We start from the raw sequence: 144179 nt of genomic DNA, 5'->3' as shown, positions 1-144179 counted from the left end.
CAGTGGACATGGGGCTGGATCAGAGAATGAGTAGAAGAAGACAGTGGAAATGGGGCTGGATCAGAGAATCAGTAGAGAGAAGACAGTGGACATGGGGCTGGATCAGAGAATGAGTAGAGGGAAGACAGTGGACATGGGGCTGGATCAGAGAATGAGTACACAGAAGACAGTGGACATGGGGCTGGATCAGAGAATGAGTAGAAGAAGACAGTGGACATGGGGCTGAATCCGAGAATGAGTAGAGAGAAGACAGTGGACATGGGGCTGGATCAGAGAATGAGCAGAGAGAAGACAGTGGAAATGGGGCTGGATCAGAGAATGAGCAGAGAGAAGACGGTGGACATGGGGCTGGATCAGAGAATGACTACAGAGAAGACAGTGGACATGGGGCTGGATCAGAGAATTAGTAGAGAGAAGACAGTGGACATGGGGCTGGATCTGAGAATGAGTAGAAGAAGACAGTGGACATGGGGCTGGATCAGAGAATCAGTAGAGAGAAGACAGTGGACATGGGGCTGGATCAGAAATGAGTGGAGAGAAGTCAGTGGACATGGGGCTGGATCAGAGAATGAGTAGAGAGAAGACAGTGGACAAGGGGCTGGATCAGATAATGAGTAGAAGAAGACAGTGGACATGGGGCTGGATCAGAGAATGAGTAGAAGAAGACAGTGGACATGGGGCTGGATCAGAGAATGAGTAGAGAGAAGACAGTGGACATGGGCCTGGATCAGAGAATGAGGAACCAGTGTTGGCAATTTGAGAAATGAAAAAAGTCAGAATACTGGGTTGCCAAAAGGTGAGAGGAAAGCGAGGGGTCAGGGTGTTCGGGAAAGAGAATTTGAGTGAGGAGCTGAAAGAGATGACGAGGATGATGAGTGGAGGAAGCAATAAGGAAGGAAAAGTGTTGAGTCCAGCATACCTCTAGCCGAGGTACCCTGGAGCTGCTGAGGCTATCATACTACAATATCACATGTAATTCAAGCTACACTGTGCCATGTTAAGTCACTTGGAGAATCCTGTTATGCTGTGAAGTAGAAGCCACTTGTAGTGAAACCCATACATTCAAGACAAACTTGCAGAATTGAGCTGTCATGACTGAACCATCTGCATTTTCACCTTTGCAGCTTCAAACCACCCCTCAGGTGATCAAGCCGCTATAGCTGGATTCACCATCGACTGCATATGGACACTGTCAAGATCGTAGAGCTGTCCATGGACGGCAATGCACACAATGGTGCTCAAATCCAGTTCAGTCGCTCGCCTTTTTTGGAACTTCAACTCGTGCTATGGAAAAAGCACCAAGGAGACCAGCTTGACACTGTTGAGCCACTGAAAAAGAGTAGGATAGTGATTTGAATGCAGTAGAGGCCCACAAAAGGCTTTTCTATGTTTTGAGCTCAAGTCCTTTCTACCTCAGGAGCTCTGTAGACAGTTAGGACATTTTTTGTACTTTCAAAAAGTACATTTTCTGTACTTTCAAAAAGTAATCATTGCAAGTAGATTAACGAGCCTCCATTAATCAATATATGTGCTAAACAATGGTAGGGTTGTTTGTTGTTTCAATAAATTGTCAGTGCCTTAGTATACATAGGAAACACTTTCTACCCATAAAACTTGTTGATGCCCCTCAACTATTGATCCATTTTGTTTAAGATGAGAGAAGCTATGCTATGGGTCTAAGATCAGTCTGGTGAAACCAAATTAATTTTTGGTTGCAATGTGGCTATACTTTTGAAAGTGATCCCACAGATGTGTTCACTTACAAATTGGAAAATAATTTTTGGTCATCATACTAGTGTTGCAGATGACAAATGTCTGTCTCAATCTCGGAAAATGTTAGTTTGTGAAATCTTGAATAGCATCGATTCTGGTGAATACAGACAAGAAGAGCATACAGGTCCCCAAGCAACCCCAGACTGTGTTCCCTCACCCCCTAAATTAATCTTCTTTTATACTCTTGACCTTCCAATGGTTTCATTGTCGTGAATGGAATTTTATCATGATCTCAACAAGGAAGGTTTTGGTCTTTCCCTATTTACAAACTACCAGGGTCTGTAAGCCTGGCATTACAGACACACAAGGTCAACAGAGATACCGTTCACATCTGGTCGGCATGTATACAATTAATTTCTCCTAACAGTGGTCATCTGAAGCAACATTATCAGTGCACTTTATTGCAATTTTGAGGTGACAGGTTTCCTCTAAGTAATTGTGCTTGTACTACAGTTTCAAATCTGTTAAGAAAATACACTGTTAATTGCATTTCCATTTCTGCCGGCTTACTCACACTTCAAAACTGATTCTTTCCAGCATTTTTTCTTTTGGGGTACGACAGCATTTGATGCTCACCCGGCACCCAGGGTGCACAATTGGTTATCATGCACTTGACCTGTACATACTCAATATTTATTGTCTGTTTTTATGCTGTTTTATTACGGATTCAGCATTATGTGTTATGTAATTCAATATGTGTAAAATAAAGATTATCTGATTTTATATTATCCTTGACCTGGCCTATCCCCTCATTGGACTCTCAATTCGATGGTTACTTATTTCGCTCGATTTCTTCAACGATTTGTCCCGTGTGACCCCCTTCTCCCTGTTTATTTGCTTTGTTACTCCCCTGGGTCCACGTGGTAGGGGATGCATATCCTTGATCACATCATTGTCAAGTGCAAACTTGTCCCAGCCCTGCAAGGGTCCTGCTCACTCCTTGGTGGATTAGTACATACTGACCGAAAGGCCAGGCCACTCCCAAGTGCCATTCCAGCAAGTATGTGATGCAGGGTCACTGTCCCATGGGGCAGTGCCCTGGATAACACTGTGTGGGAGATTGTGTAATTGCACCTAGTGTGCAGGCATATCTTCAGCTTGGGGGAATTGGTGCATGAGGCCATAATGGACAGTGAATAACATTATTTTGAGAAATACCACCCCAAATACATGTCTTCTTGCCTTTGTTAAAAACACACATACATGACATGATATTAAAATTTGAAAAAAAATTCTAAGAACCAAAAAATAAATAACCCTAAAAATGACGAATATAATTGTGTTCAATTTAGTTTGTTATAATGTTTTGGATCTTGAAGAATAAGCAGTCAATTGAGAGAAGTCATTTAGAAAGCAGGCACACTGCTTCAGTAGTCAGGATGAAGTTATTTTGCATAGGATTGGAATAACACAAGACTTTAGGTTCTATATCATCATTCCGATAGGAGCTGCAGCTTTCGCTTGTATAGGGAGCGAGGCTGTATATAGGGGCAGTTATCTTTCATAGCACAGCAAACACTCATAACTCAGGATGCTTGAGAGTCTACCCTGCATAAACAGTATAGAATGAAAGGCTGAGATCAGGTAATGATATTTTGAAACGAGTGCCACCATTAGTATTAGGGGTATTTTCTGAATGTGACTCTCGCTTCAAGCAGCAATGGAGCATTTTAAAAGCCCTAGGGGGAAGGACACAGAAAGGGAAGGAGAGATGAAAAGGAGTGGGGAGCTTACAACAGAGGAGGGTGAGGGTAATTTGGCAGGAAGGAATCTATAAGTAACTCACAGAGAAAACAGGGTCTGGCGGATCACACAACTCCTAGGTTAGGTGGTGTGTGGAGGGTGGGTGTACCTAGTTGTTAGGGAGGAGCCATTATTTGTAGAAGTGGCTCTTGATCTTCTTCCTGAAATGTAGAAGCATGTGAATGTACGTAGCACAGACATGTAAATGATTAATGAAGCAGCTCCTCTCCACGCAGGCTCAGTCCTCCTGATGGAGAGTTAGAAATGTAGGCTGTTGCACCACCAATGCAAGACAGGAAAGATGCCAAAAGTAATTGTGTGCCCCCACTCCTGCAAGACATGAGAGATCTAAAAAAGTATGCTTTGCCCTCACCCGTACGAGACAGGAGAGGTGAACACATTAATATTTTGCCCTCACTCCTCCGAAACAGGATAGTCATACAAATTACCCTCAACAGTGTGAGACAGGAGATCAATCAAAATTGAGTGTGTGCCCCTACCCTTGTGTGATAGGAGAGGCACAAAAGTTCAGGCACTGCCAGCAGACCCTGGAGGCCGGAGTGATGTAAAAATGTATTGTGTGTGCTCTCTGCTGTGAGACAGGAGAGATGTACGAATTCAGGCTGTGCCCTCACCCCAACGAGACAGGAGAGGAGTACACACAGAGATAGGACAGACATACACATTTAGGAAGTGCCCCCATCACAGCGAGAGAGGGAAGACCTAAAAATGTAATGTTCGCCACCACCCCTCTGTGTCAGGAGGAACATACACATTCAGACCGTGCCCTCACCCCTGTGACATGGTAGAGGTACACATTGAGTCTTTCCCCTCACCCCTGCGGATGCAGTAGAGGTGTAAACATGTAATGTGCTCATGAATGATTGGATATTCTATGGGACATTGATCATGCACACCTGTGCTATGCTCTGATAAGAGCAACACAGAATGAAGCATTCCCGGTACTTCTGACTCCGGGACAGTTGCATCAAAATCCCTCCAACTCTTAGAGCCTGTGCGAGAGGTGGTCGTGATGGGCACTGTACATACTGGTTTCCTGTTGACACCGGTGTTAGACAGGGTTGTGTAATGTCCCCCATCTGGTTTTCAATATACATCAACAGGCTTATGGATAAACTTGTGGCATGCAAAGTGGATGTATCTCATTTTGGGAACCTTTCAATACCTGTACTGGTGTATCCTGATGCCAGAACAGAGTAACCCCCAAATGAGGCAGGTTGGTCGCCCTGCTCCATTCCATAACAAGAGCACTAAACTCATGAAGGTTCCTCCTGTGACTATCTAGGCATGACTTTTACTCCATCGGAAACTGGTCCAAGACATTGAACCAAATAAGCAAATAGTATGGCTCAAGCACTAAGTGGTGTATTTGGCTTTGCTAACATGTTCAGTTCTTCACCTAATGCGATGATATTAGCAATCTATTCCTCTGAAGTTATTCCCACAGCAAACTATGGTATGGGGTTTTGGGGTAACAGAAATTAGTCGCAACTGCAAGCTTCTGAAAAAAAGTTATGCACCCAGTTACTTGCTTTACCAATGGCTGCACCAAATATTGCTGTCCTTCAGGAGATGGGCCTCTCATTCCTGGAAGACGAGCAGCTCCCACTAGACCCTCTGTTTTTATGGTTGCGTATTTGCCGTAATGTGAATGTGGTTTTAAGTCAACTAAATATTGTGTAACTGCTAAGGTCAGATGTCAACATCATGACAATCCCTTGGATTAGCTGTATAAGAAAGATGTCTTAACATCTTCATTTCTGGAGTGTTCTGGAATTCTGCTTTAGTCATAATTACATCCGGGGGTAACTAGCCTACAGCTTTAGGATTGGAAGTTCACAATGCTGCTTTATTGGTGTTAGGTTTTACATGTCTCTAGAGTAAAAAAACAAACAACCTGAATGAGGGTTAGTAGGCCAGAAAAGGAGTTTGCCTCTGCCCCATGTTTAAAGTTGCATTCATGTTTGTGTCGATTGACTGAATAAAATATGAACAATATTTTGTACTGTACATCCGAAGAAATACAACTTCAGACAACTGATTTGAAATGTTTTGCTTTTCAAACATAAAATCGTGACAATTTCGTTTAGATTCAGATTTTTTCTGCAACCCCCAATGAGTTGGCTTCCATCTTTCATGGAGGAACGCATAATCCACTGCTTGGATCAGTGGCCAAAGTAAATGGCAGTGAGCACCCTTAATTATCTTTCTTGGTGGTCTTAGGCTTCCAAGATTTGCAAATTCATTCCAAGCATTGTCCAAACCCTTTAAAAAATCAGAGACTTCTGCAAATCCCTACAGTACAGACCATCACACAATCAGCGTAATATATTCATACTTCCAGTAACTGGATCATGAAGTTAATATTATTAGCAAACTTAAGTCATTATTGAGCTCCTCAAAGCTACTAACTACTGGTGTGGACTTCATACTGGTATTTGTCTTTAAAAGCAGCAGGGAAACAACAATAAGCATTTCTCTGTTTTCAAAAAACAGCAATGCAATTTCCCAGCAAGATTTCTTTCTACAAGACACCTAAACAAAGTAAAGGCTAAAACATGGATCAGTGCTAATTTACTAACCTGTCTTGTGAACTTTATACTAATATTAAACTAGCATGTTTTATTACATCTCCAACATTCCAAAATGTTTTCTGCTACTCTTGCTATTTGCTAGGAACCATATACACCTTGCCAGAGTAAAGAAATAGCCTCCTGATTAAAAGCAAAGTAATCAGGTTTAATTCAGAAATAATACAGTCAACTCACACTCACTTCAAATACTGGAATTAGCTCGGCATGCAGACGAAACATAATGGGATGAAAAGAAGATATTTATAAAGCATGTTTAATCACCTGTGAGACCATAGCTCCTGCTTGTACCTCCCCACAGGCAGGTCTCCATTCAGCCAGAGGAGATAAGCATGAGCACCATGAGACCTCAGCAATATTCTCTGAAGTATGGATCATCAGACTGTCCCCTGTCTGATGTTGAGAATTCATATTTGTGTTTTATGTTATTATTATAATGATACCTTGGTGTGCTGTCATTTTTCTTTTCTCTAATTAGTACCCACTGATTTAGCACCCCTTGATATACCATCTCACCCCAAAGTTCTGGAACAAGAAACAGGTTGCATTAGGAATCAATATTTTGTTTTTTAAAATAAATTTCAAGTCAATGCTAGTGCCCTCACTTTATGCTGGGGAAGTGACCACAGTATATCATATGAAAATAGGTAGTCGTGAAGTTCACCGCTAATTCTAGGACACACACATTCCTTCACATGAATCAAAGATATACATATATGGCTAACCATCTAAAGAGAACAATTTACTTCAATCTTTACATACCCGTTGGTTGTGTTTAAATACTTCACAAATATGATATACAAAAACAAACTTTTACTTTATTTTCTCAAATATCAATGTACATTTTTCAACCTTCACCACTTCACCAACACCTCCCCATCCTGTTGCCAGTTACGAGTTTATATTTGAGACAGAGGGCAAACTATAAAGTTGTTCTCATCACCTTCAAAACTATACTCAGACTTGCCTGCTTCCTATCTATTGGCTCATCTCACTTCCCACTCTTCCCCTGATCCCTATGATCATCCTTGGCTCACTTCTTTGTAAACTCTCACGCCACTCGCGCTCCCACTCGTTTCCTTCTTCACCTCTCCTGGCCCTCATACAATGGCATAATCTACCTCTCCCTCTCTGTACTATTTAGACTCTATTACTATTTAAATCCAACCTCAAAGCTCTACTCTTTTCTGAAGAACAACCTTTGTAGCATACTAAACAAACAACTTATCCCTGTTCTTGTCCCCCCACCACTCTACGACACCAAGAAGAGAGTCCACATTCAAGCTTGTGTCTCTGCGGCATCTAACAACTCAGCCGAACTCTTCAAAATCTGCAAGGAGCTGGACAATCCTGCTGCAGTCTCTACCCCTCCTGTTGCCTCCCAGGCTCTTTGCAGTGCCCTTGTCTCTCACTTCATTTAAAAAACCCAGGACATCCTGTACACCCTCTCCACCCCACCCCTTCTCTCCACTCTCCATCTGTGCTTGCTGACCCTCCTTTAGCCACAGCCCCACCATCCTTCTCGTCCTTTCCTCTTTTCTCCCCTGATGAGGTCGCTAGACAAGTCCGATCTATGAGAGCCTCGTCAAAACAGTTTTATCCCTGTTCCTCTAAAACCCTCAAGGACCGCATTGACACCCTCGCTCCAGCCCTTGCTGATTGTTGCAACCACTCCTTTGCCTGAGGATCCTTCCCCTCCCCTCTGAAGCACTCCCTTGTGCATCCTCTTCTCAAGAAACCCACAGATGATCCTTCTTGTCCAGCTAACTATCGCCCAAATCAGAAAGAAAATTCATAATAATAATACTAGATTCATAATACTAGATTGTGATTGGGTATCACAATCTTCCAACGACATTAGAATTTGAGTACCTAACATCATTTGTAAGGAAATCTGTGAAGGAGGTGGTATAGTTGGTTCTCGAGTATAATTACAAACTTGTGTTGCAAACATTTTTTGGAGTTTTAATTTACGAGTAAATTTGAATATGTCAATTTGAATGTCAACATAATTGTTAAAGGCTGATGGTACAAAGGAGAGACCTTGCTTAAGTACCAATTGTTCCACTAATGAGAGAGTCTATTTGCTAATTAAATTCACTGGTTCTGATTGAAGAGTTGTTGTTGAAGGTGCACAGCTCATGGTTTCGGCGGTGCGTTTCCGACACTTGTGCTTGCCACCCCTAGTGCCCTTGGTTGAGGACCTGGATTGAAGTATTGGTAAACAGTGGGCTTTGAAACCTGACTTCTTTTGTTGTAGCTGCTATACGATTGCCTTTTTGTAGCGTCTGATCTGCTCAAAAAGCACTGAATCGCCCTTGTATCTGGCTAAGTGTCCAAGTGGTGGACTTTGTAGCAGATTATCTCCAGATTGTATTATATGTGAAACCAACCACTCCTGTGTTTATGGGAAGCCAGCCACATTTGACTGCAAAGTGAAACCACAAGTCCATTGTGTTACCTGCCCTGATGAAGGAAATATTATTCTGAAATGCATTGGCAATTTTTATGGTCTGATTGAAAAAACATATATGGCGGTTTCCTCCTCACTAAGGATTTATTAGTGAATTTTCTTATTCAAATTCTCGGTGGATAAACCAACTTTGGAAAACAATTGAATCTCAACACTATCATTATTTTCTATTAAAAATAATTTTTACTTTTTACTTTTGAAAGCAACTTCAAATAGATTCAACTACCTACACACCCTGCTGGGGTGCTTTTGTGAGCGGATGTGTGACCTTGCTTTCCACTTGGTCTTCTGCTGTACATGTATTTTAGATTTGGATGTCTCCAAATTTGTCACAGCCAGCTCCTTTTGAACATTTGAACTCTGATTGTACAAACAAGCAGATCTATTGCTTACAACTTTTTGAAAATTGGACGAATGCGGATTCAACAATTAAAGTGGTGCCCACTCATCTTCCCTCTTCCAAATTAATTGCGAACCATTTGAGAATGTCACTACCTAAGTAGAATGCAGATGGGACATTTCTCACGACCCAACAATTATGCTCTATGCTTTTATCACCAGTGGACAGTTTTAGCATACATCTGCTAGGCATTGGGAGTTTTCCAGGCCCATTTCCTGCTTATCAATCAATTTAAATGTGGGAATGGTCTGATCTTTTGGGATTTTCCTGAATAACGCTTCACTGATGAAGCTTTTTCCATTATGCAGGCATAATCTGGCGAGAGCAGACTCCCGCCCCTCATTTACCTGAATGGGGAGGAACAGCTGTTTACCCTTTTTCTGGATATCAGCCAAGATTTGAGCTGGTTTTTCATCACTTTTTATCATGGGGCTTGGCTTTGTGGATCGGTATAAAATTTCAGAATATTTCCTTCCTGTGTGAATGCCACTTGGAACTGGACGAAAGGTTGATTTTCAGGAATAGAGAAGAGTGCCCATCACTCGTCCATTGTCCTACAGCAATTACAGTAATGTCAGGGACTTGATTGTTCTAAAAAGGGTTCTCAATTTTGTCAGATCGCTGTTCAACCATGTGGCAGGTGCCATTTAGGCTTACATAGTTGGTGCTGTGTATTATTTTTATTGGCCGGTTAGCCTGCATCCAGAGGACCTTGTTCACACAGTCTATTAGTGGAGACAACCTCTGAAGGAGGTCATTCCCTAAGAGACAGGCAGTCCCCTCTGAAGTTACGACTATAACCGGGTGTTTCACCTTGTGTCACCCTATTTTGATCTCCAGTCCTCTTGACAGGAATGTAATTCCCATCGAAGTCCTGGAGTTGTCCAGGAAGAGGTCTGAGAGGAATTTGGTAACACTCACTCCTTCCTGAATTAAGATGCTCGAGGCCCTTTTGAACAGTAGAGTGGCTTGGGATCCGCTGTCCACCAGTGCTAAAATTGCACACTGTGCCTGCACCCAGATGGGGGCATAAAACCTATCTTCTTTCTCTTCCAGGGGGCAAAGGAAATTGGCATTTTGGGCTAGCTGGACAGTTAATTTCTTTAATTTCAGTTCAGGAATCTGTAAATAAAACTTTTCATCCTGAAATTGCTGTTGTTTTGGAATCCCCTTTTTCCTTTAATTCTATGCTATTCCTCAGTTATTTCTAAGTTCTCAGGATTACATTTCTGGGGTTAAGTGATAGGCAGTTCTAGGTTATAACCCATACCTACCTAGTCTGAGTTATGGTCTTTTGGGAGGCATCCCCCCATCCTTGAAAGCGAAGACTTTCCTCCCAGTATCCTCCAAGGATTCTTCCCCTTCACACTGGAGGGCGCGAACCTCCTCCACAAAATGGGTCTTCTTTGTCTTTTTGTTTCTCCTACTTACCCTCTGTTCCCTAGGTTGCAGCTTTTTGGGGGTAGGAGATTTGGGTTCAGGTTCAGAAGTTTCTAGTGGCTTTTCATGGGTGAGGAAGGAAGCTTCCTCTAGGGATTTGCATCCTCCTTCATCCGGAACCTCCTCCTCTGGAACATGTTGCTTGATGGGGTTCTCTCCCTGCCATAGTTCCTGGGTGCCAGACCCTGGATTTGAGCTGTTCTCAGCAGCCATGTTCATCTAAGGGTTCTGCTGAGCCCTCAACATGCGACTCAGGTCTTGGGTCAAGTTCTGGATCTGGCGCTCTAGTTGTGACACACTCTCGAGCTGGTATGGGGATCTTGAGTCAACTTTTTGCTACTCTCGGGAAGGGTAAGTGTCCCTTCTCCCTGAGTAGCCTTGATAAGGAAGCTTTCCCTGGTAACCCTCCTATCTTGTCCTTCCTTCTCCCTGATTTGGTGGTCTAGACTCCTGAAAGCGGGGAGAGAAAGGAGGGTTGTTCTGACCATTGGGGTTTTGAGGGTACATTGGGAAGAAACTTAAACTAGAGGGTGGAACATAACTGCCCTCCTGAGGGAAGTTTGGAGGGATGTTTCCTCGGGCCATACTCACCTAATTGGATCCCCCCTTGGGCAGGGGGAGTCCATACGTACCCTAAAATAGGTCTGTTCCACTTGTACCTGGGGCTTATGTAGGTGGCAGGGTCAGGTGACACATTTCTGGGGAACCCTGCCTGGCTACCACCTGCTTGAGACTTATCAGAGGGCCTTCTCTGCCTCTGGTTTGGTTGGTTGGTAAGAGGAGTATTTTTTAGGCCTCCCATTTCTAGGTCCAAAATGGGGTTAACCTTCACCTCTGCCACCTTGGCAGCAACAGGGGTGTTGGTTTGTTTTGTTTTTTTGGGAGAATTCTTATTTTCTGCTGACTTTTGGATCTCGTAGATCTGGGTAGCTTGCGCTATTACTTAGTCCAGGTTCCATTCTTCGTGAAGTCCCAAACCAATTGCGTTATTATGTAATTAGGAAGTGCATGAAAATAGGAATTGATGAACTCCCTACTGTTTGTGCGCACCCGCCTAGTAGTTTGTGCAAAGACCCACTTCAATTCCTGAACAAATTCTCTTGGGGCCTGATCGTCTCTGCACTGCAGGTTGTAGGCCACCTTGCAAGCCTCCTGGGGGTTTCTGTGCGTGACAAAGTGCTTCACGATGGATGCCTTGTAGGTAGACCACTGAACTAGATTGCCCAGCCCTTTAAGATGAGTAGCAATACCCTGGAGATGGATGGGGATGCAGATTTCATTCATACATCAATAATCAAGACGTCTTAAGTATTTTGGCAAAAGGGAGTCTGTTTTATTATCAAAGTCCTAAAACTGGGAGTACAATGAACATCAGAATTCGATCAATCCTCTTACTCAACTCATTTTAGTAGGCACTGAGGTTATATAACATAAAATCGTCACCAGTGGCGTGTTGTCCTGCGTCACTACCTATGTGGCAAACTACAAAACCTATTGAGGAAAGTGATAAACTGTAAGTGAATATTTAAATATAAGTTCCATATCAGTATAGAACCGTGAAGGAGGGTAATAGGGTACTTAACATCAGGTGGGGCAACTAAGCCCTCCACTCAAAATGGCCACTATGAACGTCACTAAATACACAACATTCCATTGGCTACACAAACTATAGGACCCTTAAATATGCTGTCCTATACAATTGGTTGGCTTCTCACCCCCGTCAGTACTTTTCCACCTACGTCTAGCAGCAAGCAGACTGAACGTCCAGGTGCTGGGGGGCTCGTTTTAACACTAGTTTCCCACCAATTAATATATCAATCCATCATCACCTCAATGGTCCAGTGTCAATTAGTACTTTGAAGTTTGGCCTTGAGTTTTTACTGTGCTCTGAGCATTTTTAAGGAGTGTAGGCACAGCCTGCCCTCATGCGTAGGTCAGATGCCCTCGATCGGCCAACTTCCTTCTTCTACGTGACTGGACACCATGAAATTGAGCCTTTTTGTGTATTTAATATTATTTTTCTAATAGTCCTCTGACGTCTTTCGTTTTGCTCAAGCTTTCTGAACAGGAGTCTTTCACACAATTTGTATCCAATATCAGCCAATTCCAGGTCTGATAAGACCTTGGATTCTTGGCTCATCCAACTCCTTCTGCTGAGATTCACTTGTTATTCAATTCACTTCTTTTAACTGTGAAACCCTGAAATGAGGCCTTCTTGTTAACGTTCAGCACTGCTTATAGTGGGTAGTGGAAACATCCATCTTTTACTCGTCCATATGCATTTATATATATCTTGGCGCTTGCCGCAATTCATTTACTATAAAGCTTGAAGCTAGCTTTTAAGATTACTTGGCTGCTTGCATTTCTGTTGATTCTGTAGACATTTAAACTAGCTTAATATCTTCATCTGTTTCTGTGACATAGGTTCATCAACTTGATCCCACGATGTCACTTATCCATGATACTTTCCTGATGCCTTATAGAATATCTGCATTCTCTGGTCCCTGCATCTCTTCTGTGTGCATCAGTTCAGCTCAGTTGTGATGTCACCATTCACCTTTGCCCTTCAGCTGCTCTGTTTCTTCAGGAATCTCATTTAAATGGCCCTCATATTGTCTTGTATGCAGGTACAGTTTTCTCAATGGGTACCTTGCATCCCAGATCTTCTTAGGTACTGCACATAGTCCATGCTCTGCTCTTTGCTGTTTCAATTGTTCCGTAGTCCTCACATACTTTGGTTCCCACTCCATAGGTAATAGAGGCGGGGCAGATGGAGGGTGGTACTTGGCTCCTCTGGGTGAGTCATCAACCACTTTCTCATCATGCTTCACATCTAGACATCCGTGTCTAAAGAAATGTTTCCTTGGGATCCATATCTTTATGACTCCTTTCGGACAACCTGCTGATTTCACATGCTCATCTTTGTTCCATGTCATGAGCATGCACTGTCCACTTGGACAGCAATAGATCCTTCTTCCCACATATTTCTTGTGGTTCTTTGGGTACAAGAACTTTGTTCCTTCAGGTGCATCGATACTGGCCTTCACAAAGTCTCTCATCTCTTCATCTGTCAGATCTCTGGGCTTCCATCTTGGTTCAACATCAATCATAATCTTCATCTCTATGGCTTTCTTTGCTGTCTTTTTGCACTGCCGAGATCAATATCTTAGTTACACAAAATCCAAGCAATGTCAACACGATCAGGGCTTCAAGAAACTTTACCATGTCTGCAATCCATTGTAGAACCCAAGAGAAGAGTGATCCAAACCAGCTGTCATCAGCAATGTGTTCTACTTCGTCTATCATCTGGCCATGGAATTTCGTCAGCATGTCTATGGCCTCTGTCAAGGTTCCATTCTCATTATCATGAGAAGGAATGAATGTGCAACATAATTCTCCATTTTTTACACAAACACCAGCATCCATGGCTGTGATCATGTCCAAGACGTATCTGTTCTGGAGAGTCATCAGTTGTATGGCTCTCATCTCTTCACTGATTGCATTGAATCCTTTAATGGTAGTGTTAATTGTCTGCAGCAATCCCCATCTGGTTATCTGCATCCACTTCGTATTCACTCCAACCTGGATTCTTGCCATGAAGATCAATGTGAACACTGAAGAAGTCTGGCTGAATAGTCTGTGTTAATATGGGATAGAATCAAAAGCTTCTATTGACTTGGCTGAAAAGTAGTTTTCTCTCTTCATCCTCTTCATCAGCTCCACAGATCTCTTCTTCCTTAGGTGAGCATCTGCTTTTGGGAAACTGTCGTGATTCAGATCACTCTTTGGAATCACTGATGCTGGAACATGGACATTCACCAATGTGCAGATTCCTCCCCAGTCTTTAGGTAGACTTATGTATGCCATGGGTCCACAAGCCCAATAATGATCCATAATCGCTGCTGTTCCATGCACCATTCCTAATGATTCAAAGATACAATCACATTTCTGATTTTTTCCAACTTTTCTCGTGCCATTATTTCTGAAGGACAACTTTGAGCTCTCCAAAGGTACTATTTGCAGGGGTCCTCCTCTGTTTTTGACCCATGTCAATAGTTTAGAAAGTCTTGGCAACAACGTTTTGCACACCTCTTGTGCATTCAAAATAGCTGATTCAGGACGATTAGTGACAATCAGTCTCTGCAGATCACCACTCCTTTTTCCCATCCATCCGGTGATAACACTGATCCCCAGATCTGCATCTGACTTCTGTTCTTCCAAATATCCTTTGCAGATTTTCCCGTGTCATCTTCATCTGGATCTGTCTATTCAGTTGCCCATTTAAGAGAAGCATCACTACCCATGAACTGGCCTCTGGTCTTGCAAAGTGCTACGTGTGAAAGACAATATACTATTTGGATATCTATTTCAACAGCTATGAAGACATTCTACTTCTCCATGCTGTAGGGCAGGAGTGCACACACGAAGCATTCCTCTTTGAAATTCTTCTCCCAACTTCCTTCATGTGTTGGTACCATATGTCATTTCCCAGATGTGCCGTGCTGTCCAAGTAATAATTCAATTCATAATTGTCTTCCTGTGCGCTTCTTTTAGGTCTCATTCCTTTAATGTGAGCTTCCATAATCATATCATGAAGTGTACCAACATAGCTTCTTCTGACTGAATTAGTCACAGGAACATCCGTACGGGTTCCCTATGTAGGAGAAAGTTCAGAACGTCTCATCTGCTCAGCAGCCCATTTAGGCCTGAAAATGTCTTGCATAATCTCCATTTGGGATCTTCCTTTTGAAACTGCTTTTGGGTCAATTGTCACTGGACCAGGTGTATCTGCATGTATTGCTTGTGTAGACTCACCTTTTTATCAACCCTTTGCCTTGTCTGTTTTGCCGAGACTGTCTCTGGCATCCAGAAGCAGTCTCCAAAACACGTTTTGCTTGTGCATTATTGCTAATGACATCCATCTGAACCTCAGGCAATTTGCCCTGTTTCTTTCGAACAGGAATGACTACATAGGGTCTACGCTTCCTAGTAGTTGCCTCTCCTACATTTTCCCTCTGCTCAGAAACCTGCACCAGAGTTTAGATCCATTTGCACCAATATAGAATGACATTCGCACAGTCAAGGAAAGCAGTACTATTATGAATACAATGCAAGTGTAGATAACACAGTGGTATGTCAGCCTGGAACATCTACTTCTAAGACAACGTGAGAGTCTCTCTTCATGCAGTAATGTGATGTTGCTGCTGGGATTCCCCTTGATTACCTAAGGAAGGAAAAACTCAATTATTAATACATCAGCATTGTGAACTCCTTTCGGAAACTGCTGACTTGACTCAGCAACTCGTTCCCGATCAGTTGTCTGCTTTCTGGACGATAAAAACAACTTTCTCTGTGTCTCTGGAATAAGTCTTTCACCAGCCGAACTGTAGATGCCTTTTTAGTATGAAGAAAAATGACCTCAGTAAGTCTAAACAAGCTCAATGACATGGATTATCTCCCAATATATGCCTCGAAACTGCCTCAGCCCAGATACGTTGTCGAATTTCTTTCAGCATGAATCAAAAGTTCTTTTTCATCAGCAACCTTTTGCTCTGTCCCCCGAAGGAAATTTTCCACACCGACCTGTGATTTCGCTCAGAATAAATGCTCACTTGGATAATGATACCTTCCAAGATCACATTCAGATTTGCAATGTTTCTTGGATCCCTTAGAAAGGTGTGCACATCAGTGTGCCTTCCAACAAGGTGTGGATACTCTTCAATCAGATAAAAAACACCACACTGACTAGTTTATGAGCTGCTTAGTTTCATAGGGGCATTTGTATTCTCCTTTCTGTACTCAGGCAGCTGCAAGAACTGTCCGTGATGACTATAAGCAATCTTCTTATGATTTCTTCATTCTTAGGATTTTAATAGAAAGTTGGAATGGGAGTGGTTCTCCCCACCAGCGAAGGGAAAGAGCGCAACACCGACTCTAAATAAGTAAGAATGTGCCTAGAAAGGTCATCACTGGGTGACAACATGGGTAAATCCAAACAAGAACTCAGTGTCAAACGAGTCTGGCTATTGTACCCTTTTTCAATTGCTGTGTCCATGATCACAATCTGGCATAATCTGCTTCTTATCAAGGCTTAAGCATGCCTCAGTCCAAAGCCAGTAAGCTACTGTGGCCTTATGAACAAGAAGATCTTCTTTGACCCTGAAATGACAGCACAGAGTGTTTGAACCAGTTTTTCTTTACCCTTTTATAAATGGCTTAAAAGGAGTGTCCCGAACCAAGCCACAGTCCAATGAATTCTTTGGCTTTCTACTTATCAGCTTCTGCATCCTTATTCCTTGTCATAGTTTTCCCGTCTGCACATGCTGTGGTTCTTTCCCGATGCTTGTACTTATCTTGTCATGTAGGAGTGCATGCAGAGGAGTTTCTCCAGCAAAGATTTTAACGTCCCCGAAGAAGATCCAAGCACGCCTGCCCAGCACTTTAACAGCAGATGGCGTGATGTCTTCCACAATGAACGGACCGTTAAATCAGGGTTTGTCCCATGTTTTTTCTTACGTGGTTGCGGATCAAGACTGCATGCCCAGGGAAAAGTTGGGGAACACAAAATTCTTGAGATTGGTTTGTCACAGAATCTCCATCTGTGTTCTGTACTGCTCTACACCCTTGTCTCTGCAGTTGTCCTGAAATGACAGAAATACTGGAAGTCATACACAAACTCTGCATGGAGGCATTAGGGGGTTCTCATTAATCTCCCTGTCACTATTTCGTGGGGTGTGAGATGGTGGTCAGAACGCAATTGGTCCCTTAAAGCATATAATGCAAGTGGTAGGCAAGGCAGCCACCCTTTCGTTCAAAGGCAGCTTCAACTTGGCTATTCTTTCTTTAAGCAAGCCGTTGAACCTCTCACAAATCCCATTTAATTGCGAATAATAAGCCGAAGAAAACTTGTGCTTTATACCAAGCACCAAGCTGGTCTGCTCAAATATCTGATTTACAAAATGTGGGCCTTTATCTGACCTCATAACTTCACATATTCTCAATCTAGGAAATACTTCCCGTACTGAGAGTTTTGCTGCACAGGTAAAGTCTGGGTGTGTACATGGACCTGCTTCTATCCATCTCGAGAAAGGACACACCATGACGATCAGTTATCTATATCCTTTACATGCTTGTATCATGTGGAAATAGCCGATATGCAAGTGCTGAAAAGCGCAATTAGGTCTCAAATGACTCCCCTAACTGGGTGCAGTGTATGCCCAGCCGTGAATTGTTGACACACAATACAGTTCACTATAAAAAATGCAACATGCTGCATTAAATTTGGCACAAACCATTCCTTAGCAATAGTTGCAGTGGGATTCCCCCTAGTTGTATACGCGCGGTAGTGTAGCTGTTACAGTGCCACCCTTAATAAGGTTATAGGCATCACCAGTTTACCAGTGCTGCCCTGTCACCACAATGGTTCAGAGGGTTTTGAAGAACACATTCTTCACGTCCACAAATTCTTTTCCTCTTGAGGTGCTTCCCCCTGGACCTCCACTAACTGCATTTTGGACAAGTGGTTGTACCCTTCAGATACAGTCATTATAACAATCATTTTTTATTCACATTAGGAGTTTCAACATTCATCATCTCTTTATCTGTGATCGCTACGTGCTTGGCCTCAGCATCTGCTGCTTGATTTCCATGTGAGATAAAATCTTCCCCTTTAGTATGGGCTGTGCATTTAACGACTGCGATGCCTACTGGGAGAAGTAGTACCTTAACGAGCCTATCCAATAAGGTGGCATGCCGCACTGGCATGCCGTTCGCTGGGAGGTAGCCCCTCCTTTTCCAACATGCTTGCCCAGCCTGCACTATTGATGTCACATAGGCAGAGTCGCTGTACACTGTTACTTCCTGGTCTGCGTGATCCTCGATCGCGGGTATCAAAGCCAATAATTCTGCAGCCTATGCTGAATAATGAAACAGCAATCGAGTACTAATAAATACCCGAAATTCCCTGTTAGCTGTGTGCTTTACCACAGCGGCACCTGTATATCTCTGTCTGTCACTTTGATCGAGCCTTGAAAAACCGTCAATAAAAACAATCTCTCCTCCTGCTAATGCATTATCCTTTATTCTGGGGAGCTCATCACAGAACTCTTCATCCCCTTGTCATTGGCTCTGCTATAAACATAGCACGATTCGCTATTTTACATCAAACTATTTTGATCGCTGTATTTAATATGACTACCTCACAGGAAGAGGCCCTTTGAGAAGTCAACGTGCCTTTCGGTTTTTTTAGAATGGCAAATAGAGCGTGCTCTACAAATAATGTCATGGAACAACCCATTACTAGGCTTGCAGCCTTTTCTATGGCAAATGTGGCGGCTGCTAAACTTTGTTTGCAAGGAAAAAGACCTTGCATCACTGGATATAAGATTCCACTCTAATATGCACGGGGCTTCTACCCCAAAAGTGGTTCCCTGTGTCATCATAGTGCCATCTGTATGTGAAAACAAAAAGAATTCCTCAGCATAATTGGGAATCCCTAAAACTGGAGCCGTGCAAATTGTTTTTTCCAATTCATCAAACCCTTCTTCCATCGCCTCAGTCCACACAATTCTTTCCTTCATTGCCTGTGATTTCTTTAGAGCCTGCAATAGAGGCCTCATATATGAACTGTAGTCAAAGACCCATGCTCTGACAAAGTTACATAATCCCAAAAATCTCTGCATGTGTTTTATCGTGTGTGACTTGGCTGTTTTTAAAATAGCCTCCGCACTTTCAGGAGTAACCTTTTTCCTTTCATGCAAAATTCATTGTCCTATGTACAACACTTCTTGTTGACAATATTGTAAGTTTTCTTTGTGAACCTTATATCCGTTGTCAGTGAGTATAATCATCAGATGGACAGAATCGCATCTGCACTCTTCCTCTGAGGTGCTGAAAACTAAAATGTAATTCACGTATTCCAAATAAATATTGCTTAAGTCCATCTGAAGGACTCTATTGAAAATTGATGGAGACTCACAATACCCCTGAGGCAAACAAGTCCTTTTCACTCGTGTTTGTCTGAACGTAAATGACGTCAGATCCTGTGAGTCTTTATGTAATTGGATTGAGAAAAACACAGTCAATCACAGTTAGCAGGTATATTACATAGGATCATAGACGGGTCAGAAACTAGAGGAAACTCAGCCTTTACAATTTGGTTTATTGGGTGAAGGTCCTGCACTAAATGCCACAACCCCCCTTACTTTTTTCACAGGGTACACTTCACCCGCCTCTCTGGACATAGGATATTGTTGTGCTCGAGGTAAAATTGCTCCTCGTTTTAATTTAATCTTCACTTCCCCAACCCCATTTAGTAGGCCTCCGTGATAGGGGCCGGTGGTCCATAATGAAACTGGCACTTTTGCCTTGTCTTCATCAAAATACTCAGAACGTTTTTGTGCTATCATCATTTTCTGAGGAACATTTCTTCCAATTACTCTTTCCCAATAAGTAATGCACATCTCGAATATTACATCATCACCAGATGGATGATCCCCAAACAGATCTTCATCAGTGACGTCAGTTAGTCTGTAACCCTCCCCGATGGCGATTACTGCGCGCCATTCTTTTCCTTCATCATCATTTCCATCAAGCAAAGCCATTTCCCCTCTCACTAGGGCTGCTATTATCACTAAGGGAAAAACGTGTCCCTTTTCTTCGAGCATAGGTCTGAACAAAAATTCATCTGGAGTTCTCATTGGTCTGGCTGGTAGGCCTGGTAACCATGACAACAGAATGCGTACTCATACTGAAAAACCTCTGGTTCTAATGGAATTGCTCTCATAGCTAGTTGTTCTGCATATGCCATAATCATTTTGCATATGTTTACATAATGCATACCTTCATCAGTGAACGAGATTGTCATATTCAACTCAGTCATGAAATGGTGTCCCAATATATTGACAGGTGTTTGCCTTGAATATAGCAGTGGCACTTTCATGTCACATTCTCCTATGGAAACTGGTAATTCTTGAGTGAAAGGAACCCTGCTTGTAGCTCCAGTGAACCCCTCGAGTATTCATGGCATTGCCAGACATTGAAAACGTTCCCTCTTGTATACATGAGCGTGTCACTTCCGTGCCTACTAAACATGAAAAACTTTTGCCCCTGTACAGGAAGACAGAGCGACCTCTGAACGGGCCCATGATATTCAGAGCTCGCCCTCCAGTACCTTAAGACGTGATAGCTGCACCTTGGGGCGGATGGGGTGCAGGATTCTCTTACTCACACACCAATCAATAAGGACAAGTCAATGGTTTGGCAAAGGGAAGTCCGTTTAATGACAAGTCACAAAAAACGGGGAAACAAATGGAAATCAACAGTGATGCGATCACCTATCTCGTTTCAACTTCCCAATTCTTCATACAAACAGCAATTCCTATAGGCAAAATTCATCATCATTTGATGTGTAAAACTCAAAGATTTTCATGCAATTCTATTGGTCGGAAAAGGTAACTTAAGTATAGGTGCTATATCTGTATATGGTAACAGAGTGTGAGGATTGGATAACTCTTATCGGGTAGGCGTCTACACCGATCCCTCTACATCACTCGTGATAGACGTCACTACAAGTATGATATCTTATTGGCTCTACTAGCTATAGGACCCTAGATTATTTGGTCTATTGTGATTGGGTGGGTTACACCCGTAGGCATAAATCTCTACTTTAATTGGCAGCATGCAGAATGGACACCCACATGTGGTGTGCCCCAAGATTCACCCTGCCTCCCTTCCATCAATCAGTACTTTAGGGCGATGTGTCAATTAGTTGGCTGAGGATGGCCTTGAAACTGTAGCTTCTTATCAGGAAATGTTATGGCATCCTTGGGTTCTGGGTGACATCAGACGTTGATACCTCTTCGCGCTTGGCTCGTCACATGTTTGGTCACTGTGAATCTGCTTCATTTTCCTTCTTTTCATGTATTTGATTCTTCCTTAGCCTTGCCACCTGCCTGGGCTCTCCTTATCTCGACCTTCACTGGCTGGCTGCTATGCTCTTAAAATTTGTTTCTTCGAAGTTGCCGCTCTCCTCCCTTCCTGGAGTTGACCTTGAATTCCCAGGCATGAGCTGCTTTGTGCTCAGTTTCGATTCCGCTCTTTCCTTCTGGCTTTAGCTGGAATATGAATCTCAGCCTGGTTGACCCCTTGCAGCCTGGGCTTAATTCTGCTTTTGTAAAATGGAGTCGCACTTGTATAATGTGCTTTTGAGGTAGATATATAGTTGGCACTTGCCGCTCTATTCTTCTACTAAGCATAGCAAGCCGTATCGTTTCCTTAGCCTCTTGCGTTCCAAGCCTATTTACAGGCATTTGGCCAGTTGCATAATTCAATCCTGGTTACGTCTCCTTTGAATTTCAATGTCGTCTCTTCTTCAATGTTCATGATGTCATTATTCGTAACATATCATCTTTGTGGGACTTCTTTTGATCCGCGTTTTGTTCGTCTATGCGTCTGTCCGGGCCCTTGTGTTGTTCACCATTTGCCTTCGATTAAGGCTCTTTGGGTCTCTTCTGGGGCAGTTTGCAAGTAGTCTTCATTTCGTGTTAACTGCTGGTATGGTTGTCTTAGTGGGTACCGTGCTTCCCATGGTTGTCTGGTTATGGGTACTTCAACAGGTATTGCTCTTCTGATGGGCACGGGGCAGAGTCCATGTGCCACTCTCTGTTGGTTTATTTGTTCCTTATACGTCACATATCTTGGCGAGTATGTTCCTGGCACCTCAAAATGGGGGGATGGAGTGCAGGCCGTATCTGGGACCTCCTCTACACTTCCCCCTCTGGTCAGTTTTCAACCACTTCTGCTTTCTCCTTCGGATTCGTCTTACTTGGTTCTTCTGTGTCTTGTTCATCGTCCTCTGGGTTTGTACATGATGGTGTGAGTGTGTGTTTCTTTGGAGTTTTTACATGTTCGTCTTTGTTCCAGGTCATCAGCTGACATTGTCCATTTGGGCTGCAATAGATCAATTTTCCTTCATACTTTCTTCGTTTTCTGGGATACACAAACTTTGTTCCTTCTGGCGCAAATTCGCTGGTCTTCACAAAGTCTCTTATTTCTTCATCAGTTAGGTCTCTGAGCTTCCATCCTGGTTTGATGTTGATCATGATCTTCATCTCAATGGCTTTCTTTGCAGTTTTCTGGCACTGTGTGATGATTATCTTGATAACACAAACCCTAGTAGTATCATCAATAGTAGGGCTCCCAGAAACTTAAATATATCTGCCATCCATTGTGGGACCCATGAGAATATAGTTCCAAACCAGCTGTCATCATCTACTTCATCAGTTTCATCAATCATCTGGTTTTGTAGGTTTGTCAGCATACTTATCGCTTCTGTTAGGGTTCCATTTTCTTCATCATGCAAGGGTATAATGTGCAACATGATTCTCCGATTTTTGCGCAAACACCTCCATCCATCGCTGTGATCATGCCCAGTACATATCTGTTCTGGAGGGTCATCAATCAGATTGCTCTTAGTTCTTCTTTAATAGTGTTGAATCCCTTTATGGTAGTATTGATGGTCTGCAATAACTCCCATCTGGGTATCTGTAACCATTTGGTATTTACTCCAACTTGGATTCTTGGCATGAAGATCATTGTCAACACTGATGATGTGAGGCTGAACAGCCTGTGTTCATATGGGATTGCATGGAATGCTTCTTCTGATTTTGCAGAAAAGTAATTTTCTCTCTTCATTTGGGATACAAGCTCCACTGATCTCCTTTTCCTCAGGTGAGCATCTGCTTTTGGGAAACTGTCAATTTTCAGGCACTTTTTGAGATCACCAGCGCAGGAACGTGTACGTTCACTATTGTTCATATGCCCCCCCAGTCTCTTGGCAGTCTGATGTATGTTCTGGATCCACACGCCCAATAATGATCCATAATCACTGCAATTCCGTGCGTCATTCCTGGGGCTTCGAAGATTTGTCCGCAGTCCTGATTCTCTCCCATCTTCCTTGTGCCGTTGTTCCTGAAGCACAATTTTGGGCTTTCCAGTGGCACTATCTGCAAGGGTCCTCCTCTGTCTTTGACCCAGGTTAGTAACTTTACAAACTTCGGCCGTAGAGGTTTGCACAGTCTTTGTGAGTTTAATATCACTTCTTTGCAGGCTCCAAGGACCATCCAAGCTTGGCAGATCACCATTCCTTCTTCCCATCCATTTGGGGAAACCACTGTCCCCCAAATCTGCATTTGGCCTCTGTTCTTCCCAATTTGAGCCTCCTCTGAAGTCTTTCCTTGGAGGTTCAGCCTCAGGTTTATTTCCCATCTTGTTCCTGATCCTTTAACTTCAGGCTTCTCATACCTGATCACATGATCACGTGATTCTTAGTATGCGCTCTGTTTCTTGTTTTGATGTCCAGAATGATGTCCTGAATGTAATCGTCTTCATCGTGATACCATATCAATGAGGCATCTCTCCCCATAAATTGTCCTCTGCACATTGCCACGTGTGACATACAGTGTGCTGTAGGGACATCAATTTCTACAGCCACAAAGATCTTGGATTTTCCCATGCTGTATGGTAGAAGTGCAGAGATGAAGCAGTCTCCTTCTGATTTCCTTCTTTTGACCTCTTTCATGTGTTGGTACAAAATGTTGTTTCCTAGATGTGCTGTGCTGTCCAGGTAATCGTTTAATTCATTGTTATCTTTGTTAGGGAGAATTCTCTCTTTAGGCTGACTTTCCTAACTTAGTGAGTCCCCCAGCAACTTTGCTGGATTTCTGGAGTTTGTTTTTTCCTCCTGCCAAGAGTGAGACTCTTTTTCTCCCACTCTTGGGCATGATTTATGGAATTCCTTTGACTGGTAATGTGTTTTATGGGCTATGGGGTCCTTTACTCCATAGGGTCTCATGTGTTTTTCCTATGTGTGTTACACAGCACCATCCGTGCAGTAACACAAGGGTGTCATAGTGACACCCCACCATAGACTCCATACCCCGGGACTGACTACTGTCTCCCAGGGCATGTAAAGTCACCATTGGCTTTACTAGTCCCAAATTATTAACAGAAACCAGTACAAACCATCATATTGTGGACGTACTGGTCGGGGCAATTCGATTGCCCCGGGGTCTGTTAGTCGAGGGGGCACGTCTCCATCCCCCCCTGATCGAGTTTTGGCTGGTGGCAGTGGAAACTACTTTTTATATTCGACCGCGAATGTTTTCCTATGGGATTTTACCATTGTTCGAGGCTACCAACTTTAATTATTTAATTCTTATAGCCTCGAACATACCGCCGGTTTATTTAATTAATATTAATTCTCCGGTTGGTATTTTTTGCCAAGACTCGATTCTAAAATGGCGTTTGTGTTCTCTTCTGTGACTCCAACCCAAGTCGAGCCCTTTGTTCCACTTTTTGGCGGGCTTCTCCACAGAAGCCTCCAAAAGTGGTGCCACTCTGTCTGGGTACCACAGGGGGTGTGGGAGGGGGTTTAGGCACCATGGACCGAGTTACCTTGGTAACTCAGGACGCACTCTTGTGTGATTGGCCCAAGTGGTGAGCCGGCCGACTCACCACTTAGCATGTTTGAGTGACAGCTAGGCTGAGTGAATGGGGGTTTTCTGCATAAAAGCAGGGCTTTGGGGACTGGAACTTCAGAAGTCGCCACAGACCTGAGAATCGGACGAGGGAGAAGCTGAGCCGACCTACCACGACGACACCACCGGTGGAGCCCTGCAGAACCGACTCAAAAATTCCCGACGGCAGAGAAGATCTCCCGGCTGGAGAGGCTTCTTCCCCTGACTGGTGGGCACAACCAGTTTACCTTTCTTTCTTCGCACCCCAGCCCGGTTTGTGGTCGAATTGCCCGTGCCAAGCACCCCAGCAGCCGGATAGCCACTCACCACTGAACCGCGAATCACCGGACCGCTCCTTGTACCTGTGAAACTCTGTGGCTGGTTTCTTCCCTGGCAGTGCAACAGACTCCTGTCTTCCTCCACGACAAGATCCTCTCTTCCCCCAGATGAAGCACCGACTTGCATCCACTGCCAGGAACAACTGCCCCCGCTGCAGCGTCCTCACCACTCTAAGGTACCGTGTCCGCCAAGGCCTCCCTTTCTAAAGATTGCTACAAGGTAATAATAACCCCTTAACCTTCTGGACTGGGCTGGCCGCCTTAACCATCTAACTGGTCCCTTTCTTTATTCCAACTCCTTTTTGAACCTTTACAAGACTTTTGTGCACTGCAACCGTGTGACCTTGGACACATTTAGTTTGGATCCTATGAAAGTGGATCCGGCCTCTTGAACTCTAACTTCACGGTTTTACTTTGCCTTCCTCTCTTGTTATGTTCTGATAAAAGTGTTGGGATCTGTTTCAACTTGTTCTCTGCTTTTCTCTTCCTTTTTAAAACGAACTATTAGAGTGCCATCTACGTTAAGCGCTCACCGCTGTCTGAAAATAAGTGAGGCTTTACTTAAGACTTGTCTAATATTCTTTTAAGGGAGTGTATATCTTTTAGTGACCGTGTTTTTGAATTGCTTATTATTAGTGCCTGTGTGTTTTTCTAGATGTGGTTTTTAAATAAATAATTATATCTCTTTTGCACCAAGCCCTGGTCAGTGTTTACTTGTTCTATTGTGGTCTCTTGACCTATTGTGAATACTCTGTATACTGCCTAACTCTTCTTGAGGGACGTCTGACTGCTCAGCCACAGCTACCAAGTGAATCTGCGTGGTACAGACTGCTACCAAGTGGGTTTACTGCCAAACACCTGTAGTCCTAAATCTTTTGCAGTGGTCCCAGAAGGAACTGCACATGTTTTTGCCTAACAATCTTCATGTGGTCTTCTCTTGATTCTTAGTGTCTTTCTGTTGTTAGCTATAACTACATCTCTAAACGCGTCTGTGTGACTTTTCCTTGCAGGGGGTCTCTCGGGCATTCTGGTTGGTGAAGCGGTTTTCATTATCTGCATCGATGTGATAGGAGGAGGTGTTGTGATTCTCTTCCTCTCCTCTTGTATTCTTTTGATGAGTGTCTTTAGCCACCAATTGTCTGTCACCAGCCCAACGTAAGGCTGCATCGTGGCCTGGTGCTTGTTCCTTGTGTTGGAACTGGTGTGCTTGTAACTACTGTCTCTGCGGTTCTATTTTTCAGTTCCTCATGTAGTTTCTTCGCTCTAGCTATGAATGGGAATAAATGATCTATCAACATTTGTGTCCTTGCAGTGAATTCTCCCATAGCCGCTTCTGTCTTCATGAGGGCTTTTGCTATGTCTGCTTTAGTTGGTCTTTCACTGGATTCTTTTCAGCCACCTTTACTATTTTCTGGGACTGGTTGTTCGGTAGGCAGTCTCGTACATTTGTTGTCTTCGTTCGAGGTTCTGTAGCCATTGACACTTGCCCTGGTTCGTTAATGACAGAAAGACAGTGCTAATCACTATACATATACACATAATCGTGCGGTACGACAATTGGCAGCATTTCCTTCCAGGGAAGAGGGGGCTTCCCTCTGTTTGTGTGAGTACCAGGCTACTGCTCTGGGCCCCCATTTCAATCATGGCAAATGTTAAAGTTCTATTCCTTTCACTTATTAAACAATATTGTTTCTCAGAAAGTTTGTATCATAAAGTGTCTGGTGCTTCGCAAGTGTCCCCCTTCTTTCGGGTGACGATTGTCTCTGGTTATGGGATACAGTTCCCTTGCTAGACTATGGAAAAAGATTAGACTAACACTTTTGGTGAGGCACATTCATTGTGCATATTCAAAATAGGTCAGTTCCCAGTCTTCCCCCCAAATTTGATTCAGTCCTGAGGACATGCTGGAACCTGTTCAATTTGAAAAAATAGAAAAATAGCAATCAATCAAAATCAAAGTAAAAAAATAAAATAAATAAAATGGTAACGTTCTCGTCGCTGGTCCCACGATCTGTCCCACGGCGGACAGATGAAGTGCCTTGACTCTGTCTCCTGGATCTGTCCTTCAGCGGAAGGTTTCACTGGAATCTCCTCAGATACTCTCTTTAGAAGTTGGACAGTTCCACTTGGAGCATGATGCCATGGAGGAGCGCTCCCATATGCGCGACATTAGCTGGATCTTTGATGAAGGTGATGACGTCAACCTCGGCAGGTGTTCCCACCATTTCTGGAAAGTCAGTGACTAGATGAAACAGGACGTTGTGCGCCAGTCGGCTGTCCTCGGGAGACAGGGAGATTTGTCCTGCTTTGCTGGGTTCTGGATCACAGGCCTTTCTTTTGACATGAACAGTCTCTGCACTTTCCTGCTGTATGGATTGCGACTAGGTAGCTGAGCTTAGTCCAACGCTGATGCAAATGTTCAGTGTTTCTTGGATCTCTAATGAAAGTAAGAGTGTCCGTGGTTCTCCCGATGATTGCTGAGCACTCCTCTATAATGCGAAAGAAAAGCGTATTTGTGAGTTCATCTACTATCGCCTGAGGTGGAAGCATTTGCATCCTTAACAGTGTATCCTGGTAACACAGCGATTACTTTCTTGTTGGCAGGATCTTCAATAAGGTCTGTGACACTGGTGACTCTCCCTACAAGTGACGGATATGTCTCTAGTACTAATTGAAAACAGGACAACTCATCCCTTGTGATATTTCTGCTGGGGGATACCATAAATTCTGCGAAACAAGGTCTTAGTGTTGGTTACTTCAGGATACTGTGTTAGCTCCTTAGGGCAAAAGTCCTCGATCTCAGTCTATTAGAGTCTTGTGTCTCAAAATGCTTAAGTGTGGCTTGGTTCAAAAGTTCCTATCACCAACGTTGTTGTGGCTTTGGATGTACAATTCTCTTCTTCACCCTGCAAATAGGCAGCACAGAGTGTCCGTTTTATGCACTTAACCCCTCTATGTTCTTCTTCACCCTGCAACTTGAATGCACAGAGTGTCTGTTATTGTCCTTATCCCCTTTTTTTGCTTAGAGGAAAGGTCTAGTTTAAGCCATACTTTCAAAAAGGTTCTTTTGTCTTGGCTTTGCTGCTCATGCCTCCTTCTTCCTCGTCATGTATCTTGTCTGCATGTGCTGAGGTTCTACCCCGTTGTCTGTAATTTCCTCGCGGTGGGGTGCAGCTTGAGGGCTTTCTCCGATATAGGGCTTAATATCATTTAGAAAAATCCATGCTCTCCTGCCCTACAACTATACCGCTGATGGAGTGCAGTCCTCTACGATGAAAGGGCCATTGAATCTTGGCTCGCCTCACCTTTTCCTCATGTGGTTTTTCACCAACATGGAGACTCCAGGGAAAATGAGTGGCATACGTAAACTTTGAAATGTGTCTGTTTCAGCATCTTCCGCTGCATTTTGGGCTGTGCTGCACCCTTTTCGTTGTCGCTGTAGTTGGTCTGAAATTACAGTAAGGCTGGATGTCATGCAGTTCAGATATTCGTGCAACTCGGTTCCCAGGACCTCTCGGGTTGACTTGGCATCACATCTAGCTCTATTTCGGGGGGTAAGAAGGGTACTCATTCTTCTTCCTGTGACTATCTCGTGTGGCGTAAAATGATGGTCGGAGCCTGGTTGCTTCTGAAGAGCATACAATGCCAGTGGAAGGCAGTGCAACCATCCCCTCTTTAGAGTAAGCTTCAACTTGGCTATCCTTTCCTTTAACAAGCCATTGCGCCTCTCGCATATTCCATTACCTTCTGGATGATACGCCGACGAAAACTTGTGCTTCATACCAAGCGACAAGCTGATCTGCTCAAAGACTGCGTTAACAAAATGAGACCCATTATCTGATCTCATCACTTCACACACCCCCCACCTAGGGCACACTACCCTCACTAGGAATTTGGCCGCACTTGTAGAGTCTGGGTGTGTACATGGACCTGCTTCTATCCATCTAGAGAATGGACACACCACTACAATTAAGTATCTGTACCCGTTACACACTTGAATCATGTCGACATAGTCGATGTGTAAGTGCTGAAAAGGCCCATTTGGCCGGGGGATGACTCCTCTCACTACTTTTAATGTGTGCCTAGCGGTGAATTGCTGGCAGATTATGCAGTCCACCATGAAGAATGCAGCATGCTCAGCTAAATTCAGTATAAACCAGTCTTCTGCGAGAGTTGCTGCTAGATTCTCTTTTGACATGTGAAATGGGTAATGCAACTGTTCCAATGATATTTTTAGTAGGGCTACAGGCATTACTGGTTTACCAGTGCTGTCTTTCCGCCACAATCTGTCAGAGGGGTTTAAAGAACACCCTCGACGTTTCCACAGGTTCTTTTCGTCCTGAGGTGCCTCCCCTTGAAGCTCCATCAGTTGTGTCTGCCCCATATTGCTATAGGTTTCTGGTTTGCTCATGCTATCATCATCCGTTCATGGGTGCGCGCCACTTCTACTTCCATAATTGTCTCAATTTTGGATGCCATGTGCTTGGCTTCCATGTCTGCTGCATGGTTTCTGCGTGACACGAAATCTGTCCCATGAGTATGGGCAGTGCATTTCACGACGCTATCCCCACTGGGAGCTGTAGTGCCTTAATCAGTCTGTCCAATAGGGCTGCTTGCTGTACTGGCATGCCGCCTGCTCGGAGGTAGCCCCTCCTTTTCCAGCATGCTAGGCCTGCATGCACTGTGGATGTCACATAGGCGGAGTCACTGTACACCGTCACTTCCTGGTCTGCATGATTCTCAATGGCGAGTATCAACGGCAATAATTCTGCAGCCTGCGCTGAATAATGAGATGGTATTCGTGCCCTGACGAGTACTTGAACTTCTCTGTTTGTTATGTGTTTCATTACGGCAACGCCTGTATATCTTTGTCCGTCTTCTTGGTCGATTCTGGAAGAACCATCAATGAAAACGATCTCACCTCCCGCTAGGGCATTTTCTTTCACCCTGGGGATTTCATCATAGAATTCTTCATAGTTTGCACAGTCATGTATCGGCTCTCCTTCAGTGACTGGCTCAGCTATGAACGTAGCTGAGTTTACTGTTTTACATCGAACTATTTTGATCGATGGATTAGATATGATCACCTCATAGGCAGAGGTTCTTTGAGATGTCAACATGCCCTTTGGTTTCTCTAAGATGGGAAATAATGAGTGCTCGACGTATAATGTCATGGAACATCCCATTACAATGGTTGTCGCTTTCTCTATGGCGAACGCTGCAGCAGCTAAGCTTTGTTCGCATGGGAACTGGCATCTCATTACTGGGTCCAGATTCCCACTGTAATATGCCAGGGGCTTGTACCCCAACGAGGTTCTTTGAGCGAGCACTGCCGTCATAACGCTGCCATTCGTGTGCGAGAACAGGTAGAATTCCTTGCATTAATTAGGAATCCCTAGAACTGGAGCCCTACAAATCGCTCTCTTGAGTTCTGTAAACCCTTTTTCCATTGTCTCAGTCCATTCAATCTTTTCCTTTGTCACCTGGGCCTTCTTTAGTTTCTAGAGCAAGGGCTTGGTATACGAGCTTTAATCAAAGACCCATGCTCTAACATAATTGCATAGTCCTAGAAAGCTCTGCATTTGGTTTATTGTGAGTGGCTTAGCTGTGTTCATGATAGCTTCAGCCCTTTCTGGGGCTACCTTTTTCCCCTCATGTGAGATTAGCTGGCCCATGTACAGCACCTCCTATTGACAATATTGAAGCTTTTCCTTTTCAACCTTATATCCTTTCTCAGCCAGTATGGTCAGTAGCTTAACAGAATCGCACCTGCATTGTTCTTCAGTGGTGCTGCAGATTAGAATGTCATCCACATACTGCAAGACGACACTTCCTACTGCAATATTGCTCAGTTCCATCTGAAGGACTCTGTTAAAGATGGACGGGGACTCACAGTACCCCTGTGGAAACCTTGTGCTTTTCAGACGCATTTGTTGAATGTAAATGATGTCAGATCTTGTGAGTCAAGGTGCAACAGGATTGAGAAAAAACATTTTTCAAGTCAATCACCGTGAAATATTTCACCTCGATCGGTATGTTACACAGGATCGTGGATGGGTTTGGGACTAGAGGGAACTCGGCTTCAACAATATCGTTTAAAGCTCTTAAATCTTGTATTAAATGCCAAGACCTGCCTTTTGATTTCTTGATGGGGTAAATCACCGTATTACATGGAGACTCTGACGTCACTAGGATGCCCTGGTCGATCATGGCAGAAATTGTCTTCTCAATCCCTTCATCCGCTTCTCTGGAACATGGGACATTGTCATGCTTTTGGTAAAATTGCTCCTAGTTTCAGTTTAATTTTCACTTCTCCTAGCCCCTTCAGGAGGCCTACATCATAAGGTCCTGTGGTCCATACTGAGACAGGCACCTGGGCCATGTCGCCATCAAAATATGCTGGAGGAATCAGTGCCAAAATCATTCTCTGTGGCACTTCTCGTTTGATCATTTTTACCCAAAATATGAGACTTACTTCCACCCTTGTCTCTTCTAAGTCAGGGTGTTCTTCCAACAGATCATCGTCGATGACGTCAGTCACTCGATGCCCTTCTTCAATGGTGATCATTGCGCACCATTGTCTGCCTTTATCATCATGCCCTTCGACCAATGCTACTTTCCCTCGCACTGCTGCAGTACGTATCATCCAGGGAAATACTTGTCCCTCTTCTTCATGCATAGGTATACTTGGTCTGAATATGAACTCATCAGGGGTTCTCATGGTCCTATTTGCAAGGCCTGGCAATCCCGCCATAAGCACACGCATGCCATATGCGAAGACTTCTGGTTCTAATGGTATAACTCTCATGGCTATGCGTCCTGAGTATGCTCTATCATTTTGCATACCGTTGAATAATGCATTCCTGGAGTGGAGCATACTATGCCCTCCTCCGTGAACGAGATTATCATGTTCAATTTTGTCATCAACTCTCGACCCAAAATGTTTACTGGGGTCTGACGCGAATACAAAAAGGGCACATTCATTTCGCACTCTCCTACGGAGACTGGGGGAGTGCGTCTGTAAAGGGAACTCGACTGTGAGCGACTGTAAAACTCTGACTGTCTATGGCCTCGCTGGACAAGGAAAACTTGCCCTCCAGTATGCATGAGCACGTTGCACCCGTGTCAACTAGGAAGGAATATTCTTTACCCCCTATGACGACATTCACCCTTGGTTCCCTGTTAGGGTCTGATGTCACTGATAGGATACAGCACATCAGTGTTCCCAGTGAACTGTCCTGGTTCATATATAAGTTTGGACCACTGTATACTTGTGGATTTTCTCCATTGCCAGGGTTGCCTCCCCTTCCGGAGTTTGTGCCCTGAGACATTTGCGGTGGTGCCTGTTGGAATTGCCCTTGTGTCAAGTTCCCCATGCTCGGGGGTTGAACCCCCTGCTGCGCACCCTGCTGCATGCCTGGTGCTTGCTGCTGCACTGTGTGATTCTGTGCACCGCCCTGTTGGGAGATTGCAGGCGGATTCACCATGTTTGCTCCCATTCCTTGGCCATTTTGCCACGCGCCTTGGCTTCTGCACGAGCGCGCAAAATGCCCTTTCATTCCACACAGCCAATACACTGGCGGTGGTCGGGCTATTTGTCCATTTGACATATCTGGATTGCCCATCTGCACGTTTTGAAAGCCTCCTTGATCATTCTGAAAACCTCCCTGATTACTCTGTCATCCTCTCCCTCTAAATCCCCTCCCCCTTGGGTACAATCCTATGTTACCCTGGTTGTTCTGCTGCGGGTTAGCCACCTGTTGTATGTTCTGTTCAGCTGGGCTAGTCAGCATGGCTCCTTCGAGAGCATACTTTGATCATTTGTTTTGCACCAGCTTTGCTTCCTCACCCTTACGAGTTGCCTCCTTTTTTAGATTCTTTTCTTGCAACAATCTACAGTAATGTGCAATAGTCAACTGTATTTCAACCCAAGGTTTGGCCTCTACCCCTACCAATTTCTTGAGCTGTTTCTGCACTGGTTCTGGCAATCCTTGGCACAATATGTCATAGAATATAGGTATAGATGTGTCCAATATTCATGCATTTCAAGCACTCACGGGTCTTGGAAATTCTGGATATAAATCAACGGATCTTCTGACTCCTTCATTTTTTAAGTCATTATAGCTCCCATATCGGAAGCGTCTGGGTAAAGCACTCGTAGCGCTTTCCATACTGGTGCTCTGCAATTATTAAATGTCGCTCCATCGTGGGCAGTGTTAATTATGGTAACACCAGGGTACCCAGCCCGTGCCCATACATCGTCTGCCCTCTCACCGAGTATGGCAATCAGGAGACATTTAATGTCCCCCAGAGCTAATGTGACACCCCCTGTCATTTTTCCGAACTCGTATATCCACTTCCAGGCTCCCAATGTCAACATTGGAAGCTTGTTCTTCAAGTTCTCTCAATCCATGTGTGGCCATGGAATATATTGTGGTCTTACTCCCCGCTTTTCTAGCAGCGGAAATTGGAACGTGCTGTCTTCCTTCTCTTTCCCCATAGCTCTCCTGTCTATCGCTGGAGTGATATTCCCACATCGCCGTCTGCCTGGCAATGTCCTCAACCTGTCTACATAGGCGGGTGCCGACAACCCCCACTGACCATGGAGTGTTCCTTCATGCCGGTCAGACTGTGCATTAGACTCTGATGTCCTTAGTGTGGACTCGCTAGCATCTGACCATCTTACCCCTTTGTCCCTTGGGAGCCGCTTTTCACGTCGTCTCCCTTCTTCATTTGCCTCGCACTCCGTCTCCTCTCCGGAGTCGGAACTTGATTGTTCCCAATTTGTAATACTCCTCACATCATCATTGTTCTTACTCATTTCTAGCCTGTCCAGGGACAGTCTCCCGCTCCACTACTTCGGGTGACATCCTCAGTGTCATATAGCTGAGTGCTTTCCAAGCGCTCGTCTTCCCTTTCCCCTTGGGATATTTGTTCCAACCCCATTTCATCATATATTTTATCAATCGTTTCCCCGATGCTTCTGGTGTCAATGTCATCTTCATTATTTGCCCCACTCGTGCCTGGTACTGAATCGTATGCAGGGTAGAATTCTTCAATGTCTTCCCATTCCTTGTGTTGGAACTGGTGTGCTTGTAACTACTGTCTCTGCGGTTCTATTTTTCAGTTCCTCATGTAGTTTCTTCACTCTAGCTATGAATGGGAATAAATGATCTATCAACATTTGTGTCCTTGCAGTGAATTCTCCCATAGCCGCTTCTGTCTTCATGAGGGCTTTTGCTATGTCTGCTTTAGTTGGTCTTTCACTGGATTCTTTTCAGCCACCTTTACTATTTTCTGGGACTGGTTGTTCGGTAGGCAGTCTCGTACATTTGTTGTCTTCGTTCGAGGTTCTGTAGCCATTGACACTTGCCCTGGTTCGTTAATGACAGAAAGACAGTGCTAATCACTATACATATACACATAATCGTGCGGTACGACAATTGGCAGCATTTCCTTCCAGGGAAGAGGGGGCTTCCCTCTGTTTGTGTGAGTACCAGGCTACTGCTCTGGGCCCCCATTTCAATCATGGCAAATGTCAAAGTTCTATTCCTTTCACTTATTAAACAATATTGTTTCTCAGAAAGTTTGTATCATAAAGTGTCTGGTGCTTCGCAAGTGTCCCCCTTCTTTCGGGTGACGATTATCTCTGGTTATGGGATACAGTTCCCTTGCTAGACTATGGAAAAAGATTAGACTAACACTTTTGGTGAAGCACATTCATTGTGCATATTCAAAATAGGGCAGTTCCCAGTCTTCCCCCCAAATTTGATTCAGTCCTGAGGACATGCTGGAACCTGTTCAATTTGAAAAAATAGAAAAATAGCAATCAATCAAAATCAAAGTAAAAAAATAAAATAAATAAAATGGTAACGTTCTCGTCGCTGGTCCCACGATCTGTCCCACGGCGGAAAGATGAAGTGCCTTGACTCTGTCTCCTGGATCTGTCCTTCAGCGGAAGGTTTCACTGGAATCTCCTCAGATACTCTCTTTAGAAGTTGGACAGTTCCACTTGGAGCATGATGCCATGGAGGAGCGTTCCCATATGTGCGACATTAACTGGATCTTTGATGAAGGTGATGACGTCAACCTCGGCAGGTGTTCCCACCATTTCTGGAAAGTCAGTGACTAGATGAAACAGGACGTTGTGCGCCAGTCGGCTGTCCTCGGGAGACAGGGAGATTTGTCCTGCTTTGCTGGGTTCTGGATCACAGGCCTTTCTTTTGACATGAACAGTCTCTGCACTTTCCTGCTGCATGGATTGCGACTAGGTAGCTGAGCTTAGCCCAACGCTGGTGCAAATGTTCAGTGTTTCTTGGATCTCTAATGAAAGTAAGAGTGTCAGTGGTTCTCCCGATTATTGCTGAGCACTCCTCTATAATGCGAAAGAAAAGCGTATTTGTGAGTTCATCTACTATCGCCTGAGGTGGAAGCATTTGCATCCTTAACAGTTTATCCTGGTTACACAGCGATTACTTTCTTGTTGGCAGGATCTTCAATAAAGTCTGTGACACTGGTGACTCTCCCTACAAGTGACGGATATGTCTCTAGTACTAATTGAAAACAGGACAACTCATCCCTTGTGATATTTCTGCTGGGGATACCATAAATTCTGCGAAACAAGGTCTTAGTGTTGGTTACTTCAGGATACTGTGTTAGCTCCTTAGGGCAAAAGTCCTCGATCTCAGTCTATTAGAGTCTTGTGTCTCAAAATGCTTAAGTGTGGCTTGGTTCAAAAGTTCCTATCACCAAAGTTGTTGTGGCTTTGGAAGTACAATTCTCTTCTTCACCCTGCAAATAGGCTGCACAGAGTGTCCGTTTTATGCACTTAACCCCTTTTTGTTCTTCTTCACCCTGCAACTTGAATGCACAGAGTGTCTGTTATTGTCCTTATCCCCTTTTTTTGCTTAGAGGGAAGGTCTAGTTTAAGCCATACTTTCAAAAAGGTTCTTTTGTCTTGGCTTTGCTGCTCATGCCTCCTTCTTCCTCGTCATGGATCTTGTCTGAATGTGCTGAGGTTCTACCCCGTTGTCTGTAATTTCCTCGTGGTGGGGTGCAGCTTGAGGGCTTTCTCCGATATAGGGCTTAATATCATTTAGAAAAATCCATGCTCTCCTGCCCTACAACTATACCGCTGATGGAGTGCAGTCCTCTACGATGAAAGGGCCATTGAATCTTGGCTCCTCTCACCTTTTCCTCATGTGGTTTTTCACCAACATGGAGACTCCAGGGAAAATGAGTGGCATACGTAAACTTTGAAATGTGTCTGTTTCAGCATCTCCTGCTGCATTTTGGGCTGTGCTGCACCCTTTTCGTTGTCGCTGTAGTTGGTCTGAAATTACAGTAAGGCTGGATGTCATGCAGTTCAGATATTCGTGCAACTCGGTTCCCAGGACCTCTCGGGTTGACTTGGCATCACATCTAGCTCTATTTCGGGGGGTAAGAAGGGTACTCATTCTTCTTCCTGTGACTATCTCGTGTGGCGTAAAATGATGGTCGGAGCCTGGTTGCTTCTGAAGAGCATACAATGCCAGTGGAAGGCAGTGCAACCATCCCCTCTTTAGAGTAAGCTTCAACTTGGCTATCCTTTCCTTTAACAAGCCATTGCGCCTCTCGCATATTCCATTACCTTCTGGATGATACACCGACGAGAACTTGTGCTTTATACCAAGCGACAAGCTGATCTGCTCAAAGACTGCGTTAACAAAATGAGACCCATTATCTGATCTCATCACTTCACACACCCCCCACCTAGGGAACACTACCCTCACTAGGAATTTGGCCGCACTTGTATAGTATGGGTGTGTACATGGACCTGCTTCTATCCATCTAGAGAATGGACACATCACTACAATTAAGTATCTGTACCCGTTACACACTTGAATCATGTCGACATAGTCGATGTGTAAGTGCTGAAAAGGCCCATTTGGCCAGGGGATGACTCCTCTCACTACTTTTAATGTGTGCCTAGCGGTGAATTGCTGGCAGATTATGCAGTCCACCATGAAGAATGCAACATGCTCAGCTAAATTCAGTATAAACCAGTCTTCTGCGAGAGTTGCTGCTAGATTCTCTTTTGACATGAGAAATGGGTAATGCAACTGTTCCAATGATATTTTTAGTAGGGCTACAGGCATTACTGGTTTACCAGTGCTGCGTTCTGGCACAATCTGTCAGAGGGGTTTAAAGAACACCCTCGACGTTTCCACAGGTTCTTTTCGTCCTGAGGTGCCTCCCCTTGAGGCTCCATCAGTTGTGTCTGCCCCATATTGCTATAGGTTTCTGGTTTGCTCATGCTATCATCATCCGTTCATGGGTGCGCGCCACTTCTACTTCCATAATTGTCTCAATTTTGCATGCCATGTGCTTGGCTTCCATGTCTGCTGCATGGTTTCTGCGTGACACGAAATCTGTCCCATGAGTATGGGCAGTGCATTTCATGATGCTATGCCCACTGGGAGCTGTAGTGCCTTAATCAGTCTGTCCAATAGGGCTGCTTGCTGTACTGGCATGCCACCTGCTCGGAGGTAGCCCCTCCTTTTCCAGCATGCTAGGCCTGCATGCACTGTGGATGTCACATAGGCGGAGTCACTGTACACCGTCACTTCCTGGTCTGCATGATTCTCAATGGCGAGTATCAACGGCAATAATTCTGCAGCCTGCGCTGAATAATGAGATGGTATTCGTGCCCTGACGAGTACTTGAACTTCTCTGTTTGTTATGTGTTTCATTACGGCAACGCCTGTATATCTTTGTCCGTCTTCTTGGTCGATTCTGGAAGAACCATCAATGAAAACGATCTCACCTCCCGCTAGGGCATTTTCTTTCACCCTGGGGATTTCATCATAGAATTCGTCATAGTTTGCACAGTCATGTATCGGCTCTCCTTCAGTGACTGGCTCAGCTATGAACGTAGCTGAGTTTACTGTTTTACATCGAACTATTTTGATCGATGGATTAGATATGATCACCTCATAGGCAGAGGCTCTTTGAGATGTCAACGTGCCCTTTGGTTTCTCTAATATGGGAAATAATGAGTGCTCGACGTATAATGTCATGGAATATCCCATTACAATGGTTGTCGCTTTCTCTATGGCGAACGCTGCAGCAGCTAAGCTTTGTTCGCATGGGAACTGGCATCTCATTACTGGGTCCAGATTCCCACTGTAATATGCCAGGGGCTTGTACCCCAACGAGGTTCTTTGAGCGAGCACTGCCGTCATAACGCTGCCATCCGTGTGCGAGAACAGGTAGATTGCCTTGCATTAATTAGGAATCCCGAGAACTGGAGCCCTACAAATCGCTCTCTTGAGTTCTGTAAACCCTTTTTCCATTGTCTCAGTCCATTCAATCTTTTCCTTTGTCGCCTGGGCCTTCTTTAGTTTCTAGAGCAAGGGCTTGGTATACGAGCTTTAATCAAAGACCCATGCTGTAACATAATTGCATAGGCCTAGAAAGCTCTGCATTTGGTTTATCGTGAGTGGCTTAGCTGTGTTCATGATAGCTTCAGCCCTTTCTGGGGCTACCTTGTTCCCCTCATGTGAGATTAGCTGGCCTATGTACAGCACCTCCTAATGACAATATTGAAGCTTTTCCTTGTCAACATTATATCCTTTCTCAGCCAGTATGGTCAGTAGCTTAACAGAATCGCACCTGCATTGTTCTTCAGTGGTGCTGCAGATTAGAATGTCATCCACATACTGCAAGACGACACTTCCTACTGCAATATTGCTCAGTTCCATCTGAAGGACTCTGTTAAAGATGGACGGGGACTCACAGTACCCATGTGGAAACCTCGTGCTTTTCAGACGCATTTGTTGAATGTAAATGATGTCAGATCTTGTGAGTCAAGGTGCAACGGGATTGAGAAAAAACATTTTTCAAATCAATCACCGTGAAATATTTCACCTCGATCCGTATGTTACATCGGATCGTGGATGGGTTCGGGACTAGAGGGAACTCGGCTTCAACAATATCGTTTAATGCTCTTAAATCTTGTATTAAATGCCAAGACCTGCCTTTTGATTTCTTGATGGGGTAAATCACCGTATTACATGGAGACTCTGACGTCACTAGGATGCCCTGGTCGATCATGGCAGAAATTGTCTTCGCAATCCTTTCATCCGCTTCTCTGGAACATGGGATATTGTCACGCTTTTGGTAAAATTGCTCCTAGTTTCAGTTTAATTTTCACTTCTCTTAGCCCCTTCAGGAGGCCTACATCATAAGGTCCTGTGGTCCATACTGAGACAGGCACCTGGGCCATGTCGCCATCAAAATATGCTGGACAGATCAGTGCCAACATCATTCTCTGTGGCACTTCTCGTTTGATCATTTTTACCCAAAATATGAGACTTACTTCCACCCTTGTCTCTTCTAAGTCAGGGTGTTCTTCCAACAGATCATCGTCAATGACGTCAGTCACTCGATACCCTTCTTCAATGGTGATCATTGCGCACCATTGTCTGCCTTCATCATCGTACCCTTCGACCAATGCTACTTTCCCTCGCACTGCTGCAGTATGTATCATCCAGGGAAATACTTGTCCCTCTTCTTCATGCATAGGTATACTTGGAATATTAACTCATCAGGGGTTCTCATGGTCCTATTTGCAAGGCCTGGCTATCCCGCCATAAGCACACGCATGCCATATGCGAAGACTTCTGGTTCTAATGGTATAACTCTCATGGCTATGCGTCCTGAGTATGCTCTATCATTTTGCATACCGTTGAATAATGCATTCCTGGAGTGGAGCATACTATGCCCTCCTCCATGAACGAGATTATCATGTTCAATTTTGTCATCAAGTCTCGACCCAAAATGTTTACTGGGGTCTGACGCGAATACAATAAGGGCACATTCATTTCGCACTCTCCTACGGAGACTGGGGGAGTGCGTCTGTAAAGGGAACTCGACTGTGAGCGCCTGTAAAACTCTGACTGTCTATGGCCTCGCTGGACAAGGAAAACTTGCCCTCCAGTATGCATGAGCGCGTTGCACCTGTATCAACTAGGAAGGTATATTCTTTACCACCATTCACCCTTGGTTCCCTGTTAGGGTCTGATGTCACTGATAGGATACAGCACATCAGTGTTCCCAGTGAGCTGTCCTAGTTCATATATAAGTTTGGACCACTGTATACTTGTGGATTTTCTCCATTGCCAGGGTTGCCTCCCCTTCCGGAGTTTGTGGCCTGAGACATTTGCGGTGGTGCCTGTTGGAATTGCCCTTGTGTCAAGTTCCCCATGCTCGGGGGTTCAACCCCCTGCTGCGCACCTGCTGCATGCCTGGTGTTTGCTGCTGCACTGTGTGATTCTGTGCACCGCCCTGTTGGGAGATTGCAGGCGGATTCACCATATTTGCTCCCATTCCTTGGCCATTTTGCCACGCGCCTTGGCTTCTGCACGAGCGCGCAAAATGCCCTTTCATTCCACACAGCCAACACACTGGCGGTGGTCGGGCTATTTGTCCATTTGACATATCTGGATTGCCCATCTGCACGTTTTGAAAGCCTCCTTGATCATTCTGAAAACCTCCCTGATTACTCTGTCATCCTCTCCCTCTAAATCCCCTTCCCCTTGGGTACAATCCTATGTTACCCTGGTTGTTCTGCTGCGGGTTAGCCACCTGTTGTATGTTCTGTTCAGCTGGGCTAGTCAGCATGGCTCCTTCGAGAGCATACTTTGATCATTTGTTTTGCACCAGCTTTGCTTCCTCACCCTTACGAGTTGCCTCCTTTTTTAGATTCTTTTCTTGCAACAATCTACAGTAATGTGCAATAGTCAACTGTATTTCAACCCAAGGTTTGGCCTCTACCCCTACCAATTTCTTGAGCTGTTTCTGCACTGGTTCTGGCAATCCTTGGCACAATATGTCATAGAATATAGGTATAGATGTGTCCAATATTCATGCATTTCAAGCACTCACGCGTCTTGGAAATTCTGGATATAAATCAACGGATCTTCTGACTCCTTCATTTTTTAAGTCATTATAGCTCCCATATCGGAAGCGTCTGGGTAAAGCACTCGTAGCGCTTTCCATACTGGTGCTCTGCAATTATTAAATGTCGCTCCATCGTGGGCAGTGTTAATTATGGTAACACCAGGGTACCCAGCCCGTGCCCATACATCGTCTGCCCTCTCACCGAGTATGGCAATCAGGAGACATTTAATGTCCCCCAGAGCTAATGTGACACCCCCTGTCATTTTTCCGAACTCGTATATCCACTTCCAGGCTCCCAATGTCAACATTGGAAGCTTGTTCTTCAAGTTCTCTCAATCCATGTGTGGCCATGGAATATATTGTGGTCTTACTCCCCGCTTTTCTAGCAGCGGAAATTGGAACGTGCTGTCTTCCTTCTCTTTCCCCATAGCTCTCCTGTCTATCGCTGGAGTGATATTCCCACATCGCCGTCTGCCTGGCAATGTCCTCAACCTGTCTACATAGGCGGGTGCCGACAACCCCCACTGACCATGGAGTGTTCCTTCATGCCGGTCAGACTGTGCATTAGACTCTGATGTCCTTAGTGTGGACTCGCTAGCATCTGACCATCGTACCCCTTTGTCCCTTGGGAGCCGCTTTTCACGTCGTCTCCCTTCTTCATTTGCCTCGCACTCCGTCTCCTCTCCGGAGTCGGAAATTGATTGTTCCCAATTTGTAATACTCCTCACATCATCATTGTTCTTACTCATTTCTAGCCTGTCCAGGGACAGTCTCCCGCTCCACTACTTCGGGTGACATCCTCAGTGTCATATAGCTGAGTGCTTTCCAAGCGCTCGTCTTCCCTTTCCCCTTGGGATATTTGTTCCAACCCCATTTCATCATATATTTTATCAATCGTTTCCCCGATGCTTCTGGTGTCAATGTCATCTTCATTATTTGCCCCACTCGTGCCTGGTACTGAATCGTATGCAGGGTAGAATTCTTCAATGTCTTCCCATTCCTTGTGTTGGAACTGGTGTGCTTGTAACTACTGTCTCTGCGGTTCTATTTTTCAGTTCCTCATGTAGTTTCTTCACTCTAGCTATGAATGGGAATAAATGATCTATCAACATTTGTGTCCTTGCAGTGAATTCTCCCATAGCCGCTTCTGTCTTCATGAGGGCTTTTGCTATGTCTGCTTTAGTTGGTCTTTCACTGGATTCTTTTCAGCCACCTTTACTATTTTCTGGGACTGGTTGTTCGGTAGGCAGTCTCGTACATTTGTTGTCTTCGTTCGAGGTTCTGTAGCCATTGACACTTGCCCTGGTTCGTTAATGACAGAAAGACAGTGCTAATCACTATACATATACACATAATCGTGCGGTACGACAATTGGCAGCATTTCCTTCCAGGGAAGAGGGGGCTTCCCTCTGTTTGTGTGAGTACCAGGCTACTGCTCTGGGCCCCCATTTCAATCATGGCAAATGTTAAAGTTCTATTCCTTTCACTTATTAAACAATATTGTTTCTCAGAAAGTTTGTATCATAAAGTGTCTGGTGCTTCGCAAGTGTCCCCCTTCTTTCGGGTGACGATTGTCTCTGGTTATGGGATACAGTTCCCTTGCTAGACTATGGAAAAAGATTAGACTAACACTTTTGGTGAAGCACATTCATTGTGCATATTCAAAATAGGGCAGTTCCCAGTCTTCCCCCCCAAATTTGATTCAGTCCTGAGGACGTGCTGGAACCTGTTCAATTTGAAAAAATAGAAAAATAGCAATCAATCAAAATCAAAGTAAAAAAATAAAATAAATAAAATGGTAAAGTTCTCGTCGCTGGTCCCACAATCTGTCCCACGGCGGAAAGATGAAGTGCCTTGACTCTGTCTCCTGGATCTGTCCTTCAGCGGAAGGTTTTACTGGAATCTCCTCAGATACTCTCTTTAGAAGTTGGACAGCTCCACTTGGAGCATGATGCCATGGAGGAGCGTTCCCATATGTGCCACATTAACTGGATCTTTGATGAAGGTGATGACGTCAACCTCGGCAGGTGTTCCCACCATTTCTGGAAAGTCAGTGACTAGATGAAACAGGACGTTGTGCACCAGTCGGCTGTCCTCGGGAGACAGGGAGATTTGTCCTGCTTTGCTGGGTTCTGGATCACAGGCCTTTCTTTTGACATGAACAGTCTCTGCACTTTCCTGCTGCATGGATTGCGACCAGGTAGCTGAGCTTAGCCCAACGCTGGTGCAAATGTTCAGTGTTTTTTGGTTCTCTAATGAAAGTAAGAGTGTCAGTGGTTCTCCCGATGATTGCTGAGCACTCCCCTATAATGCGAAGAAAAGCGTATTTGTGAGTTCATCTACTATCGCCTGAGGTGGAAGCATTTGCATCCTTAACAGTGTATCCTGGTAACACAGCAATTACTTTCTTGTTGGCAGGATCTTCAATAAAGTCTGTGACACTGGTGACTCTCCCTATAAGTGACGGATATGTCTCTAGTACTAATTGAAAACAGGACAACTCATCCCTGGTGATATTTCTGCTGGGGGATACCATAAATTCTGCGAAACAAGGTCTTAGTGTTGGTTACTTCAGGATACTGTGTTAGCTCCTTAGGGCAAAAGTCCTCGATCTCAGTCTATTAGAGTCTTGTGTCTCAAAATGCTTAAGTGTGGCTTGGTTCAAAAGTTCCTATCACCAAAGTTGTTGTGGCTTTGGAAGTACAATTCTCTTCTTCACCCTGCAAATAGGCTGCACAGAGTGTCCGTTTTATGCACTTAACCCCTTTTTGTTCTTCTTCACCCTGCAACTTGAATGCACAGAGTGTCTGTTATTGTCCTTATCCCCTTTTTTTGCTTAGAGGGAAGGTCTAGTTTAAGCCATACTTTCAAAAAGGTTCTTTTGTCTTGGCTTTGCTGCTCATGCCTCCTTCTTCCTCGTCATGGATCTTGTCTGAATGTGCTGAGGTTCTACCCCGTTGTCTGTAATTTCCTCGTGGTGGGGTGCAGCTTGAGGGCTTTCTCCGATATAGGGCTTAATATCTTTTAGAAAAATCCATGCTCTCCTGCCCTACAACTATACCGCTGATGGAGTGCAGTCCTCTACGATGAAAGGGCCATTGAATCTTGGCTCGTCTCACCTTTTCCTCATGTGGTTTTTCACCAACATGGAGACTCCAGGGAAAATGAGTGGCATACGTAAACTTTGAAATGTGTCTGTTTCAGCATCTCCTGCTGCATTTTGGGCTGTGCTGCACCCTTTTCGTTGTCGCTGTAGTTGGTCTGAAATTACAGTAAGGCTGGATGTCATGCAGTTCAGATATTCGTGCAACTCGGTTCCCAGGACCTCTCGGGTTGACTTGGCATCACATCTAGCTCTATTTCGGGGGGTAAGAAGGGTACTCATTCTTCTTCCTGTGACTATCTCGTGTGGTGTAAAATGATGGTCGGAGCCTGGTTGCTTCTGAAAAGCATACAATGCCAGTGGAAGGCAGTGCAACCATCCCCTCTTTTGAGTAAGCTTCAACTTGGCTATCCTTTCCTTTAACAAGCCATTGCGCCTCTCGCATATTCCATTACCTTCTGGATGATACACCGACGAGAACTTGTGCTTTATACCAAGCGACAAGCTGATCTGCTCAAAGACTGCGTTAACAAAATGAGACCCATTATCTGATCTCATCACTTCACACACCCCCCACCTAGGGAACACTACCCTCACTAGGAATTTGGCCGCACTTGTATAGTATGGGTGTGTACATGGACCTGCTTCTATCCATCTAGAGAATGGACACATCACTACAATTAAGTATCTGTACCCGTTACACACTTGAATCATGTCGACATAGTCGATGTGTAAGTGCTGAAAAGGCCCATTTGGCCAGGGGATGACTCCTCTCACTACTTTTAATGTGTGCCTAGCGGTGAATTGCTGGCAGATTATGCAGTCCACCATGAAGAATGCAACATGCTCAGCTAAATTCAGTATAAACCAGTCTTCTGCGAGAGTTGCTGCTAGATTCTCTTTTGACATGAGAAATGGGTAGTGCAACTGTTCCAATGATATTTTTAGTAGGGCTACAGGCATTACTGGTTTACCAGTGCTGCGTTCCGGCACAATCTGTCAGAGGGGTTTAAAGAACACCCTCGACGTTTCCACAGGTTCTTTTCGTCCTGAGGTGCCTCCCCTTGAAGCTCCATCAGTTGTGTCTGCCCCATATTGCTATAGGTTTCTGGTTTGCTCATGCTATCATCATCCGTTCATGGGTGCGCGCCACTTCTACTTCCATAATTGTCTCAATTTTGCATGCCATGTGCTTGGCTTCCATGTCTGCTGCATGGTTTCTGCGTGACACGAAATCTGTCCCATGAGTATGGGCAGTGCATTTCATGATGCTATGCCCACTGGGAGCTGTAGTGCCTTAATCAGTCTGTCCAATAGGGCTGCTTGCTGTACTGGCATGCCGCCTGCTCGGAGGTAGCCCCTCCTTTTCCAGCATGCTAGGCCTGCATGCACTGTGGATGTCACATAGGCGGAGTCACTGTACACCGTCACTTCCTGGTCTGCATGATTCTCAATGGCGAGTATCAACGGCAATAATTCTGCAGCCTGCGCTGAATAATGAGATGGTATTCGTGCCCTGACGAGTACTTGAACTTCTCTGTTTGTTATGTGTTTCATTACGGCAACGCCTGTATATCTTTGTCCGTCTTCTTGGTCGATTCTGGAAGAACCATCAATGAAAACGATCTCACCTCCCGCTAGGGCATTTTCTTTCACCCTGGGGATTTCATCATAGAATTCGTCATAGTTTGCACAGTCATGTATCGGCTCTCCTTCAGTGACTGGCTCAGCTATGAACGTAGCTGAGTTTACTGTTTTACATCGAACTATTTTGATCGATGGATTAGATATGATCACCTCATAGGCAGAGGCTCTTTGAGATGTCAACGTGCCCTTTGGTTTCTCTAATATGGGAAATAATGAGTGCTCGACGTATAATGTCATGGAATATCCCATTACAATGGTTGTCGCTTTCTCTATGGCGAACGCTGCAGCAGCTAAGCTTTGTTCGCATGGGAACTGGCATCTCATTACTGGGTCCAGATTCCCACTGTAATATGCCAGGGGCTTGTACCCCAACGAGGTTCTTTGAGCGAGCACTGCCGTCATAACGCTGCCATCCGTGTGCGAGAACAGGTAGATTGCCTTGCATTAATTAGGAATCCCGAGAACTGGAGCCCTACAAATCGCTCTCTTGAGTTCTGTAAACCCTTTTTCCATTGTCTCAGTCCATTCAATCTTTTCCTTTGTCGCCTGGGCCTTCTTTAGTTTCTAGAGCAAGGGCTTGGTATACGAGCTTTAATCAAAGACCCATGCTGTAACATAATTGCATAGGCCTAGAAAGCTCTGCATTTGGTTTATCGTGAGTGGCTTAGCTGTGTTCATGATAGCTTCAGCCCTTTCTGGGGCTACCTTGTTCCCCTCATGTGAGATTAGCTGGCCTATGTACAGCACCTCCTAATGACAATATTGAAGCTTTTCCTTGTCAACATTATATCCTTTCTCAGCCAGTATGGTCAGTAGCTTAACAGAATCGCACCTGCATTGTTCTTCAGTGGTGCTGCAGATTAGAATGTCATCCACATACTGCAAGACGACACTTCCTACTGCAATATTGCTCAGTTCCATCTGAAGGACTCTGTTAAAGATGGACGGGGACTCACAGTACCCATGTGGAAACCTCGTGCTTTTCAGACGCATTTGTTGAATGTAAATGATGTCAGATCTTGTGAGTCAAGGTGCAACGGGATTGAGAAAAAACATTTTTCAAATCAATCACTGTGAAATATTTCACCTCGATCGGTATGTTACACAGGATCGTGGATGGGTTCGGGACTAGAGGGAACTCGGCTTCAACAATATCGTTTAATGCTCTTAAATCTTGTATTAAATGCCAAGACCTGCCTTTTGATTTCTTGATGGGGTAAATCACCGTATTACATGGAGACTCTGACGTCACTAGGATGCCCTGGTCGATCATGGCAGAAATTGTCTTTGCAATCCTTTCATCCGCTTCTCTGGAACATGGGATATTGTCACGCTTTTGGTAAAATTGCTCCTAGTTTCAGTTTAATTTTCACTTCTCTTAGCCCCTTCAGGAGGCCTACATCATAAGGTCCTGTGGTCCATACTGAGACAGGCACCTGGGCCATGTCGCCATCAAAATATGCTGGACAGATCAGTGCCAACATCATTCTCTGTGGCACTTCTCGTTTGATCATTTTTACCCAAAATATGAGACTTACTTCCACCCTTGTCTCTTCTAAGTCAGGGTGTTCTTCCAACAGATCATCGTCAATGACGTCAGTCACTCGATACCCTTCTTCAATGGTGATCATTGCGCACCATTGTCTGCCTTCATCATCGTACCCTTCGACCAATGCTACTTTCCCTCGCACTGCTGCAGTATGTATCATCCAGGGAAATACTTGTCCCTCTTCTTCATGCATAGGTATACTTGGAATATTAACTCATCAGGGGTTCTCATGGTCCTATTTGCAAGGCCTGGCTATCCCGCCATAAGCACACGCATGCCATATGCGAAGACTTCTGGTTCTAATGGTATAACTCTCATGGCTATGCGTCCTGAGTATGCTCTATCATTTTGCATACCGTTGAATAATGCATTCCTGGAGTGGAGCATACTATGCCATCCTCCATGAACGAGATTATCATGTTCAATTTTGTCATCGTCTCGACCCAAAATGTTTACTGGGGTCTGACGCGAATACAATAAGGGCACATTCATTTCGCACTCTCCTACGGAGACTGGGGGAGTGCGTCTGTAAAGGGAACTCGACTGTGAGCGCCTGTAAAACTCTGACTGTCTATGGCCTCGCTGGACAAGGAAAACTTGCCCTCCAGTATGCATGAGCGCGTTGCACCTGTATCAACTAGGAAGGTATATTCTTTACCCCCATTCACCCTTGGTTCCCTGTTAGGGTCTGATGTCACTGATAGGATACAGCACATCAGTGTTCCCAGTGAGCTGTCCTAGTTCATATATAAGTTTGGACCACTGTATACTTCTGGATTTTCTCCATTGCCAGGGTTGCCTCCCCTTCCGGAGTTTGTGCCCTGAGACATTTGCGGTGGTGCCTGTTGGAATTGCCCTTGTGTCAAGTTCCCCATGCTCGGGGGTTGAACCCCCTGCTCCGCACCTGCTGCATGCCTGGAGTTTGCTGCTGCACTGTGTGATTCTGTGCACCGCCCTGTTGGGAGATTGCAGGCGGATTCACCATATTTGCTCCCATTCCTTGGCCATTTTGCCACGCGCCTTGGCTTCTGCACGAGCGCGCAAAATGCCCTTTCATTCCACACAGCCAACACACTGGCGGTGGTCGGGCTATTTGTCCATTTGACATATCTGGATTGCCCATCTGCATGTTTTGAAAGCCTCCTTGATCATTCTGAAAACCTCCCTGATTACTCTGTCATCCTCTCCCTCTAAATCCCCTTCCCCTTGGGTACAATCCTACATTACCCTGGTTGTTCTGCTGCGGGTTAGCCACCTGTTGTATGTTCTGTTCAGCTGGGCTAGTCAGCATGGCTCCTTCGAGAGCATACTTTGATCATTTCTTTTGCACCAGCTTCGCTTCCTCACCCTTACGAGTTGCCTCCTTTTTTCGATTCTTTTCTTGCAACAATCTACAGTAATGTGCAATAGTCAACTTTATTTCAACCCAAGGTTTGGCCTCTACCCCTACCAATTTCTTGAGCTGTTTCTGCACTGGTTCTGGAAATCCTTGGCACAATATGTCATAGAATATAGGTATAGATTTGTCCAATATTCATGCGTTTCGAGCACTCACACGTCTTGGAAATTCTGGATATAAATCAACGGATCTTCTGACTCCTTCATTTTTTAAGTCATTATAACTCCCATATAGGAAGCGTCTGGGTAAAGCACTCGTAGCGCTTTCCATAATACTGCTCTGCAATTATTAAATGGTGCTCCATCGTGGGCAGTGTTAATTATGGTAACACCAGGGTACCCAGCCCGTGCCCATACATCGTCTGCCCTCTCACCGAGTATGGCAATCAGGAGACATTTAATGTCCCCCAGAGCTAATGTGACACCCCCTGTCATTTTTCCGAACTCGTATATCCACTTCCAGGCTCCCAATGTCAACATTGGAAGCTTTTTCCTCAAGTTCTCTCAATCCATGTGTGGCCATGGAATATATTGTGGTCTTACTCCCCGCTTTTCTAGCAGCGGAAATTGGAACGTGCTGTCTTCCTTCTCTTTCCCCATAGCTCTCCTGTCTATCGCTGGAGTGATATTCCCACATCGCCGTCTGCCTGGCAATGTCCTCAACCTATCTACATAGGCGGGTGCCGACAACCCCCACTGACCATGGAGTGTTCCTTCATGCCGGTCAGACTGTGCATTAGACTCTGATGTCCTTAGTGTGGACTCGCTAGCATCTGACCATCGTACCCCTTTGTCCCTTGGGAGCCGCTTTTCACGTCGTCTCCCTTCTTCATTTGCCTCGCACTCCGTCTCCTCTCCGGAGTCAGAACTTGATTGTTCCCAATTTGTAATACTCCTCACATCATCATCGTTCTTACTCATTTCTAGCCTGTCCAGGGACAGTCTCCCGCTCCACTACTTCGGGTGACATCCTCAGTGTCATATAGCTGAGTGCTTTCCAAGCGCTCGTCTTCCCTTTCCCCTTGGGATATTTGTTCCAACCCCATTTCATCATATATTTTATCAATCGTTTCCCCAATGCTTCTGGTGTCAATGTCATCTTCATTATTTGCCCCACTCGTGCCTGGTACTGAATCGTATGCAGGGTAGAATTCTTCAATGTCTTCCCATTCCTTGTGTTGGAACTGGTGTGCTTGTAACTACTGTCTCTGCGGTTCTATTTTTCAGTTCCTCATGTAGTTTCTTCGCTCTAGCTATGAATGGGAATAAATGATCTATCAACATTTGTGTCCTTGCAGTGAATTCTCCCATAGCCGCTTCTGTCTTCATGAGGGCTTTTGCTATGTCTGCTTTAGTTGGTCTTTCACTGGATTCTTTTCAGCCACCTTTACTATTTTCTGGGACTGGTTGTTTGGTAGGCAGTCTCGTACATTTGTTGTCTTCGTTCGAGGTTCTGTAGCCATTGACACTTGCCCTGGTTCGTTAATGACAGAAAGACAGTGCTAATCACTATACATATACACATAATCGTGCGGTACGACAATTGGCAGCATTTCCTTCCAGGGAAGAGGGGGCTTCCCTCTGTTTGTGTGAGTACCAGGCTACTGCTCTGGTCCCCCATTTCAATCATGGCAAATGTTAAAGTTCTATTCCTTTCACTTATTAAACAATATTGTTTCTCAGAAAGTTTGTATCATAAAGTGTCTGGTGCTTCGCAAGTGCCCCCCCTCTTTCGGGTGACGATTGTCTCTGCTTATGGGATACAGTTCCCTTGATAGACTATGGAAAAAGATTAGACTAACACTTTTGGTGAGGCACATTCATTGTGCATATTCAAAATAGGTCAGTTCCCAGTCTTCCCCCCAAATTTGATTCAGTCCTGAGGACATGCTGGAACCTGTTCAATTTGAAAAAATAGAAAAATAGCAATCAATCAAAATCAAAGTAAAAAAATAAAATAAATAAAACGGTAACGTTCTCGTCTCTGCCCCAACAATCTGTCCTATGGCGGAAAGATGAAGTGCCTTGACTCTGTCTCCTGGATCTGTCCTTCAGCGGAAGGTTTTACTGGAATCTCCTCAGATACTCTCTTTAGAAGTTGGACAGTTCCACTTGGAGCATGATGCCATGGAGGAGCGTTCCCATATGTGCAACATTAACTGGATCTTTGATGAAGGTGATGACGTCAACCTCGGCAGGTGTTCCCACCATTTCTGGAAAGTCACTGACTAGATGAAACATGACGTTGTGTGCCAGTCGGCTGTCCTCGGGAGACAGGGAGATTTGTCCTGCTTTGCTGGGTTCTGGATCACAGGCCTTTCTTTTGACATGAACAGTCTCTGCACTTTCCTGCTGCATGGATTGCGACTAGGTAGCTGAGCTTAGCCCAACGCTGGTGCAAATGTTCAGTGTTTCTTGGATCTCTAATGAAAGTAAGAGTGTCAGTGGTTCTCCCGATGATTGCTGAGCACTCCTCTATAATGCGAAAGAAAAGCGTATTTGTGAGTTCATCTACTATCGCCTGAGGTGGAAGCATTTGCATCCTTAACAGTGTATCCTGGTAACACAGCGATTACTTTCTTGTTGGCAGGATCTTCAATAAAGTCTGTGACACTGGTGACTCTCCCTACAAGTGACGGATATGTCTCTAGTACTAATTGAAAACAGGACAACTCATCCCTTGTGATATTTCTGCTGGGGATACCATAAATTCTGCGAAACAAGGTCTTAGTGTTGGTTACTTCAGGATACTGTGTTAGCTCCTTAGGGCAAAAGTCCTCGATCTCAGTCTATTAGAGTCTTGTGTCTCAAAATGCTTAAGTGTGGCTTGGTTCAAAAGTTCCTATCACCAACGTTGTTGTGGCTTTGGATGTACAATTCTCTTCTTCACCCTGCTAATAGGCTGCACAGAGTGTCCGTTTTATGCACTTAACCCCTTTTTGTTCTTCTTCACCCTGCAACTTGAATGCACAGAGTGTCTGTTATTGTCCTTATCCCCTTTTTTTGCTTAGAGGAAAGGTCTAGTTTAAGCCATACTTTCAAAAAGGTTCTTTTGTCTTGGCTTTGCTGCTCATGCCTCCTTCTTCCTCGTCATGGATCTTGTCTGCATGTGCTGAGGTTCTACCCCGTTGTCTGTAATTTCCTCGCGGTGGGGTGCAGCTTGAGGGCTTTCTCCGATATAGGGCTTAATATCATTTAGAAAAATCCATGCTCTCCTGCCCTACAACTATACCGCTGATGGAGTGCAGTCCTCTACGATGAAAGGGCCATTGAATCTTGGCTCCTCTCACCTTTTCCTCATGTGGTTTTTCACCAACATGGAGACTCCAGGGAAAATGAGTGGCATACGTAAACTTTGAAATGTGTCTGTTTCAGCATCTCCTGCTGCATTTTGGGCTGTGCTGCACCCTTTTCGTTGTCGCTGTAGTTGGTCTGAAATTACAGTAAGGCTGGATGTCATGCAGTTCAGATATTCGTGCAACTCGGTTCCCAGGACCTCTCGGGTTGACTTGGCATCACATCTAGCTCTATTTCGGGGGGTAAGAAGGGTACTCATTCTTCTTCCTGTGACTATCTCGTGTGGCGTAAAATGATGGTCGGAGCCTGCTTGCTTCTGAAGAGCATACAATGCCAGTGGAAGGCAGTGCAACCATCCCCTCTTTAGAGTAAGCTTCAACTTGGCTATCCTTTCCTTTAACAAGCCATTGCTCCTCTCGCATATTCCATTACCTTCTGGATGATACACCGACGAGAACTTGTGCTTTATACCAAGCGACAAGCTGATCTGCTCAAAGACTGCGTTAACAAAATGAGACCCATTATCTGATCTCATCACTTCACACACCCCCCACCTAGGGAACACTACCCTCACTAGGAATTTGGCCGCACTTGTATAGTATGGGTGTGTACATGGACCTGCTTCTATCCATCTAGAGAATGGACACATCACTACAATTAAGTATCTGTACCCGTTACACACTTGAATCATGTCGACATAGTCGATGTGTAAGTGCTGAAAAGGCCCATTTGGCCAGGGGAGGACACCTCTCACTACTTTTAATGTGTGCCTAGCGGTGAATTGCTGGCAGATTATGCAGTCCACCATGAAGAATGCAACATGCTCAGCTAAATTCAGTATAAACCAGTCTTCTGCGAGAGTTGCTGCTAGATTCTCTTTTGACATGTGAAATGGGTAATGCATCTGTTCCAATGATATTTTTAGTAGGGCTACAGGCATTACTGGTTTACCAGTGCTGCGTTCCGGCACAATCTGTCAGAGGGGTTTAAAGAACACCCTCGACGTTTCCACAGGTTCTTTTCGTCCTGAGGTGCCTCCCCTTGAGGCTCCATCAGTTGTGTCTGCCCCATATTGCTATAGGTTTCTGGTTTGCTCATGCTATCATCATCCGTTCATGGGTGCGCGAAAATTCTACTTCCATAATTGTCTCAATTTTGGATGCCATGTGCTTGGCTTCCATGTCTGCTGCATGGTTTCTGCGTGACACGAAATCTGTCCCATGAGTATGGGCAGTGCATTTCATGATGCTATGCCCACTGGGAGCTGTAGTGCCTTAATCAGTCTGTCCAATAGGGCTGCTTGCTGTACTGGCATGCCGCCTGCTCGGAGGTAGCCCCTCCTTTTCCAGCATGCTAGGCCTGCATTCACTGTGGATGTCACATAGGCGGAGTCGCTGTACACCGTCACTTCCTGGTCTGCATGATTCTCAATGGCGAGTATCAACGGCAATAATTCTGCAGCCTGCGCTGAATAATGAGATGGTATTCGTGCCCTGACGAGTACTTGAACTTCTCTGTTTGTTATGTGTTTCATTACGGCAACGCCTGTATATCTTTGTCCGTCTTCTTGGTCGATTCTGGAAGAACCATCAATGAAAACGATCTCACCTCCCGCTAGGGCATTTTCTTTCACCCTGGGGATTTCATCATAGAATTCTTCATAGTTTGCACAGTCATGTATCGGCTCTCCTTCAGTGACTGGCTCAGCTATGAACGTAGCTGAGTTTACTGTTTTACATCGAACTATTTTGATCGATGGATTAGATATGATCACCTCATAGGCAGAGGCTCTTTGAGATGTCAACGTGCCCTTTGGTTTCTCTAATATGGGAAATAATGAGTGCTCGACGTATAATGTCATGGAATATCCCATTACAATGGTTGTCGCTTTCTCTATGGCGAACGCTGCAGCAGCTAAGCTTTGTTCGCATGGGAACTGGCATCTCATTACTGGGTCCAGATTCCCACTGTAATATGCCAGGGGCTTGTACCCCAACGAGGTTCTTTGAGCGAGCACTGCCGTCATAACGCTGCCATTCGTGTGCGAGAACAGGTAGATTTCCTTGCATTAATTAGGAATCCCGAGAACTGGAGCCCTACAAATCGCTCTCTTGAGTTCTGTAAACCCTTTTTCCATTGTCTCAGTCCATTCAATCTTTTCCTTTGTCGCCTGGGCCTTCTTTAGTTTCTAGAGCAAGGGCTTGGTATACGAGCTTTAATCAAAGACCCATGCTGTAACATAATTGCATAGGCCTAGAAAGCTCTGCATTTGGTTTATCGTGAGTGGCTTAGCTGTGTTCATGATAGCTTCATCCCTTTCTGGGCTTACCTTGTTCCCCTCATGTGAGATTAGCTGGCCTATGTACAGCACCTCCTAATGACAATATTGAAGCTTTTCCTTGTCAACCTTATATCCTTTCTCAGCAAGTATGGTCAGTAGCTTCACAGAATCGCACCTGCATTGTTCTTCAGTGGTGCTGCAGATTAGAATGTCATCCACATACTGCAAGACGACACTTCCTACTGCAATATTGCTCAGTTCCATCTGAAGGACTCTGTTAAAGATGGACGGGGACTCACAGTACCCATGTGGAAACCTCGTGCTTTTCAGACGCATTTGTTGAATGTAAATGATGTCAGATCTTGTGAGTCAAGGTGCAACGGGATTGAGAAAAAACATTTTTCAAATCAATCACCGTGAAATATTTCACCTCGATCGGTATGTTACACAGGATCGTGGATGGGTTCGGGACTAGAGGGAACTCGGCTTCAACAATATCGTTTAATGCTCTTAAATCTTGTATTAAATGCCAAGACCTGCCTTTTGATTTCTTGATGGGGTAAATCACCGTATTACATGGAGACTCTGACGTCACTAGGATGCCCTGGTCGATCATGGCAGAAATTGTCTTCGCAATCCTTTCATCCGCTTCTCTGGAACATGGGATATTGTCACGCTTTTGGTAAAATTGCTCCTAGTTTCAGTTTAATTTTCACTTCTCTTAGCCCCTTCAGGAGGCCTACATCATAAGGTCCTGTGGTCCATACTGAGACAGGCACCTGGGCCATGTCGCCATCAAAATATGCTGGACAGATCAGTGCCAACATCATTCTCTGTGGCACTTCTCGTTTGATCATTTTTACCCAAAATATGAGACTTACTTCCATCCTTGTCTCTTCTAAGTCAGGGTGTTCTTCCAACAGATCATCGTCAATGACGTCAGTCACTCGATACCCTTCTTCAATGGTGATCATTGCGCACCATTGTCTGCCTTCATCATCGTACCCTTCGACCAATGCTACTTTCCCTCGCACTGCTGCAGTATGTATCATCCAGGGAAATACTTGTCCCTCTTCTTCATGCATAGGTATACTTGGTCTGAATATTAACTCATCAGGGGTTCTCATGGTCCTATTTGCAAGGCCTGGCTATCCCGCCATAAGCACACGCATGCCATATGTGAAGACTTCTGGTTCTAATGGTATAACTCTCATGTCTATGCGTCCTGAGTATGCTCTATCATTTTGCATACCGTTGAATAATGCATTCCTGGAGTGGAGCATACTATGCCCTCCTCCGTGAACGAGATTATCATGTTCAATTTTGTCATCAAGTCTCGACCCAAAATGTTTACTGGGGTCTGACGCGAATACAATAAGGGCACATTCATTTCGCACTCTCCTACGGAGACTGGGGGAGTGCGTCTGTAAAGGGAACTCGACTGTGAGCGCCTGTAAAACTCTGACTGTCTATGGCCTCGCTGGACAAGGAAAACTTGCCCTCCAGTATGCATGAGCGCGTTGCACCCGTGTCAACTAGGAAGGAATATTCTTTACCCCCATTCACCCTTGGTTCCCTGTTAGGGTCTGATGTCACTGATAGGATACAGCACATCAGTGTTCCCAGTGAGCTGTCCTAGTTCATATATAAGTTTGGACCACTGTATACTTGTGGATTTTCTCCATTGCCAGGGTTGCCTCCCCTTCCGGAGTTTGTGCCCTGAGACATTTGCGGTGGTGCCTGTTGGAATTACCCTTGTGTCAAGTTCCCCATGCTCGGGGGTTGAACCCCCTGCTGCGCACCCTGCTGCATGCCTGGTGCTTGCTGCTGCACTGTGTGATTCTGTGCACCGCCCTGTTGGGAGATTGCAGGCGGATTCACCATATTTGCTCCCATTCCTTGGCCATTTTGCCACGCGCGTTGGCTTCTGCACGAGCGCGCAAAATGCCCTTTCATTCCACACAGCCAACACACTGGCGGTGGACGGGCTATTTGTCCATTTGACATATCTGGATTGCCCATCTGCACGTTTTGAAAGCCTCCTTGATCATTCTGAAAACCTCCCTGATTACTCTGTCATCCTCTCCCTCTAAATCCCCTTCCCCTTGGGTACAATCCTACATTACCCTGGTTGTTCTGCTGCGGGTTAGCCACCTGTTGTATGTTCTGTTCAGCTGGGCTAGTCAGCATGGCTCCTTCGAGAGCATACTTTGATCATTTCTTTTGCACCAGCTTCGCTTCCTCACCCTTACGAGTTGCCTCCTTTTTTCGATTCTTTTCTTGCAACAATCTACAGTAATGTGCAATAGTAAACTTTATTTCAACCCAAGGTTTGGCCTCTACCCCTACCAATTTCTTGAGCTGTTTCTGCACTGGTTCTGGCAATCCTTGGCACAATATGTCATAGAATATAGGTATAGATTTGTCCAATATTCATGCGTTTCGAGCACTCACACTTCTTGGAAATTCTGGATATAAATCAACGGATCTTCTGACTCCTTCATTTTTTAAGTCATTATAGCTCCCATATAGGAAGCGTCTGGGTAAAGCACTCGTAGCGCTTTCCATACTGCTGCTCTGCAATTATTAAATGGTGCTCCATCGTGGGCAGTGTTAATTATGGTAACACCAGGGTACCCAGCCCGTGCCCATACATCGTCTGCCCTCTCACCGAGTATGGCAATCAGGAGACATTTAATGTCCCCCAGAGCTAATGTGACACCCCCTGTCATTTTTCCGAACTCGTATATCCACTTCCAGGCTCCCAATGTCAACATTAGAAGCTTTTTCTTCAAGTTCTCTCAATCCATGTGTGGCCATGGAATATATTGTGGTCTTACTGCCCCCTTTTCTAGCAGCAGAAATTGGAACGTGCTGTCTTCCTTCTCTTTCCCCATAGCTCTCCTGTCTATCGCTGGAGTAATATTCCCACATCGCCGTCTGCCTGGCAATGTCCTCAACCTGTCTACATAGGCGGGTGCCGACAACCCCCACTGACCATGGAGTGTTCCTTCATGCCGGTCAGACTGTGCAGTAGACTCTGATGTCCTCAGTGTGGACTCGCTAGCATCTGACCATCGTACCCCTTTGTCCCTTGGGAGCCGCTTTTCACGTTGTCTCCCTTCTTCATTTGCCTCGCACTCCGTCTCCTCTCCGGAGTCAGAACTTGATTGTTCCCAATTTGTAATACTCCTCACATCATCATCGTTCTTACTAATTTCTAGCCTGTCCAGGGACAGTCTCCTGCTCCACTACTTCGGGTGACATCCTCAGTGTCATATAGCTGAGTGCTTTCCAAGCGCACATCTTCTCTTTCCCCTTGGGATATTTGTTCCAACCCCATTTCATCATATATTTTATCAATCGTTTCCCCGATGCTTCTGGTGTCAATGTCATCTTCATTATTTGCCCCACTCGTGCCTGGTACTGAATCGTATGCAGGGTTGAATTCTTCAATGTCTTCCCATTCTACAACAGGATTGGGTTTTTTAACTTCCCACTCCAGATGATCGAGATTGCACACCCATTGTCTACACTTACGTTCAATATCATCATCGAATTCTTTGCGGTTCCTCGCTTCTTCTCTGACCATATCTTCTTCTCTTCTCCTTTAATTTATACGTTCGTTTGCCCTTCTAATTTCCTCATTTTCTCATCTCTTAACTCTTTTTTCATATACTCTTTGCTCTTCTTCCAACCTTTGCAGGTTCTGCCTCTACTGATCATAGGCTGAGCTCTGTTTGCGACTGAGCGGCTTTCCTTGCTCTTCGCGATATAGCTGTTCTCGCCTCAGTCTATCCTTCCTTTTTCTTTTCTCGTCCCTTATTTCCTTATCCTTGTCCTTCTCCCTTCTCTGTGTCTCATCAGACTTCTCTCTCGGTCTTCCTTTTTCATTGAGTTTCAACAATACCTGTTCTCCCATTCATTTGTCTTTCGCGAATGCTATCTCATCAGTTCTGTCTTCACTTCCTTTCCATTTTGACGCCTCTTTCTCTTTATCGAGAGGTGCACTAATCTGTGCCTGATCCTTAAATTGTCATGTCTCTCCTTGTCCCTCAGGACTGCAGAGGCAAGATTTTGATCCTGATCCTTCCCCTTAATTTTGTCACTACTGTACGTAAATGACTCATATGCGGGGTTGCTGTACCCTTTAGCTGACTTGAGCTCTCTTAGTGGGTAGAGACCCTCTGAATTACTTCCCACGGTTTCCATTTCAGGCAGGGCAGGTGGTGTGGTAGGCGTCTCACCCCCTCTGTGCATACATTTAATATCCAGTCTGCAGGAGGCTCTTCCTCTTTCGACTGTTCGAACATTTTCCAAAGTTCTAGAACAGAGAGGCGTTTCTCTAGTTTTTTGGCTGTATATGTGGCATGAAAATAAGTCATCATATGTTGTAAGACGGCTTTAGATAAGGACCCGTTCTGTGGCCATGGCATAAGCATCTTGTGGGCGGTACCCTTAACCCACTCTGTACTGTATTTCTTAAGCTTGGGTGCATGTTTAGGCAATTGTTTACATAAGTGAGCTAATGGAGTAATATCTTCCATGCTTGAATTCTGTTTCTAACAATACTATCATGCAATTTCACCACTCCCAACAATATGAGCGAGCACCAAATACTGCAACCTCCAATCCAATATTTTCCCGCCAACAATTTTTATATCATCAATTTACTCAAGAACATCAATTCAGGTGCGATTCCCTCTCAACTATAGAATTGCGTAAAACCCCTAATCAATTTCAAACGGCAAGGAGACAAATTTCCATACATGTGACACATCAACAGGACCTGCATGACAAACATTAAACAGACTAGACAGATACCAGCTGGACACAGATATTTCTGCCTTCTAATCAATACCCCGACATGGAGTTTAAACAAACTCCTTTTACGAAGTCTTTAATCGTCATAGTAGCCTATCTTTCCCTTTTATGTGGAACTATGAGTTCACGTTTCTTCTGACCGCTATATTAAAGTGCAGGAACAAGGTGTATCCTCTCTTTTCTCGGATGTCAGCCCCGGTATCCTCTCTCTTTTCTCTCGGGTATCTACCTCTGTATCCTCTTTCTTTATCTCAGGTGTTCCCCCTGGTATCCTCTCTTTTATTCAGTTATTCTAGAGTCATTACCACTTATATATATAGAGTCTTCTCTACTTCTGACTATTTTGTTTTTCTCCACCTCCCTCTGTTACCTTTCTCTTACTTGTTCTAATGCTTAAGGACATTTGCCAAAGCATCTATTTTTTGTTTCACTCACCGCTCGCATCGTTCCTCTCTGAATCTTTGGGATCACTGCCTCCTTTACCGCCTCCTTTGGTCTTTTCGTTCGATCGGCTGCCCTTAGGAATGAGAAGGGTTATGCTTTGTAAGGCAGGTCCCTTCAGACCCACTGCAGTTTTTGATGGACTTACACTATCATTGTCCACGGGAATCTTCTCAGTCTACTCAGCCGAAATGGCGAGAGTCTCGTGATATTGCCGAAGACCTAGAGTTACTTCGTGTCGATGGTCAATAGGTGTCTTATCAATAATCAATGTTGAATAGTTGATGGTCAAAACGATTCTCTGCTACCAAGTGTACAGAAAGATGGAGCGACCTCTGAACGGGCCCATGATATTCAGAGCTCGCCCTCCAGTACCTTAAGATGAGATAGCTGCACCTTGGGGAGGATGGGGTGCAGGATTCTCTTACTCCAACACCAATCAGTAAGGACAAGTCAATGGTTTGGCAAAGGAAAGTCTGTTTAATGACAAGTACAAAAAACGGGGAAACAAATGGAAATCAACAGTGATGTGATCGCCTGTCTCGCTTCAACTTCCCAATTCTTCATACAAACAGCAATTCTTATAGACAAAATTCGGCACCATTTGACGTGTAAAACTCAAAGTTTGTCATGCAATTCTATTGGTCGGAAAAGGTAACTTAAGTATAGGTGTTATATATGTATATGGTAACAGAGTGTAAGGATTGGATACCTTTTATCGGGTGGGTGTCAACGCCCATCCCCCTATATCACTCGTGATAGACGTCACTACAAGTACGACGTCTTATTGTTTCTACTAGCTATGGGACCCTAGATTATTTGGTCTATTGTGATTGGGTGGGTTACACTCCTAGGCATAAATCTCTACTTTAATTAGCAGCATGCAGAATGGACACCCAGATGTGGTGTGCCCCAAGATTCACCCTGCCTCCCTTCCATCAATCAGTACTTTAGGGCAATGTGTCAATTAATTGGCTGAGGATGGCCTCGAAACTGTAGCTTCTTATCAGGAAAGGTTATGGCATCCTCGGGTTCTGGGTGACATCAGACGTTGGTACCTCTTCGCGCTTGGCTGGTCACATGTTTGTTCACTGTGAATCTGCTTCAGTTTCCTTCTTTTCGTGTATTTGATTCTTCCTTAGCCTTGCTACCTGCCTGGGGTCTCCTTATCTCGACCTTCACTGGCTGGCTGCTATGCTCTTAAGTTTCGTTTCTTCGATGTTGCCGCTCTCCTCCCTTCCTGGAGTTGACCTTGAATTCCCAGACAGGAGCTGCTTTGTGCTCAGGTTTGATTCCGCTCTTTCGTTCTGGCATTAGCTGGAATATGGATCTCAGCCTGGTTTGCCCCTTCCAGCCTGGGCTTAATTCTGCTTTAATAAAATGGATTGCACTTGTATAATATGCTTTTGAGGTAGATATATAGTTGGCGCTTGCTGCTCTATTCTTCTACTAAGCATAGCAAGCAGTATCATTTCCTTAGCTTCTTGCGTTCCAAGCCTATTTACAGGCATTTGGCCAGTTGCATAATTCAATCCTGGTTACGTCTCCTTTGAATTTCAATGTCGTCTCTTCTTCAATGTTCATGATGTCATTATTCGTAACATATCATCTTTGTGTGACTTCTTTTGATCCGCGTTTTGTTCGTCTATGCGTCTGTCCGGGCCCTTGTGTTGTTCACCATTTGCCTTCGATTAAGGCTCTTTGGGTCTCTTCTGGGGCAGTTTGCAAGTAGTCTTCATTTCGTGTTAACTGCTGGTACGGTTGTCTCAGTGGGTATCGTGCTGCCCATGGTTGTCTGGTTATGGGTACTTCAACAGGTATTGCTCTTCTGATGGGCACGGGGCAGAGTGCTAGTGCCGCTCTCTGTTGGTTTATTTTTTCCTCATACGGCACATATCTTGGCGAGTATGTTCCTGGCACCTCAAAATGGGGGGATGGAGTGCAGGCCGTATCTGGGACCTCCTCTACACCCCTTATACTGATGTCCACCCTTGGTTCCACATGAGGGTTTGGAATCACGGATAGTATGGAACACATCAGGTCTGTCCGATTGCGGCTACACCCTCATCCCATTACTTGAGAAAGGATTCCCTCCTTTGGCAGTGACATCCCTTATTCCAGGAGTCATTAACTGACCTGTGTTTGTGGTTTGCTGAAGTTGCATAGGCAATTGGTGCGACTGCCCTTGTGGCTGATTAACTGCTACCTGCTGTGGTTGCAAGCCTTGCTGTACTCTCGGCGCTTGCTGCTGCATTTTCACTGTCTGCTGTGAATTAGATCTGTCTACTCTGGTCAACATTGCCCCTTCAATGGCATACTTGGATAGTTTCTTCTGGACTAAATTTGCCTCCTCGCCTTTGCGAGCATCGTCCTTTTTGCAAATCGTTTCTTGCAAGAGTCTGCAGTAATGCACAATGGTCAGCTGAATTTCCGACCACGGTGTAGCTTCTATCCCCACTAACTTCTTGAGCTGCTTCTGTACTGGCTCTGGCAGCCCTTGGCATAGCATATGATAGAATTCTGGTATAGATTTTCTCCAAGATCTGTGCGTTTCCAAAGCCCAAGATTCCTGAAAATGTTGAATGTAAACCAATGGATCATCTCTTTCCTTCATCTTTTTTGTCATTATAGCTCCCATATCGGACATCTCCAGATACAGTATTCGAAGCGATTTCCATACTGCCAACCTACAGTTATTAAATGGAGCTCCATCGTGAGCAGTGTTGACTGCAGTCACACCAGCATATCCTACCCTTGTCCATACGTCATCCGCTCTCTCACCAAGTAGGGCGATTAAAAGACCCTTAATGTCCCATATGGCCATTGTGTTTCCTCACGTCATTTTCTCTAATTTATGTATCCATTTCCCAGCACCAGATGTTAAATTTGGGAGATTACACCTTAAATTATCTTGGTCCAGCTGGGGTCACGGTATATACTGTGGTCTGGCCCCTCCTTTTTCTAACAAAGGAAACCTTGAGGCCCCAAACTCATTCTCATCTCTCATCATTTGTCTGTCCACTGCAGGGACAATATTGCCATATCGACGTCTACCTGGCACTGATCTTAACCTGTTTACATAAGGCGGCAACTCCCACCTCTGACGCCTTAGATACAGACATGTTTAAACCCAACCATCTTACTTACTTATCCATAGAAAAGCATCCCTTGGAACCACATGCGATATCTTTCTCTTCCCTGTGGAAGGCATCCATTCTTCATCTGACATTTCTTGAGCCCAACTCGTACACCTTCTCTCTTTGTCATCTCTATTTAGAGTCAATCGGTCTAAAGACAGCTCCTTATGTCTCACACTACATGAGGCTTCCTCCGTGTCATAAAACTGAGTGCTCTCGAGACAGTCACGTTTTCCCTTCCCCTTTGGCTCTTTCTGAGCTCTCATTTCATGATATACTTTATTGATAGCTTCCCAATGCTACTAGAGTCAAACTCGTCTTCTAAATTTGCTCTAGACTGGCCTGGTAATGACTCGTATTCTGAAATAAATTCCTCTATATGCTCCCATGCTACTTTTGGATGAGGATTTCTTACTTCCGTTTCCAAGCAATCAAGATTGCATGCTCTCTGCCATCTTTTACGTTCCATATCATCGTCAAATTCTCTTTGCTTAATAGCTTCTGCTCTCACTCTGTATTCCTCTTTCTTTTTCATATCCCTTCTTTCATTTGCCCTTCGTATCTCTTCATTGCTTCGTCTCTGCATTCTTTTATTCCTTAACTTTTGTTCTTCTTCTATTATTTTTCTTTCTAGCCTCTCTTGCTCATCAGCTTTTCTTTGTTTATTGTCACATTTTCTTTGTTCTTCTGCTCTCTCTTTTTTTTAGCTTGCTCATCTTGATAGAACTGTTCTCGTCTCTATCTTTTCTTTTCGCTCCTTCGTCTTTCAATCGTTCTTCCCTTTGTCTTTTTTATCTTGCTTGTCTTAATCTTCCCTTTGTCTTATGTCCTCAATGGCTATACCATCAAGTTTAAGCAAAATCTGACATCCCATCCATTCGTTCTGTAAGAGTGCTATCTCATAAGATGTATCTCTTTCTCCCTTCCATCTCTTTATTTCTCTTCCTATATCTAGAGATGTACTTGGTCGGTCCCTACTTTCCTTATCACGTCTCTCCTTGGCCCTCAGGACTTTAGAGATGACATCTTTCTCAGTATTTTTCTCTGTATAACCCATCATCTTTCTTACTCTCGTCTTCTATTTCAGACAGGGCGGGTGGATCAAAGGGTTTTTCACCCCCCTCCTTACATACATTAAGTATTGAATCTAAAGGAGGCTCTTCATCTTTCTCTTGTTGGTACATTTTCCAAAGCTCTAAGCTCGCTAGTCGCTTTTCTAGCTTCTTCCCAGTATATGTTGCATGCAAATATGTCATCATATGCTACAAGACTGCCTTCGATAATGATCCGCCTTGCAGCCACGTCATAAACATTTTGTCTGCGGTTCCTTTAACCCATTGTGCACTGTATTGTCTAAGTTTAGGTGCATGTTTTGGCAATTACTTGCAGAGATGCTCAAGTGGGATAACATCCTCCATCCTTAACCTTTCACTCTTAACTTGTTAGCATTTGCTTGCTTTTTAATCACAGGAATAAAAACATGTTTCAGGAAACCAACACAGTATGAGGGAGCACCAACCGTTGCAAGCTACAATCCCATCAATCACAATTTTACTTTAATCTTGCTAAAAAACAACCATCAAATGCATTTAAAAACAATCAAACTTCTTTTTCAACTTCACACTTCTCTATTTATCATCAATTTTTCTTTACCTATGATGTCATAATTTTTCAAAACCACATAAAACAAACAGATAAACCTGACCGGTCACATAAACCTCCTATGATCTTCTTTCTAAGACTCGTCTTGCCCTCTAAAAAATACTTCAAGTGAGGTGCAAATTAACCTCTTTGAAACCGTCTTTATCCGGTTCCGTCTCCTAATGTTCCGCTATTGGACTCCGGGTTCCAGCTTCTTCTAACGTTCTTTAAAACTTAGCTATAGGGCGTCTCCTCTTTATCGTGGCCTCGCAAACGGTATTTCTTATTATATTGCTCGGCCACACTCAAGTCAATTTCATTCCCTATACATATTTATTTTTACACTCTTACTCTTACGTTACGTTTATCCCGCCTCCCTCTGTTACTTTCCTTTGTTTTACTACGCATGCATCAATTTGCCATACTCCTCAGTTTCTACTCACCATTTGCATATTTTCTTCTTCAGACCCTCGGGATCGTATGCCTCTGTTACTGCCTCTTCAGACTGTTTTCTGTTGCGCTCTTCGTAGACGTGGGACGGGATTCTCATAGAAACTAAGGGGACCAGTCAAACCCTCCTTGCAAGAATTTTTTTTTTCAATTACACCAACCACTTTTTACAGGGAGCTTCACGTCCTGTCAGCCGAATGGCAAAGTTCGTGCGATATTACTGAGACTCTAAAGTTTACTGATGTCGATGAATTTTTTAAAGAACCATCCTCTATCTTCTACCAAGTTGCCCAGCCCTTTAAGATGAGTAGCAATACCCTGGAGATGGATGGGGATGCAGATTTTATTCATAGATCAATAATCAAGATGACTCTAGTAGTTTGGCAAAAGCGAGTCTGTTTTAATATCAAAGGTCTAAAACAGGGATACAACGAACATCAGCATTCGCTCAATCCTCTTACTCAACGAATGTTAGTAGAAACTGAGGATATATAATATAAAAATCATAACCAGTGACGTGTTGACCTGTGTTGTTACCTATGTGGCAAACTACAAAACCTATCGAGGAAAGTGATAGGCTCTAAGTGAATATCTAATTATAAGTTCCGTATCAGTATAGAACCATGAAGGAGAGTGATAGGGTACTTAACATCAGGTGGGGCAACTAAGCCCTCCCCTCAAAATGGCCACTATGAAAGTCACTAAATACACGACATTCCAATGGCTACACAAACTTTAGGTCCTTAATTACGCGTTGCTCCCGGACAGCTGCGGTCTCCACCAACGTGATGCGTAGTGCCGAGATGACTGTCTGGACTGGCCCGCCTAATCTCGTCTGCTTGATCTGTAGAAGTATTCTCCGGCAAGTGGAGAAAGGGATTTAGCCACCCGTGGATATGAGTGATAGCCCCCTCCCACTGTTCTCGTTCTCCCTTCTTTTCACCTCCGATATCCCCTTTCTAGGAACCGCATCTTATGTTTTTAAATGATGAGCTCTCCATCCTGCGTGGATTGCAGGGGCGCATTGATGCCAGTTACTTCACTGGTTTGAAGGCGTGGGAGAGTTCTGGAGAAGATTGACTCTGAGGTTCCTGGCAAGGTTTGGTAAGTATCAAGTTCATAGAGTTCAATATTTCCGATGATTCACTCTTGTCCCCCCTTCCTTCCTTGTCTTGCAACTAAGATAGTGAGAAGATACCCCTCGTGGCAGTTGGTGGCGCTCAGGTAAGAGTCTGTATTACCCGACGCCGTCCAGTAAATGTTGCCGGTGTTTAATGTGTTGTTTTCTCTCCCTTTGCAGGTGCAGCACATGAAGATGTGGAGAGTTATAGAATAATGCCTCCGGTGGTAATCAGTTAAGTCCATGATGATAAGTCATATTTGTTGGTTTTCTCGGCTCACCTTGTTGTTTTCTTTTGTCCCTCAGGTGCCGGAGTTTGGCGAAGATATGATGGAGGCAGTGCCGAATCGAAAGATGCTGCGAGGACTGGTGAGTATGGCGCGGCGCTGTAGCTGGAGATGCGACGCGTACAGAAATGATGTTCCTTCCAGGTCCGGAGGCGAGATGGATCCGAAATCAGGTGAGGAATTCAAAATAGTTTGTTTTCTAATCTTGTCCTTTTCTTTCCTCTTGGTTTTAGGAGATCCAGGTTCGAGGCGGGCGTGGCAGAAGACTGGATGCAGACTGCAGGCACGGTGAGCGTTACGCTGCTGGATGCAGAATAATGCGAAGCGTGTGTTGTTGTTCGGGCGTGGTTTAAATAGCCTCCAGTGTAGTTCCAGGTAAGAAGTTCCCTAGAACCACCCCCGAGTAAAAAATAGTCCCTGTAGAAAAATAGTCCCATCCAGGCCTCAAGTTGGCTTGGACTCACTGGCAGCATGGTCTGCATCAGGTAAGTAAAGTCTATGAGCTTGGCGCGTATGGCACCAGGACTGATTTCCATGATGAGCCTGGTGCCTAAGGCGCCAGGACTGAACCCAAACAGCCTCCAGACAGGGCTGTTGGGGTTTTAAAAGGTATCTGGATGCCTGCTTCCGGAGCTGATGGGCTTGGTCCTGATGCCCGGGGGTAGGCATCATGACAGCACTCCCCCCCAATGCCCCTCCTAAAGTTGTTCTTCCCCTTGGCCCTGGTTTGTCTGGGAAGTCCCGATGGAATCTCTTCACTAACCGAGGTGCATGAACTAGGCTCCCATGACCTTTCTTGTGGTCCGTAGCCCTTCCAATCGATTAAATAAAAAAGTTTTGATTTAACCATCTTGGAGTCCAGGATATTTTTTACCTCAAATTCAGGTTCTCCATCTATCAAGATGGGGTCGGGTGGTTTGGTTAATCTTGTTCCTGGTTGAACTGGTTTTAAAAGTGAAACATGAAAGACAGGATGAATTCGCATATTAGAGGGTAATTCCAATTTGAAGGCCACCGAGTTGATAATGGCCTTAATGGTGTAAGGTCCCAAATATCTAGGGTTAAAAGTCTGAGTTCCCTTCAGAGGTATGTGTTTTGTAGCCAGCCAAACTTGATCCCCAATCTGGTATTGTGGAGTTTCACTTCTATGTTGGTCAGCATTTTTCTTATATTTCTCTTTTGCTTGTTTCAAATGTTCTGTTGCCTCTTTAAAGGCTTGTGTAATAGTAGAGTGCAAATGACTAACTGCGGGCATTTCTAAATGCTGAGGCGAATCTAGTTCTGAGGTTCGACGGTGATGTCCATATATGGTCTAAATGGGGCTTTGTCCGGTTCCTGAATGTACAGAGTTATTGTATGCATACTCGGAAATCCATAAAATATCTTTCCAATTACTTTCGGTCTGGTGTAACATGCAACGTAGGTACTGTTCAAGGGTCTGGTTGGTCCTCTCTGTCTGACCATCGATCTGGGGGTGGTGACTGGTTGATAACCTCACGTCGATTTGCGCCAATTGACAACATTTCTTCCAAAAATGTGAAATTAATTGACTACCTCGGTCAGAGACCAATACGGAAGGAAATCCGTGTATTCGAACAATGTTTTCGAGGAAATCCTTGGCCAGAATTGAAGCAGAAGGTAATCCCTTTAAAGGAATAAAGTGGGCCATCTTGGAAAAAGATCCACAATAACTAGAATGGTGTTAAATCCATTACATGGAGTAGATCTTTAATAAAGTCTGAAGATAAGGTGTGCCATGGTGTAGGTGGAATAGCCAAAGGTTGTAAAAGGCCAGCTGGTTTTTTCTTCTGACTTTTGTTTTGGGCGCAAATGCCACAAGACATCACAAATGACTTTACATCTTTTCGCCAGGTGGGCCACCAGAATTGTCTTTTAATTTTAGCTTCAGTTTTTGTGATACTTGGGTGCCCTTCCATCAGGGTATAATGATAATTGGAGATGACTAGTTCTTGTAGTTCCTTGTGTGGTAGAAATAGTCGCCCTTGATAATAAGGTAGGTCGTTGATGACTGAGTAGTCCGGGCCTTTCTTTACCCAGTCCTGCAGGGCTGTTGGATCGAAGAGTTGTTGGATCTTTACCTGAATATCTTCTAGTGTCTGTAGGGTAGTTATGCCAAGAATTATTTGTTCTGAAATTATAGGCACCGGTTCCAGGTTTGCATATGCTTCTCCCATCCCTATTCGGGATAAGGCATCTGCCTTGCCATTTTTACAGCCTGGTCGATAAGTGATCACGAAATCGAACTCGGCAAAGAACAATGCCCATCTATGCTGGCGCGACGATTGGGCCTTGGCTGTTTTTAAATACTGCAGGTTTTGGTGATCAGTGATTACAGTAATGGTATGCCTGGCACCGAGAAGATAATGCCGCCAAACCTTCAAGGCGGATTTGATGGCTAATAACCCTTTATCGGTAACCGCATAGTTTAATTCGGGTGCCGAGAACTTTCTGGACCAAAATGCTACTGGGTGAAGTTGACCGGTTTCAGGATCCTTCTGGGACAGGACAGCTCCCATGGCTAAACTGGATGCATCAGTTTCAACTATGTATGGAAGTTCAGGGCGTGGATGCTTTAAGACAGGTGCAGACGTGAATTTCGCTTTCAGCTCTTGGAAGGCCTTTTCAGCTTCTTCGGTCCACAAGAAGCGTTTGTTTTTTCGCAAAAGTGCTGTGATCGGGTGTACAACATGTGAGAAATCCGGAATGAATCTGCGGTAGAAATTAGCAAATCCGAGCATGCTTTGTACCCGTTTAACTGAACTGGGTGATGGCCACTTGAGAATTGCGTCCACCTTTCGAGAGTCCATTCGGACTCCTTTTGGAGTCAGGATAAATCCAAGGAATTCGACTTCCGTAGCAGGTAAAAAACCACATTTTTCCAATTTTGCATATAACTTGTGCTGGCGTAGTTTCTCAAGGACTGCACAAACGTGCTTCACATGGTCTGATTCTGAGGAGGAGTACACTAGAATATTATCTATGTATACGACAACACAGACGTCAATGAGTTCACGAAGGACATCGTTCATAAAATACTGCAAGGCTGCTGGTGCATTGCACAACCCGAAGGGCATCACCTGGTATTCAAATAACCCGTACTTAGTGCGAAAGGCAGTCTTCCATTGTCGCCTTTCTTTACACGTACCAGATGATATGCCCCTCGGAGCTCTAATTTAGTGTAGACGCAAGCTTCCTTTACTTGGTCTAGTAATTCAGGGATCAGAGGCAATGGGTATCGGTTCTTAACCGTGATCTGATTTAATGCGCGGTAGTCTATACACGTTCTGAGGTCACCTTCCTTTTTAGGCACGAAGAACAAAGCTGAAGATGCAGGGGACTTGGATGGACGACTGAAGCCATTAGCAAGGTATTGGTCCAAGTATTGTCGCATCTGAAGGTTTTCGGGTTACGTAAGGGCGTAGATCCTACTACATCGAGGTTGTGCACCGGGTATGAGATCGATTTGACAATCGTATGATCTGTGAGGTGGTAAGGTGTTGGCCTGTTCTTATTGGAAAACATCCAGGAATTCTTGATATTCCTGACGTAACTGCACGACTGGAGTAGCAACTGTGGCCAGGCCTTGGTTCAATGGTTTTTTTTTGGATAACAAGTATTTGCACAATCCGGGAAGGTTATTCTCTTCTCTCGCCAATCCATAAAAGGATTATGTGTTTCCAAGCAAGGTATCCCCAGTATTAATTGGAACTGCGGGGCTTTGATTAAATCAAACACAATAGTCTCTCGATGCCCATCTTGACCCAATAATGTCATCTCTGTGGTGGAATGAGTTGCAGGCCCAGAGGCAATTTCAGTTCCATCGACTGTGGTGATGACATCCGAAGTGGTCTTTTTGCAGAGAGGTAGATTCATCCTAGTAGCCAATTCGTGGTCCACATAGTTTCCTATGGCCCACTATCAATGAATGCCCTTACTGCGTGCATGCATGATGGCTGCCTTGGATCCACAAGGACCATTGGTATGATGAAGTGCGAGGTCTGAGTATTCTTCTTCAAGCTATGCAAGCGGAGCTCTACCCTTGTCGGGCGTGGTTATCCCGAATCAGGCTCTGTTTGATTTTTATCAGCAACTCCGACTACTTTTTTGGATGGTTTTACAGGGCAATCCTGTAGAAAATGTCCTGAGGCTCGATGAAAGAGGAGTTGGATTCCCCCTGAGCCCAGGTAATGGTGTTTGCCCAGCTTGGTTTTGCAGCAATTGTCTAGCAAGATCATCAGTGTGCTCCTTTGACACAATCAGTTCTCTCCTGAGGGCATTAGTTTCTTGGCGCGCAGAGTGCACTTCTGCCCTAAGTTCCCCTAACGATAGGGCTAGTTGGTCGGTTTCTGAGGTTTCCACGACGCACGGGTGGGGATTTGTAGATAGGCTTTGCGTTCTGTTACGCTCACCTGGTTCCCACAGGGGCATCGATCGGACCCGGACAGCTGCGGTCTCCACCAACGTGATGCGTTGTGCCGAGATGACTGTCTGGACTGGCCCGCCTAATCTTGTCTGCTTGATCCGTAGAAGAATTCTCTTGCAAGTGGAGAAAGGGATTTAGCCACCCGTGGATATGAGTGATAGCCCCCTCCACTGTTCTCGTTTTCCCTTCTTGTCACCTCCGATATCCCCTTTTTAGGAACCTCACCTTATGTTTTTAAATGATGAGCTCTCCATCCTGCGTGAATTTCAGGGGCGCGTTGATGCCAGTTACTTCACTGGTTTGAAGGCGTGGGAGAGATCCGGAGAGTATTGACTCTGAGGTTCCTGGCAAGCTTCGGTAAGTATCAAGTTCATAGAGTTCAATATTTCCAATGATTCACTCTTGTCCCCCCTTCCTTCCTTGTCTTGCAACTAAGATCATGAGAAGATTCCCCTCGTGGCAGTTGGTGGCGCTCAGGTAAGATTCTGTATCACCCGATGCTATCCGGTAAATGTTGCCGGTATTTAATGTGTTGTTTTCTCTCCCTTTGCAGGTGCGGCACATGAAGATGTGGAGAGTTATAGAATAATGCCTCCGGTGGTAAATCAGGTAAGTCTATGATGATAAGTGTTTAATTTGTTGGTTTTCTCGGCTCACCTTGTTGTTTTCTTTTGTCCCTCAGGTGCCGGAGTTTGGCGAAGAAATGATGGAGGCATTGCCGAATCGAAAGATGCTGCGAGAACTGGTGAGTATGGGGCGGCGCTGTAGCTGGAGATGCGACGCGTACAGAAATGATGTTCCTTCCAGGTCCGGAGGCGAGATGGATCCGAAATCAGGTGAGGAATGCGAAATAGTTTGTTTTCTAATCTTCTCCTTTTCTTTCCTCTTGGTTTTAGGAGCTCCAGGTTTGAGGCGGGCGTGGCAGAAGACTGGATGCAGACTGCAGGCACGGTGAGCGTTACGCTGCTGGATGGAGGGGGGCTACTTGGCTCCTCCTCTACACCACCGTAAATGGTTTTGATCCTCCAGCCCAGCAAAGAAGCTGGAGTATTCTGGGAGAATGTACATTTGGCAAACTCCATAGAATTCTGATAATTTCCAATGCCAAATGATGTCATCATCTGGTCATACAGCTCCAGTTGCTCCCAGACTGAGTACTTGGCATTTTTATGAAACAAAGTTATGACATTTCTAATGGCTTTTAACCTGTATAATGGGGTCTTTCACCAGCTTCTCTTTTGTTTGGCAGCCTTCTTTTTCCGCAGGACCTGAGTCCACTCGCTCTCAGACTCAGAGCTGCTGCTATCTGAGGTCCCATCCCTATCCTCTAGGCGCTCCCTGATTCTTTGAGCCTGGGAGTCTCACCCAGAATGACGGGCCTAGTCTCTTTATTTATCTATTTATTTATTTAAGAATTGTAGAGCATGCCAAGCCTGTGGGTATCTGGGTGCTGGAGAGCGGGTAATACACATTACAGGAGTTACCACAGGCAACAATAGATAACATAGGTTTGGCATGGATCAGATTAAACATATGTACAGACATAAAATATTTACAGATACATTGTTCCTGTAGGTAAATATTCAGTAATATTTACATGTGCAAACTTATTCACATAAGTAACTAACAAATGAAGTAGAGCAGATGTATTTACATAAGCATATTGTATAGGGGTGATACTATGGGCATTGAGGCGAAGATGGATACACATTGGAGGTGAACAACCTGGCCTTAGGTTTTCTATGGAATGAGGTGTGGGAAGGGTTGTCTTTAACGTCTAGAGGTAGGGTGATCCAGCCTTTGGCTGCCACAACTGGGAATCTGTGTCCCCCAGCCTTGGTTTTTTTGAATTTCGGAACAGAGAGAAGGAATGCTGAAGCGGGACGTGTGGGCTTGGTGGTTTGGGTTGGAGTGAGCAGGTTGGTAAGATATTTAGGAGCTTTGTTGGTGAGGCATTTGTGGGTGATTGCCATTGTTTTGAATTTAATTTGGTCCTGAATCGGTAGCCAGCACACTTTGCGTCTAATATCAGAGATACGTTCTCTTCTTGGTATGTTTAGGGCAGCCAGTAAGGCATTGTTTTGAGTAACCTGTAGTTTTTTGATGCTGCTGGTCACAGTGCCATCCAGAAGGATATTACAATAGTCAAGTTTTGACAGAATGATATGATATGATATGGCATTTATAACGCGCCTATACACAAGTGTTTCAAGGCGCAAAAGGGCTCTTGCTAAGGTTAGGCAACTGTCTGCTGATAAGTAGGGCCTGCAAGCATTAATGAGTTTGGCAGTGTAAGCTGCTGATGAGATTATGGAGTTAACTTGTCTGGATATGGTTAAGGAGGCAACCAAATACACATCTAGCATTTTAACTTCTTTAGAGAACGTAATGGTGTTTCCATCAATTATGAGGTGCTTGTATTTGGGGGCGAGTTTTTTTAGGTGTGCTTATCGTTTAGACAAAGTTCATGTTGTGCCATCCAAGATCGGATCATCTGGTAGATTTCGTTGAGGATGGTAGAGTCTGTGTATTAGTCTCCGGTCAGGTGGATTAGAATTTGCGTATCGTCTGCATAGTTTGTATAGGATACTCACGTTCATCAAGGCGATCAAATAGCAATTTGGTGAATATGTTGTAAAGCGTTGATGACACGCAAGATCCTTGATGTACCCATAAGGAACGGGGGCACGGGTAGCATTAGCTAGGTTTGAAAAAACTCTAATTTTACGCCCAGAGAGGAATGATTTTATCCAGGCAATGGCATTGGGTGAAAAGTGTGCAGTGCTGTCCAGGTGGTGGCATAGTATTTTGGGATTTACTAAGTCAAATGCCGCAGAGAGGTGTATGAGGAGCAGTAGGGCTAAATTTCTGTTGTCAATTATGGTGTCCATTTGTTTTTTTAGGTCAAGGAGTGCCGTTTCCGTGCCTTGTCTTGGTCGGAAGCCCAATTGACATAGGCCCAGAAGATTGTTTGTTATTTTCCAGGTGTTCCTGAATCTGGAGATATGCGGCACGGTCAAGCATTTTCAGGAGGAAGGGGACCGTTGCGATGGTGACAGTAATTAGTCGGGATGCTGGGGTCAAGGGATGTTTTTTAGAAGCAAGAGGACCCATGTTTCTTTCAGATTCTTAGGGACTGTACCTTGTGAGAAGGAGTTATTGATGAGAGAGGTTATGAATGGGGCGACATCTGTAACACAGTCTTTGATGATTGGGGCAGGGCATATGTCACCTTGACACCTTGACGGTTTTATACTGGAAATGATTTTAAGGACCTCAGAAGTGGAAACTGGCCTAAATTCGAAAGGGGGAGGTGGGTAAAGGCTTTCTAGTGACTGGCGGGTCGGTGTTTATGACTGGTAATGTTACCTTGTCTTTTTTGTTTGTGATTTTTTTTGGTGCATAGCTATTTTATCCAGGAGTGCATGCTGTAAGTTAGCACACCAAGTTTCGTCTTTCTGGCAGGTGTCGGGTGGGCTGGTAGGAGACTCAAGTTCCCTCAGGATGGTGAATAGTTCCTTGCTGCCAGATTTAGCATTTGCTGTGTGCTCATTGTAAGATTGTGAGGCTTTCCAGATTGATTCAGTGGCACATTTATTAGATCTAAGATTCATGAGGTCAGGTGTGAATCAGGAGTTCAGGTGAGCTGTCTTCTTTGGTTTGCTGTCTTTGAGTGAGGCAATTTTGTCGATTGTTTGGAGGATAGCAGTGTTGTAGAGATCTACCATGGCTGATGGGTTGGCATGGGAGTAGGTTCCTTCAGTGATAGGGCCGAATAGAAGGAGCAGGTTTGTGTGTTTGATGTTATGCGTGTTTCTTGCACAGCTAGCTGGGTTTAAATGTGGACAGTTTTAGGTTGGGTTTCTTTAGGGATAGTGAATGTGATGATGTTATGGTCTGACCTGGGGCAAGGGGAATTAGCTGTAATGCTGGTTGTTAGGCGGAAACCTGTGCAGTTCCCTCTGGGACCACTGCAAAAGATTTAGGACTACAGGTGTTGCGATGAACCCACTTGGTAGCAGTCTGTACCACACAGATTCAATTGGTAGCTGTGGCTGAGCAGTCAACTTCTCTCAAGAAAAGTTGATCAGTATAGGGAGTATACAAGACAGGGCAATCCTTCGCAGCAAAACAAGTAAGCACGCAACTAGACTCAGTGTAAAGATAGTAAGTTATTTATTTATAACAGAACTTCTATGAAAAACACTAAAGCAAACCACGGCAAACAAATCAAAACACAATTACTCTGCGGCATGGAAAACGATCAATCCCCCTGAACACAATATCGACAACTCTAGGTTCTAACAGTACCACTTATTTTCAGACAGAGGTGTATACCTCAACCTAGATGACACTCGAATTTTTGGTTAGGATGGGAGAGAAAAGATAGGCAGGTAATGAAGTCAACACGGTTCACACTGAAGCGGATAAAAATGCAAGGCAGGAAGGCAATAATCACGATAGTTATAAAGTTCAGCGGCCAGGCCCACTTGGCGAGAGGCAAGGCACGATGTCCCAGAAAGTCTCTACTGACGATGCATTCAAGTCTTTGTTAGCAAATTGTTTAGCGACAGGTAGAACCAGTTCCGAACAAAGAATGAGCAAAGCTTGGAGGCAACCCAATGGAACGGAGAGGATTCAGACACCTCACTCGGACCGATCAAAAAGGGAAGCCAGGCGGTTACCGTACCTTGTTGTGGAGGGCCGCTCCGGCGGGGGCAGTTTTTCCTGGTGGTGGATGCACGATGGGTCTTGGCTAAGAGAAGAGATGCTCTCGTCGTCGAAGAAAAGGTAGTCCGGTGCACCACCAGGGAAGAGACCAGCCGCGGAGTGCTCCGTCACAAGGCACCACCTTTCGTTCACGGTACAGGGGTAGTGGCTATCCGGTTGCCAGGTGCTCTGCACGGGCAATTCGACCACTGCGTCCTGGGGCGAATAAAAAGCACAAAAGAGACTGGTTGTTCCCACCAGCCAGGGGAAGAGACTCTTCGGCAGGGAGATCTCTTCTGTCGTCGGGAGATTGTGAGACGGTTCTGCAGGGCTCCACCGGAGGTGTCGTCGTGCAGGTCGGCTCAGCGTTACCATCGTCGGATTCTTTAGGTCCTGTGGCGACATCCGAAGATCCAGTCCCAAAAGCCCTGCTTTTATGCAGACGACCCCCATTCATTCAGCCTAGCTGTCAATCAACATATGCTAAGTGGTGAGCGGGAACGCTCACCACTTGGGCCAATCACTCCAGAGTGCGACCTGAGTTGGCAAGGCAACTCGGTCCAGGGTGTCTAAACCCCCTCCCACACCCCTGAGGTAACCCAGACAGAATGGCACCACCTTGGAGGGTCTCTGTACAGAGGCCCGCCAAAAGTGGAACAGAGACGAACACAGACGCCATTTTACAAACCGAGTTCTGGCAGAAAGTACCACTCGATAAACTTATTTAAGTTAAGTAGATCGGTGGTACGTTAGAGATGAATGAGAAAAAGTATCAATCTCTAACAATGGGATAAATCCCATAGGGTTATGCTCGGGGTCGAACATAACAAGTAGTTTCCACTGCCACCAGCCAAAACTCGACGAGGGGGGACGGGACAGTGCCCCCTCGAGTAACAGATCCAGGAGTACTCGAATTACCCCTACTAGTACGTCCACAATAAGATGGTTGGTACTAGTTCTATTAGTAAATTTAGGTCTAGTAAAGCCAATGGTGACTTTACATGCCCGGGGAGACAGTAGTCAGTCCCCGGGTATGGAGTCTATGGTGGGGGGACCCGCTAGGGCGCCCCCGTGCCACGACACGTAGGGTGCAGTGTGACACACATAGAAAAACATATGAGACCCTATGGAGTAAAAGACCCCATAGCCCATCGAACACATTGACATTTCAAAGGAATTACACACATACATGTCCAAGAGTGGGAGAAAAGAGTCTCACTCTTGGCAGGATGGAAAAAACAAACTCCAGAAATCCAGCAAAGCTGCTGGGGGACTCACTAGGTTAGGAAATTCAGCCTAAACAGAGAATTCTCCCTAACACTCGCCCCCCCCAGACTAAGGGACAGGAGGATTTAATCCACTCCTGGATGAATCTCATACTTCTAGTCGATAACATATATCCTAAAGAGACCATCAGCATTTTGGTGGTGACACCCTGACCTGTGCTCAATGGTGAAATCAAACCCTTGCAGGCAGATCGACCATCTCAGTAGTTTTGGGTTTTCCCCTTTCATTTGCATTAACCATCTCAAGGGTTGGTGGTCAGTCTGAATAACAAAAGTAGAACCATACAAGTACGGCCTAAACTTCTTCAGAGCCCACACGATAGCAAAGCACTCTCTTTCGATTGTTGCCCACCTTGTTTCAGGATCCTTCAGCTTGCGGCTGATGAAGCAAACGGGGTGCTCCCTACCTTTCCCATCCAGTTGACTGAGTACGGCACCTATCCCTACATTGGAAGCGTCTGTCTGCACAATGAAGTGTTGGCGGTAATCAGGAGCTCTGAGTACTGGGGCTTGGCAAAGAGCCTTCTTCAGGTTTTCAAAAGCCTGATTGCACTCCTCGTTCTATTTAACCTTTTTAGGAAATTTGGGCGAGGAGATGACATTCAGTGGAGAAGCTATGGTCCCATAGTTCTCTATGAAATTCCTGTAATACCCGGTGAGGCCTAGGAAGGCTCTCACCTGGGTTTGAGTAGTCGGTGTTGTCCAATTTTGTACAGCTTCGATCTTGCTGAACAAAGGCCTTATTTCTCCACCGCCTACCTCATGCCCAAGATAGACTACCTTACTCTGTCCAATTTGGCATTTACTCGCCTTTATGGTCAGATTGGCTCGTCCAAGAGCCTGCAAAACATCTCTCAGGTGGGTTACATGTTCTTCCCAGGAATGGCTGAACACTGCGATGTCATCCAAGTATGCCATGCAGAAGTCCTCCATCCCCTTCAGAACCTGGTTTACCATCCGTTGAAACGTAGCAGGTGCATTCTTCAGTCCGAAAGGCATTACCTTAAACTGGTATAAGCCCACGGGGTAGAAAATGCAGTTTTCTCCTTGGCATGGTCGGTCAAGGCTATTTGCCAATAGCCTGACGTCAAGTCAAATGTGCTGAGGAACTTGGCGGCGCCAAGTTTATCCACCAACTCATCTGTTCTTGGTAAAGGGTGGGCATCAGTTGTGGTGACTGCGTTAAGAGCTCTATAATCCACGCAGAATCTAAGTTCTTTAGATCCGGCCTTTGGTACTAACACAACTGGGCTAGACCATGGACTAGTAGAGGGCTCTATTACCCCGAGATGAAGCATCTTGTTGACCTCACCTTTGATGTGGGTTCATACGGTTTCTGACATGCGGTATCCTCTGCTTTTGACAGGCAGACAGTCACCAGTGAGTATGTCGTGCTGGCCCCAAGGGGTCAAGCCTGTTGAGAGCGAGAACAGGGAGGCAAACTGATTCAACATAGACTTGCACTCCTCTTGTTGCTCGGGTGTCAGATTGGAGGAGAGATTTACTCCTTCAATTTTTTCATCTAAACGTAAGCCTCTGAGGAGATCCGGAAGAGCATCACTCCCTTCTTCTTCCTCGGATGATGCTAGAAGCAACGCTCCTACATCAGGTCGTGAGACATACGCTTTAAGTCGGTTGGTGTGAAAGACTGTCAGAGCCTCCTTGGGATTGCCCAAGTCCACCAGATAGTTAACCTCGCCAAGTTTACCCACTACTCGGTAGGGTCCCATCCATTTATGTTGCAAGGCCCTCTGCCTTGTTGGGATCATAACTAGAACGAGCTGGTCTTGAGCGAACTCAACCATGTTAGCTTTTTGATCGTGCCAGTGCTTGACCAATGCTTGTCCAGCTTTCAAGTTATCGCTTGCTTCCGTCATCAGGTGCGACATTCTCCTCCGGAGACCTATCAAGTAGTCAGTCACTCTGACTGGCTTGGGGGAAGGAGCACTCTCCAACCCCTCCTTAATCAGGGCCAATGGACCTCTGACGCGATGACCATAGAGTAGTCGAAGGGAGAGTGACCTACTCCCTCCTGAGGGACTTCTCTATAAGCAAAGAGAAGGCATGGCAATAGAAGGTCCCACTTACGCTTAAGTGGTTCTTCTAGAGCACCTATCATGCTCTTCATGGTTCGGTTGAACCGTTCTACCAACCCATTGGTTTGTGGGTGGTAAGCCGTTGAGAACTTGTAAGTTACTCCGCAGGTTTTCCACATGGCTTTCATGTAGTGGGACATAAAATTTGACCCCCTGTCAGAGATTACTTCCTTAGGAAATCCGACCCTAGTAAAAATACCAAGGAGGGCCTTAGCCACAGCCGGAGCTGTAACAGTCCTCATAGGAATTGCCTCAGGATACCTAGTAGCATGGTCTACTACAACAAGTATAAACCTGTTGCCTGAGGAGGTTGGAGGATCAAGGGGACCAATAATATCAATCCCTACTCTCTCAAATGGGACTCCCACAACGGGGAGAGGCACTAACGGTGCCACATTCTTGGACCCAACCTTACCAGACAACTGGCAGGTGTGGCAGCTCCTGCAGTGCTTTTCTACTTCGGCCCCCATCTTTGGCCAATAGAAGTAGAGGGAGAGCCTTTCCTTAGTCTTCTTGAAACTCAAGTGACCAGCCAAAGGAATCTCGTGGGCTAACTGCAAGAACTGTGGTCTGTTCTCTTGGGGTACTACAAGGCGTTTGTAGTCTCCAGGTGCAGACTCGGTCGGTTCACTGTAGAAGAGGCCATCTTCCCAGTGCAACCTATGTTTCCCAGGCTCTTGCCCTTCAGCCTGAGCTTCTGCCTGATGGCGAAGACCTTCCAGAGTTGGACATTCTCTCTGTCCCTTACTGAAGTCCGCCCTGCTGGGTCCACCTTCTGCCAGTAACGACTGCAGCTCAGGATGGTCAACAGGATCCAGATCTCCAATGAGTTCTTGGCCTTCCATTAGCTCTTCCTCAGAGTCTAATTCCACCACACAGGGTTGTACCTCCCTCTCAGCCTCAGCTGGAGGTGGAGTTACGGGTGTGACGTTGGACAACCGCGGGGAAGTCCGTGTCGGCTGCATTGGAATGCGGGCTGTTGGTTTCGGGTTAGAAGTTTTAGGTTTCCCTTGTGCTTCTGTTTTCCTAGAGACAGCGGCCGCCATTTCCAATGGAGCAGGAGTGATTTCCTTCTTCATCATCTCCCCGAGAGTACCGCGCATGGTCCTCTCTCTTGCAGGTCTGGTTAGCTCCTGTAACCGTTTACTAGGAGGTCTGGGAGTATGCGATACAACTCCGAGAGTTTTCAGATCATTACCCAACAGTACGCGTCCTGGTACTTCACTCTGTATGCTGACAGGTATCTTTACAGTCATGTCGTTACACTGGATGAGAACTGGTAATTGGGGAAGCATCTGCACAGGCCCTCCAGCTAACTTGGTGAGGCGTTTGGGTGCCTTAGCAACATCCTCAGCCTGAAAAAACGATTTATCCACCACAGTTATGCTGGCCCCAGTGTCCCTAATGGCAGGAGTCTCCTGACCATTCACCTGGACACTGTCCTTATAATACTCTTTAGTATTATCGGGGATAGAATTATAGACATCTAAATTCTGTCGTTCCCACAACCCCAGAGATACTAAAGAAACGCTGGCTGAGACTCCAATGGGTTCGTCAGCTAGCAGTAGAAAGGTTCCACTTGCCATTTGGACTTCCTCCTCTGGAGCGAAGACTAAGGAGACAAGCTGGACACCTGAAGGTTTACCCTTACATCTGGGATCTCCTTTCACATGGTCAGTCGAGCCACAAACAAAGCATTTACCGAATGCTTTCTGGAATGGTGGCTTGTTCTGACCTCCTTCCGGTTTGGCACCAGAAGACACACTATTCTGCTGTGGTTTTCCCGGTGGCTTACCCTTCTGGTTTTGTTTGGGGCCCTCTTTGGAATGTGAGTTATTCGAATTCTCTTTTGAGTCTTTTTTAGGCTGTTTTCCCTCATCCTTTTTCTGAGTTGCCCCAGAATCCTTATGAGTGGCCCTGTTGGCAACCCATAAGTCAGCAGCCTTAGCTAGAGCCCTGGAATCCAATTCCTTCGAATCAGCCAAGTGCTGTCTGAGCTCAGGAGAACAGGCATCATAAATCGACTCCAACATAAAAAGATTTCGCATACCCTCGTAAATGTCAATTCTGTAACCCTTAATCCATCCCTCTAAGTTTTTCAACCCTTCACCCACCCAGGTAGCCCAAGGGGTACCATCATGCTTTTTGAGGGTTCTAAACCTCTTAAGATACTGGGAAGGGGTCTTCCCAAATCTAGCTATCAAAGCTAGTTTCACACTTTCGTAATCCGTCTTATCCGCCTCCCCCAATTCCATTACCACATCAGTCGCAACAGGAGGGAGCCTAGAGAACAACCAGGGAAACAACGCATTCCCGGTGATGTCCTGGAGCCCATGATTGTATTCAAACAGTTTCAACCAATCCAACACATCCAATCTCGGTTCATACATACCCACTAATTCCTTCGGCATCCGGGGTGTTTTGGGACTGGAGCTCCTAGAGGAACCAGAGGAGAGAGAAGCACTTTCCATAGACAACTTTTTCATTTCTAATTCGTGATTAAGCTCTATTTCTCTGAGTCTCAACTCAGCTTGCTTCTGCTCAGCCTGGGCATTCATCCGTCTGAACTCGAGCTCTTGGTTTCGTTCAGATTGAGCCAAGAACCGTTTATATTCTAATTCGAGCTTCATTTTTTCAAGTTCAAAATAAGCAGGGTTACTTGTGGGACCTGATATGGGCCCCGTAGGCACAGCTGGTAAGGCAGGTAGAGGAGCGGGGGAGACAGTTTCGTTAGCCTCGCCGTCCTCGTCAGCCTCTTCATCGCTATCATCAGAATTACGATTCAGATCAACACCATTACTGTTATCTACAGTTGCTGGAGAGTCTGGTTCCTCTGGTTCGCCAGCAATCTCTCTATCAGTTCTAACTTCTTGCCTTTTACAGAAAGATTCTCTTGTCTACAGAGAGCTCGCAGACTCTCAGTATTTGTACCTGACAAAGACTCTTGGCTGTACATTTCCATCGTAGACATGTTTTTGAAAGTTGCTTTTTGTGCAAAGTTTTGTGGTTAGTTGTCCTACAGCGTCGAAAAGCACTCTAAACTGTATACTCGATACTAATCCCACCGCTGTACACCAGTGTTAGGCGGAAACCTGTGCAGTTCCCTCTGGGACCACTGCAAAAGATTTAGGACTACAGGTGTTGCGATGAACCCACTTGGTAGCAGTCTGTACCACACAGATTCAATTGGTAGCTGTGGCTGAGCCGTCAGACTTCTCTCAAGAAAAGTTGGTCAGTATAGGGAGTATACAAGATAGGGCAATCCTTCGCAGCAAAACAAGTAAGCACGCAACTAGACTTAGTGTAAAGATAGTAAGTTATTTATTTATAACAGAACTTCTATGAAAAACACTAAAGCAAACCACGGCAAACAAATCAAAACACAATTACTCTGCGGCATGGAAAACGATCAATCCCCCTGAACACAATATCGACAACTCTAGGTTCTAACAGTACCACTTATTTTCAGACAGAGGTGTATACCTCAACCTAGATGACACTCGAATTTTTCGTTAGGATGGGAGAGAAAAGATAGGCAGGTAATGAAGTCAACACGGTTCACACTGAAGCGGATAAAAATGCAAGGCAGGAAGGCAATAATCACGATAGTTATAAAGTTCAGCGGCCAGGCCCACTCGGCGAGAGGCAAGGCACGATGTCCCAGAAAGTCTCTACTGACGATGCATTCAAGTCTTTGTTAGCAAATTGTTTAGCGACAGGTAGAACCAGTTCCGAACAAAGAATGAGCAAAGCTTGGAGGCAACCCAACGGAACGGAGAGGATTCAGACACCTCACTCGGACCGATCGAAAAGGGAAACAAGGCGGTTACGGTACCTTGTTGTGGAGGGCAGCTCCGGCGGGGGCAGTTGTTCCTGGTGGTGGATGCATGATGGGTCTTGGCTAAGAGAAGAGATGCTCTCGTCGTCAAAGAAAAGGTAGTCCGGTGCACCACCAGGGAAGAGACCAGCCGCGGAGTGCTCCGTCACAAGGCACCACCTTTCGTTCGCGGTACAGGGGTAGTGGCTATCCAGTTGCCGGGTGCTCTGCACGGGCAATTCGACCACTGTGTCCTGGGGTGAATAAAAAGCACAAAAGAGACTGGTTGCTCCCACCAGCCAGGTGAAGAGACTCTCCGGCAGGGAGATCTCTTCTGTCGTCGGGAGATTGTGAGACGGTTCTGCAGGGCTCCACCGGAGGTGTCGTCGTGCAGGTCGGCTCAGCGTTACCCTCGTCGGATTCTTTAGGTCCTGTGGCGACATCCGAAGATCCAGTCCCAAAAGCCCTGCTTTTATGCAGACGACCCCCATTCATTCAGCCTAGCTGTCAATCAACACATGCTAAGTGGTGAGCGGGAACGCTCACCACTTGGGCCAATCACTCCAGAGTGCGACCTGAGTTGGCAAGGCAACTCGGTCCAGGGTGTCTAAACCCCCTCCCACACCCCTGAGGTAACCCAGACAGAATGGCACCACCTTGGAGGGTCTCTGTACAGAGGCCCGCCAAAAGTGGAACAAAGGGCTCAACCTTTGGTTTAGGAGTCACAGAGACGAACACAGACGCCATTTTACAAACCGAGTTCTGGCAGAAAATACCACTCGATAAACTTATTTAAGATAAGTAGATCGGTGGTACGTTAGAGATGAATGAGAAAAAGTATCAATCTCTAACAATGGGATAAATCCCATAGGGTTATGCTCGGGGCGAACATAACAAGTAGTTTCCACTGCCGCCAGCCAAAACTCGACGAGGGGGGACGGGACAGTGCCCCCTCGAGTAACAGATCCAGGAGTACTCGAATTACCCCTACTAGTACGTCCACAATAAGATGGTTGGTACTAGTTCTGTTAGTAAATTTAGGTCTAGTAAAGCCAATGGTGACTTTACATGCCCGGGGAGACAGTAGACAGTCCCCGGGTATGGAGTCTATGGTGGGGGGACCCGCTAGGGTGCCCCCGTGCCACGACACGTAGGGTGCAGTGTGACACACATAGAAAAACATATGAGACCCTATGGAGTAAAAGACCCCATAGCCCATCGAACACATTGACATTTCAAAGGAATTACACACATACATGTCCAAGAGTGGGAGAAAAGAGTCTCACTCTTGGCAGGATGGAAAAAACAAACTCCAGAAATCCAGCAAAGCTGCTGGGGGACTCACTAGGTTAGGAAATTCAGCCTAAACAGAGAATTCTCCCTAACACTGGTTGATACATTTAGGTCGGCAAGCCAGTCTAATGTGAGGCCTTTGTCATGGGTAGCTTGTTCAATGCGTTGCGTAAGCCCAAGAGTAAGCATTGTGTTTTGGATAGTTGTGGTGTTGGAATCTAGGTTGTCATAGAGGCCAAGGCTGAAATCGCCTAGAATGATGATTAGTGTGGATGGTTTTGTGTTTCTTCAGAGTAGTAGGGTTATATCCTCATCAAAGGTTTGTAGAGGGCCTGGTGGTCTGTATAAGATGTGCATGGTGGTGGTCGCGCTGTTAGGGTAGGATAGTTTTATTGAGAGAAGTTCCCCAGAGGGAAATGCTGGGTCAGGTGATTATCTGATGGAAATGTCAGATTTAGCGATCAGGGCTACTTAACCTCCTTTGGCGGTGGTTCTATCTTTCCTGTAAATGGTGAATCCTTCCTGTATAGCTAATGAAAGTGCAGGGCCAGCTGCGGGGTGCAGCTAGGTTTCTGTGACCGCTAGGAGGTCAAGATGGTTTTTTGTTATGAAGTCAGATATGTCCAGGGCATGTGCTAGGAGTGATCTAGCGTTGCTGAGACCACTCTTGATGGTGGTTTCACTGATAGTGGAAGTATGAGTTTCTTTTGGGGGTGTTGCATGATAGTGAAAGAATAGTATGGCTCAGTGCATCGTTGGGTTCAGTAGGATTGCTAAGCTTTGGGGTGGTGTTGGTACGGGCCGTTATCAACTTAGGCTGGGATGCCGTCATAAATTGTTGGTCCCATCTGCTGGGTTTGGGCTGCACATTAGCTTGAGTGGGAGCAGAGAGCAAGCAGTGAGGCATAATTAGGTCAGGGCTAGGCATTCTCAATTAAGGGCTAGGCACAATCAGTTCAGAGATAGACATAGTGAGTTCAGGGCTAGACACTATCAATTCAGCGCTAGACACAATAAATTTAGGACTAGGCACAATCAATTTAGGAATAGGCTAAATCAATCTAGGGCTCAGTACAATCAAATCAGGGCTAGGCATTGTGAGTTCAGGGCTAGGCACAGTCAATTTAGTGCTAGGCCCATTCAATTCAGGGCTCGGCACAGTCAATTTAGGGCTAATGAGTCCAGGGCTAGACACAATCAATTCAGGTCTAGGCACAATCAGGGCTAGGCACATTCAAATCAAGGTTAGGCACAATCAATTTAGGGCTAGGCACAATCAATTGAGGCCTAGGCATAGTGAGTTCAGGGCTAGGCACCCGCCTCTCTTATTCCCAGGCTTCCCAGGTGGGCCCAGTCATGGCTGCTTCAGGTCCAGGGCCCCGGACATGAGGCACTCATGCGGAACACCTCTGGGAACCATCACCCCTTTCGTACAAATTCATCCATGGGTGCTGCTATATTCTCATGCATACCCTTGTATAGGTAAATCAGGACTCAATTTTGTAACATACAGACTTCATCTTGCAAATAAGCGAAAGGCCATTCAGATTTCACCCCAGCCTGCAGCCATCTCTGTTAAGCGCACAGCCAGTGCAACCCTCCCCCGCCACATCCTCTCTGCCATCCACATAACTGCCTGGTTCCCATGAGAAGGCTGGCAGCAGAAATGCAACAAAATCCACACTGTATCACTTGCCATCCAAACTCCCTCCATTGATTCAGAGGCAACTCGTGGGGAGCAGGCGAGGTCCAGGGCTATCTGTCTCTGTAAACCTGCCTTGCACCCCACAGACCTGGACCATAGAAACCTAATCTCCGTGAACCCCAGAGCAAAATCAACAACCAAAAGAGACCCTTAAATCAGTGAACGGGTTTTTCTTCCTGATCTGCAAGAAGCAAAAGGATGTCTTTTCAGTGTGTGTGTAAGGTCAGATAAACCTGTTGGTACCTCGAAAAGGCTAATGAGTAAACAATGTAAATACATATGCGTGTGCTGCTGGAAGTCCCATACCAACATGTTATATTGAAGGTAGAATATCTGTTGACTTACAGTGTTGAAATGTGTACATAAATAATTGTGATTTCACAACAAGCAATGAACTCTAGACCTGTGTAAGCTCACACAACGCTACCTCATTGTTGATAACGCAGAATGTAATTATATGCATGCCATTCGATAATCTCATATAATCTTTAGCCACTCACGACTGCCCGTGTTCTGTGATTAGCTGACAGCAGTCTCTCTCTCATCATCCTTTGCCCTAGCGTTATGACACTGCCTAAAATGTATGGAGTTAGAAGATGTCGCAAGTGTCCTTCCCTTAAATAATAAACCAGCTAAAATGTATATGAGACGGTAGCCCGTTATGTGCAAATATAAAGGCTTCCAGCCATCATGTTGTGCGAGACCCAAAGCCATGGAAGGGGGGCCTCAGCCCATCTCTGATCACCCTGGCCTCATAAAGAGTTATGTTGTTTGGACACCTAGTCACTGAAGCCCATCAAAAGAGGTGTATGTCTAAGATGAAATGTATTTTTTGTAATTTAGCCACAGCAACCATATACCCCAACCCTACCCTTGTCAATATTGAACGAATACCCACGTCCATACATTGACCATACAAACCCCAACCCCCAACTCAGTGTTCGAATGTGTTTGGACAAGAAAGTGATATCCTTGATAGAAACATATAATTGATGCACAGTAATGAATAAGCATGACTTGTTTTTACACGTGCAACATACTGGCCTTGCTGCCGGACGAGTTGATCAAATGTATGAATGGATGAGAATGTGTGGCCAAAATGGCAAAATGTTGCTGTCATGACCCTTGCCCCTGGCCCTCACTAGTAAGTCAGCCTTCAAGTTAGGGCCAGGTCAAAGGCCTTAAAACCTCATCCAAGACACTCTTGGAGTCAGTCCTGGTGCCACACAATTCTTACCTGGGTAGTCATCTACTGGTCAGTATCATTGCTGGAACATTACGGCGCTCGGCGAGGAACATCCCAACCTGCAAGGAGAGAAAAGACACAGGTTAGCAATATAAAAGGCGAAACAGCGCCGCGCATCGCTCTTTACTCAACAGACAGCATCGCACACACTACGCTTTTGCCTACGGGCACCTACTCATCTTCAAACTGCATGACAACACCAAAATACCTTTCCATACCTAAAAGGAAAGAAGCAAGACATTATTATCCGAACTAAGAGGAACGTAAGAACTGCATATAAAGACTGTAAAGCAGCAAACCTACGGAGTCGCAGCAGGCCTGGATTCCCACAGGGGGGCTTGCACCAGTGAAGTAACTTGGTCGCTGCTCGCCCCCCGCATCTACGCGCCCCTGCCACGAGGAGCAGGAGGGAGAAACCACCTTTTACAATATTAAGACCCATCTTTAACCAGAGGCCTTACCAAGGGAACAGGAGAGGGTTCGAGAGTACAAATCATCCAATCAGGTCTGGTGGCATCGCCGTGGATACCAGGTGAGCGTAACAGTTACTGAAGTAGGATATTGATATATCAACCCATTGGATGTCAGAAAGATGAGCCCAGCTCACAGTTTAACCCCACGTATCACATCATCTCATCACGTGCCCATGGACCAATCAGCCATCACCGACCATATAGCACCCACAGGTGCCTCCTCTTAGTGACCAATCCCGATCAAACATGTGCCCCTTAGGCCTCCCCCTTGCTGACGACTCATCATGTGTATAAAAATTAAATGTAACATGTTTTCTGCAGGGCGCTCTCAGCAGAGTAGATTCTGTTTGCCCTAACTTTAGATAAAAAGCCTTTGATCGCACTCTCACTTGGTCTTGGTCTTTTTCCCTCCTGGGATGTACCTTTATTGACTGTTGGGCAATTTACCAGCAGGCCTAGGGGCCTCTTACTTGCAATGCCAACCACCCCGAATAATCCAGTGCAGATCAACCTACCTGGGGCAGTTCCATTAGCTCCACCGGAGCGATTTTCAGGGGATCCCTGAAGATACGCGACCTTTATGAATCAGTGTCGCCTCTACTTTTTGTGCAGACTTGGGGCATTTCAGAATTGACCAGTCGCGAGTGGCCTTTGTTTTGTCCTACTTGAGTGGTAGCAAAGCAGACTGGTCGGTGTCATTCATTAGCCGGGATAATCCACTGTTACACGATTTTGGGGCCCTTCAACAGGAGCAGGAAAAACTCTTCGCCCGTCGCTCTAATGGACAGGCCTTAGACAACAAACTTTTGTCCCTCCTTCAAGGAAACCAAGAACTGTTGACATACATAGCCACCTTTAATAGGCTGGTGGTTGAAGCAGAATGGCCAGAGATCAAAAGAACCGCCTTGTTCCACCGGGGCTTGCGAGGGGAGTTAAAGGATGTACTGGCCCAAGTAGTGGACCCACCCAAGGACTGTGCCGAGTTCATTAATCTGGTAGTACAACTAGACCATCGGTTGAAAGATCGGAGAACAGATCGAAGAAAACCAGATGCACGCCTCATGTTCGTGCGCCCCAAAGATCATGCTCAGCGGGGATCAGAAAGTTCTGTAGAACCAATGCAACTAGGAGGTGTTAGACCCCCTTTAACCAAAGCAGAACGGGACAAGAGGAGAGAACAGCAGTTATGCCTGTACTGCGGAAATGCAGGCCACTTCCTCAAGCAGTGTCCAGTTAAACCACCAAGAAGAAGCGTAGGAGCCACAGACAAGGAAAAATCAAGTGAGGAGTTGGAAAACTACCAAGCCCGGCAATTGTAGGGGCCCAATTGTCGAGCAAAGAAATCCAATTACAGACCTCCCATTTTGCTATACCCGTGATCCTAATTACCCATCAACAGCCATCAAAGATGCATTTGTTTACATTGATAGTGGAGCCGTGGGGAATTACATGGACCAGGATCTTGCAGCAAAGATGGGGCTCCCACTCTGCTCTAAGCCCACCACAGAGACTGTGACCACTGTAGATGGCACTGAAATTGCCTCCGGTCCCGTGTCCGAATGTACCACTGAACTCACCCTCCTATGTCAAGATAGCCATCGAGAATCCATCACTTTTGACCTCATCAAAGTACTGCAGTTCCGATTAATCCTAGGGATGTTGTGGCTGGTCGCACATAACCCGCAGATCAACTGGTGTGCCCGAGAGTTGGTCTTCTGTCATGACTGCAAGCATACCTGCTATCCCAAAGGAAGGAAGGGTAAGCATGCCGGCTCATCCGTTCAGTAAGGTGCGATAAGTTTCATAGGTGTGGTTGCTACCTTACCAACTCAATACCAGGATTTTCAAGATGTGTTCCAAAAAGAACAAGCGAATACTTTGCTGCCCCACAGGCCCTATGATTGCCAGATTGATCAGATAACGGGTGCCCGAATTCCTTGTGGCCGTATCTACGCACTCGCTGAACCCGAGAACCAACATCTGAAGACATACCTGAAACAATATCTGGCCAACATTTCATCCGTCCCTCAAAGTCATCAGCAACGTCTCCCTTATTCTTCGTGCCGAAGAAGGAAAGAGAATTGAGGACCTGCATCGACTACCGTGCCTTGAACCAAGTCACTGTCAAGAACCGCTACCCTCTACCCCTTATCCCGGAATTGCTAGACCAAGTCAAAGATGCCCAAATCTACACGAAATTGGACCTTAAAGGGGCCTACCATCTTGTGAGCATTAAAGAAGGGGACGAGTGGAAAACGGCGTTCCGTACCAAATATGGCTTATATGAATATCAAACGATGCCGTTCGGCCTGTGCAATGCCCCGGCCGTATTCCAATACTTCATGAATGATGTTCTGAGAGAGCTGATTGACGTCTGCGTCTTAGTCTACATAGACGACATCCTGGTATATTCGGCTTCAGAGCAAGATCATGTTAGGCATGTACGGTCCGTCATTACCAATCTCCATCAACATCATCTCTATGCCAAGCTTGAGAAATGCTCATTCCACGTTACAGAAGTAGAGTTCCTGGGTTTTATCCTTACTCCAAAAGGAATACGAATGGATATGCACAAGGTCGATGCCGTCCTCAATTGTCCAGCCCCAAGCTCATTCAAGGGAGTCCAATGCATGCTAGGTTTTGCAAACTTTTACCGCCGATTAATCCCAGGGTTCTCGCAAATAGTACACCCGATCACTTCGCTGTTAAGGAAGTGCAACAAAACCTTCCAATGGACAGAAGAGGCCGAAAAAGCCTTTTCAAGAACTCAAGGCAAAATTCACTACCGCTCCAATCTTACGACATTCCGCCCATGGTTTTTAGGGCCGTTCCCCATCGAATCCATCATAAACCCAGCCTCTGTAAAGCTGACTTTGCCAACCAATATGCGGATAAACCCGGTGTTTCATGTATCCCTTCTGAAACCAGTTCAGCCTGGAACCCGAGTAACTACCACACCAGGGCCTGTGATAATTCACAGAGAGCCAGAAGTTGTAGTGAAACATATCCTAGATTCAAAAGACGTTAGAATGTAACTTTACTATCTAGTAGACTGGAAAGAATGTGGCCCTCAGGACAGAACATGGGATCCCAGTGACTACATTCATGCCCCACGTCTGATACAACGCTTCTACCAGGAGTACCCCACTACCCCACCAAGCCGGGACCAGACAGAAGAGCCACCTTGAGAGGGGCCTAAGGGGGGAGTGCTGTTACGACCATAGCCCATGGCCTTAGAACTCGTGGTCTCTGGCCCTCGCCACAGTGTTCCTGCAAGGCACCTGGGATACCTGCCGGCTATTTAAGCCACACCCGAGCTTCGCGTTCTTCTGCACTCGCAGCGTGACGTTCACCAAGACCTGCTCGCAGCATCCTTGGCCTGCAACTACAGGGAGAAGAAGAACACCATTATTCCTCCTTACCTGTGCAGCATCCAGCTCCTCAATCGCTCCAGAGTCTTCCCTGGAGCTTGTCCTCACCTGTAAGCAACATCCTAGAGAGGAGAAACAAGAAGAGGACAATTAGTAAGTGTTCGTCTTCCGATTCCAACGCCTTTAGACACCGCTTACATATCGAAGCTCTCCTGGAATTCAACAACGGTCCAGGCATCTTCCACGCTACGCTCCGCTTCCATCTGGCCGCATTTCTTACAGGAACTTCTCAGCGACCTGCAAGGAAGAATAGCACAGGTTAGCCTTAATCAAAGGACGCTCATAGCGCTGCGCTTCACACATTCTCTTACCTTCTCGAGCACCTCCCACTCCATCAACTCGACGTCTTCATCATCCCTTCTGCATCTACGAGAGAAGGAGAAGGTTAACAGGGCAGCAACTATTGCGGACACATATTCTTTTAGAACTAAAGACTTACCTCAAGAGTGCCAGACTGGACTCCCGGGCCCATGCCAGTGAAGTAACTTGGCCGTAAGGTGCCCAGCCACGACGCGCCCCTGCACAGAACAGCAGGAGGGAGAGCGCACCTTATCGAAATACAAGGTGAAGAAGGCTCTAAGGGGGTCGCAAGGGGAACACTTGGGTTGAGGGACCCGAGAGAAGGTGATTTTGGCTAAAATTGAACTCCTGTCTTCCAGAATAGACCCACGGCAGTGCCCCCGGGGGAGGTGAATCCAACTCAGAAGCGATCCAGCCAAGTTGGGTGGCGTCCCTGTGGATACAAGGTGAGCGTTACAGCACAATCAATTTAGGGCTAGGCACAATCAATTTAGGTCTAGGCAAAATCACATTAGGGCTAGGCACAATCAGGGCATGGCATAGTCAATTTAGGGCTGGGCACAATCAAATCAGAACTAGGCATAGGGAGTTCAGGGCTAGGCCCAATCAATTTAGGGCTGGGAACAATCAGTTCATGGCTAGGCACAATCAATTTAGGGCTAGGCACACTCAATTCAGGGATAGGCACTGTCAATTTAGGGCTAGGCAAATCAAATCAGGGCTAGGCATGGTGAGTTCTGGGCTAGGCACAATCAATTTAGGGCTAGGCACAATCAATTCAGGGCTAGCCACAATGAAATCAGGGCTAGGCATATTGAGTTCTGGGCTAGGCACAGTCATTTTAGGGCTAGGCAAATTAAATTAGACTAAGATTAGTGAGTTCTGAGCTAGGCACAATCAATTCAGGGCTAGGCACAATCAATTTACGGCTAGGCTCATTCAAATCAAGACAAGGCACAATCAGTTTAGGACTAGGCACAATCAAATCAGGGCTAGGCACAATCAATTTAGGGCTAGATACAATCAAGTAAGGGCTAGGCACAATCGGTTTAGGGCTAGGCACATTCAATTTAGGGCTAGGTGCATTCAAATCAGGGCTGGGCACAATCAATTTAGGGCTAGGCACAATCGATTCAGGGCTAGGCACAATCAGTTTAGGACTAGGCCTAATCAAATCAGGGCAAGGCATAGTGAGTTCTGTTCTTGGCACAATCAATTTAGGGCTAGGCACAATCAATTCAGGGCTAGGCAATTTAATTCAGGGCTAGGCACAATCAATTTAGGGCTAGATGCCTTACAATTCAGTAAAGGCATAGTCAGTTTATAGAGATAAACATTGAAATGCATAAGGCAGGGCGTAGACCAATCAATGGGTTTGGGCACTATAATATTGTTATGGCTGAGTATTGCATTAAAATCAGGCATAGTGCTAAGTCCTTTGTCGCAAATAGAGAAGCTTGGGAAAGTCAATGTTTCTATAAGAACAGTGGGCTTTGTATGGAGGGTATGGTACCTTAGAAAGTTGCATGCGCTCGTAGCGATGAGCAAGGGGTTAAAGAAATTGTGAGGGCAGATAAGCGTTGACTCGAGCGGCAGTCTCACTCTGAATTGTGGGGGGAAGCCATCGATGTTGATTGGTTTCTTAGGCGTCCCTGAGCTCGCAGGAGCACTTGGAGAGAGGCATTGCTTGCTAGACGGTTGCAGGGCCATGACAGTGCTGGCGGCTTCACTGTTCGTTCATGTGAGGACTCATTTGAGAGCTTGAGAGCAGCAGGGGCGCTCACGAGGAGCCGAACATTGCCTGATGGCTGTATGAGCCGCTTTGTGTGAATCTGCGCAGCGGTTCCAATGGAATGCATGGCTATTCTACAATGAAGGTGGGCCTTGGGTCGGAAGGTTCCGGGAAGGGCACCGGACTTGGTCTTTGCATTGTAATTTCCCGGCGACCTTGACTGTGGGCAGATAATGGCGTGTGCTGAAGGGAGCGCAGGATGAATCTGCTTTAATTGCAAATTGGAATTGATTTTCTTGCTGCGGGGTTGGCAATGAATAGGCGGATTGTGCGCCGAGTGGGAGTGAGGCACCTCAGCTTCTTGGGGAGTTGGTTGCGGCATATGCATATTTATGGGACGCGGATGGTGTTCTGATCGTGGGTAAGTGATTCGGGAGTGGTGAATGGGGACATCTGTGGAGCGGGAAGAGGGCAGCATTCTGCAGCGGCCTGTGGATCCTCCATGTCGAGTGTAGGGATAAGACTTAATTGGCGAGCACCTGGCAGTTCTCATGCACAAGCGCGCAAAACGCTGGTTCAATGTTGTAGTAGTGGGCAGTCCAGTTGTATTGTGTTTGTAGGGCCTTACCTCGTGGGTGATGTTGGCCAATGCATTCGGATGCGTTAGTTGTGTTGGTACTAAGATGTGCAGGGTGTCCATGCCTTCCTCGGCCCGACCGGGCCAGACAGGAAACAATCTTGTGAGTGGGCCTTTGGAGGGGACGGCTTTGCCTGCCAGCTTGCCTCCATTGGTCCACTTGTAGGATGCAAGGGCCAATCACACAGGATGATGAAGGCAGGTAGCAAAGGCAAAGGTGTGAGTGCCAGGGTGGCAGCCATCTTTACACCACTTTCCCTCCCCCCTTCCTTACTGTTTGACTCTCGCATTTCATCTGGATTTTGCATTTTCATCATGGATACTTGCTGTGCAGGCGGTGCTTGCAGGCTGGAGGTAGCTGGCTGCAGTGGAGGTCATGGCAGTTGCAGTTCTGTTCAATTTTGCGGCATTTGCATCAGGCTCCACACAGGGCCCCTGGTACTTCTGTGGTGGGTGCTGAATTGTGGAATGGCCGACAGAGCCAGACAGGAAGCAGCCTTGTGAGTGGGCCTTTGAATTGTTTAGTGTGGTGGGGATTATTAGTAAGACAAAGTATAACTGAACATTTGTGGTTTAAAAAGAGAGTCCAAATGTTGGCAAAAAAAGTAAAGTTTAAAGAATATGTGATGCAAGGTTTTCATTTTCCTTCTCTGTTCTCTTATGTGACTACATTTCAAATGTTGTGGTCATAACTTTTACTACGCAAATGTGTTTCAATCAATTAGAAAAAATCGACCTGGCATGGAATTCCATAGCATGAGAGATTATGTAGTTTGTGTGTAAAGGTGGTATTGAGACGATTCCACATATATTAACGAAATGCCCCAAACTAAGAAAAGCATTTGAAGTGAGCTATAATGTGAGCTATAATGCGTTTGTGAGTAAACGGGAGAATGTTGGAGGGGATCAGTTTTAGGTGCTGTATTCTCTGGGGACTCATTGGTTATTACCACAGCAGCGTTTAATATCTGGAGTGTTTAAAGAGGCTGTTGCACCTCTTTTATCTGACATTGGAATTTTAAGGTTTGAGAAATGTAAGTGGTATTGGTTGCAAATTCTCTGAAGAGATGTTGAATTTGAATGTTTTTTCTTCTATACAAGGAATTAGTGCATGGCTTGTTGTGGAGGATTTTCCTTGAATTGTTTGAGCCTCATTACACGGTACGCGGTCAAAAATGGCATTTACTGGCATGGCGCTATTAACGTGTCCGCCTAGTCAAGAGGGCACTAATTGCGTAGCATTACGAGTACGCGGACACGAGCATAGCACCATGCCAGTAATGACCCTACCGGCATAGCGGCACCGACGAAAGCGCTGATAGCACTTCCGACCTCCAGAAGCACGCAAATAGCGGACACCGCTATTAGCGGTCATCAATAAACAGCGGAACCGGAAATAGCGTCATCGCACGGGAACGGGAAAGAGCACGGCGGCCATCTTTAAAAACACAATCCATTGCCATTCTCTGCCCCCTGGACCTGTTTAAGCCACGAGGATCCCCTCACCATGCCAAAGGCCATAAAAAAACACTGACCGCCAGCGTAAAGAGAAGTTTACCAACGAGGAACTCATTATGCTGACTGAGACACTAGCAGCAAACTCTGGAGTGGTATTTGCCAACGACATGCGGCGGGAGACCCTGATCCAGAAAAAGGCCATCTGGGCAGAGGTCGCCCTGAAAGTGAGTGCGATGGGCACCACCACCCGCACCGTCTGAGAGTGCAGGAAGCGGTGGGACAATCTCCGCCTCCGGGTCCGCAGCATACTGTCTGCGAACCACAACCTGGCCATGGCCACAGGAGGTGGTGCGGATTCACCAATTAAATTGAAGGAGTGGGAGGAGACCTGCGCCAGCACGATTGGTGTCGAATCAATCGAGGGAGTCGGGAGCATGGAGCATGGTGTGGTCACTACATCAGATGGAGGTAAGTGTGCACATGAAACAATGCACTGTGAATGTTGAGGCACCCCCCAAATGTGAGGCCACATTCACCTCATGGATGCAGCCACATTCATACATGCACACAACCCTGCCCATGTGAGTGTCACACCCCAACACACACATGCACGCATCAACCACCGACAAGTGCCACACAGACCCATGCATGGAAGACCCACTCAACAGCCCCATCACCTGAATTCCCACCAATTAAGCCCCAATGCACAGAACAGCATGACGAACTGAATCTGCATGAAGCACGTTGAACCATCACCAATGCCATCCCCCTCTTTGTCCCCCACAGGCTCACATGCAGACATCGAAGAACCGTCTACTGCGACTCAGGCCCCCCCTGCAAAGAAAAAACCCAGGGCACAGGAGACAGGGGACACCCCCACCACAGCAAGTGGCACAGGGAGGAGTGGGCCCCTGCAGAGGGGCAAACATCTCAAGATCACCACTGTGCCAATACCGAAGTCCACACCAGCAACAATTGCCACGGCTACTGACGTGAACCCCCCACCACAGGTCACACTCACGGAGGGGCCACACTCCGCTGCCACAAGTTCCACTGGTGAGGCAGCTGCCACAGCGCCGCTGTCAGATGTGGAGGACCCTATGGAGTTCAGCATGCAAATGCACACCCCAACCCCCCCAGGAAGCCCAGAAGCAACTCCGTGGCCAACACCAGGATCCTGTGATTATGGCCAGTCTGGCGAGGAAAACACGGGAGGGAGCTGGAGCCCACCGGTGGCCTCACCTGATGACCGGGACGTAGATGTAGGCGCAGCAGCCACTCCATGAGCTGGCCACAGTGGCCATGACCTGGCCACCATCAGGCAGCGCCAGGAGGACATTACTGTGCTGGTTGGACAGCATGTGGAAGAGGCTGCCCATCTCAGGGGGGACATCATGGAGACTGCTCGGCAGCCAAGGGAGGTGATGGAAGCCTGTAAAAACAGGCTGTGCGTTGAGATTGGCCAACTGAGGCAGGTCCTCACGCGTATAGCGGACGCGATGGACTGCCAATTCCCACCACCACCACAGGGACAGACAGCCTCCTCATCATCAGCGAGTTCCAGGCAGACAAGCCCCCTCCGGCGCTCCATGCGCACCACTCAGCGCACATCATCCCAACCTCCAAATGGTGGTGGTGGCAATGGCAATTAGGGACAGCAGGGTCTAGCTGGCACATGTGCAGCAGGCCACCAACATTGTGCAAGGCACACATGGGGTTGTTGTGGGAGGAGGGGGGAAATGGTGTTTTGGGAGTGTTGTGGGGAGAGGGGTGAAAGGGTGTTTCGGGAGTGTTGTGGGGGAGGGGTGTGGGAAAGGGTGGTGGGATAGTTGGGGACATGCACTTTATCATCTCATTATACATTAATACACTGGTGACTAGTCAAAACACAGGCTTGGGCTTCGTCATTGTGTATGTGTACTTTATTGATGACAGGGTTCATTTAGTGCTCACCACAGACACCAGTGTACTAATACCCATATCCATCCTACAGAGTTAAATTGTGTCTCAGAATATTTGGTTGCACACCGTGTCCCTCCTGGGCATTGCCTCTTGCATGACCACCATCCCCGTCACCTCCGTCCTCATCACCATCATCATCCTCATCAGATGGTTGCATTTCAAGGTCAGGGGCAGTGGCACATTCCGTCTGATACACATATTGTGCAGCATGACACATGCCATGGTGATCTTGGCCACCTTCTCATGGCCATACAGGAGAGCCCCACTGACCTGCTTATGCACCTGAACCGTGTCTTCAAAAGGCCAAAAGTCTGCTCAATCACGACGCGGGTACGGGTATGTGCACGATTGTAGTCCTCTTCGTGCCTGTTCTGTGGGTTCCGTACAGGGGTAAGGAGCCACCTCTTCAGGGGATAGCCGGCATCACCTCAAGAGCGGCCTGTACACATCACACAAATCGACTTTGCATTGTGATTGAAATCCACGATTACCAGCATGCATGCAGACGATCTGTGTGACTGCAATGTGCAAAGGTGAGCTCGACCCTGCAAGTGGACATTCCTGATTCATGCCTCCGACAGCAATTGACATGTCCTGGATGAGGCCAGGTTTTAGGTGTCCCTGGGCCCAGGCAAAATTGGTACCACACTGCTAGTGTACTGCCATTCCGACATCGATGTTGCCATGCTGTGAAGCATCACTTCAGTGGTGCTATACGTACGTGGTTCAATGCTAAGGCTAGGGGTGATCTCTTTGTATGCATTCAAGGGCACATTGCTACATTGATGTTGTGCTGTGCTAATTCTGTATAACTATCTTGACGCCATGTTGCTTATTTGTGTATTATGTGGTGTGGCATGATGTGCAATGTGGATGTGGATGGTTGTGTGATATTTGGAAACCTGGATTGTTCTCAATGTTGTGCAACTTCAAATTGCATGTGGGTTCTTCTCAAGTACATTGTGGCCTTCCCTGATGGACATTGGCGTACATCTGTATGTCCATTTGTCCTACGGACAGCTGTCTACACCTAGTTGGAGTATGTATCTCCTCCTCACCCCCAATCACACCCAGTTGAAGTATGTATCTCCCCCCCCAATCACACCCAGTTGGAGTATGTATCTCTCCCCCCCCAATCACACCCATTTGGAGTATGTATCCCCCCCATCACACTGCCATGTGCTTGCCCTGCTACTCACCAAGTAGCCACGAACGTTGTCCGGCTTGTCGCTCCATGTAGCGTGGTATGGTTGAGTTCCGCAGGGCCATTGAATCATGGGTTGATCCGGGAAATCGGCCACAACAACGTGTGATTATCTTGTTTGCGTCACATACCATTTGGACATTGATAGAGTGGAATTACTTTCTGTTCCGGTAGACTAATTCATTGTGATGTGGGACCACCAATTCCACATGTGTATAGTCGATGGCCCCGATGCAACTTAGGATGCCTGCCAGTGAATAGAAGCCAACTTTGGTGTTTGCGTTCTCCTGGGCAGTCCGTGGCAGGAATATGTGTTCACGTGCATGCTTCAGGAGGGCATCGAGTACCTGGTTCAACGTGCGTGAGAATACTGGTTGTGAGATGCCATGCATCTGCCCCACTGTATGCTGGTAGGTGCCTGTGGCCAGGAATTGGAGCACGGTCACCACCTTCAGTAGAGGGGGATGGCAGTTCTGATGTCTATGAGGCTCACGATGTCGTCATGTATCATGTCCATGATGCTGGTGATGGTATCCCGGTCCAGACGGTACAGGGTGTGTATCTGCTCAGGGGTTAGGTTAAATGGACTGGCTCGGATCCTGGGGATTGGTGGCTGCCTCTGTGGTATTACTAGGTGCCCTGGTGGTGCGTGCTGCACCTGTCTTGCCCTCCTCCTCCTCCTCCTCCTGCGTCTCCTCTGTGCTGCCTGTTGTTGCTGCTGCACTGCAATCATGTCCTCCAGCTCATGTAATGCTGCTAGTATTGGAACCATCTTGGTGTGAGAAGGGGTGTGTGAAGGGGTGTGGTGTGCTCCTTTTGTGCTGGCACAGTCTCCATTGCCTCCACCTGTGCTGATTGTGTCCACCTGTGGCAGGTGGGAACACTGCTCAGTTCTCTTAACGGGTGGTTCGCGATGCCGGTATTAGCGCCATGCTGGTAAGGGGTTTTTGGGGCTTTATCATGCCGCTATTTGCACGCCAGCATGGAATGTGATGGTGTGCTATTAGTGACATGCCGATTTAGGGGATGAAGGGTCGCGCGCCCGCGAACTAGCCGCTATTAGTGGCACCGTACTTAGTGGTGCCCCTAATAACAGTAACCCGGGTCGTGATTGGGGTTGGGATTTAACAATACCGGTATTCCATTACCGGTAACGTTAATCCCTTAAAGGCATGGTCTAGTAAAAAATGTCATTGTCCCTATGGGTCGGAAATGTTTTTTGAAGCCTAAGTGGCTCGATTTTAGAAAACTTTCCTATGGGCCTTATCCGAGTTTTCGTCCATTAAACGCATGCGAAAACAGGCACCAGGGAGCCCCCATTTTGTGATAATCCTATCACTTGCCGCATCGCCCTGGCTGACCTGCTTTTGCGGCACTAAATCAATTCCCCCGCCCCTGAGCCTGACATTATCCAAACATTCATATTCCCCGCCTCTCTCCGTGACGTTACTGTGCTGCGTAGGCAAACGCCCAGTCATCTTCTACGCAACTTCACACAGAACCCGGAAACCAACACAGACCATCTCACAACACAGCGCGCCACAATTCGGAATATGAAACTGTACTTTAAAATCAAACAGCAACACGGTACATTTGGTAAAGTACATTTATTATACATTAAATGTTTAGAGAATATTCAGCAATTGCCATATGAACTCCGAAAGCCATTTATTTTCTTTTATCTGTATCCACAATGGTACACAGGGTGTTGCTTTTCGTTAAAAGAAGCACTTTGGAAGCACGGTAAACCGCAAGGCTGTTCCATCATCTAGGCACTAGTCCATCGTAAAGGTTGATATGTTGCTTCTAGCCACTAGTACAGCGTAAGGGCATGTGGGCCCTTGGCGATAGTCCCATAAAATTGTCAGTGTGCTCCAGTTGTTCACACGAAGCTGCAGGTGTCTCACGAAGAAACCGTCTGCCGGTGTCTCAAACCGATGACAGTAGCAGAAGGGGAGCAAATACCTGTTAAGAAAACAAAAAAATGATAATTAGTCTCGCCAGCCCATCTTCATTAATATTACTCATTTTATTTATTACAGCCGATCAGAAACTATTTGATTGCCAGGATAGTTCAATGGAGTATGTTCGGCTCTAAAATCAATGCGAAAAGTAACAAAATAAATCGAGGCCAACACACAATGATAAACGACAGTTAGTCTACATGCGTGTGGAATGATATGATATATGATATGGCATTTGTAACGCGCCTATACACAAGTGTTTCAAGGCGCGACGAGGCAGATGGGGAACAAGGGCAGACAGACAACAATCCTACTAGGCCGGGTGTCTTTCTGATCACCCATGGGGAAGGGGGCAGGGAGGTAAAAGTGCTGTACATGGTTAGTCGAATACAAGATAAATAATAGGGCCAGCTGGTGGAAGTGCAAGTTAAATGCTGGGAGAAGGGGCTGAAGGATACAGAGACAGTCCTGTAGTGCAGGTAGGCAGTGCAGGGAAAAGTGGCTGGGCCAAGGACCGAGATCGGTGAGACCAGTGGACCTGCATGCCCATGTGCCCACTACGAACACGTTTTCCTTCCTTTTCCTAGCTTTTCATTCATTCATTTATTCATGCATCCATTCATTAAATCTTCATTCCGGTATAAAAGCGTCTAAAGATTTACTCACATTATATTTGAAATTTCCCTTGTGTCTCTTCGTAATGCAGTCTGTAAAATGGACCGTGCTCTTGACAATGATTTTTCGTATACTGAACTAAAATGAAACTCGGTCTAGTTTCTGAATTTTCTGCCTTATCGTTTCTTACGTTATTGCGCACCCCCTTCAAATGTAGTTTTTTCGGCATGGTCCCTGTCTCAAGGTCAAAAAACAATAGACCCTTATACGTCCAGTGCGACTTGTGGGCCTCTTCTGGGCGCGAGCTGAAAATCAAAGCCGCTGTCCTTCCCATTCTTTATTTGCAACATCACGTAGTAAAGGCATCTGTGAGAACTTGAAGTTTAGGATCCCTCTATGTAGTGCGCCTCAATGTGCAAATGCGAACTGGCTTCTCTCCCAAATGCCACGGCCCGCTTGGCGCGTTCTAAGGCCCCCAATTTTGTCCCCGTTGTCTGCGAGCTTTGTAGCCCAAATGGAGACATTTAATTTTTGGCAGAAGGTCAGGGAAAGTATAAAGTACCACAGGAGTTGAGTTAAAAGTGAGATTTATTGTTTGTTTGTTTGTTTTATTATTTGCAATACGCAAGCCTCCCCTCCGTTAACAGTGCGCAACAGTGCGCAGCATTTACATTTACATGAGATGAGACATGAGAAAAATATATACATACACATATATGAGGTGAATAGAGAGACTTCAAAGATAACACCCAGCTTGTTCGCCACCCATGATGGTGAAGGTAGGGGTTAGGGTTACAGGTACACTGTACAATAACATTTATTTACAAAAAGACAATCGTATTGCAATTATTTAAACCGCGATTTGTACTTCACAACCAGCTGTGCTTCGGGTGGGCATGGCACAGTTGCAATGTTCGGTGGCAATGGATCACTGCTCTGCACAGAAACGTCCAAAATTCCATATCTGTGCTTCTCTAACACAGCAACAATAGGGCCTTTCACAAAGTCAAACTGCATTTCATCATAGACTGGTTTGATCACCCATTGCTTACTTCGTTTTGAAAACACCTTAGTGTAGCGAGGCATCCTTACTTTACCCCTAGTCCTAGATTGTTCACGTCCGTCATTGCTGTTATGGGCCAAGACCGCTTGTAGAGTGCGATGTTTCATGCCCCGAAAGCTAAAATGCAAGCGCTTTGGCCTGTACTTTAGGCACATATTGTGGAACACCTCCAAATCTCCTGTGTGACAGAATTCTGTCAGTCCTCTCAAATCTCTTGATAGAGTTTTGTCGAAAACAATCTTCTCAATGGCTTTGTGTGTCGGTGAAGATGGAATCAACCACTTCTTCTTCCGTGCCTCCTCTGGGGACAAAGGGCCATGTTCACATTGGTGGAAATGTTGATTTGCTGTCCAGCGGTGAACGTTGGTACAGTGGTGCATCAGTGACCGCCATTTTTCAAGTAGTATTTCCACTGACCCTTCACAAGTTTTTGAACTCCACCAAAGATGGTTGGTGATAGAATGGGACCACTGCAAAATACTTTCAAAACCTTTTTTTTTCCTGCAGCCGAGATTTTCTTACTGATTGATTTAGCAAGATGCCATACGTCAAATTGATGATTAATATGTGGGAACTGCTCTCTCATTGTCTTGGCAATTGAAACGTGCCTGTCCGTGGCTATGAGGTCGATGTGCATTCCCCTTGATTGTAGATATTCCACTGATTTTATAAATCCTAGTTTCTCCATGGCCACTGAGGATGTACATTGTGTTACCTGCACGACCACCGAACTCACAATTTTCTTACTATCCATGTCCTGAAAGTGATAGGTGCAGTACTTGGCAGTAAATCCAGGGCTGTCGCACTGTACATCGCTGGCTAGCCTGAAACGTTTCCCTTCGAATGTACTTACTAGAGACAATTGTTCAATTTTCCAAGCATCACTAATGGCCGGAAACAGATAATCACGTTGGTATATGTAGTACAGCGATTTAGAAATGAAATGGAGTCCCACAAACTGAAAGCCTCTAACTTTCTAAAACTGGAGCCACTAAAAAGTGATGCAGCTGCACACAGTAGATTGCCTGCTGGCATTTTCCCCAGCATCGTTTGTGCAGACCATGAGAACCTATGATTTAATCTACAGGCGGCATTTATTTTGACGTTACTGCCTTTTATTTGACGAGTCACATTAATCAATGGCTTCCCACATACTTTCCCTCTAACGGAATGCACACATTTCAGCATACTTATAATTTCCATCAAACAACTGTCAAATGCAATGTATTTACTCTCTTTCATTAGACTGTCATCCTGCGTCAAGGTTGTTTCGGCCTGTGACGTTGCGGAGATTTCAACACATTGGAAAGTAATATCGCTGATATCAAGTTCTGATGCGTCTATGGATGCTGCGGCTGGTTCATTCTCTGTCATTTCGACATCTATTACTTCAACATTGATGGGAGAACACAACAATGTCGACAGGTTTTTGGGTGGCAAATTTGTGGCGGGTGTAGATTGTGTGAATTGATCTGCAACTACTTTAGAGTTATCTTCAATACATTCAATAGCATCTTTTTGTGGTGGTGCGGTCGCACTGTAGCAATGGTCCAATGCAACTTTGCTGTATTCTCCAAACACAGTTAATTCATGTTCTGGCCATTGGACATGAGCATCTCGAGCCTGAACACGCCTCGCCTCAATTAATAGTTCCTCCATAGTGTACATGGTCTGGCAAGCAACAACTCTCATTCGCTTCACTGTCTGTGTATGTATAGTTCTGACACCCACGGGTAACTGGAGGAGAGATTGGAAAAGGGATGTTCAGTTTAAACACAAGATAAAGTGTAGTCCAATAGACACATAAAATAGTCCCCAGCACAAACATTTTTTTAAAGTTATGAATTGTTTGAAACTAACCTTTTTATGTTTTTTTTTCTTTGGAACTTTTTTGACTCACCTTCAACATCTGCACGCTGTAGCTCCGATTCGTTTCCGCATGTCCTCCCTTCCTCTTGCGCTGCAACGACTATATTTTCTGTATCCGCATAGACAGCACGGAATGAGGCTCCATCGTCTCCCTGAAACATAGTACTTTCATTACTATGTATCAAAATATTGTTAGCATAAAACACACGTGAGGACGAACACACAGTTACATCTCAATAGCCAAACACGATTTAAACATTGGCCCTCATTACGACCCTGGCGGAAAGTAACTGACATGACCGCCATAGCGTAAATAGCGTTTCCGCCATTGCACGATGGAGTAAAGTGCGGCTAATTCCGACCCATCGGGCACGAGCATTACGCCATGGCGGAAGTGCAAAGTCCGCGATGGCGGAAATGACCCCAAAACGCCCCTTACCGCCGTCGTACGCCGCCCTAGGTGCAATTCCGCCACCCATCTTAGCGGTCACCGTAATGAGCGGCCAGCGCAAATTACGGTCACCGTAAATATACGGAAACGGAAGTAAAAACATGGGGCCGGAACGGGAAACAGCACGCCGTACACCTATAAAATCAGAATCCCAACACAACCATTAAAAATCCGACCCTGAGACACATCCCAACCCGTTAGCCACCCCAGTTAAAAAAATAAACATGGGAAAAGTTGCTAAAAAAGCGTGCGATCGCAAGCGGCAGGTCCACTTCTCCCATGAGGAACTCACCGTGCTCACAGAGACCCTCCAGGAGAATGCTGCCGTCATCTTCTCGACGCAAATGACGAGGACGGCACTTGCGAACAAGAAGGCCATATGGGCCCTGGTGGCACAGCGGGTAAGTGCGGTGGGGACCGCACCCCGCAACCCACAGCAATGCAGAAAGCGATGGGACGACCTGCGGATACGCGTCCGGAGCATACTTTCTGCCAACCGAAACATTGCCACAGCTACCGGGGGAGGATCGGAATCACCCATCAAGTTGACCCCCTGGGAAGAAATCTGTGCCACCACCATTGGAATGGAGAGCATAGAGGGAGTCGGAGGGATGGAGAAAGGAGTGCAGACATCCGAAGAATCAGGTAGGTGGCCCAAATAAAACAATGCTAAATCCACAATGACCAATCATGTGAAGTACCATGTGTCCCCATAGTGCAATAGAAACACATGTCCAGGAGAACGTCCACATACATTGCCATGACAGCGCCCTTTAAAAGTCAGATTAAATACATAAATAAGTAAAAATCCTAAAAACACCCTCTACATGTGCAGCATGCACACCCTAACTGCAGACTGCAAAATAACTGCATCCTCAATCCACACAAAAATGAGACCACCTCCAAGGCCCTGACCCAAATCACCCTCAGGTACCACCCCAATGCATGTGATACATTGCCATTCCAATTTCCACAGACCCATAAATAACGCTTGCCCTCCTTTACTCCACCACAGGGTCCGATTCAAACGACGAGCTTCAGGACACCCCTACCAGCACACCTGCAAAGAGGGCCAAGACCAACGGCCAAAGACCCTCCACCTCAGCTGCACGGATCAAGACACGGCAGCAGCACAAATCAAGTGGCAGCACACTCGAGGGGACTCCAACAGGCACCCCAGCAGCCAGCATGTCCACAACAGCAGCACCACAGGTCCCCCCAATGGATGCCACAGAAGGCACTGCTTCTGGTGGCAGCAGCACCATAGGTGACACTGCTTTCATGCCAGCATGCTCCGACACAGAAAACGGTGCTGTCGATGTAGGACCCATCCATGACCTGTCTCAATCCCCCTGTTTGTATCATCCCGTACACCATGAGGAAACCACGCAGGGGCACCCACAAGACGACGACTGGCCAACCCCCACAAGGCCTGTGGCAAGGCAACATGAGGTGTCCAGCCCCTCTGTGACACCACCGCAAATGGGCATGGCCCAGCAGAGGCAACAGTCCCTCGAGCAGATGATTGTGCAACAGCAGCAACTGGCCACGCTCCTCAAGGAGCATGCTACTGAATGTGGGGGTTCTAAGGCAGCCATTGAAACATCTACTGAGACACTTAAGGCAGAAATGGAGCGAAGTACCGAGAGCCTGAGGGGACAAATGGAGAGAAGCACTGAGAGCCTGAGGGGGGAACTGCATGCAACGTCCAAAGACGTATGTGGTGAACTTGCCGCTGTGCGCCGTGTGCTCACTGAGCTCTCACAAACCCTTAGGGACATGCATGGACGTGAGCAGGCAGAGACATCATCCGTTGCAAGTTCCGTCCAGGGCAGCCCCCAACGTAGATCTGGGAGGAACCGGCGCTCCACAGGCAGGGGTGCCCCTGATACCCGGAGAGGGGGCTTGCAATAGCGTCTGCCCACTGACAATGAGCATCTTTGGACACTGGTGTTCGGGGGGGAGGTAGGAGGGTGGAGGGGGTGTGTTGGGCTTTTTTGGGTGGCGGGTCGATTGGGTGTGTAATATCATTTCACATATGCTATACATGTCTTCATATTCATCCAATGAGATGTGTGGACATTGATCTTTGTGTACGAGGCCTTTCTTTGCGTACAGTCCACGTTGTGCATGTTACAGACACACACAGTGCCACAAGTCCCGTGTCCATGCAACAGCCACCAGGTTTGAGTGCTAGAAGCATGCATCTATGATATTCTGACGAATTTCACGGGCCTCCTGTGCCTCGCGGACTCCTTGAGGTGCTGCCACATCCCCACCCTCATTATGACCATCTTCAGGTGCTTGCAGTTCTGCGTCGGGGGGCATGGCCACATTCCTACGTACGCACATGTTGTGTAGCATGACACATGCCATGACCATCTTTGCAACCTTCTCATGGCGGTACAGGAGTGCCCCGCCAGACCTGCTGAGGCAGCGGAAACGAGCCTTCAGTAGGCCGAATGCCTGTTCTATGACTACACGGGTACGTGAGTGGGCATGGTTGTAGTCCTCCTCATGCTGGTTCTGTGGGTTCCGGACTGGTGTAAGGAGCCATCTCTTCAGTGGATACCCGGCATCACCTGTATGTGGACAACAAAGGATGTTTGTGGAATGTCATTGCTACGTACGCATCCCCCCCCTTCCTGCCAGGTCATTCACGCATCACCTACCCCACATTCTCATGCATTAAATGAGACTCACCGAGTAGCCAGGATCGGTGCCCTGCGTGTCGCACCATGTAGCGTGGTATTGTAGAGTTCCGCAAGACCATAGAATCATGGGTTGATCCTGGAAATCGGGCACAACAATGTGTAAAGATCCTGTTGGAGTCACACACCATTTGTACATTGATAGAATGATATTGTTTCCGGTTGCGGTACTGGACCTCCATGGCATGTGGGACAACCAATTCCACATGGGTGCAGTCGATGGCACCAATGCAACCCGGTATGCCGCCAAGTGCATGGAATCCCACTTTTGTGTTTGTAATCTCCTGCTCCGAGCATGGTAAAGTGATGTAGTCGTCTGAGTGCTTCAGGAGGGCATCAAGCACTTGGAATAGTGTCCGTGAAAATAGTGGCTGTGAAATGCCATGCAACTGTCCGACTGTGTGCTGGTAGGTGCCTGTGGCCAGGAAGTGGAGTACAGACACCACCTTCAGTAGGGGTGGGATGGCGGTTGGGCTATCTATCATGCTGACAAGGTCAGCGTGTGTCATGTTGACAATGGCGGTTATGGTGTCCCGGTCCAAACGGTAGAGGGTGTGGATCTGCTCAGCAGTGAGGTTGAACGGATTAGCTCGGAGGCGTGGGATTGCGGACTGCCTGCGTGGTGGTAGTGGCTGTGCTGGTGGGGCTTGCTGGCCCTGCCTTGCCCTCCTCCTCCTCCTCCTCCTGCGTCTCCTCTGTGCGGCCGGTTGTTGTAGTAGTTGGTGTTCGTCTTCTTCTTGAAGTTGGAGTACTTGCAGTGCAATCAGGTCCCCCAGGCCCAACATCGCTAGTCCTGTCGGTAACATTCTGGAGTGGGTGTGGTTGTGGGAGGGGGTTGGGTGTGCAATTTATGTGTTTTCAGGCTTTATAGCCTCCACCTGTGGTGATTCATTCCACCTGTGCCAGCTGCAATGACTTTTGGGCGAGCACGTCCCGCACACAACGCTGCAATTTGACGCATGGCATCTTGCAATTACAATCATGTATTTAATCCCGATGGCAGTGAAATATTGGTTTATATGTAAATTCTGCTATGGTCCCATTGTTTCACATACTATATTTGCAGTCGCGAACAAACTTGTGAAGGGTCAGTGGAATGTAGTAGTCGATCAACAGTGGACCCTCATGCAGCACTGTACCGACGTTCACTGACGGGCGGGGAGTCCCATTAGTGATTGAAGCCAGTTACCATTTTCACCACAGCCGCACTACATAGATGTATTTGTGAATTCAAGCGTTCACAGATGCCTTTTCGACGTGATGTTGCGAATGAGGAATTCGAAGGACAGCGCTTTTGGTTTTCAACTAGCGGCGTGGAGACGCCCACAGGTCTGACTGGAAATATAACGTTCTATTGTTGAATGTCCTTGGGACAGGGCCCATGACGAGAATGCAATGTTTGATATGAATTGAATGGGATGCGCAATAGCGTAGTGGACGATAAGGAAGGACGTTCCCATATACATGTTACTTCACTACACTGGAAATCCGGGCAGGAGCACAGTGGATTTTGCAGACTGCATTACACACAGACTCAATGGAAATTTCAAATGTTATGTGAGTAAATATTCAGGCGTTTTTATACCGGGATGAGGGAATGATGAATGGATGCATGGACAGATGATTTAATTGAGAGTCTGCCATGTACATGGCTTTTTGGAATCTATCCCCTTCCCCTGCGCTATGTGATGCAATGCTGCCATAGTGGGACCATCGTCTGTCTGCCCTTGTTGAACCCTCCCTGTCTCGACGCGCCTTCAAACACTTGTGTCTATGCACGTTACTAATCCCATCTAATGGATTCTGTTTTGACAGACGCATGCACACAGACACTCGTTTGTAATAGTGTATTCACCTCGATTTATGTCGTTATGATTCGCAAGTGATTTTTGGGTGAAATTGATCCTTTTGAGTGGGCTAGCATGCATATGGTTGTAGATTTAGTGTGTTGAATGAAGTGAGTAATACATATGAAGTTCGGATGCCCATACTATTATTTCTTTTCATTTGGGTGACAGGTATCTCCTCCCCTTCTGCCGCTGCCATCTGTACGCCACTCCTGCAGATGGCTTCTACAGTCGACACCTGCAGCTTCGAGTTAATCAGTGGAGCACCATTACGATCTTATGGGACGATCGCCAATGGGCCACATGCCCTTACGCAGTACTAGTGGCTAGGAGCAACATACCTACCTTCCAGCTGGACTAGTGCCTACTTCATGGGACGGCCCTGCGGTTCTAGGCGCTTCCATGTTGCCTTTTTGAACGTTGATGTAGCCCCTGTGTACCATGAAGGTACAGGGCGTCACACAAGGGGAAGCTGGTCATTTATTGCGGATGCAGCCCACAGTAATGATAATCATTTGGGAGTTTATGAGCAAATAGCTGAATGGGCTTGGTGATTTTGATGTGCATTAAATTTATATTCAGATATTAACCGTGTAGCGTTATTCTTTGCTAGTAATGTGGCATATTCCGATTTGTGGCGCGATGTATTGTGAGGTGATCTGCATTGGGTTTGTAAGAGGATTCAATTCAACACTACAGCTAAGTCAACGCCTAGTCTATAATACTGAATGAAAACCCTTATTGATATATCTTTATGTCCAGTTCATGCGTTCTGGATGACTACCCCTATATAACACCCCTCTCTTGGAATCCCCCTGACCCCACTGAGCCAAGAAGTAGTTCTGTTTTGCAAGTTAAAAGGTTTATTTGATAATTTAAACAAGAGATGTATATATCACACCTTTTAATAAATTAATAATTGAATATCACAATGTAAATCAGTTCACCCCAGCAAGCTTACACTACAGAAAACAGATAGGAGTTTTGAAAACACAGGCAAAATGCTTTGATATGTGCTAGCAATGGATGAGAAATATGCTGGAAATGCTTTTAATTCCCTTTCAGAGGTTCAGGGTGAGTGGTATCTAGTTAATATTAGTCCAGGCTCACACTAGCAATGATGCAGGGATAGTTAGCAGGTTAAACGAATTTCTGGCAAATGGAAGGCAAGCAGCAGCAGTTTTTACATGTGAAGAAATTTGCAAATCGCGGTAAAATTCGCGAATGCGTGTTCCGCGATTGCGGTAAAACTATAAGGGGTAGGAATGCGGTTCTAGGTTCAAAGGAAAGCCACGAGTTATGACCGATTTAATAGAGGTCGTTTTTGGTTTTGCAAATTTTAAAAGCTCAAAAAGACAAGTGCAGCTTTTGCAGCTAAACTGACAAGTGACAGCTTTACAAATGACAGGTGACAGTTAGGAGACAGTTCTACTTAGATTAAATAGATTGAATTATATTATTTTAACTAGGAGATTGGTTCTGCACAGTTTTCTAGGTACTCACACTATATTCTTGAGTGAAATGGGCCTCGCCATGGATCTGGTCAGGTTTTAAACTCGCCTCTGGTCTCTGCACTTCACAGTGATCTGGGTCAGCTCTCTCTGGTTCTCTGGTCTGGGTCTCTAGTTCTGGATAGATTGAAGTCTCTAGTTTGGCTCTCTGGAGGTTTGATGGAGGTAAAGTATGGATTTTTCCGGCAGAGCTTCCAGCGGCAGATGGATTTGAAGGTCCCTATCTGTCCTGTCTGTCTGCTTTTATGTGTTTAGAATGTGGGTGTGTTCTAGCATCACTGACCCTACCTCTCTCTCAGCTTCTAATTGGTCAAACTTCCATTTATCATTTGATTGGGGAATGAACTGTGAGTCAGAGGGATGTCATTTTATGGCTTGCAGATAGGACACTCCTCTGTCAGATTGCACACATTCTATATTTGATAATAAAAGACATATTTCACAGTTACACAGTTGCTTGAAATTACATATACATGGTGTGGCTGAATTTAGCCATGTCTCTGTCCAAATCTGCTGTTTCTAAGAGCTTGCATTCAGAAATGGCACATAATTGACTTTTTAACTGATTTTTCACTTTCTGACATTGACCCAACTTTACATACATGTGTGCAGGGAGTATGGACATTAACTGATGAAGTTTCAGATTTTTAACATGCATACATTTAGAGTAATATCCACTTTTCCGCTAAAACCCCCCTGAACACGCCACCGGGTCGAAAAACCTCTTAAAATGTGGGCAGAAAAATCACAAGAATTATGGTATCATTTATAAAATTTTCACATGTCCGCTCTATGAATGATCCATCTTTTTAAAGTTATGTTCTGGCTCCAAAGGGGTGTGGTTTCCTCTCAGCACAAGGTAGAAATACTGGTTTTTCCAGTTCTGCCAAGCCAGCTTGCTCTCACAGGCAGTGCCCCTCCCCTTTCCTCAGGAGGAAGCCACTTTTTACGACCATTTACGACTCCTGCCAATAAAACCTTTGCCTGAGCCAGGACAGGGCTTTGTTCAGAGCTCCTGTAGAGCACAGGTAATTCAATTATCAGATAGATGGCATATCCTTAGTGTGAGCAGCAAAAGGGCAGCTAGGCCTGGGAACACAGCTGTGACTCAAGTTTCACTCCTGATGGGGGTAGTTGCCAGGCAGAATTCAGTTCCTTAAACCAGACTTTCAGCTAACTGTCATGTTTTTTGTTGCTTTTTAAATTAACTTGCAATTTTACACATGCAGCTAGAATGCTGATTCTAAGTTTAAACTATGACATTTAAACAATTGCAAAGGCATGTGACACCAAACATAGGTCACTCATTTAATCTAAACATTTTCGATTTTAGTGTCTTTAAATCCAGTGCAACTTAAACTGCTGACTCCATAGCAGTTTTGTTACAAGCCTTCAAGTCACTTCAGAATATAACTTTACATTGGATCCACCTCTCAGTAAGTCTTTCTTTAGCCTGCTTTGGGTTCATTCAGTTTTACACAAAAAAGTAAAATCTGGTGTGGTTTTAAAATGCCGGCTTTTGGATAGTGGTGAGTACTGGTACTGCACCCATTTTTGAGATTTAAGAAATGAATTCCCCACCATTCTAGGTTGCATTTGGCAATCAGCATTTCCATTCCCAATGGTTTCAGACTACTGTGCGGGTAGTCCAATGGTGGTTTTAAAGCGCTTTGAAGCTAACCGGCGCTACTGTTTTTCCTTTGGCAACCCATTTCCCTCATGGCAACCCGGCCTTTCATTCTCGCACTGGTGGGTGGCAAGTGAGGCAACCATTTCGGTGTGCGCACAAACTGCGCAGCTTTCCTGGATTTCGGCGCACATGTGGGTTTTCCGCCATCTTGAATTTTCTAAGCCCACAGCACCAAATGTTGCAGCATGATTACTTGCACGTGGGTCAAGACACCCAACAGGTTCCGGCTTCTGAGTAGAGTTGTGTGGTACTGGACTGGCCGCGTTTGCCTACGGAGCCCAGTTAGGTCAGGGATGGGGGCTGCCATTATGACTGTTTTTATGATGTCATGCTCAGGGGCGGGGGATTAGCTTTTGTGCAACAGATGCCGGTCAGCCAGGTGGATTGGTGGAATGATGGGATTATCAGAAAATGGCTGGTCACAGGTGCCTGTGTTTGCGTGCGTTTCTTGGAGGGAGACTGAGGTCAGATCCATTGGAATTGCTTCTGTATTCGTGCCATCTGTGCCCTACAGCTCCCATTGGCCCCTCTTGGGATGAGCCTGGCTGCTCAGTCACTCTGCCAACTTGTGTGGTACGTGCTTATGCTGATGGTTGGTTTGACTACTGGCAAGTGTACAGGGCTGGTGCAGTCTCCCTCAGGATACTGCTTTGAATGTTGATTTACACTGGTGGCAAGCGATGGGGGACTATTGTTGTTTTGTCTCAAGGGATTTTCAGTTAATTTTGGTGTACTTGCACCTTCAAATGCCTGTGCTGCATCAGTACGGCAATGGTGTCATGCCAAATGTGGATGGCCACTCGCAGGGCACTTGGAGCCCCTGCATGCATTTGTTCGTTGGCATGCATGGGTGACTTGTACATTTCACTGGTTGCATGGTGTGACTACATTGCGCCTACGAGGAGTTGTGCAATGTGGCCAGGGAGTGGAGTACAGGCACTCAGTAGGGCCATTTACGGTTGGTTCGCGATGCCGTAATTCTCACCATGGCGGAATGGTACTTTCCGCCATGCTTGATGGCGTTAAGTAAATGTCCGCTAGGGTCAGCATTCGCGTACCGTTGCGCCATGGCGGAAGTTACGGTTTTGCAAGGCGCGCGTGCGCGTACTTGGTGCAGTTAGCGTTGGCGTTCACTACGGTGTCGCTAATGGCATCGTACTTTACGGTGACGGGTCATAATCGCAACGGGCGGTATTCGATGGCGGTATTACATTTCCGCCATCGTTTTTCGTATTCCGCCAGGGTCGTAATGAGGGCCATTGTGTGCAACAATCAAACGACAAGTATTCGACCAGTGATGATCTATTTCGATGGAGCTGTCAGTATCCATACCTCTGTCTCTGCATGGACTGCCATGAATGGTTGTATTGGAGAGGAGGCATCCGCATCTCCCTGAAACACAGTACTTGCATTAGTATGGTTTTCAATATTGGAAACATAACACACACTTGGGGTCGACGGCACAGGTACATATAAAGAGATAACCACAAATGATGCATTGTCTAAAACAATCAAGGAAAATATAAGTATGCAGATTTCATCGACTTATTTCTCCGATTCCTTTACATCTGCATCATCAAAATGGGATGTTGTGATTGAGGTGGAAGCTCTGTTGTCTCCCTGAAACACAGTACTTGCATTAGTATGGTTTTCAATATTGGAAACATAACACACACTTGGGGTCGAACGCACAGGTACATATAAAGAGATAACCACAAATGATGCATTGGCTAAAAGAATCAAGGAAAATCTAAATATGATCACATTTCATCGACTTATTTCTCCGATTTATTTACATCTGCATCATTTAAATGGGATGTTGTGATTGTAGTGGAAGCTCCGTCGTCTCCCTGAAACACAGCACTTGCGTTAATAGGGAAGAAAGTATAGCAAATGGAATCACGTTATATGATCACGCCTGATGGAGCTGTCAGTATCCATACCTCGTGCTGCTGAAGAATATCTATGGATGTTGCAAATGTAGTGCGCACTTCCGAAAGCTGTTGCGCCGATTCGTATACGCATGGTCCCACTTCCACTTCCCCTGGAATTACTTGAATGTCAGGCTCCCTATCAAGTGCGGGGGTTGACGCTCCATCAACTGCCTGAAACATCGTACTTGCATTAGTGAGGATTACAATAGTGAAAACATAACACACACCTGGGGTCGACAGCACAGGTACATATCAACGGCTAACCAGGAATGAAACATTGTGTAGAACAATCAAACGACAAGAATTCCAGCTCTGATGATGACGCTCAATGGAGGTGTCAGTATCCATACCTCCTGCTGGTGAAGAACATCTAGAAATGTTGTAGATGTGGCGGACGCTTCAGCATCTCCCTGAAAGACAGTACTTGCATTAGTATGGATAACACTAATTATAACTGAAAACAAACACCAGTGGACGATAACTAAGGTGTATATCAATTGGAAAGCACTAACCAAACATTCGGTAAAATAATTACAGGATAGAATAAAAGTATTACTTGACATGCATAAAACAAGTCTGTTGGGGATTAGCCTAGTAAGATTACCTGATACGCGCTAGAAGTTGTTGATAACTGCGACCACGTCAAGGATGTAGAATGTTCTTGCTTCAGATCCAAGGGATAGTCAAGAAGTTGTAAAGGTAACTTAATGATTGATAATGAAATGCCAATATTAAAAATAGCCATGTAAGGCGACAGAATACTTGAAAAATGCTCAATACAGCACAGTTCCCTGTTCCCATATATAAACATTGCGTTTGTGGGTTATGAAATCGAAAAAATATATTGATAAATGTCATTATTCAAAAAACTATACACTCATATCAATATCGAAATTATTACAAGGGATAGAACACCTATAATATCAATTAATCCATTCGGCTACCTACACACTACCGCAAGGCCTAAAGCTAAATCCGGACACTTGACTCACCGGTGAAGGAATGTGGACGAATAGAGTGGGAATAGCGGTTTCGAGCAATTTCCGTGTCGTTCACCGTTTATTCTTCTTTGTTACCCAAGATGTTGTGTACATGTCCAAGGAAAAGTGTCGGCTGCAGATGCGCTATCGATCACCACTCTTATCCTGTAAGACTTGTTGGACTCTACTTTCCAGCCCATCCAGTGGATATCCGCAATGTCTGACCCATTCTCTTATTCGATCAACAGTTTTCGGGAATACATGCATTGTAGTGCCTTCAGATTACGCATGGGTCTTCGAAGGGCAACCGCTAATCGAACAGGTAAATATCGACATTATTATACAATCTTCAAGAATAAAGATTTGATACAAAAGTAAATGAATCATACAATGATCAATGCAAGGTTTGTTTTGGTCGCAGGAACTATACCAGTTCATTATGTGCGGCTTAGTATTTGCATAAGTTGCAGAAATGTATAAATGATGTGACTAAAATCTGAACATGTGACTCGTCCCTTGGATGTTCTGTCTTGCACGAGAAGGAAACATACTTACATTATAGACTGGACCCCCGAAGGATGCAATTCGATGACAATAGACACAGATGAAAATAAATAGATCTATTGATAGCATAGCAATGGAAACTCAAGTCAATAGCAATGAGACCAATGAAATAGCACTATTGTGTACTCTACTCGCAAATAGATAGAAATTTAAAAATCTGCGAAATATGACTAGGATACATGGCCTTACCTTGACCAACAAACAGTTGGATTCAGCAAGCAGAGCAGTATGTTGCAGGAGAATAGATGGGTGGCCACAGGTAGCACACTGATGGGTTTGCTCTAAGCGGTCACAGAAGTTCACGGATAGCACGACGACGAGCAGATTAGCGTAGATCTCAGTGGTTGCTAGGTAGCACGTTCAGGAGTTGACTTGCAAAGCACAAAGATGTTCTCATGAGACATATCAAGTGGTTTATAAAGTATTAGAAGCAGGGGTGTGTTTGTGAATGAATGACGTATGTATGTTGTGGTATTAGGGGGGCGGCCTGCTTCAAGGGGAGGCCTGGCTGGAGACACAGGGTTTGAGGAGGCCATGTGACCGATGGCCCCTTGGCGTGGGATACCTTTTGAAGTGTACATGTAGTTTGGCACCTTTCGCGCCCCTGACAGCGCGCATCCACTGGCGCGAACCGCCTTTGATAGAGGGGGCTGGATGGATGGGCCTGGGGCGTGCAGATAAGGCACAGGAAGACTGCTGAATGGAGACACACTTTTGTGGATTGCAGGGGGGCGGCCTGCTTCAAGGGGAGGTCTGGCTGGAGACACGGGGTCTGAGGAGACCATGTGACCGATGGCCCCTTGGCGTGGGATACCTTTTGAAGTGTACATGCAGTTTGGCACCTTGGCCTTTCGCGCCCCTGACAGCCCCCCATGCCAGCGCTCATCCACTGGCTCGAACCGCCTTTGATAGTATATCGTTGCTTATCAATAACAAATGCCACATACCGGAGATTCTTGTGTGCACAGACCCACACTTCAACGGGTGTATTATAGTGGTCAAGACCCTAAGGCCTGTATAATCCAATGGTAATTATTAGTATAGATATATGTGTGACTTTTATAGAGACATAACCTACTGAAAGACTTTGAAAAAGTGTTATTTAGTGCATGCATTATTGAGAATATGTTATGTTAGCTTAGATAGATAGTGACCACCCTGCTTCACAGCGACCAGACCTTCACCCATTCGGAGCACAGATGTCTGACGTCCATCCTTGAATGGAGACACACTTGATTCATTTAAAAAATCGAAACAACCGTTGTTAAAATATATGTGGTGTTTTATTTTGTATCTTATTTTCATGACACAAAAATACAAGACTTTCAAGATTATACAGGTCAGGTTGCAGCACAGCGAGAGAAAATCCCCTGTACTGACCGCTGTCACTCGGGAACGTTTCTCTAATGGCACGAACGGCACAGGCGGGTATCACTCTTCGAACGCGGTGTCCAAGCCTCCCGTGGAGCCACCATGTAAAGGAACGATAAGCCACCAGCCTGTACCACCTGTGAAAAGGAATGAAACAAACTGTTTTTAAATGACCAAGATAAGTTTAATAAACGTTTGTTGTCAATGACAATTCTTGTAACTAATGGCATTCTGCACGGACAAATGCTATCTTGACAATGCACACTATTGAACGACTTTCATGCGTTACTATGATATGAATATATCATTTTGGATTTAGTAGAAGAACATGAAATAGGAGTGGCGCCTCTTTCCTCAATAAGTATAAACAGACCGTTTCACAACACACAGCAGCAGATTCTCGATTCCATTCCTCTCTCTGTGTCACTTAGAGTATTTTGTGACTCGTTTCTGTGCTCTGGTCAGCTACCTTCGCCGCTTGTAGCCCGTGTGAACACCTGTACCATCTCGGTAAATTATTTTACTCTGTTTACCACACAATGGCTACAATAATGCCCTACATGTACGAGCCCGAGCTGCTGTGTGTTGTGAAACGGTCTGTTTATACTTATTGAGGAAAGAGGCGCCACTCCTATTTCATGTTCTTCTACTAAATCCAAAATGATATATTCATATCATAGTAACGCATGAAAGTCGTTCAATAGTGTGCATTGTCTAGATAGCATTTGTCCGTGCAGAATGCCATTAGTTACAAGAATTGTCATTGACAACAAACGTTTATTAAACTTATCTTGGTCATTTAAAAACAGTTTGTTTCATTCCTTTTCACAGGTGGTACAGGCTGGTGGCTTATCGTTCCTTTACATGGTGGCTCCACGGGAGGCTTGGACACCGCGTTCGAAGAGTGATACCCGCCTGTGCCGCTCGTGCCATTAGAGAAACGTTCCCGATTGACAGCGGTCAGTACAGGGGATTTTCTCTCGCTGTGCTGCAACCTGACCTGTATAATCTTTAAGGTCTTGTATTTTTGTGTCATGAAAATAAGATACAAAATAAAACACCACATATATTTTAACAACGGTTGTTTTGATTTTTTAAATGAATCAAGTGTGTCTCCATTCAAGGATGGACGTCAGACATCTGTGCTCCGAATGGGTGAAGGTCTGGTCGCTGTGAAGCAGGGTGGTCACTATCTATCTAAGCTAACATAACATATTCTCGATAATGCATGCACTAAATAACACTCGTTCAAAGTCTTTCAGTAGGTTATGTCTCTATAAAAGTCACACATATATCTATACTAATAATTACCATTGGATTATACAGGCCTTAGGGTCTTGACCACTATAATACACCGGTTGAAGATTGGGTCTGTGCTCACAAGAATCTCCGGTATGTGGCATTTGTTATTGATAAGCAACAATATACTATCAAAGGCGGTTCGAGCCAGTGGATGAGCGCTGGCATGGGGGGCTGTCAGGGGCGCGAAAGGCCAAGGTGCTAAACTGCATGTATCCCACGCCAAGGGGCCATCGGTCACATGGTCTCCTCAGACCCTGTGTCTCCAGCCAGTCCTACCCTTGAAGCAGGCCGCCACCCTGCAATCCACAAAAGTGTGTCTCCATTCAGCAGTCTTCCTGTGCCTTATCTGCACGCCCCAGGCCCATCTATCCCACTCCCTCTATCAAAGGCGGTTCGCGCCAGTGGATGCGCGCTGTCAGGGGCGCGAAAGGCCAAGGTGCCAAACTACATGTCCACTTCAAAAGGTATCCCACGCCAAGGGGCCATCGGTCACATGGCCTCCACAGACCCCGTGTCTCCAGCCAGGCCTCCCCTTGAAGCAGGCCGCCCCCCTGCAATCCACAAAAGTGTGTCTCCATTCATCAGTCTTCCTGAACCTTATCTGCACGCCCCAGGCCCATCCATCACACCCCCTCTATCAAAGGTGGTTCGCGCCAGTGGATGCGTGCTGTCAGGGGCGCGAAAGGGCAAGGTGCCAAATTACATGTCCACTTCAAAAGGTATCCCACGCCAAAGGGCCATCGGTCACATGGCCTCGTCGACCCCGTGTCTCCAGCCAGGCCTCCCCTTGAAGCAGGCCGCCCCCCTGAAATCCACAAAAGTGTGTCTCCATTCAGCAGTCTTCGTGTGCCTTATCTGCACGCACCAGGCCCATCCATCCCACCCCCTCTATCAAAAGCGGTTCGCGCCAGTGGATGCGCGCTGTCAGGGGCGCGAAAGGCCAAGGTGCCAAACTACATGTACACTTCAAAAGGTATCCCACGCCAAGGGGCCATCGGTCACATGGCCTCCTCAGAACCCGTGTCTCCAGCCAGGCCTCCCCTTGAAGCAGGCCGCCCCCTAATACCACGACATACATACGTCATTCATTCACAAACACACCCCTGTTTCGAATACTTTATAAACCACTTGATATGTCTCATGAGAACATCTTTGTGCTTTGCAAGTCAACTCCTGAACGTGCTACCTGGCAACCACTGAGATCTACGCTAATCTGCTCTTCGTCGTGCTATCCGTGAACTTCTCTGACCGCTTAGAGCAACCCCATCAGTGTGCTACCTGTGGCCACCCACCTATTCTCCTGCAACATACTGCTCTGCTTGCTGAATCCAACTGTTTGTTGGTCAAGGTAAGGCCATGTATCCTAGTCATATTTTGCATATTTTTAAATTTCTATCTATTTGCGAGTAGAGTACACAATAATGCTATGTTCATTGGTCTCATTGCTATTGACTTGAGTTTCCATTGCTATGCTATCAATAGATCTATTTATTTTCATCTGTGTCTATTGTCATCGAATTGCATCCTTCGGGGGTCCAGTGTATAATGTAAGCATGTTTCCTTCTCATGCAAGACAGAACATCCAAGGGACGAGTCACATGTTCAGATTTTAGTCACATCATTTATACATTTCTGCAACTTATGCAACTAAGCCGCACATAATGAACTGGTATAGTTCCTGCGACCAAAACAAACCTTGCATTGATCATTGTATGATTCATTTACTTTTGTATCAAATCTTTATTCTTGAAGATTGTGTAATAATGTCTATATTTACCTGATCGATTAGCGGTTGCCCTTCGAAGACCCATGCGTAATCTGAAGGCACTACAATGCATGTATTCCCAAAAACTGTTTATCGAATAAGAGAATGGGTCAGACATTGCGGATATCCACTGGATGAGCTGGAAAGTAGAGTCCAACAAGTCTTACAGGACAAGAGTGGTGATCGATACCGCATCTGCAGCCGGCACTTTTCCTTGGACATGTACACAACATCTTGGGTAACAAAGAAGAATAAACAGCGAACGACACAGAAATTGCTCGAAAACGCTATTCCCACTCTATTTGTCCACATTCCGCCACCGGTGAGTCAAGTGTCTGGATTTAGCTTTAGGCCTTGCGGTAGTGTGTAGGTAGCTGAATGGATTAATTGATATTGTAGGTGTTCTATCCCTTGTAATAATTTCGATATTGATATGAGTGTATAGTTTTTTGAATAATGACATTTATCAATATATTCTTTTTCAATTTCATAACCCACAAATGCAATGGGGGTCATTCCGAGTAGGACGGTAAGGGTTAACGGTCACCGTTAACGAGACCGGTGCCGTTAAACCCTTACCGCCCTATTCCGAGTTCCCTTTGCGGGTTGGTCCTTAACGCCTGCTTTTTGCAGGCGTTAAAAAACCAACCTGCAAAGGGACCTAGGAGCTAATAACGGCACCGTAATTTACAGTACCGTAATTAGCGCCTTCCCCATTCCCATTGAGCCCTATGGGGCAAAAATGGGAATGGGGAAGGGCCCTTGGTGAATGGGGAATTACCGACCCCGCCAACCTTGGAATGGAGCGGTAATTCCGCCATTCACCATGGCGGAGTCGGAAAGGTAACGGCGTCAACCAAGGCGCTAATAGCGCCCTGGTTAACGCCAGGGTCGGAATGAGGCCCAATGTATATATATGGGAACAGGGAACTGTGCTGTATTGAGCATTTTTCAAGTATTCTGTCGCCTTACATGGCTATTTTTAATATTGGCATTTCATTATCAATCATTAATTTACCTTTACAACTTCTTGACTATCCCTTGGATCTGAAGCAAGAACATTCTACATCCTTGACGTGGTCGCAGTTATCAACCACTTCTAGCGCGTATCAGGTAATCTTACTTGGCTAATCCTTTACATACTTGTTTTATGCATGTCAAGTAATAGTTTTATTCTATTGTGTAATTATTTTACCGAATGTTTGGTTAGTGCTTTCCAATTGATATACACCTTAGTTATCGTCCACTGGTGTTTGTTTTCAGTTATAATTAGTGTTATCCATACTAATGCAAGTACTGTCTTTCAGGGAGATGCTGAAGCGTCCGCCACATCTACAACATTTCTAGATGTTCTTCACCAGCAGGAGGTATGGATACTGACAGCTCCATCGAGCGTCATCATCAGAGCTGGAATTCTTGTCATTTGATTGTCCTACACAATGTTTCATTCGTGGTTAGCCGTTGATATGTACCTGTGCTGTCGACCCCAGGTGTGTGTTATGTTTTCACTATTGTAATCCTCACTAATGCAAGTACTATGTTTCAGGCAGTTGATGGAGCGTCAACCCCTGCACTTGATGCGGAGCCTGACATTCAAGTAATTCCAGGGGAAGTGGAAGTGGGACCATGCGTATACGAATCGGCGCAACAGATTTCGGAAGTGCGCACTACATTTGCAATATCCATAGATATTCTTCAGCAGCACGAGGTATGGATACTGACAGCTCCATCATGCGTGATCATATAACGTGATTCCATTTGCTATACTTTCTTCCCTATTAACGCAAGTGCTGTGTTTCAGGGAGACGACGGAGCTTCCACTACAATCACAACATCCCACTTAGATGATGCAGATGTAAATAAATCGGAGAAATAATTCGATGAAATGTGATCATATTTAGATTTTCCTTGATTCTTTTAGACAATGCATCATTTGTGGTTATCTCTTTATATGTACCTGTGCATTCGACCCCAAGTGTGTGTTATGTTTCCAATATTGAAAACCATACTAATGCAAGTACTGTGTTTCAGGGAGACGACAGAGCTTCCACTACAATCACAACATCCCATTTTGATGATGCAGATGTAAAGGAATCGGAGAAATAAGTTGATGAAATCTGCATACTTATATTTTCCTTGATTGTTTTAGACAATGCATCATTTGTGGCTATCTCTTTATATGTACCTGTGCCGTCGACCCCAAGTGTGTGTTATGTTTCCAATATTGAAAACCATACTAATGCAAGTACTGTGTTTCAGGGAGATGCGGATGCCTCCTCTCCAATGGATACTGACAGCTCCACCGAAATAGATCATCACTGGTCGAATACTTGTCGCTTGATTGTTGCACACAATGTTTAAATCGTGTTTGGCTATTGAGATGTACCTGTGTGTTCGTCCTCACATGTGTTTTATGCTAACAATATTTTGATACATAGTTATGAAAGTACTATGTTTTAGGGAGACGATGGAGCCTCATTCCATGCTGTCTATGCGGATACAGAAAATATAGTCGTTGCAGCGCAAGAGGAAGGGAGGACATGCGGAAACGAATCGGAGCTACAGCGTGCAGATGTTGAAGGTCGAGTCAAAAAAGTTGCAAAGAAAAAAAAAACATAAAAAGGTTAGTTACAAACAGTTCATAACTTTAAAAAAATGTTTGTGCTGGGGACTATTTTATGTTTTTTTCCAGTCAATTGGACTACACTTTATCTTGTGTTTAAACTGAACATCCCTTTTCCAATCTCTCCTCCAGTTACCCGTGGGTGTCAGAACTATACATACAAAGACAGTGAAGCGAATGAGAGATGTTGCTTGCCAGACCATGTACACTATGGAGGAACTATTAATTGAGGCGAGGCGTGTTCAGGCTCGAGATGCTCATGTCCAATGGCCAGAACATGAATTAACTGTGTTTGGAGAATACAGCAAAGTTGCATTGGACCATTGCTACAGTGCGACCGCACCACCACAAAAAGATGCTATTGAATGTATTGAAGATAGCTCTGAACTAGTTGCAAATCAATTCACACAATCTACACCCACCAAAAATTTGCCACCCAAAAACCTGTCGACATTGTTGTGTTCTCCCATCAATGTTAAAGTAATAGATGTCGAAATGACAGAGAATGAACCAGCCGTAGCATCCATAGACGCATCAGAACTTGATATCAGCGATATTACTTTCCAGTGTGTTGAAATCTCCACAACGTCACAGGCCGAAACAACGTTGACGCAGGATGACAGTCTAATGAAAGAGAGCAAATACATTGTATTCGACAGTTGTTTGATGGAAATTATAAGTATTCTGAAATGTGTGCATTCCGTTAGAGGGAAAGTATGTGGGAAGCCATTGATTAATGTGACTCGTCAAATAAAAGGCAGTAACGTCAAAATAAATGTTGCCTGTAGATTAAATCATAGGTTCTAATGGTCTGCACAAACGATGCTGGGGAAAAATGCCAGCAGGCAATCTACTGTGTGCAGCTGCATCACTTTTTAGTGGCTCCAGTTTTAGAAAGTTAGAGGCTTTCTTTCAGTTTGTGGGACTCCATTTCATTTCTAAATCGCTGTACTACATATACCAACGTGATTACCTGTTTCCGGCCTTTAGTGATGCTTGGAAAATTGAACAATTGTCTCTAGTAAGTACATTCGAAGGGAAACGTTTCAGGCTAGCCAGCGATGGACAGTGCGACAGCCCTGGATTTTCTGCCAAGTACTGCACCTACCACTTTCAGGAAATGAAATTCTACACTCTAACCGTGTTGGCCCTTAAGGTCGCTTACAGACCATTTGATATTGAGTTGTGCCTAAAGTCGCTTACAGACCATTTCAAATTGTGTTGTGCCTTAAGGTCGCTTACAGACCATTTCAAATTGTGTTGTGCCTTAAGGTCGCTTACAGAACATTTCAAATTGTGTTGTGCCTTAAGGTCGCTTACAGACCACTTCAATTTGTGCTGTGCCTTAAGGACGCTTACAGACCATTTCAAAGTGTGTTGTGCCTTAAGGTCGCTTACAGACCACCTCAAATTGTGCTGTGCCTAAGATCGCTTATAGACCATTTCAAATTGTGTTGTGCCTTAAGGTCGCTTACAGACCACTTCAAATTGTGTTGTGCCTTAAGGTCGCTTATAGACCACTTCAAATTGTGTTGTGCCTTAAGGTCGCTTACGGACCACTTCAAATTGTGTTGTGCCTTAATGTCGCTTATAGACCATTTCAAATTGTGTTGTGCCTTAAGGTCGCTTACAGACCACTTCAAATTGTGCTGTGCCTAAGATCGCTTATAGACCATTTCAAACTGTGTTGTGCCTTAAGGTCGCTTATAGACCATTCAAAATTGTGTTGTGCCTTAAGGTCGCTTACAGACCACTTCAAATTATGCTGCTCCTTCAGATCGCTTACTCTGCGGCCCGCAGCTCTATTGCTGTTGGGTTTGGCAAACTCTAGATGCCATCTGATATATGCAATTTAGCCTCTGATAGGACTGTCATTTCTAGATGCCCCCCGATGTACGCAATTTAGCCGCTGATAGGACTGTCATCTCTAGAGGCCCCCTGATGTATGCAATTTAGCCGCTGATAGGACCGCCATATCTAGCTGCCTCTGATATATGCAAACTAGTCGCTGACACGACTGTCAAAACTAGTTGCCGCTGACATACGCATTTTAGTCACTGATTGGACTGTCAAGGTAGATATACCTCGCTGCTTGCACTTCAGTTACCATTGAGTTGTCAAATTTATACGCCCTTCGGCTACCTGCCTCCCAACATGCACATCACCAAAACACACCTAACACTCACTCTTTGCACCCTACTCTGGACCCTTCTAACCATCATCATAACAATGGCTCACACCAATCTGCAAGAGAGAAACATTCGACTTAGAGCAAGGCTGCCTCGCCTTTATGGCCTCAAAAACAAGAGAACTAGACCACCAGGCTCTACCTCAACTCCTACTACACATGACCCTAACCGTCCTGCCTTAGTGGTAGAAAGAAGCCATAAACTTCAAACCGACCTTTATAATCAGAGGAGGCCTAACACACCCAATCTTAGACTGATCCAAGATAAAATCACAATTCCTAGCCTATCAGGAGCCCTTATCAATGCGAGGTCCCTCATAGCTCATAGCACTGAAATTGCGGACATACTTGCCCTGGACAACTTAGATTTACTCGCAAACACTGAGACCTGGCTCCATGACGCCGCAGGTCCTGCACTCATGATTGCCGTACCTGATAATTACAACATTCTAAGAGTTGATCGACCCAACTCTCGAGGAGGTGGCCTAGCCATCATCGCCAAAACTAAGCTAGATGTAAGACTCACCCCTCACCCGGAAATAACATCATGCGAACTCCTCTCAGCCATAATACCTATCTCTAACAGTAGCACACTAACTGTTCTCTTGGTTTATAGACCACCAGGCCCACTAGGCAACTTCGAGGAAGACTTATGTAGCCTCCTTACTAACAACATCAAAGACGCTACCCAGCTCCTATTACTAGGTGACTTCAACTTGGGTTTTAATGATAATGAGGACAAACAAGCCCACTCCATCCAATCCATTATAGTCGATCATGGCCTGACTCAGAACATTTTTGCCCCACGCACATAAAAGGACGGACCCTAGATTGGATAGCCAACCGAAACTGTAACACCACTATCTCCAAAATCCTGCCACAAACATGGACGGATCACCACCTCATCAGTTTCTCATTAACTACAGAACTGCCTAAACCAATTAACCAGGATATAATACCAGCCATGCCAACCAGAAGTAAAAAAGACATTACCTCGGAAAATTTGCTCCCTCTCCTCCTACCAGCCCTTGCTGTTAGCGATACTAACCAGGACCCTAACATACTAGTTGAAACATTCAACAATGCCATGTCCAATGCGTTGGACATAATAGCCCCATCAAACTTCGTAAAAGCAAACGAGAATCTCATCTCAACTCATGGTTCACCCCTCACCTCAAAGAACTACGAATCCAAAAGCGCAAACTCCAAGCTATCTGGAGGCATACACCCTCGGCTGAGAATAAAACCATCCTTAACAACTTTGCCAATAAATATAAGAAGGAAATAATCCAAACCAAAAAAAACACATTCAATGAGAGAATTAGCAAGGCTAATTCTAATTCTAAAGAACTCTTCTCCATCCTCCGGGAAATGGAAAACCCTATTGCTCCCGTAGACAACGTCCCCAAAGATAAACAGTGGTGCACTAGCATCCAAAATGCCCTAGCTAACAAAATTGCAACTTTGCAAACCAAAATTGCAAAGAAGAAAGCATCCTTGAGCCCTACTAAAGCCCACACTATCCACTCGACTAATTCACACCGAACAGCTACCCAACACAATTGCCAACCTTTCAGTTTTACCAACATATCCATCCTAGAAACCGAAAAGGTGATCCTATCACTAAAGCCCTCTAACTGCCAAGGTGACAACTGCCCTGCACAAGTCATTAAGGACGCAGCACGAGATTTAACACCCTTCATCTTTAAACTAATTAATGATTCATTTAAATCTAGCATTGTACCATCTAACCTCAAAGAATCTTGGGTACTACCCCTCCTTAAAAAACAGACCCTCGATCCAGCCATCCCTACCAACTATAGGCCAATCACCACAGTCCCATTCCTCCTCAAAATCATTGATAGAGTAGCCTACCTCCAGATCCAAAACTATCTGGAGACAAACCAACTACTAGGTTCTCGCCAATCTGGTTTCAGACCATTACATGGCACTGAAACAGCCCTTATCGATCTCAAAACACAAATCGACGAGCTGAAGGATAGAGGTAAAACAGCTATGCTCCTCCTCCTTGATCTATCAGCGGCCTTTGACCTGGTGGACCACGCAGTGTTATGCAACCACCTAGCGTCTGCCGCCCATTTCTCAAGTGAAGCTATAGCCTGGGTACAATCCTTCCTAGCCAACCGTACGATGAGAGTGTTCTCCCCTTTAGCCTCAGCGGACCCAATACATATCACCTGTGGCGTCCCACAAGGTTCATGTGTCTCACCTAGCATGTACAACATCTTCACTAAGCCACTCTTTGACAAATTGGACAGACTAGGGGTAACCTATACCAACTATGCGGACGATACGCAAATCCTCTTACCACTATCTGGCAACTTTGTCGAAGACACAGCTCTAGTAAATAAGATCTACCTCATCATTCAGGCATGGATGGCCTCCCACGGCCTCTGCCTGAATGACGACAAAACTGAGATACTGATCCTGGGCTCCGACTCCAACCTTAGAAAACTTAGCCCAAACTACCGTGCCTTTAACATTGATGGCAACATAATCAAAGTGGCAACAGAGGTAAAAACACTAGGTTTCTACCTCAACTCCACGCTATCTCAAAAAACTTAATTAATTCCCTAGTGTCCTCCACAGCTTACACCTGCAAATTAATCAGGGCCTGCAGACCCTACCTCTCGAAATCTAATTGCATCACCCTAGCCAATGCCTTAGTAATGTCAAAACTGGACTATTGCAACGCCCTCTATGCAGGAGCTAGCAAAACTGCCATAAACAAAATGCAAATACTTCAGAATAATGCTCTTAGAGCAGCTCTGGACATACCCCATAGAGCCCACATCTCTAACTTCAGAAAAGGCCAGCATTGGTTAAAAATCAGTGATAGAGTTCTTCTTAAGACACTATCCCTCACCCACAAAGGCCTGAATAACAATGCGCTCCCATATATCTCGGCCAGACTGACAAGAAAATCCTCCACTCAACACACTAGAGCCGCTAACCAATTTCTGCTTGAAACACCCAGATTCAGACTATCCAAAGCGGGTGGGGCAAGCTTCCCGTTTAGAGCTGCTCACGCCTGGAATGCACTGCCCACCGCACTGAGAGCCAACCTACCCTACACCAGATTTAGATGCAAAGTGAAAAGTTGGCTTTGGACCAACGACCACCTACAATAGCGTTAGGCCAGGACCTATCAAAATTTTTACCAAACTAGGAACTTGTACTTCACTTATCCGGCACCGAATGCACTCTGTATACCTGCTCTGTAATTTCTTCATGATCTGCACTCCCTGTATGTATTCCATGTATGTAACCTAAGCTCAAGTATCCTTATGACTGCTGCGCCCGGCTACCCCTGGGTTTTGTGCGCATTATCAAATAAATAATACAAATACAAATAATACAAATACATGGACAGTAAGAAAATTGTGAGTTTGGTGGTCGTGCAGGTAACACAATGTACATCCTCAGTGGCCATGGAGAAACTAGGATTTATAAAATCAGTGGAATATCTACAATCAAGGAGAATGCACATCGACCTCATAGCCACGGACAGACACGTTTCAATTGCCAAGACAATGAGAGAGCAGTTCCCACATATTAATCATCAATTTGACGTATGGCATCTTGCTAAATCAATCAGTAAGAAAATCTCGGCTGCAGGAAAAAAAAAAGGTTTTGAAAGTATTTTGCAGTGGTCCTATTCTATCACCAACCATCTTTGGTGGAGCTCAAAAACTTGTGAAGGGTCAGTGGAAATACTAATTGAAAAATGGCGGTCACTGATGCACCACTGTACCAACGTTCACCGCTGGACAGAAAATCAACATTTTCACCAATGTGAACATGGCCCTTTGTCCCCAGAGGAGGCCCGGAAGAAAAAGTGGTTGATTCCATCTTCACCGACACACAAAGCCATTGAGAAGATTGTTTTCGACAAAACTCTATCAAGAGATTTGAGAGGACTGACAGAATTCTGTCACACAGGAGATTTGGAGGTGTTCCACAATATGTGCCTAGAGTACAGGCCAAAGCGCTTGCATTTTAGCTTTCGGGGCATGATACATCGCACTCTACTAGCGGTCTTGGCCCATAACAGCAATGTCGGACGTGAACAATCTAGGACTAGGGGTAAAGTAAGGATGCCTCGCTACACTAAGGTGTTTTCAAAACGAAGTAAGCAATGGGTGATCAAACCAGTCTATGATGAAATGCAGTTCGACTTTGTGAAAGGCCTTATTGTTGCTGTGTTAGAGAAGCACAGATATGGAATTTTGGGCATTTCTGTGCAGAGCAGTGATCCATTGCCACCGAACATTGCAACTTTGCCATGCCCACCCGAAGCACAGCTGGTTGTGAAGTACAAATGCCGGTTTAAATAATTGCAATACGATTGTCTTTTTGTAAATAAATGTTATTGTACAGTGTACCTGTAACCCTAACCCGTACCTTCACCATCATGGGTGGCGAACAAGCTGGGTGTCATCTTTAAATTCTCTCTATTCACCTCATATATGTGTATGTATATATTTTTCGCATGTCTCCTCTCATGTAAATGTAAATGCTGCGCACTGTTGCGCACTGTTAATGGAGGGGAGGCTTGCGTATTGCAAATAATAAAACAAACAAACAAACAATAAATCTCACTTTTAACTCAACTCCTGTTGTACTTTATACTTTCCCTGACCTTCCGCCAAAAATTAAATGTCTGCATTTGGGCTGCAAAGCTCGCAGACAACGGGGACAAAATTGGGGGCCTTAGAACGCGCCAAGCGGGCCGTGGCATTTGGGAGAGAAGCCAGTTTGCATTTGCACATTGAGGCGCACTACATAGAGGGATTCTAAACTTCAAGTTCTCACAGATGCCTTTACTACGTGATGTTGCAAATAAAGAATGCGAAGGACAGCGGCTTTGATTTTCAGCTCGTGCCCAGAAGAGGCCCACAAGTCACACTGAAAGTATAAGGGTCTATTTTTTTTTGACCTTGAGACAGGGACCATGCCGAAAAAACTACATTTGAAGGGGGTACGCAATAACGTAAGAGACGATAAGGCAGAAAATTCAGAAACTAGACTGAGTTTCATTTTAGTTCAGTATACGAAAAATCGTTGTCAAGAGCACGGTCCGTTTTACAGACTGCATTACGAAGAGACACAATGGAAATTTCAAATATAATGTAAGTAAATCTTTAGACGCTTTTATACCGGAATGAAGATATAATGAATGGATGCATGAATAAATGAATGAATGAAGAGCTAGGAAAAGCAAGGAAAACGTGTTCATAGTGGGCACATGGGCATGCAGGTCCACTGGTCTCACCGATCTCGGTCCTTGGCCCAGCCACTTTTCCCTGCACTGCCTACCTGCACTACGGGACTGTCTCTGTATTCTTCAGCCCCTTCTCCCAGCATTTAACTTGCACTTGCCACCAGCTGGCCCTATTATTTATCTTGTATTCGACTAACCATGTACAGCACTTTTGCCCCCCTCCCCTCTTACCCATGGGCGATCAGAAAGACACCTGGCCTAGTAGGATCGTTGTCTGTCTGCCCTTGTTCCCCACCTGCTTCGTCGCGCCTTGAAACACTTGTGTATAGGCGCGTTACAAATGCCATATCATATATCATATCATTCCACACGCATGTAGACTAACTGTCGTTTATCATTGTGTGTTGGCCTCGATTTATTTCGTTACTTTTCGCATTGATTTTAGAGCTGAACATATTCCATTGAACTATCCTTGCAATCAAATAGTTTCTGATCGACTGTAATAAATAAAATGAGTAATATTAAAGATCGGCTGGCGAGACTAATTATAATTTTTTTGTTTTCTTAACAGGTATTTGCTCCCCTTCTGCTACTGTCATCGGTTAGAGACACCGGCAGACGGTTTCTTCGTGAGACACCTGCAGCTTTGTGTGAACAACTGGAGCACACTGACAATTTTATGGGACGATCGCCAAGGACCCACTTGCCCTTACGCTGTACTAATGGCTAGAAGCAACATATCAACCTTTACGATGGACTAGTGCCTAGTTGATGGAACAGCCTTGCGGTTCACCGTGCTTCCAAAGTGCTTCTTTTAACGAAAAGCAACATCCTGTGTACCATTGCGGATACAGATAAAAGAAAATAAATGGCTTTCGGAGTTCATATGGCAATTGCTGAATATTCTCTAAACATTTAATGAATAATAAATGTACTTTACCAAATGTACCGTGTTGCTGTTTGATTTTAAAGTACAGTTTCATATTCCGAATTGTGGCGCGCTGTGTTGTGAGATGGTCTGTGTTGGTTTCCGGATTCTGTGTGAAGTTGCGTAGAAGACGACTGGGCGTGTTTGCCTACGCAGCACAGTAACGTCACGGAGAGAGGCGGGGAATATGAATGTTTGGATAATGTCAGGCTCAGGGGTGGGGGAATTGATTTAGTGCCGCAAAAGCAGGTCAGCCATGGCGATGCAGCAAGTGATAGGATTATCACAAAATGGCGGCTCCCTGGTGCCTGTTTTCGCGTGCGTTTAATGGGCGAAAACTTGGGTAAGGTCCATAGGAAAGTTTTCTAAAATCGAGTAACTTAGGCTTAAAAAAACATGGCCGACCCATAGGGACAATAACATTCTTTACTAGACCAGGCCTTTAACCTGAAACTAAATAAATAATCCAGTGCTAGGATGGTGTTGTCACTGCTGCTAATGTCTAAAAAATACAGTTCAGTTCAATGGAAACTTTACTTTGAAAGTTAAAGAGCTACACAAGTATCAATTTGAAGAGACCATATGAAGTGCAGAGTATTTATATAAAAATAAAATGAAGACATATATAATCATATGGTATATGGATACTAGTTCATCACGAGCTCTTAATGCCAAGCACACATATTGTAAAACAGCCTGCATGTGATTAGGGTTATTTGCAGGCTAGGAATAAAACATGGCTTGGTGACATGTTTGCAACTGGAGGTCCCTTAAAATTGGAATTAAAAAATCTTTCTCTGAATTTTATATTGTTGATAAAAAAAGATAAATAGCAAAAATGATTTGACAGCTGTTAAACAAAAATCTAAGTCATGCCCTGGCCTCCGGTCCACTTGGCAGTTACTGCGCTGAGTGGTAACATTTTATCGAAGGCTACCAATTAAAGTTAATTCCCTTGCCAACGGGGCCCAGTACAGATATTCTTGGCAACCAGAATGAGTCATTGGATGGAAAATGTATCTTTTCCTTGTTTTTCACATTTCAAGATCCATTCGTGATACAAATCATCTTTTCCTAAATAAAAATTTGATTTTGTTTATTCTGGATACCGCTAACCTGCAGAGTGCTGTTCTATTGTTAACACTCATATTTACAGGACTTGCATATTTATTTTCATACAATAACCACAGAATAGCATACACAAAAAAGGTAGTAGGCGCCCGTCTCTAAAAGAACAGGGCATGATAACCTGTTCTGTGTTTTTGTTCCCACTTTGAGAGTCCGCAGCCATCACTTTTAGCTCACTGTACTTTTCACAAAGGAGGAATATCCATTTGCCTATCAGTCTTTGTCCCTCCCACAAGGGCTGGCCAGCACCGAAATTCCAGGCAAACCTCCTTTGAACAAGAGTACCAACCGCAACCTCAGACACATGTTTCAGCCTTGTTGGGCCTCATCAGTGAGGTGAAGGTTTGCCTCTATGAGCACAGTGAGCAAGGGGTCCACGTCTGAGTTCCCCCAGGTAACCTAGGGTGAACAGCCCCAAGTTCCTTACGCATATGAAAAAAAGACGCAGGCAGCACTCTCTAGAAAGAACATGGCATGATAACCTGTTCTGTGGTTTTACCCACTTTGTGAGCCTGTAGACATTGCTTTTTGCTCACTGTACTTTTCACAAAGGAGGAATATCCATTTTCATATCAGCCATTGTCCCAGAATAACATTTGTTTTTCCACTTGGTCATTTAGCTTGTAATAACATTTGAGTCAGTACAGCATGTTATCTTTCAACTAGATTTGAAAATTAGATGATGGGCGCTATCCTAATGCGATCCTCCGGAAACGAAAGTCCCAGTACCATGTGGGTAGTTGGAAACGAGCCGATTGAGGTAATTGTAATGTCTTTACAGAAACTATTTGGTACTCTTTGGGGAATCTACCATTAGAAAATCGCCAAAGAGCAGCACTCTACAAGCCAATGGCAGATGCCTCTGCTTGGTTTATCTTACCTCACCTATCCCCACTGTTTCTCGGCCATCAATTGCATCATTCTATCGCACTTAGACTACGTAAACTGCCTCTACCTAGGTGCTCTGGCGTTCCAACTAAGGAAACTTTGAAGAATCCAAAATGCTACAGCACGCCTACTTATTAGCGTGCCCCAAAGAGAACACTTCAGCCCTACACTGAGTACTCAACTGGCTCCTGATTGGTCAACGTGTTGCCTTTAAAGTCATGTGCATCACCCATCAGGCAATCCAAAACACTGGGCCAGAACTCCCCAAAGAGAAGATCCAGCTCAGCATATTGCCTAGTGGTCCCACCCTACAAATCCCTCAGTCTGACCGGATCCTCATTCTCTGTCAAAGCGCCGCTCATCTGAAATGCCCTACCCCTACACATTTGCAATTTTGAAAACCAGCTGAAATTCAGAAAGGCACTCAAAACCTGGCTCTTCCCAGCACCCAACTGACCAAACTACAACAAGCACAAAACACTGCAGCCAAACTGCTACTAGCGCTCGGCATGAGAGACCACATCTCCCCAGCCCTCAAAACTCTACACTGGCTTTCGGTAGCTCAAAGGGTGACCTTCAAAACATTATGCATCTCTCACCGAGCACTGCATAAAACCGGACCTTAACATCTTCAAGACAAACTAAAACCATATCACCCTCCACGTACTCTAAGATCAAGCACAGCCGGCCTCCTAGTCATACCTAAAACAAACTCTGTCAGGTTAGGCGGATCATCATTCTCAGCCTTGGCCCCCACGCTGTGGAATGCACTCCCACCCCACATCCGACTCACTGAAGACCTCATGTCTTTCCGCAAATTACTGAAAACTTGGCTCTTCCCCTAAAACCGACCTCAAACTCAAACCAACTCAAACTGGATAACAGCATCTCAATGACTTTAAAGAATACTAGATCAGAAATAGCAATGCAGCATCATAATCCAAGCGAGGAATTGAAACTAATAAACCTCTATTGGTTAGCTGAAAAGGACAAACAAAATAGAATGAGTAAAAAAGATCAAATCGGCGAAGTAGATAAAAAGAATATGTTGTATGAGAGCAATAAAGTGTCTGAATTTAAGGAAATGGACAAAATAAATGTAATGGACAAGAGGATCAATGTGTATGTGGGGAATAAAGTGGATAACAACAATTCGATTAACCCAAATTACTAGATCTTAAATAACAATAAAACATATAACAATACAGCATCAAGATCCAAGCGAGAAATCGACAACTAATAACCTCTAATGTAAACTAAAAAGACATACAGAATGGAATGAGTAAAGTAGACCAAAGTAGTGAAGTGGATAAAAAGAATAAATTGTACGAAAGCAGTAAAGCAGTTGGAATTAATGAAATGGATGTAATGATTGCAATGGACGAAAAGAACAAAATGGACAAAATGAATAAAGTGAAGAGGATGGAAAGATGAATACAGGAGACGGATCAGTAAACAACGACATAGAATGTATGAGTGTATGGTATAAATGGAAAGTACAGAATAGACGATTCGAATACATGAGATAGGTGTAGTGCATGGGGCAGATGGAGAGCATGGAACGGATTGAGGGCGTACGACAAGTGACAAGGGCTGTACCGATAATGCAGGATGAATGAATGAAGTGAGTGGAGCGAATGAAGTCGGTGGAGTTGATGAAGCGCGTAGAGCCGATGAGTGCATTGAGTGGATGAGTGCATTGAGCAGATGAGTGTGTAGAGCAGATGAGTGTATAGAGCAGAAAAGTGTCTAGAGCAGATGAGTGTGTAGAACGGATGAGTATATAGAGCGGATGAGTGTGTAAGAGCGGATGAGTGCGTAGAGCGGATCAGTGCGCAGAGCGGATGAGTGTGTAAGAGCGGATGAGTGCGTAAGAACTGATGAGTCCGTAGAGCGGATGAGTGTGCAGAGTGGATGAGTGCGTAGAGCAGATGAGTACGTAGAGCGTATGAATGCATAGAGCGGATGAATGCATAGAGCGGATGAATGCATAGTGTGGATGAATACATAGAGCGAATTAGTGCGTAGAGAGGATGAGTCCGTAGAGCGGGCAAGTGCGTAGAGCAGACGAGTGTGTAGAGAGGACAAGTGCGTAGAGCGGACAAGTGTGTGGAGCGGATGAGTGCGTGGAGCAGATGAGTGCATAGAGCAGATGAGTCCAGAGAGCGGACGAGTGCGTAGAGCGGACGAGTGCCTAGAGCGGGCGAGTGCGTAAAGCGGACGAGTGTGTGGAGCAGATGAGTGCGTGGAGCGGATGAGAGTGCAAAATGAATGAGGGCATAGAGCGGATGAGAGCGTGGAACAGATAAGAGCATGGTGCGGATGTAGGTTGTGGTACGGATGTAGGCTGTGTGAGTGGATAATAGAATGGAGCGGATGTAGGGTGTTCAGCAGATTTAGGGTGTTGAGCGGATGTAGGGCATGATGGTGTTGAGCAGAAGTAGGGTGTTGAGCGGATGTAGGGTGCGCTGAGGTTCAGCCAATGTAGGGTGTTGACCGGATATAGAGAATGGTGCGGGTGCTGAGCGTATGTAGAGTTGCGGAGCGGATGTAGAGTGCGGAGTGGGCATAGAGTGCAAAGCGGGTGCAGAATGCGGAGTGGGGAGCGGGTGTTGTGTGCAGAGCATGTGTAGAGTGCAGAGCGGGGTAGAATGCGGAGCAGGTATCGAGTGTGGAGCAAACGGGTGATGTATGTGGATGGAACGGGTGATATATGTGGATGTATCAATGGGTGAAGTGGTTGGAAGGAACAGGTGTAGTAAGTGGAAGAAACGGGTGAAGTGGGTGGTAGGAACGGACGATTGATCTGGAAGAACGGGTGATGTATATAGATGAGACGGTTGAAGAATGAGGAAGGAACGGGTGACAAAATGGGTCAAATATATTGAATAGAACGATTGAAATATGTGGATGGAAAGGGTGGAATAGATCGATGAAGTGGAAAATGTGGTTGGAACAGAGGAAGTATGGGGTTGGAACGGGTGAAGTATGTGAGTGGAACGGATGAACTGGGTGGAACGGATGATCTGGGTGAAATGGATGAACTGGTGGAACGGATGAACTGGTAGAACGGATGAACTGGGTTGAACAGATGAACTAGGTGGAACAGATGAACTGGGTGGAACGGATGAACTGGGTGGAACGGATGAACTGGATGGAACGGACAACTGGGGTGGAATGGATGATCTGGGTGGAACGGATGAACTGGGTGGAATGGATGAACTGAGTGGAACGGATGAACTGAATGGAATAGATAAGGCAGAAAGGATGAACAAAGCAGAAAGGATGAACAGGGTAGAATGGGTGAACAGGGTGGAACGTGTGAGATATGTGGATGGAAAGGGGGAAGTATGGAGATGCAAAAAGTGAACTAGGTTGATGGATCGCGTGAAGTATGTGGATGAAACAAGTGAAGTACATGGATGGAACGGGGGAAGTACGTGGATGGAGCGGGTGAAGTACGTGGATGGAACGGGTGAAGCATGTGGATGGAACGGGAGAAGTATGTGGAAGGAACGGGTTAAATATGTGGAAGTAAGAGGTGAAATATGTTAAAGGAATGGGTGAAGCATGTCGATGGAACGGATGACCGGGTATAGAATGGGTGAAGTGGGTGGAACGGGTGAAATGGTAGAACCGATGAAGTAGGTCGTTGAACGGGTGAAGTGTTCGGAACAGGGTAAGTGGGTGGAACTGGTGAAGTGGGTGGAATGGGTGAAGTGGATGGAACGTGCGAAATGGGTGGAACCAGTGAAGTGGATGGAACGTGTGAAGGTGATGTATGTGGATAGTTGATGCATGGAGATAATGTGGGTAGAACAAATGAATATGAATGGAGCATTGCATAAAATGGTTGAAAGCATAAAATGGTTGGAGTGCATAAAATGGCTAGGAGTACATGGAACAGATTGAGTGAGTGCATGGAATAGATTGGAGTGCATGGAATGGATTGGAGTGCATGGAACTGACTGGAGTGCATGGCACGGACTGGAGTGCATGGAATGGATTGGAGTGCATGGAATGGACTGGAGTACATAGAAAGGTGTGACTTGCATGCAATGGTTAGGAGTGCATGGAATGCGGATTTGAAAAAGCATGGACAAGAACGATTTGGAGTGCTTGAAACGGTCGTAATGCATGGAACAGTCGGAGTACATGGAACGGATGGAGTACATGGAACTATTGGAGTGAGCCCGATCTCAAACACCTAAGGTAAAATACCATATCACATCTACACGCTTACTCTTCTCTTTACACCACCACTCAACTAGAACACAGCGATACTATGACACCATTCGGTATAGCTGTTCTCATACCATCATCTGCCTCATACTCCCCATCACCCTAACTAAACTCTGCTGTTTACACACCCTCCAGCCTAGGCATTCTCCTCAGGCCTAACGCAGCCAGAATCGGTCTGGATAAATACCTGCCAGAACGAACACATACTCTTGATCTCCCAACCACCACACCAACTGCTAAGAAGCAGCTATCACACGAATGCCACACCAGCTGCACACATATCCAGTGCGCACACGCACCTTTGACTCTTTCTAATCTCTCTACTGACTTGAACTTCGTTTCCCGAGGGCATTCAACCTACCAGCGTCTTGAGACCATACCAATGGTACATAAGGCACTATATAAATGCAAAGTAACATAACATAACATAATACCATCCACACCTCAAAAATATATCGCTGAACCTTACGAACAACATTCCTACCCGCCAATCACTACACGGTTGCCAGCAGCGTTCGCAGCGGCCACCTGTAACAAATATACCCTTGCCCATGGACAAGGCTCCTACAAATACCAAATGCCGGCAGCTTTCACAGAGTCATCCCATAACAACCTTTTGCCCTCCGGTTGTTCCTCTCTCCCCATAGGACCCTTGTCAACTCTAGTGCCTTGGCCAATCGGGACCGGCATTGCTGTTGATACTATCATTGCAAGTAGAACTGGAAATAGCAAGACCAGCCATCCGCATCAGACCAGGAAAAAGAATTCCATCCAAGCATACGGTACTTCAGTGGACACAGGCCACAGACACAGCGACCCATCCATACACCATAGAATACAGCTATGGCTATGCCATTTCGGCCTAACTGCACACAAATCGGTCTACACTGAAATACCTGACGTACTTCAACACCTCTGCCACTAGCATGCAGTGACAACCTATGAAATAAGATTCTGTCTATCTGGGCACACATCTACTCTTCTTCAACAATAGCTCTCTATCCCAAACTACCATCAGCACTGACCCACGTTACTGTCCTGGGCTGCTTACTGGAGCATAGCAAGCCATCTAAGTCCTAATCCGGCGAAAAATGCACACAACCAGCTGTTAAATTATACTCTTAGAACCTCCTGCACACAGACTGCGGTTAACAACGGTGTTCCAACCACACAGCACATTGAGGCCATACAAATGGGAAAAGAGCTCTATATAAATAACAAAATACATTACAATACAATTCAATATAGTTTTACGGCCATACCTTCATTGTTATTGCAGAAGCAAATATACCAGCTATGGTTTGCTGTATCCTAGTGGATTGTTTAATAAAATGACCGATAGGAAAATACAATTTTTCAATTTTTTAGTACATATAATGGAGAACAACGTAAGGTAGATTGTAAGTGATCTTATCACATTATTATATCGATTTGGAATTCTTGACAAAGGTGCATGGAATAGAAATATAGGTTGTTGCAAATTAATTACTAAAATCCTTTCTTACAAGAATGTCCAAAGAGGATATGTTGGGGCTAGTGCAAGGGTAATTTCAATGGATCCAGGTTGAGGACCCTTCCAACCGCGATAGTGTGATTAATAGCAGAGTGGACAGAATTGGTCTCTCTGTATTTTTGGTGTGTTTATGGATTGAAGATTCCAGGTTGTTGTCGTTCCCACAGGGCATGAAGATATTGCAAGTTTATTTGGAACACATATTCAAGAAGGCTCTGATGAGCCAGCTTTTTGATTTGGGCATTTGGATACAGTGGAGTGATGCAGTCCCTGAGGTTTAGGTCCACAACTATTCTTTTTCTGATCCCGTTGAACTAGGCTGATCAATTGTTTAAGCAGGCAGATGAACAAGGTATCGTCCAGTGAGTTAACCTAGCCAGGACCAAGTCTTGTGCATGTTTGGTTGTGTGCCCAAATGTACGCCTCAAAGCTTATTTTTCATGGCAAGAGTTGGAAGCAGGAGCTGCAGGCCATCAAGTTCACTTGGGAGATAGACTAGATATGTTAGCATTGAAAACAAGGAATTTCAGGCTGCTAGTGGAGGGTTGCATAGCATTCTGTTTCTCAGGCTCATTTCAACACTTTTCTGATGAAGCCCAGCATGGCCGAAACATGTTATTTACAGTAGTATTGGCTACTCAAAGCTGTCCAGCCTTCACTTTCATTTGTTAGTGTGGATAAAATTGTTTGCTGCTCTTTCTTTCTTTACATCTCTCATTAATCCAATATTCTATAAACTCACATGTTTATGTAGGTTTGTAAAATACAGTAAACCACATAGAGCATATATTTTTCAAAGTAATTTAGGGACTATATTCCTTACTGTTTGCTTTTTTAGTGCTCCCTTAACATCCTTGTTCCTTAAGGAATATATCAAAGGATTTAACATGGGAGTAAGGCAGCCATAACACGCAGAAAATGCCCTAATCATGGAATTGTGTGACTTGGGTTGCAAATAATTTAGCATAGTTGTCGTGTACAACAGCACAACAGAGGCAATATGAGAAGCACAAGTGGAGGCGGCCGTCCATCTCCCCTTGGCGGAACGCATCTTCATGATTTTAGAGATAATAAATGTGTACGTGATAACAATTAGCAGAAAAGGCATCATTAAGACAAACACACTCATTCCAGTAGTCACAACTTCAGTGATAAAAGTGTCTGCACACGCCAGCTCCATCATTGACGGGACATCACAGAAGAAGTGACGTATTTCATGAGACTTGCAGAAAGGCAAACTGAAGGTCAAAGAGGCCACCCCAAATGAACACGCTATGCCTATACTCCACGAGCCTCCGGCTAGCTGAATGCACATTGACCTGCTCATGATGGTTGTGTAGCGAAGAGGGATGCAGATGGCAACATAGCGATCAACAGCCATCGCTGCCATCAGGACACAATCTGTGATGCCAAAGACGAAGAAGGAGAACATTTGACCAGCGCAGCCTGCGTAGGAGATGTGTCTGTCCTTTGACAGGGACCCTCTCAATAGTTTCGGGATAGTTACGTTGCTCAAACAGACGTCCACAACAGACAGGTTTCTGAGGAAGAAGTACATGGGGGTGTGGAGGGTGGGATCCACAGTAAGTATGACAAAGATTCCCAGGTTTCCCACCAAAGTTATCAGGTATATGACAATGAACGAGATGGAAATAAATATTTGCAGCTCTGGGGACAAATCTGAGAATCCCAGGAGAGTGAACCCACTGCCCAAAGTTGAGTTTAGCCCGTCCATTAGCTCATTAGAATAGAATCAACCTGTTGAGACAATAGAGAAAATATAGGTGTAATAATGCCTGACTTAGTACCAAGGATCTCTATTCTACCCAACCAGAAATTGACATTCTTTGGATGAATAAATCTCTTATTTCACCCATCCAGAAAGTTACAAAAAATATATTAATTTATGGAATGACCTACACTCCAAGGAATGACTTTGGAGCAATAGTGCATGCATTTCCTTTCTCTTTGCACAACTCTATAGTATAGATTGGTGGTCGAAAGAAAGACAATGGACATTTTCAGGCTCACCTGATGCAGTTTAAGTCATTAATAACACATATTGGGCCTCATTACGACCCTGGCGCTAAGTGAAAAACAATGGCGGTAAATGGTTACCGCCATCGTTTTCCGCCAGGTCCGATCATGACCCGTGACTATTAACTACGATGCCATTAGCGGCATCGTAGTTAACGCTGCCGCTAACTGCGCTAAGGGTGCGCGCACGCGACCGCCCCCACCGTACTTAGCGCCATGGCGGAAAGGTACGCAAATGCCGACCCAAGCGGACATGCACCTAACGCCATCACCCAGCCCGTTAAGTACCTTACCGCCATGGCGCTAATAACGCCATCGCAAACCAACCGTAAAGGGCCATGTTAAGTGAATGCAGCTGCCACAGGTGCACAGAAACAGCACAGGTGAAGGCAATACAGACTCAGGAAGTACAAAAAGAGCACACCCCACCCCTTCCCACACCCAGTCACACTCCACAATGATACCAATACGACTAGCAATGTTGGGGCTGGAGGACCTGATAGCAATGCATGTGCTACAACAGCAACAACAACAACAGGCAGCACAGAGGAGACGCAGGAGGAGAAGGAGGGCAAGGCAGGCCCAGCAAGCCCCACCAGCACAGCCAATGCCACCACGCAGGCAGCCCCCAATCCCACGCATCAGAGCCAATCCATTCAACCTCACTGCTGAGCAGATCCACACCCTGTACCGTTTGGACCGGGACACCATCACCGCCATCGTAGACATGACACACACCGACATCGTCAGCATGATAGAAAGTCCAACCGCCATCCCCCCCCTACTGAAGGTAGTGTCTGTACTCCACTTCCTGGCCTCAGGCACCTACCAGCACACAGTGGGGCACCTGCATGGCATTTCACAACCATTATTCTCACAAACACTCATCCAAGTGCTCGATGCCCTCCTCAAGCACACAGACGACCACATCTCATTACCACGGACTGCCCAGGAGATTGCAAACACCAAAGTGGGTTTCCATGCACTAGCCGGCATACCCGGTTGCATTGGTGCCATCGACTGCACCCATGTGGAATTGGTGGTTCCACGTGCCATGGAGGTACCGTACCGCAACCGGAAACAGTTCCACTCAATCAACGTGCAAATGGTCTGTGACTCCAACAAGATCATCACACATTGTTGTGCCCGATTCCCCGGATCAACCCATGATTCTATGGTCCTGAGGAACTCCACAATACCACGCTACATGGAGCGACATGCAGGGCCAAGATCCTGGCTACTCGGTGAGTCCAATGTCATGGAAGTGGGCAGGTGAATGATGTACCGATGCATACTCCACGGCAGAAAGGGGGGGATGATGCATACTCCACCTGGCAGAAAGGGGGGGTGATGCATACTCCACCTGGCAGAAAGGGGGGGGATGATGCATACTCCACCTGGCAGAAAGGGGGGGATGATGCATACTCCACCTGGCAGAAGGGGGGGGATGATGCATACTCCACCTGGCAGAAAGGGGGGGGATGATACATACTCCACCTGGCAGAAGGGGGGGGATGATGCATACTCCACCTGGCAGAAAGGGGGGGGATGATGCATACTCCACCTGGCAGAAAGGGGGGGGGGGTGATGCATACTCCACCTGGCTGTGAGTAACACAGAGAACGGAGACAGAGGATGGGCACTCACAATGCACACAACCCCTCTGCATACATTGGGTGATGGCATGCAAAACAGGCCATGGGAGCCATGAGCATATACTGGTTGCATTGTGTGAATCAATCAGTGCATGTAGAAGTGAGCCAAAGTAACAGTTGGATGCGAGCCATGGTGGAACATCATGTTCCTGATCAGACAACATGACTGACACATACATTCTCGCCTACATACAGGTGATGCAGGCTATCCCCTGAAGAGGTGGCTCCTTACACCAGTCCGGGACCCGCAGAACCAGCACGAGGAGGACTTCAACCGTGCACATACACGTACACGTGTGGTCATAGAGCAGACATTTGGCCTATTGAAGGCACGGTTCCGATGCCTCAGCAGGTCTTGTGGGGCACTCCTGTACCGCCATGAGAAGGTGGCAAAGATCGTCATGGCATGTGTCATGCTACACAATATGTGCGTCAGACGGAATGTGCCCCTGCCCCCTGACGCAGAACTGCAACCACCTGACGATGAGGATGAGGAGGGTGCAGATGGGGCGGCACCCCATGGAGGAGGCGATGCACAGGAGGGGCGTGCAATGCGCCAAACTATCATCGACCACTGCTTCTAGCACACACGGCTGGTGTTTATCACATGGAGACTGCACTTGGGGCACTGTGTGTCTCTGGGACATGCACACTGTGGACTGTACACCAATAAAGCACACATACGCAATGAAAATGTCCACACATTACTTTTTTTGAAAGAAAAAAGTGTATTGATACTATGAAATGTCGTGTCACACCCCCTCCCACCTCCCCCCTGCACACCCCAACACACCCCCTCCCACCTCCCCCCTGCACACCCCAACACACCCCCTCCCGCCTCCCCCTGCACACCCCAACACACCCCCTCCCACCTCCCCCCTGCACACCCCAACACACCCCCTACCACCTCCCCCCTGCACACCCCAACACACCCCCTCTAGGTGTCAACAGATGCCTGTGACAGTGGCCAGAGGCTGTCACAAGCCCCCTCTCCCGGCCCCCGGGGCACCCCTGGCTGTGGAGCGCAGGTTACGTCTGGAACGTCGCACGGGGCTGCTCTGTGCAGAACTGGCAGTGGAGGATGTCCCTGGCTGCCCCTGTGCATGCACGTCCTGTAGGGTGTGGGTGTGCTCAGTGAGCGCACGACGCAAGGCGGCAAGTTCAGCACAGATGTCCCTGGACATGGCCTGCATGGCATCCCTCAGGGTGGCAGTGCTCTGTGCTACTTCGGCCCTTAGGGTCTCCGTGGCCTGTTCAATGGTAGACCTAGCCCCCACACATTCCGCGGCATGCTCATTCAGCATCGTGGACAGTTGATGCTGCCGTTCTGTGATGTCCTCGAGGGACTGCTGGCCCTGATGGCCCATGGCCAGTGCTGGTGGAGTGATGGAGGGGCTGCTCCCCTCCTGTGGAGTGTGGACAGGGCATGGGGTGGAAGGCCACTCCTCTACCTCTGTGTGCCCCTGTGTGTGATCCTCATGGGGGCTGGCGTCTGAGAAACAGGGGGAATGTAGTAGGTCAGTGGGGCTTCTGACCTCGTTCTCCATGTCTGAGTCTGAACATGCAGCTGATTCAGCTGTCTCACCGATGTTGCTGCTGGCCGCTGACCCCGTGCCTTCTGTGGCAGGCAATGTCGGTGGAGGTGGACCAGCTGCTGCTGGCCTGCTGCCTACAGGGGTGCTTGCCGGTGAGACGTCCGGTGTGCTTGCAGTGGGACCTGCTTGTAGTGGGGTCTGCCTCACTGCAGCTGAGGTTGAGGGTGCAGGGACGTTATTGATGGCCTTCTTGGCTCTCTTCGGCGCAGGGGTGTCCTGGTCCTCTGGGTGTGAATCTGTGCCTGTGGTGGAGCAAAGGAGGGAGGGCGTTATTGATGGGTCTGCGGACTTTGG

The sequence above is a fragment of the Ambystoma mexicanum genome, chromosome 1p (genome assembly GCF_040938575.1).
Source record: "Ambystoma mexicanum isolate Mex_15411 chromosome 1p, UKY_AmexF1_1, whole genome shotgun sequence".
NCBI lineage: Eukaryota > Metazoa > Chordata > Amphibia > Caudata > Ambystomatidae > Ambystoma > Ambystoma mexicanum.
Note: the sequence above shows the minus strand (reverse complement) of the source record.